The 132,538-nt window shown below is 42.0% G+C and overlaps 1 gene segment (V, D, J or C); it reads right to left on the bottom strand.

The window, feature by feature from the left end:
• Window positions 1-8,015: 8,015 nt before the first annotated feature.
• On the bottom strand, window positions 8,016-65,531 carry LOC134390939 (T-cell receptor gamma chain C region C10.5-like). The segment is given in 5 exon segments: window positions 8,016-8,256; window positions 13,100-13,429; window positions 17,041-17,091; window positions 65,058-65,372; window positions 65,486-65,531. Coding segments are annotated over 5 exon segments (918 nt in total).
• Window positions 65,532-132,538: the final 67,007 nt, after the last annotated feature.

Here is a 132,538-nt window from a genome sequence, read left to right on the forward strand (position 1 = left end):
AGTTTGGGAGATTTGCATCCGTTTCAATCTTTCGGAATAGTTTGTAAAGAATCGGTGTCAATTCCTCTTTGAATGTTTGGTAAAATTCTGCTGTGAATCCATCTGGTCCTGGGCTTTTCTTTGTTGGGAGCCTTCTGATAACAGCTTCAATCTCCTTTATTGTTATTGGTCTGTTCAAACTTTCTACGTCTTCACGGTTCAGTTTTGGGAGCTTGTGTGTGTCCAGAAATTTATCCATTTCCTCCAGATTTTCAAATTTGTTGGCGTATAGTTGTTTATAGTAGTCTCGAATGATTCCTTGTATTTCAGATGAATCAGTTGTAATATTGCCTTTTTCCTTTCTAATTTTTGTTATTTGAGTCTTCTCTCTTCTTTTTTTTTTGTTAGCCATGCTAATGGTTTGTCAATTTTATTTATCTTTTCAAAAAACCAACCTTTTGATTCGTTGATCTTTTGAATTGTTTTTTGGTTTTCAATTTCATTCAGTTCTGCTCTGATCTTAATGATTTCTTTCCATCTGCTAACTTTAGGTTTGGATAGTTCTTGTTTTTCTAGTTCTTTAAGGTGAAGTGTTAGGTTGTTCACTTGCCATCTTTCTATTCTTCTGAAGTGAGCATTTAATGCAATAAAATTTCCCCTCAATACTGCTTTTGCCTTATCCCACAGGTTTTGGTATGATGTATCATTGTTTTCATTAGTTTCAATAAATTTTTTGATTTCCTGCTTGATTTCTTCTTGGACCCAGATGTCATTAAGTAGAATGCTGTTTAATTTCCATGTGTTTGTATAGTTTCCAGAGTTTCATTTGTTATTAATTTCTAGTTTTACTCCATTGTGGTCTGAGAAGATACATGGGATAATTCCAATTTTTTTGAATTAATTGAGACTTGATTTGTGACCTAATATGTGATCTATCCTGGAGAATGATCCATGTGCTGATGAGAAAAATGAATATTCTGAGGTTGTTGGGTGGAATGTCCTGTAGATATCTGCCAATTCCAATTGGTCTAGAGTCTTGTTTAGATCTTGTGTTTCTCTACTGATTCTTTGCCTAGATGATCTGTCTAATATTGACAGTGGGGTGTTCAGGTCCCCTGCTATTATGGTATTAGTGTCTATTTCCTTCTTTAGGTCTAATAGAGTTTGTTTTATAAATCTGGCTGCTCCAACATTGGGTGCATACATATTTATGATTGTTATGTCTTCTTGATGGATCAGACCTTTTATCATTAAGTAGTGTCCCTCATTGTCTCTTTTTATGGTTTTTAGTTTAAAGTCTATTTTGTCAGATATAAGAATAGCTACTCCAGCTCATTTTTCTTTTCTGTTTGCATGGTAAATCTTTTTCCATCCTTTCACTCTTAGTCTGTGTGAATCTTTATGGGTGAGGTGGGTCTCTTGTAGGCCCCAAATAGTTGGGTCCTGCTTTTTGATCCAGTCAGCCAGTCTGTGTCTTTTGATTGGGGAATTTAAGCCTTTTACATTAAGAGTTGTTATTGAAAGGTGTTGATTTATTCCTAGCATTTTATTGGTTGTTTGGTTGTGTTAGGTGTCTTTTGTTCCTTGCTTTCTGATTTACTGTTTGTTTTCTGTGTTTGTTGGTTCCTTAGGTTGTAGATAGTGTTTTTGTTAGCTTGTTTTCTCTTCATGAATGCCATTTTTATTATACTAGCGGGTTTAGATTTTTCTTGGGTTTTTATGGCAGTGGTAGTTATTTTTCAGGATCCAAATCCAGTACTCCCTTGAGGATTTCTTGTAAGGGTGGTCGTGTGGTAGTGAACTCCCGCAGTTTTTGTTTGTCTGAGAAATATACTATTTGCCCCTCATTTCGGAAGGATAGCCTTGCAGGGTACAGTATTCTTGGCTGGCAATCTTTGTCTTTTAGTATTTTGAAAATATCATCCCATTCCTTTCTAGTTTTTAGGGTTTGTGATGAAAAGTCTGATGTTAGCCTGATTGGGGCTCCCTTGTAGGTGATTTGACGCTTCTCTCTTGCAGCTTTTAAGATTCTCTCTTTGTCTCTGAGTTTTGCCAATGTGACTATGACATGTCTTGGAGAAGGTCTTTTTGGGTTGAATACATTTGGAGATCGTTGAGCTTCCTGGATCTGAAGATCTGTGATTTTCCCTATACCTGGGAAGTTTTCTGCCACTATTTTGTTGAATATGTTTTCAATGGAATCTCCATTTTCCTCCCCTTCTGGAATACCCATGACTCGGATATTTGATCGCTTATGGTTGTCTGATATCTCTCTCAGATTTTCTTCAATGTCCTTGATTCCTTTTTCTTTCTTTTTGTCTGCTTGTGTTATTTCAAACAGCCCATCTTCAAGTTCAGAGGTTCTCTCTTCAACTTCGACAAGCCTGCTGGTTAAACTCTCCGTTGTGTTTTTTATTTCGTTGAATAACTTCTTCAGTTCAGCAAGTTCTGCTACATTTTTTTTCAGGACATTGATTTCCTTGTACATTTCCTCTTTCAGATCCTGTATACTTTTCCTCATTTCATCATGATGTCTAGCTGAGTTTTCTTGTATCTCATTCAGTTTCCTTAGAATTATCACTCGAAATTCCTTATCAGTTATTTCAAGGGCTTCTTGTTCTATAGGATCTAGAGTTTGAGATTTATTAACTTTTGGTGGAGTACTTTCTTGATTTTTTGTATTTCTGGTATCTTTTTTTTGGTGTTTATTCATTGTGGCAGGGGGTTTCACAGTCCACCTGTTTGAGACTATTGACTAACTAAGATGTTGCTGTGGTTGCCAATTTGGTATGGCTACCTCCCTGACTGCTCAGTTGGTCTTTAGTGCCTTGTGTGTATGGTTGCCTCGGGTCTTGAGCCTCTCTGGGGAGCCACCTTTCTGGTTAGCTTGGACTCTGCTGGGCTGGTGGATCACGTACTACAGGGTGTGCGATCTCTGTTGAGCTTTCACTTCCTGTGCAGGACTTCTCCCTGTTCTGTGTGCTCTGGCCCAGACTGTTAGATCGTGCAGTGGCGACCCCACTGGATGTGTGGTTTCTGTCGAGTCTCCGCCTCCCTGGCCACACGTCTCCCCACTCTGTGCGCACTGTGCTGCACTGGGGCGTGTCTTCTGCACCTCTCGTCTATCAGCTGGGCCTTCAAGACCCTGCTTGGCACCGCCTCGCCCAGGAAGTCTACCAGGTTTCTGCTAGGCACAGACGACCAGTCTCTCTGGGTGCCTTTGTAGCACTATGTAGATCTTTCTCGGGTCTTGTTCACCTTTGTATCCCCCCAGTATAAACCGAGTCTAGCGCCTACCTGCAGCCTGCTCTCCGGCAGGTTCAAGCGGACCTGGGAACTCTCCTACCACACTATTCCCAAGCAGAAATTCGTTAGGCTTTTTTCCAAACTGGTGGCCACAGAGATGGTATCTGCCTCCCAGTAACAGGGAGTTTACCTGGGGCTGGAGTCCAGGGTGTGGTGGAGTGACAGTCGGCCCGCCCGTACTTCCTTGCCCTCCCGACACTGGCCGGGGACACCCCCCGCCACAAGCCCCACCAGAGAACCACGGAGGGAGAGGGAGAGGAGGCCGGTCTGCAGGCTCCAGAAAGACCCGCGCCAGGCCGAGCAAGTGGGAGGGCTCAGTGATGGCCGAGCTGTGCGGGGCTGCCTGCACCTGGGAAAATGGAGGCAGCACCAGGGCGGTGAGCAGCCTGGTGGTGCAGGCGGGAGCCGGGTGGGCATCCACCCCCCGAACAGAGCTGTGCCAGGCGTCACTCACAGTGCTGTGCCAGGTCAGGCGCTCACTTTGTCTCTGGTTTGTTGCCTTCCCAGTTCTCGGCCACTGCCGCCTTGGGCTGTTGAGTCGCAGCGTGGCTCGGGCACTCCCAGGAATCTTCTTTAATGCTGGCCTGAAACCTCGAATCCTGAGTAGGGCAGCTGGCCGCCTTCAGCGCGGCCCCGGCCTCTGGGATCCTGTCTGCATCCACAGCAGACCTGGTGCTGCGTTCCCTGTTTCGAGACTAGCTTTTGCATCTAAGAAACAGTTCTTTTCCTGCTCCACACTTCTAAGCTGTTGCCTGTAAATGAGGCAGCCTCTCCTGCTGGGGGCAAAGTGGCGGTCACCCCCCACGACCGGCCAGCAGCAGCGGTCCTCCCTTAAGAGATGGCAAGAGGAAGGTCCACAAGTTTCCCGGCTGCCTGAGGCCCAGTGGCCACCTTTTCCACCTCAGTGACTCCGCGCCAGCCGCCGCAGCTGCCGCCATCTTGAGTATCTATGCATATTATTTTTTAACACCATGTCCTGATCATTTTCCATTTCTTTAAAGAATCTACCTTTTTTCAAGATGCATATTGGCCTATTGTATGACATCCTTTATTTTACGAATTTCTTATTGGCCATTTGGGTTCCTTTGGGGCTGCTGTATGTGGTGCTGTAGTGACTGAACATCCTAGCACATCAATCTAGTAGACACCTTGTGTTTCCTTAGGTAACTGATGGATGAAATGGCAAAAACACTTTCCAGGTGCTGCCGGTCCACATGTGTGTTGTGCTCTGGTGGCTCCCCCGGCTTGTGGTCTGAGACAGCAAGGCTGTGGCTCAGAAGCTGTTTCTGTAACTTGTGGGCCTCAACCCACGCTGCACCTTAGAACTACCGAGGAGTTTTGAAGTCCCCATGCCTGGCCTGTGACAAAGTCCGGGTCTCCATGACTGTTAAAGGCCTCCAGGAGGAGTGCCACCAACAGAACAGATAGGGCCGCCGGTCTTAAGTCCGACAGGGCTGGAGTCATGTGCACTCCGGATGGTTGACATTCAGCATGTCTTTTCGCCTCTCTGAGACATGGTTTTCTTGTCACCGAAGTGAGTGAAGTGCCCGTGGCGCATTGGGAGCCTTACAGGGAAAGGACGCAGACTGCCTAGCAGAGTTCGCAGTGCTCAGTCAGGTGCACAGTGATCACCATTCAAACAAACAGAAATTGCCTAACAGAACACGATGGAAACCCAGCATCTACTCAGAGATGTGCTCACGGCTAACAGAAATGCTGAGTTTCCACCTTTGACTGATGGTATCATCTTGGGGCAGTATCTCTGTTCATCTCTTATGGCTCAGAATCTCCAGTTATACAGGACTTTGGTTAATATCATGGGGGAAATCAAGTATTGCTTAGTTATGGCCTGCTTCCTAGACCAAAAGCCTCCAAATTTAATCTGGGAGGAAAAGAACCCAAAACAGTCATGAGAATTTGTAATCGGGAAAATTTTGACAACGGTTTCCTTGAAGTTTCCCTTTTTAATACTTAGAAGCATATGGAGTTCTCTAGCTCTGTAATGACTATGGGACCTGAGAGTTTTCTGTGGGACTGTGTAAATCTTTGCCTAATTTTTCCATTGCACACGTATGGATGTTGTCTGTTCTTGTGATATGTATTTTGTATGCAGGTGCTGTGGACTTTAATCCCAGAGGTCCTAGTGGTGGATGGGAGACCAGTATATAGAAACCTTCCCAGCATGAGCAATGGTGTGACTGGTTGGCCCTGAACCCTCTAATTGTATGAACAGCATAGGAGAAGGAGAAGAAATATGGACAGGTCAAGAGGCAAATCTCTTCCCCAGCCCTGAACCTGATAAGGAAGGAAATTTTTCTGTTTTAATTGAAACTGAAAGTAACCTGTTCCCACTCTAGGAGCAAATAATGTAGAAGTTAAGAGCTCTGAAGCCAGGCTGCTTGGGTTCAAATCCCAGCCCTATTTCTTAGTACCTGTGTAGTTATGGGGAATTGTCTTAGCCCTCTGTGCCTCAGTTTCCCCATCTGTAGGACAGTGATAACTGTACATGTCCCATAGGGTCCTCGTGAAAATTAAATGAGTTAACACGTACTAGTCCGGTGCCTGGTGCACAGTGAGCACTGTACAAGTGATCGCCGTTATTACTTCCTTAGGATGTCAATCACTGAACTTGTGACTTCTGATAGAAATGCAATATTATTTAGTTTGAACACTTTCTTCTAAGGATGGATAAACTCAGGGAATGTGGGGTGGTCAGCAACAAATGACACAGCTCCTTAGAGCCAAACCTCATCGCCAGGGCTCTAACCAGCTGTGAAGTGTGGATTCTGGTCCAGAATTCCTCCCAACATACTTGGGGCTTCCCTCTGTAGTGGAAACACACTGGACCAAAAAGCAGGCATAACCTAGTGCCTACCTCAGACGTACACCTGGATATACCGGATACTTGCACAAGGTGATTCTGGGGACCTCTGGGCCCTCTCAGACTGTGGAAGGAGCTGGGGCATCGGAATGGTGTACACACCCGAAAGCACCATTAACAGGCCTGCTATGTCTGAGACTCGCAGTCCACTTCATCGGCAGCCCCTGAGAAGAGCAGTGCAGATCTGAGACGCACACTCACAAAGTGAGGCCGAGCGTTTATACTGTTTATAGCAAGGGGAGCAGTCACGGGCAAACCAGAGTAGGTCATAGTTTTATCCGAAGGGGAAAGAGAAATGGGAAATTAGTAACGAACCAGTGGCCTGGTGTCTAAATGAGGAGAAAACATAGCAGAAAATCCTCACTGCCCCCTTGGATGAGAAGAGAAGCAATGCGTGTTTTCATTTGTTTTGTTTTTGCCAGTTGAAAGTGGATGGGTGGAAGACACATGATATTGGGTAAAAAGAAAAGGGGGCTGTGGGTTCAGGGAGACCTGGCTTTAAATTATGACCATTACTTAATAAAACATGACCTTCCACAGAAAAAGAAACATACAAACAACAATCACAGTCATTAATACATTGAATTTTTAGAAAACTAGAGGTGGAAAAGGGGAGGGAATGGGGGGCGGGAAGGGGCTAATGAGGAATTGGTCAATGGACACAAAGAATGATTGCGTGCTGTAATGATGAATAAGCTAACTATACTGATCAAACCACCACGCATTCTACACAATTACTGAAAATCAATGTTGTACCCCACATTTATGTATAATAAATTATCTAAGAAGAAATCATGACCTTGAGTGGGTAGCTTAATCTTTCCCATCTATAAACTGTGGACCCTGATTGTATCCACCTTGAGGAACTCTGAGAGGGTTCATGCATTGCATGGTGCATGGTAGAAACTCACTGAATCCCTGTTCCATCCCACCTAACCTCTCTGCAGAGAAGAATAGCAATCATTGTTAGTGCTTTCATATGTGTGTGTGCGGGTCTGTATCTACTATTTCTAAAGTAGAGCTATCAAGAGCACATATCAATGCAGCTGAGGACTCGCATGTATCAAGCATTATTAACTCATCTAATCCATAGAACAACTCCAGGAGAAAGGACACTGCACCTTCAATTTACATGAAGAAATTATGGCACACAGAGTTCAAGTAACTTGTCAGAGGCAACTCAGATACTAAATACCAGACCCGTGAATCGAACTCTGGCACTCGGTCCAGAGTCCTATGTGCCTAGCTCCCCCATCGTGCTGCCTGTCTGGTGCATGCAGCTTTCATGGGAATGTTGTGAGGACCAGGAAACACGTTGTTTATGAAACACTAGCATAGAGCTGAGCACACACAGTGCAAGTCACTGTAGACGTTGTCCTGTTGCCATTGAAATGTCCCAAACGAAATGAATCTGACCTTTAAAAGTAACATGTGTTTGCAGCAAGTGCTCCATAACCACTGTATCGGAAAGGATCAGAAGTTGCACTGCATGTGGTAGCAGACCATGATTACAACCAACACCGAATGTCATGGCCCAGTGGGCATGCTATTTGTTACCTTGAACTTTCCATTCAATTTCATCAAGTTTAGGTACACATGAACAAAAGTAGACTTTGGGGTTTGTTTGTTTGCTTGTTTGTTTATTATTGTGCTTATGAAAAACAAAGCACAGAATTTGAACAGCAATCAGGCCACTCCAGGGTGTGCGAAGGGCAGGTTTGCACGCAGCTGTCTGCGCGAGGGCACTGGAGTACGGCTGGAGGCTGTGCGCTGTCTACACTGCAGCTGCCACGACTCGGGCTGGCTGGAGGAGCTGGGGGAGACTGGAGAGAGGGGTGCTAATGGCTGCTGTGGGCTACTGTGTCAGGGACAATACATGACGCCAAAAAGATGTCCCCTTTCTGCAACCGTCTGTTAGGAACTCTTCCCATCACCACAGACAGCTGTTCTTCTAAACAGACAGAAGGCGGCAAAGGCAAAGTAGACCACGCTGTTGAGGAGCAGGAGCAGGTAGGTGTAGTAGACAGAGGTGCTGGTGAGCTGCTGCCCCAGTGCTTCTGAGAAAAGTCGTTCAGCTAGTTTCACCTGTTCTTTGGACAGGGTAAGACACATTAATCGGGAAGGGATCACAAATATTTATTTCTGATGATCTACATTGAAGTGATATCCCACCACCACCAAAACCCAAAAGTAAACATCTGCCACCAGCACCAGAGCAAGACAAGTCAGTTCAGCTCACAGGTCAAGTTGATTAACCTCTGCTCAGTTCAATTAGAACATTCCAAAGTATAGAAGAATAAGGTTGGGTTTTTAATGAATGAGTCCATTGAAGAAAAAAGTGTTGTGATAATTAGATTCTAGAATTTCTTCACCCCAAAAATGTTCTAAGTAATAATAACATCAATACTTATTAACGCTAACTAAATAGCAAACACTATTCTGAGAGCTTTGCTTGTAAAGTTTTTATCTTATTTAATCTTTATACCAAGCTATGAGAGAGATGGAAAGAGGGAGATTATTTTCATTGCCATTAACAAAGAAACTGAGGACAGAGAGAAGGAATTTGGCTCATGACGTGCATTCAGTGTCAGAGCCCAGCTTTCAGCCCCAGCAACAAGATGCTAAAGAACACATGGAGCTGCTCTGTAATTCTACATCTTCGTGTGCAATAAACATACCAGACGTCAAAAGGTTAAGCCTAAATACAAAGTTGAGTTGCTGATTTAGAAGCATCCACGCCATCGCACACTGTGCGTGCAATGAGACCTCTAGGAAGGGTCAGTGCATGGGAATTTGGTCGTGTTTGCAGCAGGGTGGGTGGGAGGTTTCAGTAAAGAGGGCTTTATAGAAAATGGGAGAATGTGGTGAATCCAAATTCTCTGAGATGTTAGGTGGTTGTGACACACTCACCTGTATTTCCTAAGTGTCTCATGGTGGCTTTGATGTTACTGGGTAATTGCACTTAACACCAGTTGAAGTTTTGCAAGACCCACGTGATGTCAAGGAGTACTTAAATACCCGGGTGGGCCACAGTGGCTACATGGAGAGCCATGGGGCCAAGTCACTTCCTGTGGAAATTTCCATTTTACATGTTCTGTCCTCACAGTGTCAAAACTCCAGAAGCATTAGTCCGTGGTGTAGAAAGATTCCTAACTCCCTGCCTTTGGTGGGACGAGATGTTACCTCCACTCCTCACCTGTGTGGCAGCTGAGGTCCAGAGCTCCCTGCATACTGGAATAGAGGAAGGGTCAGCAGGGCTGGAGCCCATGCTTCTAGTCGTGTTCTCTGTGCACATGTAGAGAGAAAGGGCCAGAACCTAGTGCTTATTCTGTGCCTGCTAAATGAGATTCCCAGTGCTAGACATGTCACATCTGTGCCCTTATCTCTTCAACAAACACGAGTTTGGTATAATTCTTCTCACTGGCGTATGAGAAAAGTACCACTCACAGAATGCAAGTCACTTACCCATGTTCATGCAATTAGTCACTGAGAGAACTAGGGTGAGGGCTGGTCTGTGGAAGTCAGAACCCACTCCCTCCCCCCTCCCCCCCATGTGTCCTTCATGTCCTGGTGCCTCAGCTGCAGAATTTCTTGCTCCGTGACTACATCACAGAGGAAGACTAGAGAGTTTGCTGTGTGAAATATTCGTCAGAAGGCCTCATTTGAAACCCCAGATCTGACTGGGTGGCATGTGTCAGGGACTTAATTTTCCCTCATCGCCCTCGTGTGTGGAATGGGTGAACAACATTGCCCCACTTCCTGGGAACATCGTGAGGTTTCAACAAGAAAACCACACGGAGCACAGCCCACAGCCTCCGCATAAAGAGCACTTGGTAGGCACTAGTTCCTGTTATTAGCTGCCAGCAAGGACTAAAGACTAAAACATAAATAAATGATCTGGAAGCAACTTGGTATCACGCTTTCCCCAGTTACAGAAACAGAAGACATACGGATAAATCCATGAGTTGAATCAACAAGCCCATTGCTGAGATAGTTCAGAGCCCATCACTGCAACCTCTGATTTACAGTCATCTCAGACCAAGAGCAGTAGTTGACTGTGCTAATGTGACTCCTAGGAAATGAAGGATTAATACAATGGCACTCAGTCCATCCTGCTACCCCAAGCCAGTCTATTTTCTACCTGAAGCCAGGGAAGTTCAGATAGTTAAGATGATCAGGAGGGGAAAAAGCACAAATACTTACCATTTTCACCTTCCAAACAAGGCTTTTTAGTATCTAGAAGAAATGAGAGCAAGTATTAGGCAGTTGTTCATGCCTGTTATTTGACTGGGTGCGTGTGTGTATGCGTATGTGTGTGTGCATATGTATGTGTGTGTATATATACACAGACGTAAAATGTTCTGACAGCGAGACAGTCATCAACAATATGAGCCCCCACAATTCCAGAAATAATTGGTCTGATTCTATAACACTGTCAAATAACACTTCAGTGAGCTGTGGGATGCATGGCCCATGATAGAAAAGAGGAAATAAAGTTTAGAGAACAGAGGTAACTTGCTGAGAGTCGCAGCAGTGAATGGCAGACCTGGTATCCAAAGGATAGCTGTAGGGGATTAAGTGAGATAGGGCATGTGGAAAGTACTTTGAAAAATAATCTATACAAATAAAAAAGTAATTCACAGAGAGACAACGTAATTCCAAAATTGTGGACACGTAAAAAGTAAAAAAAACAAAAACAAAAAAAACCCCTCTTTTCCAGATAACTTAATTATTCCTAGCTAATGGCCTTTTTTATTATAGGAGTTCGGCATCTCAGTGCAAGTCGTTCTGGGAACAGGACAGGCCCAGTCACATTTATGTTTCTCTGAATAAAACCTGAGATGAGAGTTGTACTTCACTATGATGTATAAAAAAAAAAAAAGAAGAAGAAAAGAAAAGAAAGGCAAACATACATACAAAGACAAAATATTTTTAAACAGATGGAAGAAAACAGAGTCACAATTTTCTTCTCCTGGATGTGTTCTTGTCCATATGTATATGGTTCTGGTGTGCAATTTTATACACTCAACGAGTTCTTTTCTTTTCTTTTTCTTTTCTTGATCTGCTCTAAAAAATAGGTTTTAGGGTAAGTTTGAAGAATGAAAATATTAGTTTAATCATGTTCAGATGTTCAACTATCTTCAACAACTGACTTCGACGGGTCTTAAAAGTCTCCTTCTTTTTCTTATAGTGACTTTGTTCATTAAAAGGTACATAAAAATATCACCGTGCATTGAACGAGCAACTCCTCATCAGGAAATCTATGTGTGTATCGTAAGTTCTCTCTCTCAGTCAAGGTTGGTTGAAAACTTGGACCAGATTAGTTTTATTTCACTTGAAAATGATATGTTCCCATGTTATATTTTTAACATTGATCAAAAAGGGGGGAGGGGACGCTTCGAGGACATGGCATTGAGAGTTTGCTGCTGAGTAACATTAACAGAAGTGTCCTCCTGAGCTCTGTCGCCATGAGAAGCCACGAAGGACGCTTGTCCTAGGATTTAGTGTCTAGTGTTGGGTGAAGCCCACTGTAAGACTGGACTTCCGTCCTGTGTGCCCTTCACTGCTGTGGAACTTACTGCACTGTTACTGTCCCTGTCACTGGAGACATCGGACCCTAACTGGGCGCATGAGAGTGGCGGGTCTGCAGGGCACGTGCTTTGGTATCTGTGCACCCTGCGCTTCTCAGCAATTAAACAGAACAAAGGGGCACTATCATAGTTGTATTAGTTGAATTAAGAGAGAATATAAATAAGTACAATGACTGCGTGAATAAAGGCGGCCACTCCATGTATTTGAAAGCACGCACTGTCACTGACATCATTTCCACTTCTCTCCATCACAGCCCCGGGAGAAAGTCAAGGCAATGCTCCAAACCTCATTCGGTCATCACAGAAACTAAGGCCCTGAGAGGATACAGACGTCAGGAGAGATGGGGGCTGGTGGGAGGCAAAGGCCTTCCTGCGTTTTGCGATGTGCCTGTTCCCACCGGTTAAAGAGGGCTTGTCGGCTCCAGGGAGGAATACAAAATGATTCCTTCTCATGACCACTCTGGGGCCTTTGGCCTGGACACGTGCAGCATCTGCAGCAAAGGGACTGCTTTGGACATCATGCCTGAACCCCGCTGACCCTCGTTGATTAGGAAAAGAGGGTGCTGTCTTGACTGCTCATCGCAGTCCATTCCTGCGCATTTCCACGCAGGCCTGGCTAGTCCACTAGAAGTTTGTTAAGCTGCGTTTACCAATGACAATGAAGACATCCACTAGGAAGGATGAAGTGTGTGTGTGCACATTAGCCCCACCCCATCTTTAATCATGAAACTTTACTTACAGTGATACATGAAATAAAAATCTGAAAAACCCAAGGCTGCCATAAAACTGCAATAGCCAAGGTTATTTCATTTTTCGTTGAGTCGTGCTCTGGCTCCTCCATATAAATCCCATTTTGATAAAAAGACCTCATTGTTTGTACTTAAACTTTGTGTACAGCAAGATTAAAGGGAGTGTTGATGCTGCCTGCTTGGTGGAACATTTCTGCAAGACATACAGTTGTGCTTACTTCCTGACCAAGTAAAGTCACGAAAAGTGGAAACCTTCCTGAACATTTTCTGTGTGATAAGCTGCTAGATGCTTCCCCGTATTTTGTGTCATTTAATCCATATAAAAGTTCTAAAAAACATCATGTGACCTTAATATTTTGAATGATGAAACTGGAGCTGAGGAAGCTTAAGTAAATTTTTCCTTTTTTTTTCTCCAACACCCATACCATTTTAATTCTATGGGAAATAGCAGAGCATTGATGCTACCATTAAATGTAACAACATTTAAGAAAGATTTATATTTGTTTTTCATTATTACTTGGCAGGAAAAAGGTGGGGCATTCCCATTCAGATAAGTTTCCTGAGAGGTTCTACTTACATTTATATACACATACCTTTCTTTATTGCAGGAAACAGAATCTCTTGATCAACTCCTCCTTTATTATTCTCGTGTTTGACGATGCATTTGTGTTCTTTATCTAGTGACTTTTCAGTCACTGTCAGCCAGCTCAATTTCATGTACGTGTTGTTAGTCTTCATGGTATTTCCCTGCTGAGATTCCAGAATTGTATTGCCATTTTTTTCTTTCCAATACACTTTAATAACGTCAGGGAAAAAATTCTCAAGAAGACAAAGATGTGTTCCAGCCTTATGGAGGTTTGTTTCAGCAATTGACGGAAGAAAAATAGTGGCCTTGGGGAAAATGTCTCCACCAGGGGTTTTACCTGTGGGGAAAAACGGAATATCAGTTAAATGGAATTCTTAGACAAATGTAAATACCCTGGATTGTTGCAAACAACACCATGCACAGCAATAGGAGGAAAAGTTGCCATTGGATTAGCACCTGCCATGGCCTTTCATCCCCAATAGGTTGCAAGGTTGTTTATTATTGTCCTTATTTTATAGATGTGAGAAGAGAATCAAGAGTTTAAGTAACTTCCAGAAGTCACAGCTATTGAGTTTCAGAGCCTGGATCAAAACCAGGACTTACTCTTTCTCCACATGCTGTGATGGTGCATGACTTTTAACTGCCTCATGCCAAGATTTCCAACATTCATGAACACATTCTTTTTAAATGTGTTTTTGTCTTATTTTTTTTTTTTTTTTTACTGGAGCATGGTTTCCAGGTGGGTGGCAGGAGAAGAGGGAAGGAGGCCAGGTAACTTGGATGATCTCTCTGCAGACGACAATCTTTCACCCCTTCCAAAGTGCATCCCTTCCCCGTCCTTTGTAACTTATGTTCTTTGGCCAAATAACTCATGTCCTCATGGTGCACAACTCTGTGCATCCCCACTTTTCATGTACCGGCTTCTGGAATGCACCACACTTGTCGTATTTCCCATATGAATAAATGTCAGGAAGAAGTTTTTCATTTTTATTTTTAACAGTATGCAGTCACTTGTTTCAATGGGAATCTGCTTTCCTGTGTGCTTTTAATCTGTTGGGTTGAACTTTTAGCTTCAAACGTGGATCTCCTTCCCAGTTCTGAATTTCTTGGGGTTATCCAAGTTAATTTTTAACTTGACATAACATCTCACTTTCACATCTGGACCATTCCAGGTTTTGGGTGGGGCAGTATTTAAAGCTGTACCTCCAAATTGTTCACAATGTCTTGGATTTAGAAGCAAAATAGCAACATTTCCAAAACTTCTCTTAAAAAGTGTTATTATTTTCAGAAATGCTCTTGTGTTACTCCTACCAAGTCATACACTTATCAAAATTATGTTTTGCTTTAGAAAACATTCACCGAAGGCACATTTTATTTTGGAATTTCCTTTGAAGTTTAAGCACAACTAAGTATACAGTAGGGGTGTATTTTTCATATTTGCTTTAATGTGGATTTACTCCATCAGTGAGAAGGTCTATACATATCAGTATATCCATAGTTCAACTCTCAGTGTCTCTCTCTCCAAAAATTTGTATCTACCCCGTATGCATTTAACTGTTTTGCAGCTCCGTATTCCCTTTGTCTTAATCTACTGAATAAAGTTTAAATATAATTAGTATAATGTTAAAAGTTACAGCTCCCCCCAAAAAAGTTATAGGTCCAGTGTTTTTTGCACATATAATGTCAAAATATATAATGAAGAATCGTATGCCTTTATAATAATATATAACAAATATTACATAATATATAATATAAAGAAAGCATCATATGCCTTTGTAAAAAGGCATGTCACTTGAATCTGGAATGTGAATTGATTATATGTTTATTTTAATCTAATACTGAAACTATAAATGTTAGAAGACTTTCTAATTAGATTTGCAATTGAAACTCAAATGCATTGCTAATATTTTGGGGGGGCTACTTTGAAGTTAGTTTAATAATTCAACAGGCAATTTCTTAAGATAAAAATTGAATTTCTCATTTGAGAAGAAAAGGAAAAAAATTCTTGATGATTTCTGCCTATGCAGCAAAACTCCTGATTTTGATACAAAATCAGTAAGCATATATTATTAATTTTTGAGCATGCTATAAATATACTTATGTCATAATGTGCTTATTTTAATTTTATGTATGTTGCTTTTAGTGCAGATAGTATTTTATTTATTATAATAGTAAGATACTGTATATTTCTCTAAATGTATACATTGTTTGTAATTTTAAAAGCATGTTACAAAAGATAAGGTTAATATTTCCATAGTATTTTATAATAATATAATTTTAGTCTATAGTCAATACATTAGCAAGTCTAATTTTCATCTTAGAAACTTGTGTTTCTTCATGGGAATACTTCTCACTTATTGTACTCAAGAAATTGAAAATCACATGATGAACTTGGAAATTTTCTGCATGGTACCGCACTGTTTATTGTCTCTTGTTTCTTTTTCTTGACTAGATTTTTTAGTTTCATTCTTATGAGGATAAAATAAATCTTGAACCTTCATAACTTCCCAATGTATTAGTTGACTAAACATTAAATAGTGCATTTGATTATATATGGTTAGTACCTATATTCTGGATCGTTACGTTGCATGTTTTTTTTGGTTTTTTTAAATTATTTTTAAGAGTGACTTTCATGGTTAAAATTTTTTTCATGATGTATTTTTTCACATTTCTTAAAAATAAATGAACCTGTCCAATTCATTTATGTACATTCATTTACATAACCGAATAATATATTCGAGGCAAATTCCCTAAGTTGTTTGTATTTTATTAAGTTGCAGCACTGTGAATTGTATATAAAGTTAACAAATATCAGCTACTGTTCAATTGAAAGTAAATATTTCAAATCTACATATGTATATTTATTTTAGTGTTCTCTATTTCTTGTCTTCTCTTTTATCAAATAAATAGTTATAGCTATTTAATAATTAAATATGTATTTCAGGTTTATAACAAGTTTCCAACTATATTTAATATTGGCGATTCAATAATTGGTGATTCTAAATTTTCTTGCTAAAGAACACGTACACAGAAAGTGGTACCCCAGAAGTCTTATTTCAGAATCAAAGTCCTTCCCTTTTCCTGCACTGCCCTTCCCAAAAATTCACTTCTCGGAGAACTTGTGAGTTATATCTGTGCCACCTTTATTAACTTCATTGCCAAAATACACACTATCAGTTGGTCAAAAGGGGAAAGAAAAGTCACTTTTCCTTTTATGAGTTCATTTCTTCAAATAATATCCAATGCTAAAAAGCCCATAATATACTATCCCTTTCATTTTTTTCAGTGCTATTTTTTAATATTATCACCTTTGTGAAAATTCTCTAAACATCCATTTCAGTAAATCTGACCCTCATCCAGGCAAAACCACATCCTTAAGGCTCATGAGGAATAAAGAAACTTATGGGACTGGACTTTTTTAAAAACAAATGAGGGCAGCTTGTGCCATTCTTGAATATGGTTACACAGAGAAATATTTTGCCATTTGATATTGATTACTTATGGCCAAATTACCAACTATTTAATCCTTCTGTGACCAAATGATGAGTCTAGAAGATGAGTTTTTTTGTTTGTTTGTTTTTTCATTTTTTCCATTGGTTATTTTAAAAGTCAAATAAGTAAGATATATGACCTAAAGTTGCTTACAAGCCTTTCAACAGAAAGATGCTGACAGGACCACTTGTCTCCTTTCTTTAGGATCTAAAGTTGCTCTAGACTCCTTGCATGTCTCCCGTGCAAGGTCAGGAATAGCACTACCTCCCAGGACCTGGGCCCGTCTCCTGAACTCTTTGGAGATACCACCATGGCTAGGGACCAAACCAGGAGCAATTCCAAGACTTCCAAGCCAGTACCTGCACCGGAGATTGCAACACCTGCACCAGAGCCTGCAGCACTTGCCTACCTGCCTCTCCTCCCTATAATACACTGGAGAATTTAAAGAAAATTTACCTGTAACAATGAGCTTTGTGCCAGGACCAAACACTTTGATTCTGCGGCCTTGTATTGCCCACTATCTGAAAAGACTTTATAAAAATCTCCTTCATGCAGGAAAAATACCTCATGTCCTCACTCATAAGTGGGAGCAAAGACAGAAAGCAGGAAGGAAAGAAAGACCACAGTGGTGCATTGGACTTGCAGAGGGAGAGAACAGACCTAGGAATACAAAGTGGAGTAGGGGGAAAGGCGATAGAGTGGGAGATTGGGGATTAATTGGGTGGGGGATATGGGGTATAACACAATGTGTGGTAATGGACATGCTGCCAGTATGGATCTTGGGCACGAGTGGTGACAGTCAGCTTTCTACCCATGAATAACCAATAAAAAAATTTTAAAAAGTAAAATAAAATAAAATTAGCTTAGGGGCAAATGTGAAAGTAAGAGAAAGAGTGTAGGTGTTAGTAATATCATCCTGCCCTGGATTAGGTTTTCATACAACATTGCTGGCAGAAATAAATTTGTTTTCATGAATTCTTGATGAAGTTTCACTTCTCGGGAGTTATAGGCTTAGGAATGTGTGTGTATACGGTGACATTTTATGCAATTAAGCCTCACAATGTTCTACATATTTTACTGTTCTGGGAAGGAGAACACTTGAACACATTGGTTCCTGTATCCACAGGCTAATCCTGAAAGTGCACATTCATAACTGAGCATGTCTATAATTTTGGAATAAATCCCATGACATTGATTCACTAAAAGAAATCTCCCTCTTGCTTATTTTAAAATTGTGCCAATATGTTTTCAATATTTATGTAAGTACAAGAAAATTGGCCGCGCTGACATTAAAGAAAGACAAATCTCAAATAAAATCAGACTAGATCTGCACGTAATCAGTAATATAAGAACTGATTTCACTCTGCCTGATCAGCCTGGGGTATGTCTGTTCCCTTCCTGTGTCACGTACACTGGAGAGTCTGATCTTATCTTTTCTCATGGTTTTTCCTGAACCTTGTAAATCTCCTCCTTATGTATTTTTTATATAAAGTCACTTCTTTGTCTAGAGTTGTAATTTAGAATTAATTAATATTTCCTTACTTTTCAAAGAGAAACTAATAGAAATTTTATGTTTGAACATTGACTAAATTTATACTCAATATTATTTAGAGGTATTTTGTGATTTATGTGTATGGAGGAATGGGTATCTGGATTGGTTCTGAAGTAACTTTTTTCAGAATCCAGTTCCCATTGAGAGTAGACCAGATGAGTTGTTATGAAATATGAATTGTTAACGTTGATTTCTGAAGCCATTTACTGCTGACAGACTGTTCTTTGTGACTTGAATATACCCTAAGAGTTTGGTAAATCTCCTTGACCATCGTCAACATTTCTAGCAAATTTGAAACCAATACAAAAAGAAAATTCAGTGGAATGGTGTCAAAATAACTATCAAGTTCTGTAGAAATATCTCAAGATTATATTTTGAGTATTTAATAAATACATATTAAATATGACTTCCACGATGTTTTTTGGAGGGAGAGATGTAATTTCAATGCCAAGATTAGCAGCAGAAGCATTGTTCCCACACTTTAGTAGTGAGCTATTAGTAAGAAATAGTCAATTAAAGAGTGTATTTAAAAGTTCAGATACAAAAGAGGAAATGTTCCTAATAAAAAGACATGATTTTATATTTCTAAAATCACATATTGGTCCCGATCATGCACTTTGGAATAGACAGGTCTCGACTGGATCCCAACTTTGCCACAGTTACTACTCATATGACTTTAGGAAAGTCACCGAACTTCTGTCAGCCTCAGTTTCCTCATCTGTGAAATGGCCATGAGGATCTCCTGCTTAGGGCTTTTGAGGATGGAGACAAGGGACTGAAACTGTTCAGCATGGTGTCTGGCTCTTGATAATTATTACCTGATATTAATTTTCTCTTTAATGGGATGATAAAGGGCAATTACATCAAATTCTTCCACTAAACACAATATATGGATTTTATAAGCAATAACTACTACACAGATTAAGGAAGGAAATGAGCTAATGGACCCAAGACCTCCTGCTTGTCTGGTAGCCACAGACTGAAGAACACAAACTGAATCAAGCCAAAATCTAGAAGATTTATCCTTTAGACTGAAAGCTTTCGGGTGTGGAAAGTGTGTCTCGCTTACTCTTTTATCTTCAGCGTCCAGCACAAAATTGTCTTTAATAAATATTTGCTGAAAGAAGAATGAATAAATGAGGATGTAAACCATCAAGACTCTCTTCACTGACGTTGAAGCTGAAATGTCTCGTTGGACATGGGAATTCCATGAAACTGGCCCATGAGCAGGCAACGTAACAAAAGTCACAGTAGCAGAAATGTTGACTGATCTCAGCCTGCCCTCTAAGAAGCTAGGTCAATGAGAAGTAGAATGTATTGAGATTCTACAGTAATTGACTATAAGAAATATTTTTGCACTGTTGTTAGGGATGAGATAATAATAAAACAAATAATAGAGGGAGGGTTTGCAGGTTTTAGGGAGAAAGCACTAAGTTATATCCTAAAATATAGTGAAGAGGTAATTAACAAAGTTCATTTTGATGCCTCTCACTCAAAAGTCCTTCTACAAAAAAGTACCTTGGACTGAAAACTTATGCCAGTGGTTCACTGACACGATCCTGAAGTCATTTTAATTTCTAGCCTGAGTCTATTCTTTGTGTATGTGTGTGTGCTCTAAATGTAGCATTTTAATCTGCTTACAGCCAGGGAAGGGAGAAAGCATTTACGAAGTAGTTTTGTTTCCGTGTCCTGTGCCTGTACCTGCAAAATTGCTATTCACATACTGAGGCCAAGAATGTGGTAATGACAGACAAGGTTGATTGCAAATTGTCTTTTTTCTAGAAAGTATCTATCAGGTTTTCAATAGTACAGTAGAAATAGAAAAAGTTACTCACCGGGAGGAGTTACTATGAGCTTAGTGCCATCTCCAAATATCTTGATCCAGCTGTTGTGATCACACTGGTCACGGCTTCTACAAAAATCTCAGCGTGCTCCAATCATCATGCGACTAGCAGGGTAACAACGTCGTACTGGCCATTTGATCCTCTGGGTTCCTCTGGAAGTCCTTAAATACAGGTTTTGTGGCATCTGATAGTTTATAATTTTTCCTTATGAATTGACTTCATAAATTGTTTTCCACTAAGGCAGTCATTATTGAAAAGCACCAAGAGAGAACAGAAATGGGAAGAAAAGGAAAAGAGGAGAGTCGTCTCAACTCTTCAACCAGCTATTTTTCCAAATTATGAAGAAAAGTATTCAGAGAATCAAGACTTGTGTTTCTTTTTTTCTTTTTTTCTTTTTTTTTTTTTTCCTTTCCAGGTGTTCAATTGTGTTGAAACTGTTCAGAAATTGCATCAAAGGAAAGGACCTTCTGTTCTCACGAACACCAGGGCCTCTCTTTTAGCAATTTGGGAATATAGTTCTGAAAGAAGAAAGCTCTTTAGTAACTGAAAATGCAAACGTGCCAACACAGACATACTTGAGAACAGAGAATCAAGGTTTTCATTTTTAATAAAGCCACTTCAATCATTTGGTAACGTGATTCTCAACCACGGCGATGCCAAACGAGAAAAGAAGTTCTGGGATGTCTTATTATTTTCCTGGAATAGCAGAAGAACTTTGCAGAATTCTACCTCCCATGAAATCCTTGTGTAAACTACAAAACAAAATAAACAAATAAAAAAACTCCAGTTCTCTAACATGTTGGAAGAAGAAACCTGTTGAAGTCTGTTCTGCAGTCTTAGGTCACTTATCTGGGAGCAGGGAAAGTAGAAATTGTCAGAATCAGATGAGGTGTTCAGCCGCAAAAACCAAGGAGCACAGGCTCTGCTGACCCTCTGTCCACTCCAGACTCACCCTGTCCTAACCTAAGTCCCATGAGCCGATGTTGTCTCTGTCCCAAGGAAGACAGCATGGATGTGGTCACAGTGGCAACTGTCCATTCACAGCTGCTCCAGTCACCAACCACACTGGAGGAGACAAGAGGACTGGATGAAGATTATGTTTGGAAAGATTTTATTAAAACTGAAAATTCCAAGTTATTACTACTTGGAGCTGTCGAGTGCCCTTTGCACCCACTGGAGATGTGATTGATGCCCACTGGAGCCCTTGCTGATGCTTTGTCCTCTGTTTATCCTTATTCCACGATCAAGAGGAGAATGACTAGAAGCCTTTTTTTTAAACCTTTTTTCATAGTTTTTACTTTTTAAAAAATTAATATATATATATATATATTTTACGTTTTATGAAGTTGTGGAGCAGTTGGGACGAAGAAGGAGGTGTGGGATTGAGGTCTGTGGAACCCCCCTCATTCCCACCAGGGAGACTGGGGGCTTCCAGTGGTGGCTTGGTCATTGCTGGGCTGGGTGCAGATGTCAGAGGGGTGTGGCAAAGGCCCTCACCCCCGCCACCCCAGCTCAGGAGAGCCAGGGGTGCTTTCTGCGGTGGCTCAGTAGTAGTCACTGGGCTGGTTGTGTGTGTCGGGGGGCGTGACTGAAGCCTGAAGCCTCCCACTGCCCTTACATGGGAGAGCCTGGGGTGCTTCCTGCAGTGGCTCGGAGTTCGTCATTGGGGTGGTTGTGCATGTCAGGGGGTGTGGGCAAGGTCTTAGGCCCTGACCCTCAGGACTGGTTGTAGGTGTCAGGGTGCCAGGCTGAGGCCCCTGGCCCTCTGCCCTTTCTGGCTTGGTAGCCCAGGGCACTTCTGGTCCTTCTAGGTGTTATAGGTGATCTTTGGTGAAAGGAGACCTTTACTAGAGAATATCAAACTTTGTCTTTGGTTGCAAGTACTTTGTTTTTTCTTTCAGTTATGTTTTGAATTATTTGCTCTTCTCACCACTTAAACTCTGCCCTGGAACTAATTTGTTGTCCTTTGCTCACTTCTAAACTGGGTGAACTTACTGTGGGGAACAGTGCTTGAGCTCTGTGGTTGAGCTAAATTGCTGCTTTGCTGCTGATTTCCTAGGAAATGCTTTTTGTGCAGCTCAGGTTTTAAGGGTTGACTTTATATGTCCTTCCAGCTCTTGTGAGGTCAGTACACCTGGGTTGTGTGGAAACCCTGATATGGGCCTGAGTCTTTTCATCAATCTGCCCCCCATGCAATTCTGTATTCCTGACCAGTCTCCTCTGAAGGGTCCTGCGCTGATTGGGGGGCAGATCAGCTCTCCTTGCTGTGCCCCAGTGTTCACCCAGTGGCCCATCTTCCCATGGCCCATGCTCCAAACCCCTCCCATGGGACGGGCCATGCTCTGGTCCCTTGCAATGACCCACCAGCCTCTGAGTGGCTCCTTTTTTTCAGTTATTGTGGCCCCTTGCTCCTATGTGAGTCCACAAGAACCTGATTAGTGGTATTGCTGACCTGGGGGCCACCAAGGCTCTCTTCTCCCCTGACACCTCCAAGCAACTTCATCTGGAGGGCACAGCTACAGCTTTGCTGGCTCCTGCTCCATGTGCTCACCAGCTCCAGCCTGGAAGTAGCCGGGATTCAAAATGGTTGAAGCGGTTCTCTGTGCCTCTCATTGTGGCATCTCCCACCTTCATGAGCTCCATAGGTCTCTTCTCCTCTTCCCCTGAGCTCTAATGGTTCTAGCTTGGCTGTAGTTGCTTTTCTATAGTTGTAAATTTGTTGCTTTGTGGGATAGATTGATGTTGGGGACTGTCTACCTGCCATCTTGACAGGAAGTCCCCAGAAACCTTAAGAGTTGCCTATATTTGAAGAACTGTGAGAGATTTAGCTAATCAAATGCAGAAGAGTGACTAATGGATTATAAAATTTTTATTAAATTTACAGAAAAATATAAGAATTGTATAAGTGACAAAGTAAAAGTAAGGTTATACTAAAGGTATAAAATAAAACTTGAATCAATGGAGGGACATATACTCATGAAGGAAAAACTACTGTCATTAAGAGGCAACACCCTCCTAAGTTTATATATAAGTTCACTGCAGTTCCAATCAGAATTTCTACAACATTTTTTTCCTGGGGTATGAGGGTTGGAAATGGGCTAGATAAGTTTATTTTAAATCCTGTGTTAAGGGTGAATAAAAATGAGAGAATTGAAAAAGATTTTTTTGAAAATGGTAGCAAACAGACGCTTGGCATAGTGGATCTTGCTACTTACTACAAATGTATAAACATAATATAATAATATAAAAATAATAAAACAGATAAACGAAACAGAAATCCTCTAGAAAATGTTCCAGGTATAGGTGGATATTTAAAATACAATGCATTTTTCAATTGTAGGGAAATGATAGGTTATTTAAAAACTGGCTTTGGGACTATTGATTATCTGTAGGGAAAACAAAAGCCCTTTACCTTATACCATATAAAACAGGTTCCAAGTATATTAAAATTTAATTTAAATTTCAAATTTAAAAGCAACACATGTGCTAGAAAGGACATGCAGGACAATAATTGCATCCACTGGGTAGAGGAGTGTGGAATGGAAGAGGGTCATGGATGGTTTCACTTACTATGTCAATTTTCAGATAGTAGAAATGTAGGGAACTTTAACTTTTTACAGTATTTTCAACTAAACATTCTTGAAAGAAGAGCCAACAGTGAGGACTTATTAAACGCTTTAGGGAGCAGAGTGACATCTCACAGGCGCTGTGGGAAGATGAACGTGTGAGCAGAGGGAAGGGCGCTGCCCCGAGGAGCGATTCTGGAGCAGCAGACACGTTTCACAGATGACGCCCATCAAGCACTCGACAGGTGACCAAGGACTACGCTGCTGCAGTGACAGTGCACATGTGCAGAGAGGCTGGCACAATAAACATTAGCTAGTTTATTAGGGTTTCAAAAGGATTCTTATTAAATAAATCATCTTACCATCTCAGGAGGTTGGAGATGAATGAAAAGACACTTCAAAATCAGAAAGACCAAGTTCCGATTCAGTTCTTCCACCCCTGGTGCTGCGTCCTTGGGCAAAAACACTTCTCGGACCCTTGGCTTCCTCAATTTTAAGATGGAGATAAGTAGACCTAGATCTTAGGACTTTTGCAAAGTATCTAGAATAGAGCCTGAGACACAGTAGGTGCTCAAAAAATGAGTAATTTTCTCTTATTGTTGATGCAAAAATTCAGACATGGAGAATTCACTTCCTAAGAATGGAAACATCTCAGTCTTGCGTGTAAAGATTAGTAATTTTGCTTCTAACCCTGCTTTATGTCACACACACACACACACACACAGACACACAAACCCCATCTGCTGAGATTACCACTGGGGCAACTTAAATCCTACTTCAAACAGGGTAAGGGATTAATAAACATATATAAAAATAGCAACCAAGTCAAGTGAGGTGAAGTAGAAGTTTCACCTGAATTGCTTGAACTTTTCCACGACATTTTCAAGTTTGATGATGACAGTTTTCATAGCTGACCAACAAAATGTGTTAGATGATCAAAAGTTGTGAAGATTCATCACATTTTTCATTTCAGGGTTTAGTTGTAATCTTGCAACAAAATAATAATTTATATATTTCTTTCACATTGTTTTATCTTCTACAAATTTTGATAGCTTTTAATGAAATTTTGTACATGAACTGTTACAGACTTCCAATAAGAAAAATGAGCAAACCATTGTCTGAAGGAAAATAAACATATCATTTTGCATGTGCTAGACATAAAAACTACTTTCTTCTTCTATGAACCACTAACTTCCAGTCTGGAATAATCTTGATTTCATATACGTCATGACTTAGATACGAGATGTGTTTCTTTATGCTACCATGTGATGTTGGAGGAAGAGTCTGGGGGGCTTCATAGTTGGGGCCTCAACCCAGCCCATCCTCTTCCCAGGTTCTTCTTTTGTTTTTAACTTATTCATTTATTTTCTATTTTAACTTCTTAATGTACATTGTACTTGACTTTCATGACCCTTACCAGGTTCTTGACTCTGCCACAAGAAAGAATTCGAGAGCAGAGTCACAGAAGAAAGTGAGAACAGATTTACTATAATGAATAAGAGACACAGATTTCATAGAGAGAGTGTGGCAGAGCTCCAGAGACCAAGCAGGGCATGTACCAGGTTTAATACAAAAGTAGGAAATACAGACTTAAAGTCCAGTACAGAGTGCAGGTTGGCCCAAGAGAGTGAGCAGCCACCTGCTAAAAGGAAGTTTGATACAAAAAGAAAGCATACACACCTTGGCCTGCAAAGTATGCACTGACCCCAGGAAAGTGAGCAGCAACCCTACCTTCTGCTAGGATTTGGTTTTTATCCTTTTGCTGTCTAATAAATATTCAATTAAGGGGATGGTTCCCAGTCCTGTAACACAGTCTTATACATGCTCAGTTGGTCTCTTTTTGGAGCGTGTTCATTGGTCAAATCTTATCAAATGCGTCAGACATATTTAGGAATATTCTGTGCTCTCTAGTGCTAGCACCCCTAGCAGAAGGTCATTCAGCCACCAGGGTTACACAACCCCTCTCTACTGAGCATAACCAGCCAGTGGTTTTGCATGAGCCAGCCCCTTGTGGTCTCATTTTCCCCACCTTGGTGCTGAACGTAGGTCTAATTGGCAACAGTGACCTTCCTCAGGGGAGGGCCTAGAGGAGGGGCCTGAAGCTCTGGGGAGTGGCTGGAAACCAACAGGTGTGTCCTGTAACCCGAGCCCAGGGAAACTGAGCACCTCCTGTCTCAGATGGATCTTTTCAAAGTTTGGAATTTACTTGTTTATGAAAACACAGAAGTGTGTGGAAGAAGCTGGGTAACTTCACTCTCAAGCAGGTTCTTCTCTTCAGGGATTTTGCCGTTGATCTTCATTCTGAATTGAAGACCTTCTGGTCTCTCAGGCTTCTTTCGCATTTTGGGTGCTTAACATACTACTGTGTACACTGCAGACGCTTCTCAGTTTATACAGCATCCATAGGCAGACACGCCTGCTGAAGCACTTGTTTCTTTCTGGCAAACAAGAAATGCTTGTCTTTTCTGAACAGGTATGCATGGAGGCCCTTCCATGTGCAAGAATCTCTCTTGGGGAATTAGTGGTGTTCCCTCAGTTTCAAACCTCCTTTCCCCTTCCTTTCTCCCTGCTCAAGGAGTGAGAGCCATGCCTGCACTCTCTGGTAGTGAAAGGAAAGACAACTCATGATTATAGAGTCTATGATGAGTCAGGCACCATTCAAACTTGTCTCTCCTTCAGCCTCACCTGTAAATGGTGATTACTATGTGAAGTCAAGTGGGAAACTAAGAGTCAGGGAACTGGGATTTGAGTTCAGGTTTGCAAGATCCTGAGCCCAGTTTGATCAGGCACTTCACTCTGATGGGGTGAAGTTGGGCAGATGTCTCTGTCAGGGACACAGTTTCCAGGTCTTTTCCAGGTCTACACAAGGGAACTTTGAAAGTTCATGGAAAGATTTGTATTATCTTTTAATTCTTTTCTATTAACTTTTGAAGTATAGAGGATCTGTATCTCAAATGGCGAAATATAAAATATTGGGTATTGCTTTGTGAGAATCACAGGAAATATCAACCTAAAAAAAAGTAGATGAAAGGGTTGATTTGCATATTCTGAAAAGAAATGGACAGTCAGTGCACCCACCCAGCAAAAGAATCTGTGAGCACTGGGTCTACTTACTGAATCCCATGATTTACCTTTTTCATTTGTCCTTGAGTTACACTGGGTAGGACATTATTGTGTCCATGGGAGCATTCTGGCTGTGCTCTTCAGAATTATAGTTAGGTGGTTGTTGGTGTCATTGGCTTGTCTGTTACCCTGGACATGACAGTGGGAACATAAAGAATTTCTAACCTTCCAACCTTTTAGAGAGAGGAGTGGGAGTTGTCTGTGTAGGAGCCTCAGGTTTGGTTGGGGCTTGGTCTTGACAGCCAACTCCAGTCTCAGGAGTGTCATGCAGAGATGGGACTGGTTTGTGGTTGACTTTCTGGCAAGTGACACCACAGTTCCAGGCTCTCATGTCTCCTTTCAGATCACAGGACACTCAGGAATAGCTGGGATTCCTCATATCTGCTTCTCTCATTATCAGAGGAGTCAGGGGAAGGTCAAGAAAACATCATTTGCTCAACAAAACATCCTTGCCATTGTGAGATGTTACAAAAGTACCATTGCCACTTACTGAGATAAGAGAATTTGGGGATAAATGTAATACATGTTGTGGAGATCGGGATGAGAATTAGTTGGGATTGAGGTCAATGAATGTTGGCATTGAAATCAATAATTTTGTTTTGACCACTTACTAGACACCAAAAGGAGAGGTATTTAGTTATAATGTAATGGTATAGACACTGTTCTTACTGTTGTTCTTGTTATTTTCAGTGTAGTTTGTAAGATCTTAGATATGAAGACGTCCTGCATCTTTCTAACAAGGCACAAAGTGGGCTTGCGCTGCCGAACTTGAACCAAGTGCACGGCCATGCAGTTACGACTGACCCCAGGTTTCAGAGTGAATGGAAGGAAATGTGGGCCCTAGTTTGGCAGGTGGAGTCCATGCCCTGCTGACTTTATCCCCTTCTCAACACTGTGGTCGTCACACACTTGCCCTATATGTCAGACCTGCTTGGGTTACGGGGGAATCAGTTATGAAGATAAGGCACAGCTGTGACAGCTCCTTTGGTGAGAAATGCGACTTTGCTAGAAGAGGTTCAACACTGACCGCAGCAAGACAAGAAGAGGCACTGGACTGAGAATATGAAATGCAGGAGTGTGGCCCTGTCTCTGTGGTTACCCAGCTCAGGACAAGTCACTTGCTGTCTCTGCGCCCCAGCTTTCTCGTTTGAAGTGGGGACACTGTCCCAAGGCCCGTCCTGTGCCGAATCCTATTCCTAGAATAAGAGCATTAGAGAGTCTGTTGTGGTCACACGAGTCTGAGGCAGTTGGGGGTGTCAGGGAGGTTTTCTTACAGTTCCCTTCTGGCTCTGTGACACTGTGAGATCCCAGCAAGCACAATAGTATGTGGCTTCATCTGACTGAGCAACATTATTAATTATCAGGTAGAAGATACCATCGTCTTTCTTATCTGTCTCCAAGCGGGAATTGGGCTTCTCATGCTTGTAATTCTTGGATGAGCCATAGAAGATTCGTTTCAGAGGCTCCCCTTCTTTTTCTTGGTACCAGTGCACAATGGCATTCTTGAGGGGAACGCCGGAGAGCTTGCAGCTTATGTGCACTGTTCTGTTGGGACTTCGGGTAAAGGAGAGTTGATACTGAGATAGTCTCATTTTGGTGTCTCCACCTGAAAAACAAGAAAGAGAAATTAGAGGCACTAAAAAGTTGACTCTGGACAGAAGCATAATGAAAGGACAAGAAAGGAGGAAAGTCCACCTACAAACCCAAGCCACAGACACAAGAAAAAGCCATGGGGCTGACATTGTCAGTGAGTAGTCAGAACAGACCCTATGAGAGAACGTGAATTAGGACCAAAGATGTAGCAGCAGCCCTTGCTCTGTGAAGGCAAGGATGGGGGGACGGAGAGGTTTGTTTTAGAACCAATGAAAGTCCCTCCCTGTGAGTGCTGTCACAGTGTGGTTTACACCAGCACTATACGCCAGAGCTTTCTGTTGTAAAATATGCATCAGATCCCAGAAGACCTCATTGAAACACCCAGTTCACAATAATTCAGTGTTGACTCCCCCTTGAGAGCAATCCCCTTCCATCTTTCCTTTACTTACTCCTTCCAACAAACCTATATTTAACCTTCTTGTTAGCCCCCAAGGCATACATTTTTCATATTTTGTAACAGCTGTAGTTATCTATGGCTATCATGTGTATTGGGAGAAAACTGTCATTACTTTATATAGTAACAAGTCAGATAATAATTCACAACCTTTTCTAGTAGTATGTACATTTTATAGATCAGTAGTTTGCCCAAAGTTCACACTTTGAGAAATAGTAAAAACAATGTAGTTATTATTGTAGATACTGTGATGCTGTTATACTCTGTAGTTAGTGAAGCAAAATTTTGTAGGAAAAAAATCCTTTTGGTTCATTACACTCCACTCTTTTCCCATTCATAATTATTAGTTTTTCAGAATTAAAGCTATGCTTTACTGTTATTTGGCGGAGAAAATAAGATGCAATTTTTAAAAATGAGTTTCTTCCCGGCCACCGAGAGGCCTGACCTGCCAACATCCAGGCTCTGAGGCAGCCGCACTGGACTGGTAGCCTCCATGGGATCCAGGCCAGGAGAGTCCCTTCCCCAATAGGGTCAACCCAATGACCCACAGGCCCCAAGGCAGTAATAGGCTGCTGAGTGTCAACAGAACTCCCTGATATGGCTGCAGACACCAGGGTGGAACAAGTAGACTGTGATAGCATCTACCACAATGACTAAACACCAACAAAGCTATATTAGAAATATGAAAAACAAAGAAAGTATGACACCACCAAAAGAATATAATAACTCTCAGGTTCTAGATCCTATAGAACAGGAAGTCTTTGAGATGACTGACAAGGAATTTTGAGCAACAATTCTAAAGAAACTAAATGATATACAAGAAAACTCAGTTAGACAACACAACCAAATGAGACAAAGTATACAGGACCTGAAAGAGAAAATATACAAAGAAATCAATGCCCTGAAAAAGAATGTAGCATAGCTTGTGGAGCTGAAGGATTCGTTCAATGAAATAACACAACAGAGAGCTAAGCTAGCAAACACAGGTGGAAGAAAGAAAGAGAGAGGGAGAGAAAGAGGGGGTGGAGGAAGGAAGGAAGAAGAGAGAAAGAAAGAAAAAGAATTTAAAAACTTGAAGAAAATCTAAGAGATACAACAGACAACCTTAAGCACTCAAATATCCACATCATGGGTATTCCAGAGGGGGCAGAAAAAGGAAATAGCATTGAAAACATACTCAATGAAATAATAGCAGAAAACTTCCCAGGTATAGGGAGAAAGACAGATCTTCAGATTCAAAAGCTCAAAGATCCCCAAACATATTCAACCCAGAAAGGTCCTCTCCAGGACATGTTATAGTCAAACTGGCAAAACTCACAGGCAAAGAGAGAACCTTAAAAGCTGCAAGAGAGAAGTGTCCTCACCTATAAGGGAGCCCCTATCAGACTAACATCAGACTTTTCATCAGAAACCCTAAAAGCCAGAAGAGAATGTTATGATATATTCTAAATACTAAACCACAAAAATTGCCAGCCAAGAATACTTTACCCAGCAAGACTATCCTTCAAAAATGAAGGACAAATAGTATATTTCCCAGACAGACAAAAACTGCAGGAGCTCACTACCACATGACCAGTCTCATAAGAAATTCTCAAGGGAGTACTGGGTCTGGTACATGAAAAACAACCATCGCTACCATGAATACACCAGAAAGAAAAAAACCCACCAGTAAAATATAAATGCTAACAATAAGGAGGAAAAAAGTTTATCTACCATCCCAAGAAACCAACAAACACAGAAGACAAACATTAAATCAGAAATAAAGGAACAAAGATATTTAAAACTTCCAAACAAAACTTAATAGAATGCTGGGAGTAAATCAACACCTTTCAATAATAACTCTTTATGTAGAAGGATTAAATTCCCCACTCAAAACTGGATTAACAAGATGGACCCCACAATATGCTGCCTTCCAGATATTCACCTCACCTGTAAAGACACACCCTGACTAAGAGTGAAAGGATGGAAAAAGATATACCATGCAAATAGAAATGAAAAATGAGCTGAAGTAGCTGTTCTCATATCATGTAAAATAGACTTTCAACCAAAAACCATAGAAAGAGATAAAGAAGGCCACTATACAATGATAAAAGGATCTATCCAACAAGAAGATATAACAATCATAAATATATATGCATCCAGATATACATATATATATGGAGAAGCCAGATTTATATATTAAACATTATTGGACCTAAAGAAAGAGATAGATACTAATATCATAATAGTAGGGGACCTGAAAACCATACTATCAAAATTGGACAGATCATCTAGGCAAAAAATCAACAGAGACACCTTTTTGGACCAATTGGAATTGGGAGATATCTACAGAACATCTCATCCAACGAGCACATAATATTCATTCTTTTCATCAGCACATCTAACATTCTCCAGGATAGACTACATGTTAGGTCACAAATCAAGTCTCAACTAATTTTTAAAAATTGGAATTATTCTATGTATTTTTTTCAGACCACAATGGATTAAAACTAGAAATCAATAACAAATGAAACTCTGGAAAATATACAAACACATGGAAATCAAACAATATTCTATTCAATCGCATATGGGTCCAAGAATGAATTAAACGGGAAATCAAAAAATATATTGAAACTAATGAAAATAATGACACATCAAACCAAAACCTGTGGGAGAGTACAAAAGCAGTAGTACTAAGGGAGAAATTTATTGCAATAAATACTTACTTCAGAAGAATGGAAATATGGTAAGTAAACAACGTTAACACTTCACCTTAAAGAACTAGAAAAACAAGAGTAATCCAATCCCAAATTTAGTAGCTAGAAAGAAATAATTAAGATCAAAACAGAACTAAATGAAATAGAAATCCCCAAAAATTATACAACAGATCAATGAAACAAAAAGTTGATTTTTTGAGAAAATAAATAAAATTGACAAAACATAAGCAAGGCTAACTCAAAAAAGAAGACAAGATACGAAAAACAAAAATTAGAAATGAAAAAGGTGATATTACAACCAATACCTCAGAAATACAAGGAATCATTAGAGAGTACTGTAAACAACTATAGACCAACAAATTTGATAGCCTGGAGAAAATGGATAAATTTGGGGACAGACACAAACTACTGAGACTGAGCCAAGAAGACACAGAAAATCTGACCAGACCAATAACAGGCAACACATGTGAAGCTATTATCAGCAGTCTCCCAATAAAGAAAAGCCCAGGACCACATGGCTTCAGTGCAGAATTCTATGAAACCTTTAAAGAAGAATGATTGCTAATTCTGTACAAACTATTCCAAGAAAGTGAAACAGAGGCCATTCTCCCAAACTCATTCTGTTAGGCAAACATCACCTTGTTACCAAAAACAAAGATACAACAAAAAAGAAAACCACAGGCCAATATCTTTGATGAATATAGATGCAAAAATCCTCAATGAAATACTAGCTAATAGAATACAGCAGCACATACACAAAACTATACACCATGATCAAGTGGGAATCATCCCAGGGATGTGAGGTTGGTTCAACATATGCAAAACAACAAATGTGATATACCACATCCACAAAATCAAACAAAAAAAAAATACCATATGATCATCTCTATAGACACTGAAAAATCATATGACAAAACTCAACATTCATTCATGATAAAGACTCTCTATAAATTGGGTATAAAAGGAAAGTACTTCAACACAATTAAAGCCATATATGACAAACCCACTGCCAATATCATCTTGAATGGGGAAAAGTTGAAAGCTTTTCCTTACGAACAGGAACTAGACAAGGATGCCTACTCTCATCACTCCTATTCAATACAGTGTTGGAAGTACTAGCCAGAGCAATCAGAGAAGAGAAGGAAATAAAGGGCATCCGGAATGGAAAAGTTGAAGTCAAACTGAACCTTTTTGCAGGTGATATGATCCTATATATCAAACAGCCTAAAGCCTCTACCAAAAAACTCTTAGAGCTGATAAATGATTTCAGCAAACTTGCAGAAAACAAAATCAACATGCAAAAGTCACTAGAATTTCTATACTCCAACAATGAACTAGCAGAAAACGAAATGAAGGAAGCTAGACCGTTTACAATAGTCACCAAAAACATAAAATACCTAGGAATAAAGTTAACCAAGGATGTGAAAAATCTCTATGACGAGAACTACAAACCACAGTTCAGAGAAATTAAAGAGAACACAAGAAGATGGAAAGATATCCCATGCTCTTGGATTGGAAGAATTAGCATTATGAAAATGTCCACACTATCCAAAGTGATCAACAAATTCAATGCAATCCCCATGGAAATTACAAAGACATTTTTCTCATAAATGGAAAAAACAAACCTAACATTCATATGTAATAACAAAAGACCACAAATAGCCAAAAGAATACTGAGCAAAAACAAAAAAGCCAGAGTCATAACATTATCTGGCTTTTAAACTATACTACAAAGCTATAGTAACCAAAACAGCATGGTACTGGCATAAAAACAGACACACAGACCAAGGGAACAGAATAGAGAATCCAGAAATCAAGCCATACACCTACAGTCATCTTAACTTTGACAAAAGTACCAAGTCTACACACTGGGGAAGAGACTGTCTCTTCAGTAAATGGTGATGGGAAAATTAGACATTCATATGTAGGAGAATGAAAGTAGATCTGTCCCTCTCACAGTATATCAAAATCAGCTCAAAATGGATTGAGGAATTAAATATATGTCCTGAAACAATAGAGCTCCTTCAAGAAAACATATGGGAAACACTCCAGGAAGTAAGACTGGGTACAGACTTTATGAATATGACCCCAAAAGCACAGGCCGACAAAGGAAAAATAAACAAATGGAATTATATCAAACTAAATAGACTGCACAGCAAAAGAAACAATTAAAAGAGTGAAAAGACAACCACCATAGTTGGAGAAAATATTTACAAAATATACATCTGATCGAGGATTAATATCCAGAATATACAAGGAAGTCAAACAACTTAACAGCAGAAAAAAATGTTACCCAATTTAAAAATGGATAAAAGAGCTGAAGAGTCATTTCTCAAAGGAAGATAAACAAATGGCCAACAGACACATGAAAAAATGCTAAACATTACTCAGCATTCATGAAATGCAAATCAAAACCACTTTGAGATACCATCTCACTCCAGTTAGGATGGCTAATATACAAAGTATTGAGAATGATAAATGCTGGCGAGGATGCAGAAAAAACGGAATCCTCCTACACTGTTGGTGGGACTGCCAAAGGGTGCAGCCTTTAGGGAAAATGTTATGGGGATTCCTTAAACATTTACAGATAGATCTACCATATCACCTAGTATTCCACTGCTGGGTATATAACCAGAGGAATGGAAATCATCGTGTCAAAGGAAAACTTGTAGCAGCAGTATTTACAATAGCCAAGAGATGGAACCAGTCTAAATGCCCATCACCAGATGAGCGGATACGGAAAACGTATATCTACACAATGGAATACTACTCTGCTATAAAAAAATAATGAAATACTACCATTCGCAGCAACACGGATGGAGAGAGGAAGTTATATTAAGTGAAATAAGACAGGCCCCCAAAATAGAAATGCTGTGTGTTCTCACTTATTTGTGGGAGCTAATAAAAATAAATAAATAAATAAATATACAAATAACCAAATAGTGGGGTGGGGGGGAAGAAGACACAATTACAACAATTCTTTGAACTTGTGAAGATAAGTGAACAGGTACGAGGCTGATGGGTGGGGGGAGGTGGGGGAGGGGAAAAGAAGGAATTGGGTAAAGGGACACAAAAATCAACTACATTGTATATTGATAAATTAAAATAAATAAATAAATAAATAATAAATTTTAAAAATTTTAGAAATGTGAAAAAAAAATGAAAACGCGTTCCTAAGCATCATTATTTTCGCTGAGCTGGCTAAAGTGACTTAGTTATAATGGGAAAGGAAAACTCATTTGTTGAACTTTCATATATGAAACCTCATTCAGTCCTCAGCAACTCCATGTGATCGTACATCCTATCCCCACCTAAAGTTGGATAAGCAGATTGAAAAAGCAACTTTCCCAGATCACACTGTCAGTAAGTGGCCCAGCAGGAATTTGCAACCCAGGAGCATGTCACACAAAAGGCCTTGTATTTTCTATAATTCATTCATTCAAGTCAACCAATGATTCTGACTTCCACATGACTTTGTTCCCAGGAAGCTTCCCATAGATATGGAAGCAGAAACAATCTGGGACACTGAAGCCAGCCCAGCCCCCAGAGGGATGCACACAGACAGGAAAGTTCCCCACTGAAAGCAGCAGCACAGGTTGGGCCCCGAAGCTCTTGCTCAGACCATGCTCAGGACATTTGTGCAGGAGAACACGCTGTGTGCACAGTAGTCAGGTCCCTCTGGGAAATAGTAAGGAGGTGCATGCTTGCACAGGTCAGACTGGAAAGGAAGGGGTTTTGTTCAGTTCAGTGGCAAATTCTGGTGCAGTGTACACCAGCAGGTGCAGCCGTACATCCTGGTGTCTTCCCCAGCCCCTCAGTGTACCCTGAGACTCCAGGACAAGTTGATCTTTGGTTTCCTTGCTTCGTGTGCTTCCTAATCCCTTGTTCCTAGATAACACTTTCATCGGAGGAACTACGCAGAATTCGTTTTAGAGGCTGGTCTGGCTCTAGTGGTACCAGTGTATGTACACATTCTTCTGTAAGCTGTTTTTCTTTGGCATTCACGAAATGCTGTATTTCCTTTTTCCTTGGTGATGAATGTTACAGGTTGTGTTATGAGAATGTCTCTACCTGTTCTGTGGGGTAAAAAAGCAAAAATTTTGAAATTTTTCAAACTTGTGAAATTTTGAGTTCCATGAAGATATTATGCATTTGTTTTCTATAATGACGAGACTGGGGTCTGAAGATTACTTTTTCTTCCTGAGGAATTCAAGGTCATGGTGGAATTTGTCAGCTTACTTTGAGTGGCCACATGGCTTTCTTCCACCTGGATGTGGTGTGATGTCCTTTGGCTAAAGCCACTTGTGAGGCATGGTGGCCACCACAGTGACCAGCAGCAGGAGCAGCCTCTGCCAGCACCTGTCCAGAGAGGTGCCGAGCACGGCGATCACGGAGAAGGCCTGAGGTGTGAGGAGTGACGAGGTGGCAGACTGAGCACAGAGCTGAGCCCTGCAGACTGCATAGAACAGGACCCGCTTCTGCACATCCTGTGTAAATTGGTTTTCCAACTCAGTTTATCACCACATTTCTCTCATTATGTGTGGTGCTAACCATCTGAAGATGTTAGTGTCATGAAGCCACTTTCATGTTAAAGGTCTAAAGTTTCTTATTGGTCTAAAACAGAGAGAGAGGGACCCTAAAGTCTGCATGTGTCATGCCTCCTGGGAAAGGGTTGTGAGATCGCTACCCATCACTGCACTTCACTGGAAACCACAGGCACAGGCTAGGAAGGGAGCCTACCTAGGTATGACCCTGCTTTATACATTATGTGACTCAGCCAAGGAAAAATTATTTCAGTTTCTCTTACCTTTGATTGTTACCATTAAATGGGAACCTCACAGATACTGTGTCCTCAGGGTGTCTTCATGCACCTTAAATACAAAAGTCGTTGTTATCTCCTATTACAAAATGAGCACATCCTCTACAGGGATATAAAGAAACACAAGCAGGAGAGAAAACAGTCACTCTTTGTCCCACCATCCAGAGACAACGACTATTAACTGCTGGTTGTATTCCTCATGTGGTGGTCTCTGCCCATAATTCTGATTTGTTTCATGTAGATACCATAAGACCATTGCATTCAGTTTCATGCTCCGTCTTCATTGCTTAAGATGACACTGGGGACATTCTGTAGTCACTTCCTTGCCATGTTGTGACTCTTGGCAAGATCCCCCGGTTCACCACCATGTTGGGCAGCAGATCACTTGGGATTCCACAGATTGCTTTCATTTTATATGGCCAGTCCCACAAAAGATGGAAGCAGAAGAACAAGCCTGACTAGACTTTTCTACTTTCCTTAGACTAAGTTATCAGGATAGGAGTTTGGTTTTCTCAGGGCATCAGAGACTTCGGGGGTCTCAGCCATACCCGGTTCTTGTCTCCCCACTTGCCTTTGAGTCTTCCCTTTGTTGGGCTCCCCGGAGAGCGTCTCTCCTGAAGCTCTCTTAGCTGTATCCCACTGCTGTGTTTACTGCAGGCTTGTTAGCATGGTGGTGAGAGGTGGGGAAGGGGGACGTGCTCCGCTGTTTTCATTACACTTCTGTCTTAAACTGGCAGAGTGGAACTGGGCCTGAGGTCATGGCCTTGCACTTTCTTTCCTCGTGCCCTCCCTCAGCTGCCACAGGCATGTACTATGCCCTCAGGCTGTGGTTGGATACCCACCTTCTGCAGATTAAAGCCTGGCCCTTGTGGAGCTCAGAGAGGCGGGTGTGGGCAGAGTTTAGGTGGGGGCCTCCTTTCTCCCCCTACACCTGTGATAAGATTCTACAAGGGCCCTCTCCTTAGTGCAGACTAAGTCTTCTCTTCTGAAGTGGAGAGGGGCTGGGATGGGTCTGGGTGAGTCTCAGCAGGGGCTTCTGTTCCCCTCCTTTGGCCAGTGGCAAGGAGGGAGCTTTCTCTGGATTCTGCATGACATTTCCTGCAAGAGCCTGCTGGGGTTCCTGAAGAAAAAGCCTAAAAGATGGTGGGAAATTCCCTGTATGTGTGGTCCCCAAGGGTTTCCATTCTCCAACTAGTCTGAACTCAGCCCTTCTTATTTCACTAAGACTTTTTAGTTTCATCTTCATACCAGTTTTCTCTATAGCTGTAGGGACCACATATTATGTACCATTTTTCTTCCTGTGCTTCAGAGGCAGGATAGTAGGGTGGTTAAAAGGACAGACATTGAGCCAGAAAAGTAGACCCTTCCCCACCCCATTTTGTAGCTCTGTGACCACGAAGTAATAACATCTCTATACCTCTGCATCCTCATCTATAAAATGAAAATCATGAGAGCACCAATGGCAAAGGATTGTCACCAGGATGAGATGAGTCACATGTATAGCATTCACAACACTGCCCGAAAAGGAGCACGAGGCACTGAATAAATGGCCACTGGGCCATCAGGCAGGCTCACAGGCAGAATCGCAAGGAAGAGCATGCTGGTGGGGGTCTCTCCCCTCCACAGAGGATCTGAGGACTGTGCAAAAGGACTGTGTGCTTTGAGCTGTAACAGGACCCCTGGGTGTGAAATGCTCAGTGTCTTCCTCTCCAGAGCAAAGGGCTTGAGCCCCTACCACACTCACCCCCTACAAGAGTGACACAGAACTGCTTCAGGGGGACAGGGCAAAGTTGAAGATGCAGGGGTATTTGGGATTAAAACGTAATTTCATCTCTCAAATTAATCATATGAAAGTGTGAGAAATGAGCAGGACATTACAAAAGTGTTGTGACAACTGTGTGAGATGCGTGACGTACCAGCACGTGTCCTGCTGCTCAGTGGTGCCTCCTGGAGTCTGAGCCATCTAAACCTCCAGAAAGTCTCTGGACATGAAAACGGCACATGACTGATCTCGGAAGATCCTGATGCGTGAAGGTAATCCAGGCCTTTTGAAGCTGAGGGGGCGGGTGCTGGGAGGTGGAGGACAACCTGGGAACCGGGCTGAGGGCTGCTGCTCATGCTGGGCCGGATGTGGTAGGGACACACCTGAGAGGGGCTTCTGTGTGACTTGTCTTGGCGCCCCTCCAGCTGGTTCCAGCAAGCACATAAATACCCACATTCCCTCTTCAAGGTCACAGTGGACCTGGGAACATCATTTTTGGCCCCAGCACCTACCTGAACTTGAGCAGGTGACATTGTTGAGGAAAATGTGTCAGGTTGTGCTTCAACCGGTATAAGTGGCTCGAGATCACCACATATTCTTATCCAGAAATGAATATTTCAGGTAGCTCCAACCTTAACTGTCCCAAACCAACTGTAAGCAAAGAAGAGGAATCTGTATGAACATCTGATATATAAAGATGCAGCATTAAAGGATTCCTTTGCTCTCTCTTCAAGAGTTGAAATAGTTGGGGAGCAGCTGTGAGCCCAGATGAGTGCTTCCCACAGTGACATCCTGCTGTGTCCCAAGAGAAAGACAGGAAAGTGAGGTCTCAACGCCCAGATGTCTCATTGGGAACAGGAGTAAGTGTTCGCTTTTCGTCTTCATGAAATTTAGTCTTGCGGTTCGGGTGGAAGGGTGGACATCACTGTCAGCCACAGCACCTGATGACAGGTGTCACTGTCAAGGAAACATATATCAGATGAGCCCAAATCTGACTTTGGTGTCAGCATCCCAGTGTATGACTTCATTTTCGAAGACTTGGCTGGATATTTTACAAGGTAATAAAGCATCTTTGTTTTTTTCCCTGGAAATTGATATTTTAAACTTTAACTCCCTGAGAATGACTGTGAATGAAGAAAATGCTCACGAGCACCTGGTATATAAAGGGAAAGCATTAAAGACTTTCTCCGTCTGTGGTACAGACTGAAGGGACAGAGGAGCAACCCTCAATGCCAGAGGGAGAAGTAAATGCTCCTGGTGCTGACAGCTCCTGTCTGCCAGGCTGTGTCCCCAAGAAGAAGCAGGAAAGTGAGGACACCAGTGGTTAAGAGATGTAGGTGGCAGGAGGCAGCATGGCCTGAGCCGGTGCCATGGAAAGAATGGGTGAGTCAGGGGGACTCCACGACACTCTTCCCTGTGGATTGCAGAGCGGGTGTGTCTGAAATGCAGTTTCTACCCATCCCCCACTCCCCAGGAGTGCCCTGCAGATGTGGTGACAGGACACTGGTTGGGAAGAGCTCTTCCTGTGAAGGGTGAGGTGTGGGTGGATGGACAGGGTGGCAATTAACTTACCTCCCTCCCCTTCTGATCTCTCCTCTTTTGTTTTACAGCAGCAGCATTGCCCTAGCGATATGAGGTCCTGTCTTTTGTGATCGATGCAAAAATTACTCTCCCTGTAGATTGGCTATGGATCAAAAACTCTATCTAAGATACTGAAATAAGGCCTGTATTTTTCAGTACATAAAATAACCACTGAAAATGTGTTCTTATTTGATAACAAAATTTATCAATGATAGCAAAAGTACATATGTTTGGACAGTGAGATACACTGTTTTTTAATTAATTCGGAGGTCACCATTCAATTCAGCCTCAGAGAGACCAAATATCAACTCTGTGTTCCCATCTAGAAATGAGAGAGGACACTGTGGAAACAGGGTCAGTTGCACTTGTCCTGGCCTGTGGGGCTGGTCTCTTGAGCAGCCTGGCATGTGGACCCCTGCTCCCCAGACCAGAAAGTAGGCAGGAGTGACCTGGGGATCCTGTGAATGGGACTGTGACTCAGCAGGTCAAGCTGAGGCTTGCTTTCCTGCATTTCTGACAAGCTCCTAGGTGAAGCAGGTGCTGCTGGTTCACAAACCAGACAGCAAGTCCCGAGGACTTAAAGTATTATTCGACATGATTTTATTTTGTAATGTGCAATAATAACCCTTGTAATCAATGAAATGCCTCCATTTATTGAGCATTAGGCATGCTCCAAGCACTCGGAAGAATTTTTCATGTGTTATTTAGATTACTCTTTGCAACAGTTCAGGTAAATATGATGTTCTCTATTTTTGAATGAGGAAAATGGATCAATGATATGTGAAGTAATTGATCCAAAGTCACACAGTGAATATGGAGAGGGTAGATATATAGCAAAGGATCCCTGAGAAAACAGAGAAATTAGGAAACATAAAATTACATGTCTCTCATAAGTACATCACTCTAGGACAGTGATTGACAAATGCTTCCTATAAAGGGCCAAAAAATAAATATTTTGGCTTCAAGTGGCAGCTACTGCACTGCCCCCTGCACTGCAGCAGCAGCCGACACCGGGTGTGAGTGAGTGGGCAGGGCGGTGTGTTCATGGACCCGTGGCCGCTGGCCTGTGCGCAGGGTGTGACCCTTTGCTCCGTGGTAATCACTGCTGCCATTAAGGCTAGTTATGGCTCTGAGTTTTATTTATTCATTGATTTATTCTTTTCTGAAAGCTAGAGAGTAGTAATACGATTACGTGGGAAAATATACATACAAAATAATTTTCTGTGCCTTATGCAAGTATGTGTTGTTAGATAAGAGGTTTCATTATTAAAAGGGTGAATCAATAAAATATTGAATCTATTTTGCATATGTGTCTTTTGAAATGATAGTAGCTTTTCACTAAAATGTGTAAAATCTGTAAAAGTGACAAGAAGTAATTAAAACTATCCATCCTTCCAGAGACAACCACTCTGTCAACTTTGGAGAATTTCCTACTATTTGTTCTTCTGTATACCTTTATGGATTTGAGAGTTTACTGTGTAAACCAGTTCTGTGTCCCTGCTAATGTGTGGTAAATATTTTCAATTTTACTTATAATTTTTCAGAAAACATTGTACTAATGGCTGCATGGCATTTCATCCCTTTACAGCCACACAGGTAAGGTATCCCTGTCCCTCCTGCTCATCACTTCAGTATGTCACCAGCTCTGCATCCCCGTGAATATCCCAGGGGTGTGTGGAAAAGTCGAGGTGGCTTCTCCTCCTGAGATCTGACCCTGTGTGGCCACCGCAGTGGACTCTGCACTGCTCTGCAGATGAAATGAAATAATGTGTGGAAAGGACTTAGCACGGATATCGTGTGAAGCTGAGTCCCCTCTTTCTATTCACACCTGTCAGGAAAGCGTTGATGTTCCCAGAATTTTCTTCCTTTGACGATCCTCTTCTCACCTGTGCTCCTATGTACGCGTTAGGTGAGAGGCAGGACTGCTGAGACTCAGGCACTGGGGACATCCCACTGTGGAGCACCAGGGCCAGGAGTCGGGATGGGACTGGGACACACACCCCAGGGTGACGCTGCTGTGGAGCCCCCGGGGTCCCCTCATGCGGCGTTCAGCAGCATCTCTGCTCCTCGTGCTACACCTGATCCTTGGAAGGGAGACATGGAGAGTGAGCACGTGGCAGTTATTTCAAGAGCTCTGTGTAAACCGCACGTGTAGCAAGTAGGTGGTAAGACCTCCGTGTTACTAAAGGCAGCGGCGTTAGGAACATTTCCAAAGCGAGCATTTTTCCTCATTAATCTCCTCCTTGTTTGGAAGTGGACAGTGGAGGTGGGAAAAGAGTTCTGTGGTTTTACATTTTACATTTTGTTTCACAATTCTCTGAAAGTTCCCTACCACTCACCTATGAATCACAGAATAAACAAAATAATCATCAATAATTATTTCTTATTGTATTCATCTGTGAGGAATATCACACTTGTTTCCTCTACAGATGCAGGGGGCATGAATTATCTTTCTTTCCAACCATGTGATCGCATCTTACTCAGGATTGGGGGGTGTTTTTGGCAGAATCCTGGAGAATAAGGTCATGAAGGCACCTGTGCTGCATTGGCGTCACCAACTGTGCCCAGGGGCTCTGTTCCGATGGAGCCCTGAGTGTGGAGTGACCGCAGCCTCTTCCCCTGGGACAGAAGACTCCTACTTCTGTCTCTCAAGTGCCGCAAGTAGCTCATGGTTTACTTAGAGCTTTATGGTCTCTGGATATCTTCAGGATGGCCTCAGGGTGCTAATAAAAGTCATGAGATTATTACATTTGACAGATCATTCTACCTCTGAAAACCTCCAATGCTGATGAAAAGTAACAACGGGAAACACTTATGTGGCATGCACACCCTCCCCTGGTGTGCACCACTGCCCTGCCTCCATTCAAAAGCACTCAATCTCTGGAAATCACTGTCTGTGCAGTGAACTGATGGACAAATGGGTTTTGCTCTGACCCATCCACCCCATATTGTCAGAGTTTCAAGACAGACTAATTTAGTAGGAAATAGTGTCAAATATAGTCCTTAATTTGGACCATAATTGCTGCCACCACGTGGGGCTCGCTGTGGAAGCAGAAGCGGAGACTCTTCCTGCAAAGTTCCAGAAGTGCTGCAGGGAGGGGAGGCCCGGGCCGGTGCCCTGTGGAGCTGCCTGCTGTGGTTGCCCACAGTGACAAGGATGTGGGTTGGCACAGACATGCAGAGGTTCTTGTGTAGTTTATTTCAGCAATTCTAATGCTGTGCTCAACCCAACAGGCACAGTAATATGTGGCCTCATCTTCTTTCTCTAAGAAACGTATTTTCAAGGTCGCAGTGGAAGTACGAGAATTTTTACTTGCCTCGAGTTTGTTCCTCTTCCCACCTAAGTGACCTTGAGCAGTTGTTGTCGAGAAGATGTATATTAGGTGTTCTAAACCTTGATTTGGTTTCTGCCGATACCAGTATATGGCTTCACTTTTAAAGCTTTGGACGGACACCTTACAAGTTATTTGAACACTCTCGTCTGTTGCTCTGGAAATTGACATTTCAGGTTGTTCCAACTGCCCAAGTCCACCTGCAAGCAAAGAAGAGAAATCCCCATGATCCAATGATATATAATGAGGCCATAATGAAGAGTGACTTCTGTCTCTCCTGTAGACTGAAATGACTGGGGGCTACTCACATGCCCAGAGGCCAGAGAAGAGGACCATTTCCAGCAGCAGCATCCTGCCTCCCAGGCGGGCTCCCCAGCACCCGGTAGCCAGAGGTCACAGGCCAGTGACAGGCAGGCGGGGCTGTTCTGGTGTCTCCGGAGAAGTGGTGGGTGAGGTGGCTCCCTGGGGCTTTTTATGAACTGCTACAATTCTGAGCAGTTCTGAGGTCTCCTGGACCCACGAGTGCTGGGCAGATGGGTAAGTGGGTTAAGCATCTGGAAAGAAATCCCTGGCATGAATGTGCACATCGTGGGGTGGGGCAGGGCTTGTTCTCTTACCCACTCAGTCATTCCCTGACATTCCGTACTGTGGAAATATTGTTCTGGAAATATAAGGACATACCTGCTGTGTTCAGTCCCTACGTCTATATTTCTGTGATTTGCTGTTGATTCAGCACTCACGTAAGAATGCTGAGCTTTATTTTTATATAACACAATAGAAAAAACAATTCAATGCTGGAATGTCTCATTGACATTATTTATTATGCCATATACACAAGCACTGGGGTACTTAGTGTTTTTGAAATCAATTGAGACGTCACCAAGCAGCTTATGACTCAGAAAAATCAAATTTTTATTTGTAATCCAGATGCATCCAAGAATAGACTAGACTACAATTCCTGGCAGATGTGAGACAGAGCAGGCTGTGGAAATCAGCTTCTACTTGCCCAGGACCTTGGAACTGTGTCTTGAATATTTGTCACATGAAGGAGTATTTTCAAAGAAATGTTATGTTTAATGTGTAGCGATAAGGTTTGAGATTAATTTAGAATCTAATGTCCATAGAGGGCTTCCTGCTTGTCAGGCATTATTCTTGATGTGTTCTTATATTATTTTATTTAACCCCTCAACAGCCCTGTGCAACAGGTGTTATGGTAATCTCTGTTTGACAAATGAGGACAGTGACAAAGAGAGGTTAAGTGACTCATTCCAAGACCCAGAGCTGGTACATATAAGAACTCAGATAAATAATAACTCTTCATTAAAGAAAATCTCAGTAAAATGAGTTACAAAAATGACAATAAATGTACCCGTCATTACCTTTTCCTTTGAATTTTTCTCTGCATATTTATAAATAGAAGTAGAATTGCTTGGTATTATTTATACATATATAAGAGTGGAATTTGCATATTTGGCTTAATATTCTCTTCTTTTGATTAACTTGTTATCATGAGCAATACTGCAGGTGTTCAAATAATCTATATGAACATTATTTTTAATGACCAGAGAAAATTAAACACACTTCATACCACTTAACCCTGTAGAATGTTGAGTGTGTTATTTAAGCTTTGTGGGCCTCAGATTCCACACATGTTTCTTGCCTACATATGTATTTCTTGGAGGTCGAGTGGCTTATATTATCACATTACACAAGGGTAATGCAGAAAATGCTCAGATATTTGTACCTAGCACATCATGAGTCTTCAGTGATGCTATCAAGTCTTGGTATTACTAAGAAAATAAGAACAAAGTATTTTGTTAAATATTTTTTACAACAAAACCATAGTATCTCATTAAGGACAAACATGTCACAATAAGAAAAGTACATAGAAGAAATTAAAACCATCAATTTCCTCAGGAATAATAATTCTTAAAATATTGGAGAATTCCCTTCCCTTTTTAAAAAAGAAATTCTAGTATTGATACAGACATATTTTTAAGAGGTTATTATATACTTTATGAATCTTTCTTTATATTATATTGTGAACATTTTCTAATTATATTGATAAATCCATAAAGCATTGTTTTCAAAGTCTATGTAGTATTCTATCATTTGAATGCAACATGAATCAGGTGTCTCTTTCCCTGTGTTTCATCATGTTGTCTGATGCCTGGTAAGTTCTTCTAAGATCTGAGCACAGGGTATCTCACTGTGCTCTGGGCTCTTTGGAGACTAGGTGGGACAACCGTGGGGAGAAGGTGGCAAACGGGATTCCACAGCAGGTCTCTGCATTCCTGTCTGAAAAGGGCTTATGTCCTCAGAATTTTTGTGTTTCTCTCAAGACTTTCTCTTTACTTTATCCTGCATTAAGCATTTAGGTAACCAGTAAGGCTCTATATGGGCTCAAGAATTCGGCCATGGCCCAAGCTGAGGGAATGTGATGGTCAGGATGCATTAAAAATGCATGGATTAAGGGTATCCTTCATCAGTTTCACAATATTTTAGGAAGGCATCACAAAACAATAAAGTTTTACTATTTTATATTTTAAAAGACAAACATAATTTATTGGCATTTCACTTACTCTGTTGAAGACTCCTAATCACTCAAATCCTGCTCCATGGTTTAGCACAAAATGACTTGGACAGCAAATGTTTCATGGAGGTTAGTTTTGTCTTCCCGTGAGGGCGGGAGCAATGTCCACCACTGCTTTCCACCCTCCTCCAGTTAAGACAACAACTTAGGAGCCAAAATGCATGGGTCCAACCCTACTCTGCCACGAACCAGCTGTGTGGCTTGGACAAGTGACTGAGACACACAGTATGTCACTTACCTCATGAGTCAAATGCACTTCAGGATAACAGAAAGGACCTCACAGGTGGCTGAAGTGTGTAGTGAGCTAATCTATGCAAGGATTGGGACCACTACTAGGGAACTCTTCCACACACAGAGTTACCAGCTGTGCTCCTGGCCCACTCTCTCTCCTCTTTCGTGGGCAGAACCAAGGCTGCCCACACTGTGCTGAGCTCATCTGACAGCCCCGTGGCAGGGAGCTCTGTTCTGATGACGTCATGCTGGCACAGCCTACAACAGCAAGTGAAGAACCATTTCCTCCTCCCCCAGAAAGAAGACACTCGATCCACTCCAAATTACCGTATCTGTTCTGTGCGTTACCGAATTGTGAGCTTTGAATGTGCAAGGTGGCTTCATCGTCCAGTTTTTAAACATCGTCATTTTGTTTTTGAAAATCACTAACTCTCTAAGCTTTAATTTCTTTATCTGTAAAATGGAGAAATAATAGATATTTTACAGGGGCATCGTGGTAACTACATGTGAGATCTTTCCCTCAGCCTGAGCCATTCACACTGGGTGGAAGCCTCTGGATGCTGATCTGAGTGGGGCCTTAGCCTGTGTCCACTCATTCCCTGAGAAAACCTTAATTCACTAGGAAGCAGTGCTAGATGAAGATGTGGGGACATCATGGTCAGGAATGCTTCCTCCTGCACTGACATTAACCCAAGAGAGCTTCCTGGAAAGCTCAGGATGTGCTGTGGAGCAGGCAGGGCTGAGGCTGGGAGCCCCGTGAGGAGTTTGTTGGGTTTGCTCCTGTGGGGCGGATGTGGTTGGGCAGAGGCTCAAGAGAGGCTGTTGTGTGGGACACTTTGGCACCTCTGGTGCTGTGGGTCCCATGCAGCACAGTAGTACATGGCACATCTTGATTTCCCCTAAGTTTATGGTAAGGACTGAAAGAGACATCTGAATGTTTCTTCTTGCATCACGTTTGTTGTTTTTCACATCTACGTGAACTCGAGCTGGGTGTTTACTGAAGTGGTGTATATCAGATGTCCTATAATTTGATTTGGTTTCTGCTGGTACCATTACGTAACACAAAGTCTTCCATGGAGACCGTACATGATATGCAGGCACTCTTGTCTATTGCTCTGCAAATTAACATTTTTGGTTGCTTCAAATTTAACATTCCAAGTCCAACTGCAAACAGAAAAGGGAATTCCCATGAACATATGAGATAGAGAGAGGAAATGATAAACAATCTTCTTCATCTCCCCTCTGCATTGAAATAATTGAGGAGCAACTCACAAGCCCAAAGGGAGAGAATATCAGTGTCCCCAGCAACTAACTCCTCCTGTCTGCCAGGCCATGTCTCCAGGAGAAGGCAGGAAGGCGGGGAGCTTGGTTGCTGCAGGGCCCAGGGGTGGCATGACTCAGTGCAAGAGGAGGAAGAAGAGGGTCAGGTGTCCCCAGTGCCTTCATGGCCTGCCACAGGGCTGAGCAGTTCCCACACGTGCAGAAGGTTCATGATCTGGACAGGAATGTGTCTGTGGGCCAGGGTGGAGGTGGTTCTGGTGTTGACTGATTCTGTTTCAAACTTAGCTGCTCCCTCCTTAATTTTCAGACTACAGAAACACTGCTCTGGAGATGTGAGCACATGGCTTTTGCATCCAGCACAAAAATTGATCTCATTGTTAATTTGTTTGGGATTCGAGACTCGGGAAGATGAAACAAGAACAGTACTTTATATTTCTTTAAAAACAGGCAAAATAATGGCTGCTGGTTCAGTGATAATGTGAAAGTCTGCTGCAGGTCAAATAAAAAACCTATCCTACTAGACTCCATGAAGCTTCCATTATTAACTACTGTAAGTGAATTAAAACACTGGGCTACAAAAAAGACAACAACTTTTATGAAACAATAGTGGTGAGGTAAAGTGTCCAAAATGCTGTTCAGTCGGTCCCCACATCTTAAATTCAATCCTGGAGAGCCCGTGAGCACCAGCTCTTGGCATTTTTAACCTCCCAAGTGGGTCATTCGAGGCTTGGCAGATGGATTTTAGCCAGCTACCTTCCACACATGGATTCAAATATGTTTTGGTCTTCATCTTGGGTTGCATTCCCATAGAGATGAGCCCCTGCCTCAGCAGTAGAACAGATAAGTTCTACTTTGGGTACCCCTCTCGAGCTTCATAGTGATCACGGAACCCATTTTACGGGACATGTTTTAAACCAGTGTGTGCCATATGGCCAGTCTTCCAGCATTTCCACTGTGCTGATCACCCCCAGGCCCCTGGACGAGTTGAACTCACCAGTAGTGTTCTAAAGATCAGGTTGCAAACGTTTATGGAACTTTACAACTGCCATGGCCAGTGGCCAAATGCCCTGCTTATGAGTGCTCTTGAACTTAAGAGATGCACCCTGTGAATTATACAAGCTCTCATCGTTTGAGATAATTACTAGACATCCCATGCATCTGGCCCCAAAATGAATCAGAGGTGAAATGCTTCAGTATTGTAAAGGTATAATTAAAGCTACGAATTAAAATTATACTCTGGTAGAACAATCTTTCCACAGTGTGCTTTTAGGAGACAAAGACCTAAAGCAGCATAACCCACAACCAGGAGATTTTTGTCTGTTGGAAAAGATATTTGAAAAGGACTCCCTCCAAACTTGCTGGAAAGTTACACACCAGGTAACTTTCCAGCTGACCAACTCCTGTACACCCAAATTTAAAGGAATTGATTCCTGGATACATGTATTTCATTTAAAGAAAAATCATGTCCCGAATGGACCTGCACTCCTATCAATGAATTAAAACTGAAAATTTCCAGGATTTGAAGCAGACAGCCCCTGAGTAGATTTTTTCCAAAGATGTCTAGACCAAGCCCATATAAGCTTTCCTTACTTTATTTTTTTTTAAAGGAATAGAAATTGTGTACTTTTATTTATTTTTTTTAAACTTTATTTTGTCGATATACAATGTGGTTGATTATTGTGGCCCACTACCGAAACCTTCCTTCCTCCCCTCCCACCCAACAATGTCCTTTCTGTTTGCTTGTCATATCAACCTCAAGGAACTGTAGTTGTTATATCTTCTTCCCCCGCCCCCGGTTTGTGTGTGTGTGTGTGAATTTATTTAATTATTTTTAGCTCCCACCAATAAGTGAGGACATGTGGTATTTCTCTTTCTGTGCCTAACTCGTTTCACTTAATATAATTCTCTCAAGGTCCATCCATGTTGTTACAAATTGCAGTATTTCATTCGTTTTTATAGCTGAGTAGTATTCCATTGTGTAGATGTACCACATTTTCTGTATCCACTCATCTGATGATGGACATTTGTGCTGGTTCCAAATCTTGGCTATTGCAAAGAGTGCTGCAATGAACATTGAGGAACAGGTATAACTTCAACTTGATAATTTCCATTCCTCTGGGTTTATTCCCAACAGTGGGATAGCTGGGTCCTATGGTAGATCTATCTGCAATTGTTTGAGGAACCTCCATACCATTTTCCATAGAGGCTGCAGCATTTTGCAGTCCCACCTACAATGTATGAGGGTTCCTTTTTCTCTGCAACCTCGCCAGCTTTTATCACTCAGTCTTTTGGATTTTAGCCATCCTAACTGAGGTGAGATGGTATCTCAGTATACTTTGGATTTGCATTTCCCGGATGCTGAGTGTTGTTGAGAATTTTTTCATATGTCTGTTGGCCATTTGTATATCTTCCTTAGAGAAATGCCTACTTAGCTCTTTTGCCCATTTTTTAATTGGGTTGCTTGTTTTTGTCTTGTAAAGTTGAGTTCCTTGCATATTCTAGATATTACTCCTTTATCAGATGTATATTTTGCAAATATTTTCTCCCACTCTGTTGGTTGTCTTTTAACTCTGTTAATTGTTTCTTTTGCTGTGCAGAAGCTTTTTAGTTCGATATAATCCCATTTGTTTATTTTTCATTTGGTTGCCCGTGCTTTTGGGGTCGTATTGATGAAGTCTGTGCCCAGTCCTACTTCCTGAAGTGTTTCTCCTATGTTTTCTTTAAGAAGTTTTATTGTTTCAGGGTGTATATTTAAAGGCTTAATCCATTTTGAGTTGACTTTAGTATACGGTGAGAGGTATGGGTCTAGTTTCATTCTCCTGCATATGGATATCCAGTTATCCCCGCACCATTTGCTGAAGAGGAAGTCCCTTCCCCAGTGAATTGGCTTGGTGTCTTTGTCAAAGATCAGATGGTAGTAAGTGTGTGGGTTGATTTCTGGATTCTCTATTCTATTCCATTGATCAGTATGTCTGTTTTTTGCCAGTACCATACTGTTTTGGTTATTATAGCTTTGTAGTATAGTTTAAGGTCAGGTAGTGTTATGCCTCCAGCTTTACTTATTTATTTATTTATTGCTCAGCATTGCTTTGGCTATGCGTGGTTTTTTATTATTCCATATAAATGTATGGGTATTTCTTTGCATTTCTGAGAAAAATGTCATTGGAATTTTAATGGGGATTGCATTGAATTTGTATATCACTTGGGTTGTATGGACATTTTTACTATGTTGATTCTTCCAATCCAAGAGCATGGGATATCTTTCCATCTTCTTGTATCCTGTCTATTTTCTCTCAGCAGTGGTTTGTAGTTTCAATTCTTAGGTTACTTTCACCCTCTTTTTCCCAGAAAGCCAATGTCCTTATCTTCATTTCCCAGTCTGTTACCACAGGGGGAGACCTTGCTGATTGTCAAAGTTGTCACCAGAAACCTTGATCTGTTACCCCTAGTTTAACCTGTAACAAAATTCTCCAACATCCCAGATGCAACCATCTGTACAGATTGTGTCCCTAGAAAATCCTATAGGATTAAACTTTCTCATCCACCTTCAACTCCTGTCCCCTGTCTCACCTACTCAAAATGGTGTTCTCATAGTTGTACCTAAAAATGTGGAATGGGTCATCACCTTTAAAATGTTCCCTGGGGCTCTCAAACATATGTAAAAAAGTTTTGGGGGCCAATTCTGAAAGGAGGGGCCATCAGCAATATTTAGTAATACAACTGACCCTTGGTTTAATTCCATTATTCGAGTATACAGAAAATGCACAGACAGAAGAATTGTTTGTGCTCTTATGGGGTACATTTAATTTTGTGGTTGGGACATCTCATTCTAGGCCTTCAGGTAGTTAGACCCCTGGACAACCAGAGGACAAGGTGGATCGGGATATTTGCTCTCTTATCAATGCAAAATAGACCTGAAACTGATCACTGGAATAATCACTGAACTAGCCCCCTCTCACTAAACCTGAGGTCAAATGTGAGTTACCTGGTGAATTATGGGATTCTGGATTTGCTTCCTGTGGCAGATCTTTTCTACCATGGTGTGTCATTTCCATGAACGAAGAAATGATAAGAAATGTATCTGCTACCCTGGGAATTATTGCAGACTCCACTGCAAAGAGTATTGCTGCTCAACAGTGCTCAACTTCTCTTCTGGGGCTGTCTTAGATCATAATGTCACTCGGTTACCTATCAGCTGAGCAAGGTTGTGTCTGTGCTATTGCTAGTACCACACACTGTACCTGGATGAACTCCTCTGGGGAAGCTGAGACTTAGTTGCATAAAACAAGAGAACAAGCGACATGGCTACAAGTCTCACCATTTCATGTGGACATTGATCTATTTAGTTTCTTCCCCTTACGTCTATGTTCATGGCTTAAAACCATAATACAAACTGGAATTGTTGTATTTCTGTTATCTTTACTCTGTATTTTCTTTTTTTAAATTCTATACTTGTTTCCTGTTAAACCTCTGCAGAAATGCAACTCCTGGCAAAGGAACACTGGCCCAGCACATTGAGATGGAACCGATGCTTGTGGAACAGACATCATCGAACTTAACTGTGAAATCCAGACAACCCAGGCCTCAGAGCTCTTCCTCCTGAGAGCTCCACCTTCTGGCCTCCTTGCTGCTCACATGTGGCTACAAGGATCTTGACACTGACATCCAGCTGTTTATCACCTCCCCCGAGGTGGGACCAGACCAACTCTAACTGGGACAGATTCATCCCAGCATCGAGGGACACTTAAAGCCTACCAACAAGCTAATGGATCGGTGGTGCTTTCATGGAAAGACATTTTCATTTATTTCCTTTTCTTTTTTATGGGGGTGGTGGGGGGCAGTGACTGGTGGGTATGGGGATCTGAACCCATGACCTTGGTGTCATAAGGCTGCACTCTAACCAAGTAAGCTAACCAACCTGACACAGAGAAAGACCTTGATCAAAAGGGGGAAATGTGAAAGTTGACGAAGGGAGTTTCTGTCAGACCCAGACAAAAGGGAGCCAGGAAAGACACAAAGGAGGGGCTCATGCTAGCTTGTCTGAGATGAGAACTGTTTCCTAGAACCTTCTAAAAACCCACCAGTAATCCCTTTCCCATCCTTACGCACGCCCTGCTTTGCGCACACTCATGTTTCTGGGACAAAGTCTGTCATCAGATATTCTTTACAACTGCAGTAATGCAGACAAGATGCTCCAAGAAGAACCTGCCCAGGAACAGCATCTCAAACAACGAACGTGGTGCTCTGAGGGACAGTGACAGCCTGTGTCCTCTCAGTCCACAGACAGGACTTTCACTCCTCAGGAATTAGTGTCAAGTAAAGATTTTGAAGCACCATGCCTGGGGTCAGCTGGGAACTACTGTGTGAGTGTGACCCATTGTGGCTTCCTGGAACACCTAGGCAGGGCTGCAGAGAAGGCAGGCCTGAGGCTGGGAGCCACCTGGCCAGCTGCTTGTGGTGGCCCCTGTTGGGAAGGATGTGGCAGGCACCTACTTAAGGAGGGGGTCTTGTGTGGGTTGTCTCAACAGTTCTAATACTGTGGGTCCCACCCAGCACAGTAGTAGATGGCCACATCTTTTTCTCCTGTGAAATTTATGGTAAGGACAGAGCTGAAAATTTGCCATTTCTTTTTGGCCACCACTTTGTTTTCAATCCCACCTAAGGCTCTTCGAGCTGGGGATTTTGTCGAGGTTACATGAATCAGATGCTCCAAAGCCTGATTCTTTTTCTGCCGGTACCAGTGAATGACTTCAGTTTCAAACTCTGCTGGATACCTTGCAATACATGTCAACACTCTTTTTCTCTTCTGTGGAAATGGATATCTGGGACTGCTCCACTCTTAATCCAAGTCCAACTGGAAGAAAAGAGGGGAATTTCCAATGAGCTTCTGAGAAGATAAGAAGGAAACGCTGAACAATTGCTCTGGCCACGCGTCTAGACTGATGGTCAGAGAGCGACTCACAGGCCCAGAAGGAGAAGGCAGCGAATGCTTCCAGCAGTGACATCCTGTCTGCCAGGCATGTCCCCAGGAGAAGTCAGGGAAGGGGGGCCTGCGGGCTGGACGCCTAGGGTCTAGGGTGGGTGACAGGAGGGCGTGGCCTGAATCAGGAGAGGGAAGGAAGCAGGCGTTGAGTGGTTCCTTGGGCCCTGAGTGCTGGTGACAGAGTCAGCTGTGTGCACTTGCTGCGCACTCGGCCTGTCTCATGGTTGGCTGGTGGTCTTCACAAGAATGGGAGGGGCCGGGGAGGTGCCTCAGTTTCTGTGGAAATGGGAAGCATTTCTACTTGCCTGGGAGTTACTTTCTGAGCCCTTTTTCTAAGCATCATATTCTTAAATAGGGAATGGAATTTGGAGCATGAAGCTGGCATCGTGCTATCTGCTTCCTTTTCCTATCACCTTGAGGACTGAGGGGACATTCAGGGAACTCAGGTGGGGCTGAGGCTGAGGCTGGGAGCAGAGACGAGGCTGCTCGTGTGGGAAGGATTCAAGTCCAGAAGTGAAGAGGGATTCGTGGACTAATCCTGGCTCCTCTAGTACTTTGAACCTAGCTGTACACGGCTTCAGCTCATTTAGTCTGTGGACTTTCTGGACAGACTGCAGTGGAGGTGACAGAATCTCTCAGCGCTTCTCTGTCATTCTTCTCACTTAAATGCCTGCAAGCAGCTGTTGTAACTAAGCAAATACTTATCGGATGCTCCAGAGCCTCATTTGTTTTTGTCAAGTGCATGGTGAAGGCAGCAGAAGCAAGTTGGGTACTGCACATGAATACAAGTTCCTTCTCTTCTTCCGTGGATGTAGATATTTTTGGTCCTGCCAGTTTCATTGTCCAACTAGGAAGAGAGAGACAGAATGAAACAGACTTTTCAATAAATACCCAAAATATCAAAAGCAAGCACGAGATAATTGCCTTAGGTTCTCACATAACTAAACAACGGGAAAAACAAACTCACTGGGCAGAGAAAGGGGCAGATGACTGCTTGTAACTGGGTATCTGGTCTACCAGGCTTTGCCTCCAAAGACAAGCCAGAGGTCTCAGGTCAGTGTCAGGTGTGACTGCTGGTCTCAGGGGAGGAGACAGGTGGGTCAAGCAGGAGCCACTGTTCCAGGCCATTTCTGAGGTTTCTGATTCGTCAGGATGACGTTAGTGAGGTTGTGGCAACAAGAAACCCACCAGTTCATTATCAGATAATTAGCTAGATAGATGCCAGGGAGATAGAGAAACAGAGACAGAGACAGAGAGAGACAGGGATAGACACAGAGACAGGGATACATAGAGACAGAGTCAGAGACTGAGATAGACAGAGACACAGAGATAGACAGAGATAGAGATAGAGACAGAGACGCAGAGGTGGAGGTGGAGGTAGGCATTTCTAGCGCAGATAGCAATATTGGAAATGTCCCCAAAGGAAGATGTTTCTTGGTTAACTGTCCCAGTTATTTTCCACAAGGGCATGGGGATAGACAGGAGATTTAACCCCAAGTACGGTACTGACAATTAGTGCTTGCCGAGTCCCTTCTCTGCTCCCGGCTTCATGCTGAGCACTTCGTGTTTATTACCCCAGCTGTCCTGACAGCAGTCCTGGCAGGGACACTACCATCTCTGCTACGCCAGTGGACAAAGCAGAAGAAAGTTGAGTTGACTCAGGCATTCCGACTCCAGAGTCCCTTGACTTTATGTCACAGGACCTCCTATGCACAAGACTTTTTTTAAACCATATATTTTAGGGCCATCAATTTCTCTCAAGGCTCTGGAATTTAAAATCTGGTTACCAGATTCAAACAATACTATTTTCATTAGTCATTTGATAATTCTTTTTATATAGCCTAATTCTGTCATTCCTTAGGGTTACGAAGGTTCATTGATTCCATTTATTTAAAACCCTGTGTCTTGTCTACATAACTCTAGGAATTTATTACCTTCTAATCCCCCGCCCCGCAGCACACAAGGGCCCTTTTTACTAATTATCCAAAGGCACAACCCTAGGCAGAATAATTAGACACAGGCACCCTTTCTCTGGCTGACACAACCCACCTAATGAGTATATGGGGAGTGGTTGTGGGATGGGATGTTGGTCACCACTGGTGCCCTTTACCTTGGGACTTTTGAGGAGGGCACAGGGGTGGAACTGCCACCAGAGGGGAGGACAAATGTCATTACTGTGTATGACCAATATATCTCATCTCACCCTCATTCTGATATTGGGGGAGGCATTACGCTCACTGCTCTGCAACAGTTCACTTTGGGTTAGCTCGGTCTCTTTTTGGTGCATTCTTGGTCCTTTCTGCATTTATCTCTCTCTTCTTCCTTGTCATCCCCAGGATGGCATCAGCACACAGGGGAAGTGTGTGTGGGTCCTTACACTTGTCTTCCTTCTCCCCTCTGTGTCCTCAGCACCTTCCCCCATGCCCTGCTGGTCTCTGGGACATGACCTCTTCCTCTGAGTTGATGGTGCCACGGCTAGACCTGGACTCACCACTGGTGACTGCACACCATGCCTCAGGATGCAAAGTGCTCACCCTGCAGCTTCTCATGCAAGTCCCAGGCACCATGTCACCCAGCCCCTGGCACCTCTGTAACCTCTTAGAGACCCTGAGAGGCACTTGGATGTCTTGTGTGCAAAGCAGTGCCGGCTTGGGCTCATCTTTGCAAATGCCTTTCACTGTTGAGTCTTCCACAGCCGTACCGGAGAAGCCAGACAGCAGCCAGATGCTGTTTCTCCCTCCATCTAGCTCAGGTTTCTGTCCCCTGGGGGCGAAATCCCTCAAGGTGAGGGAACCAGGAGTCCCTTTGCTTTAACCTCTGCCCCTCTGACTGGCCCCCACCATCTCACACACTTCCCGCCAGAAGTGCCCCTTCTCTCTGGACGGTGCTGACTTCACAGACACTGTACCCCAAGTCTCCTGCATCTAGCACCTCCAGTGAAAGTCCGTGTTCTTGGTTTGCCAGGCTTGCCTTTTGATCTATGAATGGGATATTAAGAGATTGAGAAAAGCCTTTTCTCTTGAAACATAATCTGATTTTCAAGCTCATTATCTCAATTAACTCAAAAAACTAGTTTGTTCTGGGCATGTCTACCATCTCTTCCTGTGGCTAGTAAATCTCACGGTGTAGCCTTAACAGAAGAAAGGCCACAGGTGACATAATTAATGTGTGAGAATAAAAATATGCTGCTCCGTATTTCCAAAACATTATCCTCATTTCATATTTTGACCATTTACTTAAGTCCAGACTACAGGGTTTGGAGCCCACTCCATGTTTCACCGCATGATATTTCCTGCTAAAGCAAGTTCACAAGAACCAAGAAGATATGCAGTTTTCTTAGCCTTCTTCCCTCCAGAGTGGAGAAAGGTCATTGGGCAGAATGTCCCAAAAGGGGACACTTCCAGGTCTGTGCCCAAGGCACCCTCTAAGCATCGCTTCTCGAGTGGCTGCTCATTCTGTCCTGACCAAGCTGTTCTGAGCTAGGTAGCAGGTCAGGGTTACCCCATATTTGCCCACAAATGCCCCAGCATATTCTCATAAAGTTAATAAGCATGAAGGGTATTCAAAGTGGCCTGACAAGGTAATTGAAACAGCATGGAGACTATTTGGGGCAGATCACTGACCCTCTCTAAGCATCGTTCTTTCTTCCATGCATAGGTTTATTTGCAAGGTCTTTTACAATGACCCCCTGAAACTGTAAAGCTATAGAACCTCCAGCATTTTATCTGGCTGCCAGTGGGAGCTGAATGGGTACGAATTCCATCTTGATCCTTCCTGGCACCCTCTCCCTGAACACCTCAACTTTACTGGAAATCTCTGGGAAAGAAAGAATGAAGCTTACCTTCTCTCTAAAATAATCAGGCAATTTCAACATACATAGTCTCTAAATGGGAACCGATGGTATAGGAAATGATGCCAAACCAGACATTTGGGGGCACAGTTACTGCCATCTGTCATGGTGCAATGACAGCCATCAGACTCCCTTTCCGGTTTCCTCTGGTGGGAGGCATCACCCCGAGGAGTGCAGGAAGCTCTGCAGGCTGAGACCAGGCCCGGCCAGGCTGAGGGTCAGGCGAGCGCTCCATGTGGGGAGGATGTGGTCACAGTGAGATAAGGGCGCGTGTGCTCAGGGGCAGTTATATTAGGTCACTGTGTTTTCTTCCTCCATGGATTTTATATTGAGGACCAAAAAGAGCAGACAGATTTCATATATACCTCTTGGTTGCAGCTCTTTGCCTCTAACTGACCTTAAAAAGGGGGGTTTCTTTTGTTTTGTTTTGTTTTTGAGTAAAAATATCAGATCCTCCAAAGCCCAGTTTGGCGTTTATCAGTAAGTGTGTATGTATGAAAAGGTCTCACTAGCCATCCTATGGTGAAAATAATATGCTTCCTGTCTGCTGGGAAAATAAGTATTTTCTCTCGCTTCAGTCGTATTCACTCCATTTCAACTAGAAATGAAAGAAAGCATTTTCAACAAAACCAGGATTATCAAGAAATAAAACATTTATTTTTTAAAAAATCCCTCAAACAATCTGAGAAACAGGGGACCAGGCTCACATTCCCAGAGTGAAGAGCAGGTGAGAATTTGCAGCTGTGACATCCATCGCCCAGGCTCTGTGCCCAAGAAGGCTGATGGCAGGGAACCTGGAACGGAGGTGCCAGGGCAGGCTCAGAGGGGTGCCTCCAAGAGTTTAGCAGGGTAAAGTGTGTCTCAAGGCCCGGCGTCCAAGTGAGCCATTTCTGAGGTTGCTAATCCATCAGGAACACATGGGGGCTTTATTCATATACACATGATGCCAAAATAATCAGTCCATTTGCCAAAATAAAAGTTATTTACACCTTCTTACCTTGCGGTTCTTAGAAACTTTTAGGAACATTCTTAATTATTATTTCATCAACATTAGTTAATGGATTTCAGGGGAGAGTTTGTCACGTTACCAAGTCTGCTATGACCTGAAGTCAGCTTTTGACTTAAAATGAGAGTTCCCACTCTCTCTCTGCCCACCCAACCCTCATGACCCTGGGCAAACACTTCTGTGACTCTTCACACAGGGCTCTGGACCCGTGGTAGCTCCAGGACCTGGGGGCTTCCTTTTGGTGTGGTGATGGGAGATCTCGCCTCCTGACCTCCTCACTGGGAGTGGAGGGGACCTGCCAGGGCACTCCCAACAGTGCTTTTTAGAGAAAGTCTTTGCAGAATTAGTGTCTCCAGGGATTCTCTAGGCTCCTCTTGTATCCAGGCTAAACATAGTTCATGAGCCAAAGGTTGGAGTTATCAATGTCCGCCTCTTAGCAAGTCTTTGGGAAATGTCACTAGCACAGAGTTTCGCAACCTCTGCATTATTGGCATTATTGCATTTTGAGCTGAGTATTTCTCCATTATGGGGGTCGGGGTCTGTTGGTGCATTGTGGGATGACGAACAGCATCACTGGCCTCTACTCACGAGATGCCAGTAGCACACTCACTCTGTTGTGACAACCAAAAATATCTCCCCGGAGAGGAGGTTGCCCCCAGCTGAGAATCACTGGTTCAGCCACTTTCTTTAGGATGCAGATACAACTTTTTCCTATTGTCCTGAGCTTTGGGTCTCAACCAAGATGGAGACAAGATGAAACATCCAGTAGACATCCAGCATGTGACCCTCCTACTCACCCGTGAGCAATATCATTTAACCCTCTTTGCCACCACCTCTTTCCTTGAGAAATTGGAGCAGATAGAACAACCAATGACCCTGTCGCTCACTTAGCACGTAGCTCTGCAGCCTCCCCTGCCCAGTTGTGACCTGTTACTTTCATATGTCCTGTGCCCAATGTCATTTTTGCTACCTCAGGCACGTGGTTTAGTGATTGTTAGATTCCTTTACTGCTCAAGCAGGATGCCTTCCCTGCAGTGAGTGCTCTGCAAATACTGGTTATCGTTAGGAGATAATTCCTACTAAGAGGTCTTACTGGAACTAATGAAAGAGGCTAAAATGAAACTGCAGTTTCATACTTTGAAATGGTATTTACCATTTCCAAAACACTTTTACATACATTGGCTCATTTGAGCCAATCAATGATATTTGGATGCAGGAAGGGAGCCTCAGAGGGCTGAGGGTGGATGTAGGGCTTCTCAGCTAGTACACGGTAGAGCTGGGAATCAAACCTACTTCTTTAGTCCCAAGGCCACCTAGTGTCTTATAGCAGAGGGCATGAAATCACTTAGTCCTGCTTTTAATTCCAATTCTGCCTGTCATTCGCTCTACTTGCTGCCGTCTGACACTCAGTGCCCTCAATTATGAAAACAAAATAAAAACATGTATCTCGCATCGTCGGTTTAAGGAAGGTGCATAACACAGCACCTGGCATAGCGGGGGAGCTCGGTGGACCCACAGCCTTCACCTCCGTCCTCTCGACCCTGCCTCCTGTTGAAGTAGAGAGTACTTCCTGAGTACAGAGCTACTGTGGGGAGACCGAATTTCGGACTTGGGGTATGCTCCTTGTATGATCTTAGTTCTTTCACTTAATGACCTCCATGGCACCTCCAGACAGAAGAACTCCCCAGTCTAGACACAGTAGGGTCCTCAGCGTTGCCCTCCTGGAAAGCACTGTGGGGTGGCCACAGCCATCCTCTTCCCCAGAGAGACCCCCCACACCCCACCCGGCAGCAAACATGGGCAAGGAGGGAACTGGCTGCAAATGTCCTATTACTCCTGTACTCCAGAGGTGGCGAAAATTAACTGAAGAGTCTGATTCAAAAAATAGTAAAGATCTGTAAACAACGGTATATTTGAAAATTTGGGTGCTGTTTTCCCAGGATGTGTCCTTTCGGCACTAGAAAACTTGATAACGAAGCTCTTTAAGTAACCCTTCCCCTGCATCAGCCAGGCCGTCTGCAGCAGAAGTGGACTTTCTCCTTTTCTTACCTTGCAAAACTTCTACTTAAATCTTCTGGCTCCATGAAGCCTTCTCGATGACCCATTAATTTCTGCCTTTGCAGAGAACTTGCATATGTTAGGAAATCAAGGAGTCACTAGTTTAGTTCTTAGTGACCAACATGGTGCTGTTTCTACCATTAGTCAATCAAATACTCAGGCCCTTGGATTGCTTGATTATATTTCATCCAATAAATTGAAATTCTGTCTGTTTCAGCCCTTTTGATTAAAGGACCAAATTTCCTACTTGGGAACATTTGTGGGAACACATTCTGCATCCTCATGAATGTGCAGAGAAGTCGGACCTACTCTTCTCTCCTTTGTCCTTTAATTCAATTTTTGCTGGGTCAGTGTGGGGTGCTAAGAAAAGGGTCATTTTTAATGACAGTCATACTTGGCTTTAAATCCCTTCTCTGCTGCTAGTGATGCCTGCATGATCTTAGATGCTACAGAGTCTCTCTGAATCCCAGGTTTCTCATCTGAGAAAATACCTAAATCAGAAAAGCTACATGAAGTTCAGGGTCTTACACATGCATGGCCCTGAGCCCATGCCAGGTCCCCCCAGCAGCCGTACAGGAAGCAGAGCATGACAAGGCCACTCAGGCAGGACTGTAGCTCTCTTTGCCACCACCATTGCATGATATTGCTGGGCTCCCCAGCAGATGGACGCCGGGGGAGGTGCAGCGCCAAAGGGACAGTCAAGGGGCATAACTTTGTGCTCTCTCTAGATGCCTTTCTGTTGCTCAGTAAACCACAGATTTGGTTACGCCTTTTTTCCTTGTTCAAAAAAATTATTAGAACCCACAAGTCAGAAAAAAGTTGATTGCATAATAGGATTCTTTGCAAAAATTTATCTGTAGATTGTCTCTAAGTAAACACTGCTGGTATCAGTTTAAATAACTTCATGTGGGCCTGGGGAATGGAGCCCAGCGTTGCAGGTAAAAGCACTAATCATGAAGTGAATTCTCTCTCTGTTTCACCCCAACGTGTCTCCATTGAAAAGTTTTTCCATGTTTTGCTCATCACTCTGGGATCACGGAAATAGATTTTGTAATCAGAAAGACCTGAATTCAAATCCCAGCCTTGCTGCTTACTAACAAGTCACTTAATTTATCAAAGTCTCCAATTTGAACGTATAAAATATCTATAAGATTGAGATCTAGTAATAATAACTATCTCCAGTATTGTTATTAGGATTAAATGACATGAAGTATATAGAGAGCTTAACAGAGTGCCCAGCACATAATGAGCACTCAACAGATGATGGCTTGCTGTTACCACACTCATCGGAATGCTTTCTACATTATTTTTATATAGAACTGGTATTCCTGAGAGAATACCCTGTATAACCAACTCTGTACATAAAAACTAATTAATTTCTTTCCTTTTCTTTGGCTATGCAAAGAAAATAAGGAGGGTCAAAGAAATCTGGTGACAATGGACTGCAAAATCTAGTTCTGCCACTCTCAGAATATATCAATGGATTTGAGGTAATTACTTTTTAACTTTCAATTTATAAGTTAAAAAAGATAAAGACAACAGGTTGACGGTAGAATACTCATGATCAGCATGTGATTGAAATAGCTAAATGTTGACTCAAAAGTGTTAAGAAAGTGCATTAAGGTTCTAAAGAAGAGACAGCTTACAACAAGTGTGTTGGGGATAAGTTTTGGTTGACAGAACTGTGCAGGCGTCTCTCTATTCTCAATCCTTTAACAGGAGTTGCAATTGTTTCACTACTTTACACTTATTGTTTTAAAGAACATTAACACGATACTGGATAAATCAAAATGTTGGTTCACAAAGCACTGTAGTCATTTATCCAAGGGTAGATCTCTTTTATGTTATTTATTTTATAATCTACTAATGTATTGGTGATTTATTTGAATCAGCAAATACCTGAGAATCCTTCACTTACCCAAAAACAAAAAAGCATTACAAGCAATCTACAAGCTCCTTTCTATTAAACCATCAACTAGAAAAGTGTAGAACTTAGTGATCATCTCTCAAGACTTGTCCAGTTTCCTGTTTTGTTACTGAAGAAACAGCCACATATCCTGTTCCTTTGGAGATGGGATCTTGGTGGTTTTGTAGGAAGTGAAATGAAACAAATGAGATAAAATCATCTTGTTCCCCAGCTAGTTTTACTTATTTGGGGGCAAACACAACCTACTTACTTGACTGTCTGCTCCATTTCCTCCTTTGCTTGTCCAGATCCACACTCCACCTCTCTGTGCCTTGGGAGTCTGGCCCCCAAGGGTGGCATGAATGGTCCTCCTTTGAGCAGCCAACAGAAGCATCAGCAGGAGGCTGTGAAGAGGAAGGAAAGTGAGTCAGGGTCACCCCCCTGCCAGGTGGCCTTGAGTCTGCTCCATCCTTCCCCAGTGGTCAATACACAGCACCACCTGCCCCATCGCCAGAAGACTCACATCCAGGACCCAAGAGGTGGAAGTGGGCGTGTCCGTCCTCTTCTATACCAATCAACCCACTGCAGGAATTTACTTCTTTTTTTCCCCAGATCCCTGGAGCCACAGGCTTGGAAATCCTAGTACCCAAGAAAGACACACAAGCCTAATAAGCTAAGTTGAGCAACCAAAGCATTAACACTTTTTAAATTTAGCATACTGAATCCATAGGAATCAGGAGAAAAACAGGATTTTGTTTTTCAAAGGAAGCAAAAGTTGTTCGAGAAGAAGAAAGAAAAAGTGCTCAAACAGAGCCAATTATAAGGCCTTTCTAACCAACAGATTTCAATGTTATCCTTAAGTGCTTAGTAATGTGGAAATATTCATGATATTATGAAGCACGTGAATTCTTTTTAAAAGTAAATTTTAAAATAAAATTCAAAAGTATCAAGTGTTTTCTACTAGACAACTTAAAAAGTGCAGAAATGACATAGAAAAATATATTCATGATCCCAGTGCCTGGAGAGGACCGCTCCGCAGAAGCCTGTGCCCTCTCCTCTACCCAAGGCTGCCTCTTCCAATCCCATTCATGGCACTGAAAGCAAAGAGCGCCCAAGACAAAACAGGCGACCTGGATTTTGAGGTGGGTCTAGCAATTTCTACATTCATGATTTTTGTAAGATGACTCCTAAGTCACAGACATCACTTTTCCCACAGTACTAGTACGTGTGGGGAGTTGAGTAATAGATGACAGGTTGCATGAAAATATTGATATTGAAGATTTTACTAGAACTTGTTCAGCCTTAATTAGATCACATAACATTGGTTCTCTTATTCAGAGTCACTGTGTTTCACACACCTCAGATGTGAAAGAAAATAAGATGAGTCGAAATCATCAGGATATTTAGGGCATCCATCTACAAAAAATCCCCTGCCCATAGGTGATAGGAGCACCTCAGTAATAGTCAGAAAGTCAATCTCAGTTCAACAGACATTAAATGAGCCCCTACTGTATTCACTACTGTATATTGTAATAATAGACTTTCAGTGTTTCTGTGAATCAGAAATTGAAACTACTTAATTGGAAAATCAGGACAAGGCTTGTTTGCCTTTGGTGTGGCTGAAATGCCCCCGGCGAAGCCCACCTTAGCCAGGAGCAGAAGAGCAGGAGGAGAAAACACTCCACATAGGGACTTGTCTTCCCCAGTAATAGGTGTCTGCTCCATGCAAAAGGCCCCTGTCCTCCCCAGCTGTGCGGGAGTCGAAGGTCCCGCAGACCCATGATTGGAAACAGATTTAAATTACTGTGGGTGACTTCTTGTGAGAGTTTCTGTATATTTGGCTTATCTCTCTATAAACTGTAACAGTCAGCCACACTGGGACAGATGTGGTGCTAAGCCCCGGATATAGAAAGTGGTGTGTGGTGGGGGGAGGGTGTACTAGTTGTTATTTTGCTTGTTTTGTGCAGTTCTGTTTTTTTGTCAGCTAACACTTTCTGGGCTCTCACAATACGCCAAGCACTGGGCCAAACCCTGGCCGTGCATCCTCTAGGAGCTCTCACAGTGACCCGTGAGGTGACAGCTGGACCTGTGCTTTCCAGGTGAGGAGGTGGGGCTGCAGAAGCTAATGGCTTTGCCACACGGCTCATAAGTGGGACAGCCCAAGTCAGACCTGGGTCTCTCTGATATGAGAGGCCTGGCTCTTAGCCACTTCCTGTGCCATATGCAGAACTAGATAATTACTGAGCAACTGAAGAATCAGAAAGCATCGGAGCTATTTGAGAAGACAAGGCTAAGAATCATTTGTCCCTCAGCTGTTTCACAGTGCAAATCTACCTCTATTTGTTTTATATATGCAAGATCATACTTCAAAGAAGGTTCCAAGGCAAAAGAAATGAAAACAACAATAATAATAAATTGTAAACCTGAGATGAGAGAGATGGAACAGAAATCATGAGAAATTTATGGCCGAGAGGCATATTTAAGTGGAGGATTGTCATTCTAGGGATGAACAGCCACCCAGAAGCAGAAGTGCTCAGCAGAGGCCGCCGTAGCCGTGACAGAGCAGAGGAGCTGGGCCACCTCTGTGTGCACGCCGCTGCCAGCTCAGAGAGGTCTGCCCCAGACTGACCGTCAGTGGAATTTTCAGACAGAAAATAAGCTACTCCTCACACCCCAATCCAAAGTAGACTCGGACTTGGACTCAATTAGCAGAAATGTTTATAAGTTTTATGCAAAATCAAGTATCACCACTCCAAGGTACACACATGATTATCTGTCATTGTGGTCGGCCCTGCCTGAGCCTACATCATGCCATACTTGTTACATCTTAGCCTCTAGGAAAATGCATATAATTTCATCTAATATCCATTTTTTTAAAATCAAGGGAGATAGATGGATCAGAGAAAACTGATGTGATGTAAACTGACCAACACAAAAAAAGTCACAAAAATGTGTATATATCTTGGCAGAAAATAAAATAGAGTGAGTAGGAGAGGTTGGCCTATGTGACTAAATATGAGTGGCTTAGAAAAGCTGCTGGTGAGAAAGCAGATCCCTGAAAAGATGAAGCTGAGCACGTGTGCATGCGTGTCCAAAGCCTCCTCTTCCAACACGAGCTTTTATCTAGAAAACGGTGTAAAAGCAGAGTGTGGTGACTGTGGTTTCCCAGCTCATAACAACGAGTGCAGAACCAAGGCACATTTATTGGACGAGATGCCGCTCACTGTCTGCTACTGTGCACATCCCAGAAGGCACAGTAGTAGGTGGCCGAGTCTTGTTCCTCTACGTTGTGAATGGTGAGGGTCGATGTAGAAGTTTCGGATATCTTGTCTACCTCAAATTTGCCCGGCACAATGCCTGATTCTATTTTGACAGCATTGTCAGATGACACGTACGCCAAGCGCTGCATGGCTTGATCAGGCCTTTCTTGATACCAGTGAATCGATGTTGCCGAAATTGTTACTCCAGACACCATGCATTCCAGGCGGGCTGTTTTTGACCGTGTTTTCGTACTGGAAGCCTGAGGTTGCTCCAGGTGACCTGCACCAGACACACACACTGGGGAAAGAAAAGGGGTGGGGAACAGTAAATAAACCAAAACCTTGAAATTTCTAAGAGAAGTATATAATGAGAGAATATCAATCCAAAGCGATTGGGGGAGAACAACTTACAAGCCCCAAGGGCTGCCAGAGTCGCTGCTCGGAACAGCAGCAGCATGTCAGCGTGAAGTGTGGCGTCCCGCAGAGCAGCTGCAGTCACAGCTGAGAAGAGCTTCAGGCCAGGCTCCCCACGGGTGGGGCTGAACCAGGCCTCCCCACACGGCTGCCTTGCCCCACTGGGAGGGGTGACCTCACCACCTGTTAGCACATGCACTCCACATGAAGACAGCCGTACAAGGTCAGTACCTAAGACCTGACCACAAATACAGATGGCCACCTCAGAACTCTGACACGACTCATTTACCCAAACAATATTCATCGAGCTCCCTCTACGTACGAGGCACTATGCAGGTTCTTCAGGAATAAAGGTGCAATGATGGGGCACGTGACCATAGGGAGTTGTCTAACAGGAACACGGCAGGACTTGAAGCCGTGGTCTTGGTCCCTCTTTTTGCCCACTGCAGAGCACATACTCACGGAGTAAATACTCAATAACCCCCGCGAGATGTCAGGCCACAATTGCTGGTGGTTGAGGCTGTGTTACGCATCACTGAGCCCACAGAGAGCTTGTCGCCAAGCAGCCCATCATCCCTCAGCTGCCCACACACCCTACATCACAGGGCATGCGGGCCACCGTCACGGGGCTGAGACTCCAGCTTGTTGGCTTCTGTTTAGGGTTCACGTCTATGTCTACTCCCTCAGCTACCCAGGCAACATACCTCTACCAAACCCCAGCTTCTCCTCTAGGAAACAGTGTTTCCTCTTTACGGATTACTGAATTTTCTTTTGTCTGTTTTTCTTTCTCTAACCCAAGACATTTAACCTGCCCTAGGTTATTATCACAGCCTGCCCTTCCCCACTCTACCCATTAAAAGTTGCTGATTTCCAGATTTCTCTTCTCACTTTACCTGCACTGAGTGGTCTGTTCTCCATTCTTGGCTTTAATAGTCCTTGGGGGTGGGGGAAGGGATGATGGGGACGTCACATGTCCTCCTGCACCCCCTACCCCCTACACCCATCTCCTGATGCTCATAACCTGCTGACACCTGATGTCTTCAAGCACATCTAACGCAGGACCACAAGCAGAATCGTGCACAGCCAGAGGGAACTCATTTCCTCCTTCAACCCAGCTCTTCTTCCTGTCCCAGTGAATGACACTGCCCAGGCCTGGCACCTGAGCACTGCCTCTGTTCTCCCTCTAACTCATCCCACTCCATTTTCTGCAGATTCCCTGTCCATAGTCCTTGCTCACCCGCCCCCATAGCAGTCGTCCCCAGGCCTCCAGTCCCACCTGGTGACGAGGGCACTGATCTAATGCAGTCGCTGCTCTGCTCTGAGCTCTTCACCTGCTCTGCCCTGCATCTGAGAATAAAGCCCAGAGCTCCTCGGACATGAGGCTCTCTGTGATGTGGTCACTGCCCCCTCCATCTTCAGCCAGACCCTCCTTAGAATCCCATGACCCACTTCTAGACTGACCCGCAGCATTTTCTGTCTGGAACGTGGCGTATCCACTTTTCCCTGCTGACTCCCTTGGGGCTCAGCTCAGGCACCATCTGCTCCAGGCAGCTTCACTCGCCTGGGAGGTCAGGACAGGGGAGGTCCCCACTGCTCGCCGCTAGCACCACCTAATGCCTCCCCTCCCCTCACCCTGCCCCAGCCTCCTGCTACCTCCTGAAACCGTCCAGGGGTGAGACCAGGTCTTGTGGTGTTTGTTAAACAGATGAAAGAGTGAAGGAACGAGAAGATGAATAGTCGCTGAAGTATTTCTCTTTGCTCTGATGTCAAAGAAACATCACCACTTAAAATATAATTTTTAAAAAGAGCTACAAAGTAATGAACATTTACTAAATGCCTTCAATGTGCCAAGCACTTTGCAGCCACTATCATATTTAACTCCATTAATTTAGTATAATCCCTATGGGGCCTTCCTCAAAGCAGGTAAGTAAATGGCTCAAGGCCTGTTGGTGACAGATTTGAGATTAGTTCCATCTGGCTGCAAAGCCTGTGCTCTTTGAAAAGCTCTCTCTGCTTCCAATTTCTCATGTATCCAATGAGAATAAAATCAGGACCTTCCTATTGGGAGTTTCTGAAGGATAAATAGTTAGGCCAGGTAGAGTGTTTGGGGCAGGGACCAACACACAGCAAGCCTTCAGAAGCATCTCCACCAGGCACCTGCCCGTGCACCGGCAGACATGCACCAGCCACGCTCTTGCCATGTGGAACCCTCATTTAGAGACAGGCTAGCTGGGAGTCTCCCCAAAGTGAGTGGCTATGAAAGTGAAAGTACTTGGATTATTTGTTAGAAATAAAAGTTTCAGAGCCAAGTGATGACTACCCTGAAGGTGCGATGACTCTAGAAAGACGTACTCTTGGTCTATAAATATTTCCCTGAGGGATTTTATGCAGGAAAGAGCTTGTCTGTCACCCCAGAGGCTGAAACTGAAATCATGTGGTACAATTCATAGAGAGAGACATTTTGGGCACTGTCGTCCCCTCTGTTCTGGAGATGAGAAAACTGATGGCTTGAGGAGCTAAGAATTCACTGCAGGTCACAGAGCTCAGGAAGAGCACAGTAGGACTCAGTGGGAGGTGAGGAAGGAGGTTTAGGTGGCGTGAAGGTTCACAAGGGCACAGGCCCCTCCTGCGGAAGGTGAAAGGGGCTGATCCTTAGGGAGGTGAGTGAGAAACTTCCTCCTCCTGTGGCCCCGTAATCACTAGTTTACCGAATTCACTCCTCTCTGGGGTCACTTGGTTTATCAGCACAGTGGGGAAGACAAAATGAAGGAACATCCCAAAATCAGAAGGAAAGTCAGTCTGAGTCCCTCCACCCCGCCCCTTCTCACACATGCTGGGAGGTCTTGGCCTTGACTTAGGCCTGCAGTAGAGCTGGGATGTTGGGCTCTTTCAGAAGCAGGGCCTGCCAATCATAAATCTCTAGTCACCAGAACAGAAGTTGAGGGAACACACTGTCAGTTAGGGACCCCGAGGGACTGATTTCCTTTAGAATCATTTGGATTTCCATTCATTAATTATCTTTATTGATGTTAACAAGTCATATATAAACTTTGAGTCTTCACTTGAAAAGGGACTTCAAAAGTTTTGTTTTGTTTTGTTTTTTCCTTTCATGCAGAAAGCAGCAGATGGATTTCTTCTTTGGTGCTGGAAAATCAACAATAGAGGTTTTCTTTTTTTTTTCCTTTCATTTCTTTTTCTATTAAACAATTAATTATTTTATAGGAAGGTAACAGACACAGTGATATCTTATTTGTATGACTTTGCTTTAATACAGAAATCGCAGTTACATAATTTAGCAGCCATTTGGTCAGATGGGGAAATGAAGTTCAGGGAAGGTGGGATCCCCCCAAATCCCACACCGGGGGAGTGTGCAGAAGGAAGTAGAAGGCAAAGGGCCCAATGTCTCCTCCAGGTGTACTCTATCACCTGCATGATGGATGTCTACTAACACCAGCTCCTGTGCCAGCCCTGCCAATGCATGAGGGCACTGAGGAGGCGCACTGTGGTTTTCCTGGCTTCTAAGTGTTAATTCTACTGCAAAATGACAACCGCCCTGGGGCAAGAACTTGGAAGCTGAAAACGGAGTGGCTGCCAGTCTCAGCTTTTCAACCATTTTGTGGTAAATCTCCAGAGAGTCCTTCACACTAGAATTTTTTGTGCAAAATATTTTATCTGTGCATGCTCCAGGGGAGATGGTCAGATCCTTTCATGATCAGTCTCTAACTGCTCTGTTCAATAGAAACAAATGTGAGCCGCAAATTTAAAATTTGCTAGTTGCTGCACAAAAAATGTAAAGTGAAACAGGTAAAAGTAGTTTTTAATACTGTTGTATTATTTAGTCCAAGATATCCAAAATATAATCATTTCAACGTTCAATCAATATAAAAGTTATTGAGTTATTTTACTTTTCTGTACTGTCTCCTAAATATGGTTTGTATTTCAGACACCCAGCCCATGGCAGGTTAGACCACTGACTACCAACCTTTCAATGCTCAGCAGCCACATGTGGCTCGTGGCACCTGGACTGAGCAGCACAGACCATCTCCAAGTGCTTCCGAGATGCTGACGTGGAGAATCTTTCAACACGTCCCTTCCCAGGAGGTGGCTCGCTGGGTGGGCTCGGGCTGGGAGGCGGCCCCTCTTCAGCCTCGTCCCTCATCTCGGTGGGGGCGGGGACGGTGATCTGGGAGCGCTGGGACGCAGAGGGACATGGCACAGGGCTTTTCTGCTTTCACCCCAGGGAAACCCGAGGGACCGGGAGTCAGAGCAGATGTCCCAGGCCGGGACGGACCGGAGAGCGAGGTCCTGGTGCAGGCGCCGGGGCAGCTGTGCGGGTCTCAGGGGCGCAGCAGTGACCCCTGCGTCGCACGCCCCCAGCACCGGCACCAGCAGGGCACAGCTGCTGCCATCCGTGACCTTCGTGGCTGTGATTTTATCCGCTTTCAGCACCGAGTCCCGCCGCACATCTGACTTGAACATGAGCAGCAGGAGGAGACTCGGGGGCCTGGGCCTCCTGCTGCCGGTCCCGTGGGTGGAGCTGACCCAGGGGTGCACCGTGCACCGCAGGACCCGCAGGACCACCAGCTTCCCCGGCGCCCCACGACTGTGGGCCGGCTGCTCCAGCCTCACGAGCGACTGGTCCCCTGCGAGTGAGACTGTGGTGACTCAGCGGGGACCCCAAGCCCTTGGGACCCGGGGAGGCGGTGGGAGACTTACCTGGAAACAGGGGGGCGCAGAGGAGGGCAAAGCGGCCCGGCCTGGCTCTGCATCCTGAGCAGGGGACAGGATCCGGGCTGAGCCACACCTTCGTGCGTGGGAGAAGCCGGGGCAGGGCCCAAGCAGGTGCCTCCCTGCTGGTGCAAGGAGGTAACTGGGGAGAGGAGTGGGGGAGGGAGGAAGGGCCCCAGCGGGAGGAGAGACAGAAATCTGACCACCAGGTGAAGGGGGTGACAGGTGGCTAAGTCCTGGGACGGGCTTAAAGAAGGTGAGGAGTGACCGCCATCACAGCCATCACTGGACAGACACCTGCTGCACTCTAGCCCTGCACGAATTGGTTCATGGCCATTGCTTTATTAAATCCTGAAAATCACCCCGTGGAATCAATATTATTATCCTCAGGACAGAAAGGAGAGACTGAGCCTGTTATTTAAGTAACTTTTCAAAGGCTGCTCACCCAAGGAGAGTTAGGGCTGGGACCTGAAGCCAGGTCTGGCTAGGGACACATCTCGCGCTTCCTGTCGCCACTGTGGACTAACAGAGCAACAAGCTGCTCGCTGTGGAGGAAGGGACAAGCGCAGCACAGCAGTCCCCGCTGAAAGCACGTGCCTGCCACTGAGCTGGCACTGGAGGTCCTAGTGGAAGGAGGTTTCCAACGCCCTAAAATAGCACCACAGCTGTGGAGTCTTGGGCAAGTTACTTACCCCCTTTTCCTCATCTGTGACAAGGACCTCCTCGGGTCACATGGAGAGTAAACGGGATGATGTGAGCAGAGCATGTAGCACAGTCCCAGATTCGTGGAAAATGCTCAAGAAATGTGGGGCTTTGTCCCATGTGGCAGCCGGACAGGTTGCAGCAGATGCTCTGGAGAAATTACAGAGAGTGACACAGTGCGGAGACTCAGGGATGTGTGTGGGTGTGTGTGTGTGTTGCATGTACACATATGTGTTTGTGTCTGAGTCTGTGTGTGGCCAAAGGAAAAAGCCTAAGTTGGACCAGAGGACAAGGAGGACCTGGAGACAGGATCAGGTGATGTTGTGCCGGCACCGCGACCTCAGAGACAGTGAAGGCAGCGCCCTGTGAAGGGTAAACTGAAAACGCGTGGGAGATGAAGCTTGGAAACAGACTTCCAACTTCTGCCTGGGATGAAGCTTTGCTTTCAGTTATGCTGAGGAAACCCGGGACCTCCCGAGCAGTCAGACACACGGCCGGAGGGGAAGGCGGTGGGCACAGCGAGGAGGGGGCTTGGCTGGGGAGGGAAGCTGTGGGTCATTCAGCTTCCGCAATCAGAGCCGGTTCCTGAGCCCTCTTCTGTGGCAAACACTGAAAGTCAGGCACGCTGGGCCGTCACCAAGATGGAGATCCCCAGTGTCCCCAAGGCAGGCCTTTGGGTTGTGCTGAGTTGGTGAGATGGTGTCTATGTAGATCTAATAGAATACTGTGACAGAGGGGTGTCCTGGGGCTGTCATTCATTCCTTCTGTAGACATCCAGCCCAGCTGTGGTGAATGTAAGTGGTAAAGAAAGTGACAGCCATGGCCAGGTCTGCATAGCAAAAGGACAGGTGGCAAGACCTGCAGTGCACACAGTGAGCAGTGGGGTGCTGGGAAAAAGGGCAAATTGCTTTCTATTTTTCTCTATTTTCCAGATTTTTAGCAATAAGAAAATGTTACTTTGGGTTGAGGGATCCATAACCACATATTATATTATAAAAATAAATTTTATTTTGTATTGTCAGCATTCAAAACTGTGCTCCGCTCAACTGTTATTGTGACCATATTACTCATTAAAGACTTGATAACTACTGGCAATAACCAGCCATAGACTTTAACAGAGTCTTCCCCAAACCTGCATCTGTGCTCTTCTCCAAATAACATTTAAAGTTTATGTTTGTCTAAATTAGACCCACGTTTAAAACAATAATGGGGAAAACTCATGGTCAGGACACAGTCAAGGAGTAGCTGACACTTGTCCTATCTGCTCTCAGGTGGAGTTTGGAGGGTTTAGGTGCAGACCCCTGGTCTCAGGAAAGGAGAAGGCAGGTGCCAGGTGCGGGAATGTCACTTCTCATGTCTCCTGTCATATGCTGCCACTGTTGCTGCTCCTGCTGGTGCTGCTGGAAACCTTGTGAGGATCCACCCTCAGCCAGCCAGTGCAGCAGCACAGAGGCAGAGCAGACTGGGACTAAGCCAGCTATTGAGCCTGGACCTTTCCTGTAACCCCTGAGTCTCTGGTGTGCTTTGTCTGACCTGGTACAGTGCTCTTGTAGCCATCCTGAATCTGGGAACTAACCTAAGGTGACTTCATCATTTTAGCCATGGGTATACCTGTAAAACGAAAAACAGGAAAGCCACTGATGCATTTCGATGACAGGACTGTGGATGCAATTTTCTTTCTTTGAGTTCCAGTTTACATCCTTGCAACACTAGTTGTTGAATAAATGTTTTCTAAAAAAAATCATTTGCCTTTTATTATAATTAGTAACCCTTTTTAGTTTTATTGAGGTCTAATAGATAAATAAAAATCATATATTCAAGGTTTGCAACATGATCTTTTGATACAGGTATACATTATAAAATGATTTCCATAGCAAGCAAGTTAGCAAATCCATCACCTGACATGGTTCCCTTTGCATATGTGGTGAGAAGGCTTAACTAAGAGCCACCACCTCAGCAAGTTTCAAGTGTACAATACCTTATTAGTATTAACTAGAGTCACCATGTGCACATTAAGTCTCCAGAAATTTTTCAACACATAACTTCAAGTCTGTACCCTTTGACCAACATCTACACATTCCTGCCACCCCCAACCCTCGTTAATTTTTTTGGTATGTTTTTAATGTACACAATGCATTTCCACCATAGTTGATGGTTCATAGTTATAAATAAATATATATAGAGAGAGGGTTTACTCTTTAGTAAAATAAAGCCAAGGAAGATTGGGGAAAAATCTAAGCAAGGAAATTTGTTCATCAAACGCTAAGAATTATAATGAAGCTATAACAATTAAAATATTATGCTTCTGGCACAGGAATACTCAAAGTAGAGACTCAGCTCCACTTGTAAAGTTCACCCTGTGCATGCACAGTGACTCCATCAGTGGCCGTGTCCTTAGACAAACTGGCAGAAGTACAAGCCAACATGACCAGGGGAAAAGAAGAGAGAGCAGAAAGGCTGCGAGAGCCCATGGAAACCTAACTGTCATGAGGGTGGTGTGGACCGGAGGGTAATGACGGATTACTCAATAGGGGGAGAAATCCACATCACGATTCCTACTTCACTCCACACACAAAAGGCAGATCGAATATCAAATAAGAAAATTTATTAATGTGCAGAACAAAACCTTCACACTATTGGCAGAATATAAATGAGAACAGGTTTACACTTCAAGGTAAGGGACAGGCTTTCTTAAGTCTACAGAATTCTTAATAGATGAGGTCCCTGGTACAGTAGGGCAAGCTGAGGTCTGTTTATTTAGTCCACAACTCCTTCTTGCCTGAGGTCACAGGAAGCCAGAGGAATGGAGGGCTTGACTTGTAATTTTGGGATTCTCATGGAGAAATGTGAAGACCTGTCAGTGCACCAGCCCCCAGGGGTGACATGAGAGACATGAAGGCTTTGGTGTGCTGTGAGGGAGCCTGTGAGCCTCTTTGAGAACACCTTCCAGTGTCAGGCAGGGGACAGTCCCTCCATCTCCGCCATTAGGACATTTCTACCATTAGTTCTAAACACCAGTGTGCATAAGAGTCAGCTGTGGAGGCTATTTAAAAATGCAGTTTCGGCCCTCATCCAGGATTCAGACTCCTTGTGGTGAGTGCTTCCCAGCACCTGTACTTTTTAGTTAAGAGCCTTCTAGGTATCTGTGACACAGGTTGTCCGGGGACCACACTTTGAGATACACTGTTCTTGGGGCCAGGACTCTAAGGAAGATTCACGGATAAGGGTCCTGGACCCAACAGACAAGAGACCATACAGCATGAATCCAGCGCATCTGCACGTCAGGGTTCTGGACTTCTCTGTAGACTCAAGTTTCTCGATCATTCAGAAACATCTTCCTGATGAGCTTCTCTGTTTAACCGCATTTGTGCCCACCAGGGCCTTGGGCACATTGGCTGTGACAAAAAAATTAATTCTGCCCTGTGAGTGCTGCCGATCTCCTTTCCGCCCCTGCTGTTTCCTCTCCTGTAATTATTTTCTTACTCCTGGCACTGGCCACGGGCCTGCAGTCAGAAGGAGGGACTGCAGCCTGAGACAGAAAGAGTTGTCTTCTAAGATCTGCCTCGAAATGAAGGCCTTCTCAGGAGAAAAGGATTTCAGATGGGTTATAGTAGTCAGAGTGTGAGCCACAGTCACTAAAATAGGTTAAGCCTTACAGATCTCAAATTAAATAGATGCGTCAAGATCACTTGGACTATCCAGGGAGGTCCACCCACCTCACTTCATATGTGTCCTGACATTCTCAGGCACAGGGTCATGACCATGGCAGGTCCATTCACCTATTAGACTGCACTTTGAGATGGACCTGGGCCTTAACACTAACATTAGAGGGAGGTTCTATATGTCCTCACTCTCATGAGGGGCCGCAATGACAGTCTGGGTTTCTTGGTATCAAAGTTAGCTCAGATCCTGTCTCGCACAGCCTTGAAATATCTGGATAGTCCCCTTTTCGCAGTGTACAGTTTCTCAGGTCACATGATCTCCGTGTCTGCCAGGACACATGAACCATGTCCTGAAACTCCCCAAATAGATAATCCCTTTTATCTCTCAGCAGGACGGTCTTCACGGTGCCCATGCTGTGACCTCCACTGCTAATCATCTGGTGCCCAGGAGGCAGGTGGAACGGGTTCTGCAGGAGGGCAAGTGTCAGATGTGCTAGGACGTCATGCGAGAACGGTTCGAATGGCTGAGAAACCTGTGATACGACTCACTGTGTTATTAGCTGAAACACACGAAAATAAAATCATCTGGTTATATGCTGAAAAGACATTAAATTCATCAACCGTTCTTGATTTTAAATAAATTAAGTATACATAAAAGACACCTTTTGAGTGATGGGGAGCAATAATCAGCCACAATGTATATTGACAAAATAAAATTTAAAAAATAAATAAATAAATAAATAAATAAAAATACACACACAAAAATAAATAAATAAATAAATAAATATAAATAAAAATAAAAAAGACACCTTTTGAACCTCATACACATGCCCATGCACTTCCACTGTACTCAGCTGTCGGTGGAAAGAGATCTTTTACGTACATTACCTGCTTTCTCTCCTAAGTCCCCATCTCCTGAGTAGTGGCAATTTTAAAGAAACAAACTAAAGTTTAGATTAGTAAAATCTGGAATACTTGGACCAATGAAAGCATTTAAACAGTTCCCGCAGGTAAATAAAATTCTCAGTCTCTCAGATGTCTCATCTTCCACGCTCTCTCTGACATGACATCTGGGTGGAAGGTTCTGTGCTGGATTTTTCAGAACTGATGTTGTGAGGAGGTCGGGGAGACAGAGATGTGGTTCTTGAATCTTCATGGTATCTCTGCCTCTCAGTGGTGTCCTCTAGAATCTCACCAGTCTCTGCTTTCTATCTTTAAGTGTCAGGGTACGATGCTCTTATTCTTTGCAATTTCACTGAAAAATTTCATGGGAAGTGCAGCCTGAGTCTGTCCATCACTGACTGTGTCTACCGTCTGGATGTGTTCAAACATGCCCTCCCCGAAGAGGAAGAGAGGGGGGACATCTGGCCTGCCTCTCTTGTGTCTCCTCGTACTTTGGGACTTTTCTTAAATAAATTGCCCTTCTTGAGTCCTCTGCCTGGAGCATTGCTTTGGAAAAGTCTTCTCCTTCTCCACAAATATTGGTAGTTTTTAAGAGGCTGATGGTTATTTGCTTCAGACAATACTTACCTTTTTAAAAATTCATAGGAAACAAGTTTTAAAGTAAAAATTTTAAACATATTGGTTTAATATGTGCTAAATGTCATCTATAAAATTTACATTATATTGTGTTCCATTATATAGAATATTTTGAGAATCGGCCACCATCAGCTTAAAGATGTAGTAATCCCTTTAAACTGAGAAATAAGCTTAAATACCATGAGCACTGTTACCATTTAATAATATGCAGGAGGTCTGAAGTGACAACATTGTCATATCACCTGAAAATGATAATTAGAATATCTGTGAGCCCATCAAAAATACTAGACATATAAAAAAGCATAGAAGCATCGTAATTTACATGACAGCCAGAAAATTTCTTCCATATCAAAAATGGACACTTAGAAAATACAAAGAAAAATAAAAATCAACAGCAAGACAAGATGCCAGCATCTTCACTTTATTAAATATTCTGCTGGAAGTCTAACCTAAAGAAGGATTGTAAAGGGAAAAACAAAACTGCCTTCATTTGCAGATGACAAGATTATATACACAGAAACTCTAAAGAATCAATGAGTAACATTAGAATTAATAAGAGAATTGCCAGATTTACTCCAGGTCATGACTTGGCTGTGTCAATTCTGCAGGGCAGGGGTGCAGAGGAGATTTAGCTTTACTTGTTTAAAGCAGAACAGTCTGGCTGAGGGCTGACCTGAAGCAGGTACAGTGGTGGGCTTAGCTACAACACTCATTTTTTTCTCCATTTTTACTCACAACAGCAGTACCGTGGTTGGTAATGGTGAGGTCAATATCAGTTTGTGCAGAAGATAACAAATGTGACACAATCTGCTGCCTTACTGAAGTAAGGAGTTTTCCTTCCATCAACTCTCATACTCCCGAGTGGTGAAAAAGCATCACTCTCAGCCCTGGTCTCTGGACACTGGATGAATGATTCAGGACAACCAGCCTTCCCATGATGCTCTCTTAAGTGTGTCCCTTTACAGATCATCCCTAGGTGGACCTCATGGAAGCAGGTGCGAACGGGCCTCCCCCAGCCCCTGGGAGACCTGAAGAACTCAGCTGTCGGCCAGGCTGTGGGGCTACGACTGGAGATGGTCACTCCGTGTTTAGGAAACTGGGGGTGGGGGTGGGGGCAGGGTGCTGCTGCTGACGGAGGATTGGGATGTAAGGGGGGATAGGCTTTGAACTCAGGGTTTCTCTCTGTTGAGGGTATGGTGAATTCAGGGGCAGGAAGCCAGACAGAAGCTGGTCTACCTTGTGTGCCAGGAGCAGCCACAAGCAAAATTTTCGGTACAGCCTAGGGCAGGTCTGAATCACCGTGCCTGTCCCACGTGGCACAGTAATACATGCCAGCATCACTTTCTTCCAGATTTCGGACTACAAGGTTACAGGTCCTCCCTGCATCTTCATAGACATGGTATTTCCCTGGACTGGTTTCTGAGTCCAACACAACCGTGGTGGTGAGGAAGACATAGTGGAGAAGTCGCTGTGGGGCCTTCCTCTCCCGGACTAGGTACCAGTGCATGTACTTGGTACCTGGTTCAGGAAGATCACAAGTGATTACAACAAATGACCCAGCTGGCCTGGTGACTGACATCGTTCTCCCTTCCAGGCTGGAAGACATCTGACTGACTGCAGTGGGAACGACACCAAAAACAATGAGAAAGAGGTCACGGCAATTCCTTAGTATGGCTTCCCTCTGCAAAAGACAAAAGAAAATTTCCATGAGCACCTATGCAACATACATACCAGGCAGCAGGAGAGCCAGGAGGAGAGCCAGAGCCCACTGCATGCTTTTCTCTCCCGGGCCTTACAATGAAGGGACCCCATAAGTGGAGCGAAATATACTCTCAAAACTCTAATCCTGCTCAGAAAGGAAGGGAACCCTACAATGGAAGGCAGTGAGCTGGAGCTGGTCTTCCTTACTGAGAAGTAACTGAGGCTGTCTTAGAAACCTACCAAGCTGTTTACCCAGAAACGGTGTGTGCTGGGGGAGGACTGGGGAGGAGCCCCTGCCTCTCTGCTTCTACCCATCCTTTGAGTGCCCTCCTGCAGCAGCTGAGAGCAGTCCCTGTCCAGAAGAGGAGGCCAGGAACACTGAGAACTCAGAAGTGAAGCCGATTGAGTATAAATGTGGTAGGAAGCAGACTTTAAGTAAAGCTGCCTGCTCCACCTTGTGGAATGAGCAGTCCTGCATCAGGCTCATTCTCCTGCAACTCAGAGTTTCAATATGTCAGTGCTACTGGTCTTGTCCTGCCATGAAACTTCTTTTGTATTGTCCTGAGCAGCCTTCCTTTTTCCATCTGTGGGTAGACTTTGAGGCAGCTGCCAAGAGCAAATCTGAGAAGGCTTGAACCTACTTTATTAAAAGGAATTAACATCAGGTGGGTTGGTCTGCATTTGACTCTGTGTACATACAGATCAATTTGTTAGAGGGTTTCATTCATCCTTACATAAAGAGGTCCCCTCAAGTAAGATTGCAAGATTTAGTTAAAAAAAAAAATGTGCTAGGTGCCATGCCATGCAATATTTGGGATATACTTAAACTAAAACAAACAAACAAACAAAAACTTGTTATTTGTCTAAAATTCTAATTTTCCTGGGCATTCTATATTTTATTTGGCAACCCTGTACTGATGTTTGCAGTGTACTTGAGTTGGTAGGTGGACAGACAGGTGATCGAACATGTACAACAAAATGACGGTAAGACCTGGAGCGATGCACGTGTGGATTCTTACCCTTCACTTTAGTGAATCGCATGTGTGTTTAAAATATTCAATGAAATGTGCAACAAGATCCTGCTGGTCACTGTGTTGGCCTTTGTCAGGTCATTTCTTTTCTGCTGTCATAACATATGGGAAATGAGAAAGGTGGGGGACTCAGGTTGGCCTCGCTTTTGCCTGAGGGACCACATGTGCAGGGACATGAGGACACAAACACTGCCGAATTGGCACCTTTCAACTTAGAAACAGAGATTTAGGCGTAGTGAAACTGAAAACAGAAAAGCATTATAAGTGAATATGGATGAGTTGCAAATTAATTGCAGGTGAGATTGGCCTCTCCAAGCCTGGCATCAAAAGCAGACACCATAAGGAAAATTTGGTAAATTTTATCAAAAGTACCATTCAAAGTTTTATTCACCAAATGGGGCTGAAAATAAATAATAGAAAAGTAGGGGAAATCTTTTCAACACATTTGATAAAGGATTAACATTTCTAAAATGGTATATAAGACTTCTTACAAACCAACAAGCAAAACTAATTTTTCAAAGAAGATCGGGCAAGGAGTACGTGGAGGCGGTTCCCACAAGGACGCAGTGTCAGTGGCCAGCGAGCCTGGGGGTCAGCGCTGCCCCGGCCTAGGCAGAAGACCAAACTCAGTTTGCAAAGTCCGCTTACCTCCTGAGCACAGTGCTGGGGTGGAAATCTCGACCACTTCAAGCTCTGTGACCTGGGGAAAGTCAGTTCACCCCTCCTGCCTCGGTTTCACATGTGCTTTGAAACCTCGACAGGGTCTCTTTGCAGATTAAATAATAAGATAACATATGTAAAGAAACTACCAGAAAATGAGTGCCTATATTTGCTATTCATTATTATTATCATAGTTAACAAGAATTACTGTATAAACGTTTCAGATAGATATGTGAGGCAAACATTAAGTAATAAATGAACAAAAGTGTTGGAATAATATTGTGGTTTTCTTAATGAATAATCCTGGAGTGTGGCTCTCTTTTTAAGTAAGACACATAACCCAGAAGCCAGAAAATAAAAGATTGATTGAAAAGTATAAAAACTAAATACATCAGAAAATATAAATACCCAAGTCAAATACAAATTACATATATGCACATAAGGTAAATGAAAATATATTTCTTTAAAAGTGAAAGACTTCTTAAAATATTAAAAACTAAAAAATCCAATAGAACTCATAAAAATATTTTTACCAAGAGGGTGAGGAAGAGAAGAGGGGAGAGAAATCTTGGATGAAAGCTTAAATTTCTAAATTTATCTTTTTGTATAATTTTGAATTCAGATTCACATAAATGTGTTACCTATACAAAACAAATATAAATTAATTTTTTTAAAAAAAGAGACAAAATTAATTCCAAAATTTAAAATACAATTGAAACAAATAAATGAGCTACATATCAAGGTTGGCATAAACATATGGAGAATTATTTCAAATGAGTTTTTAAAATAGTACTTTTGAGTGTATACCCTAAATTGAAAGAAAAAGGAAAGAATGACGTTAGGAAGGAAGGAGAGAAAGAAATCATAAATCATATCTTCTAGACCTAGTGTTGTTAACGGTAGTAAGAATATTTCTTTGATTTATATTTTTATATATTCGTGTTGATACTATTAGGAACAAAGAGTTCAGTATAAAAGAAAAATGCAAATGTAAAGTTTTAAAAGTTTAGTAAAAACACTATGATGTATTGTTTGAATCTTTTTTCTAAGAAATACTTCTTAGCTGTAGCAAGCACTAACGATCCTTATGTAATGAGCACTCGTAGCATCTATATTGTGGTATCTAAATGCCATTTCTCACTAAAAGTGCCGGAGATCAACTGAGGAATGACTGAATGCAGGACTAGGACACGATATGTGCAGGATAAACCGATGCCATCTTGTCCACCTGAAGCAAAGAAGCTGTTAGAACCTACTGAGGTCGTGTCAAAGATCAGAAGCAACTGCACGGGCTCTTACTGGCCACAGATCGAACACTGAGCTCCAATAGTATAACACCTGCACAAAACGTTAAGACACAAAGACATAAGGATACGTGAGTTCATCGATAAAACTCAAGCAAAAGAAAAAGTCACATCTGGAGGTTGCTGAGGCACCAGAAAACAGAAATAAAAAGAAAACTAAATGTTTATTTTGCCATTTCTGTACAAACCGTGTTCCAGGATACCACAGAGCTTATGAAGTTCTCATGAATGAGAGTATAACAGCTAATCAATGCAACAGAGAAGGTGAAATTAGGAAATCACCATTGTACAGCTGCTAAAGACGTCATCAGGAATTGCTTTCCAGCTCCATCACATGCACTGGCTCTCTCTCTCTCTATCTTTCTACTCTCTACCCCCCCCCTCTGTTTTCTCTGTCACTCTGTACAAGCCTCTATTTTTCAAACTGTGTCCATATTTCTTCCTTTTTTTCCTACTTCCTATCACTGTCCATCTCTCTACGTGTTTCTCTCAAATCTCCCTTCCCAGCTGTGTCTCTTTCTACTCTATTTCTCTTCATCTTTTCTCTATTTTACCATCTCCCTCCGTATCTATCTCTATATTTCTGTATCTCTATATCTCACTAAATGCCTATTTCTACTACCTATCCTTCATTTTCTATTTCTTTATTTGTATCTCTCTTATTTATTATACTTTCTATTTCTATCTTTTTACCTCTCTATCCATTTCTATGCATGGTCATAAGAGCTGCTTTAAAGTCTTTGTTATTCCAGCAATCGTATCACCTTAGAACTGGCATCTGTTGACTGGTTTTTCCCTTGGGAGATGTTGAGATCTCTCCAGGTCTTCATATGCTGAGTAATTTTGGATTGTACACTGCACATTTTGAATTATGTGTTACAGGGCTCTAGGCATTGTTCGTATACCATGGAGAATGTTGACTTTTTTTATTAGCAGGGAACTAGCATACTCTGAAGTTGCAAGTTCCTACCGGCTTCAGTGGGCACTGAAGGGCTGTGGTTCCAGCATCAGTTCAGTGCTCAGAGCCTTTGCAGTGCTATTGAGATCTGTCCTATGTGTCCACCACCCAGCGGCTAGTCTAGGACAGGGATTTGGTACGCTGCTCTACCATGCACTTTGTACATTGTGTCTGCCTCCCCTCCAGGGCCAAGCAGTGAGAGGATAAAGGGATAACATAGGCCATCAGGACTCTCTCAGGACTGCAGGTTCCCTTCCCTCAGAGCTTTCAGCTCCTGTTTAGTATCACTGCCACTAGGATTGCTGAGAGAAAATGGGAAGAGACACAAGAAGCACAAACTAAAAACAGACAACCAGGGCTCTCTGACCCCCAGAGGCCCTTTCCCTCTATTTTAGTCCATTCCTGCTGCTGTAGCAAAACACCTTGAACTGGTAATTTACAAACAACACAAATTTACATTTATGGGGCCTGGGGAGTCCAAGATCAAGGCACCAGCAGCTTCACCATCTGGTGAGGGCCCAGTCTCTGCTTCCAAAGTGGCACCTTGCTGCTGCATCCTCCAGAGGGGAAAAACATTGTGTCCTCACATGGCAGAAGAGGCGAAAGGGGAAAAGGGACAGATGGTCTCCCTCAGGGCACAGATGTTCAAGCCACAGCACTCTCTCCATCTGGTGTACAGTTCTGCATTTCCAGTTGTCTTTTGTCCAGGCCAGGGGATGCCCAAAGAGAAGTAAATGAGAAACTGGCTCCAGATGCATAGCTCTTCCCTTCCTGACTTCCTTCTCCAGCCAGTTTGCTACCATTTGTTTTTCTGAGTCCTCAGATTCAGGGTTTATAGCTGCATTCAGTGAGAGACAGGGCAGACAGGACTTGTTCAAAATTTTCCAGAACTAGAACTCACTCCTGGTGATGTGAATTCACAGCTCTTGCTTTCAAAAGGTGCTGTCTGTTTTCCTAATTTTGAATAGGGGAGAAAAGCAGGGGATCACAGTTCCAAATCTAGGCCTCATGAGGCCTAATGTGCTTCTGCTAGCTCTCAGATCCCCACACGGTCACGAAAACAAGCCTGGCCAGCCTGCTGGAGGAGGAAACAGCAGGTGGAACAGAGCTGACTCATTCCAATCCAGGTCACCTTGGCCAGCCAGTCCCATTGCAGCCAACCCCCCAGCTGGCTGACTTGTGGGCAAATCCCACCAAGATCAGCTGAGACCTGCCCAGACCAGCAGGACAGCCTAGCAAGCCCATGGCTTGTCAGGGTTAGAGATCGCTACTGTTCTAACACACTGTTTGGGGGTGTTTGTTACACAGCATTATCATGGCAATAGAACAGATAGATAGATGCACTTTGTATCCCGTATTTCCCCGTTTCTGTCTTCCCAACCCTGTGACACTCCACGTGCCCACACGCATCTGTGTCCCTCTGTAGCTCTATGGTTCCCTCTCTGTCCCAGCTCTCCCTCTTACTCCAGTTCTCTCTCGCTGTACCTTTCCCTGTTTCTCTCTCCCTCTCTATCTCTCTCTCTCTCTCTCTCTCTCTCTCTCTCTCTCCTCTCATCTCCTCTCCCTGTCACTGTATTTCTATCACAGTCTCTCTCCATTCCCTCCTTCTCGGCATCTATTTCTCTCTATCACCTGTGTCTATCACTCTCCTTGTCTGTTTTTCTATTTATGTCTCTCTTTTCTTCTCTCTCCTCTCATTACACACGTCTGTTCCTCTCTGTATAACTCGATCTCCCACTAACTCTTCTCATCTCTGTTGGTCGCTGTCTCGGTGGTTCTGTTTTCCTCCCACTCCCACTCTGCTCTCTCTCTCTCTCTCTCTCTCTCTCTCTCTCTCTCTCTCTCTCTGCTACTAATTTCTGCTGCTCTCAGTGTCTCTATGTTGCTCTCTCTCCCTCCTCATACCGGCCCCTCTTCTCTGTCTCTCCCTCTCTTCCCATCTAGTCCTCCTCTCTAGTGTCCTGGGGCCCATGGGTCGGGTCAGCTCGCATGATGGGTGAGTGGGTCCAAACTCACAGAATGTTCATTTGCATCTTCTGCTTCTCCTGCTACTTGCACTGGTCACATACCAGGAGATCAGTACCTTATGATGATGATAGAAGAATTGGGAAAAAACAGCACTGCCTTGGGGTGAAGTTTATAGCATACAGACAATTGTTTATATTTCTATTTTAGCCTGCTGTGAGATGTTAACTAGAAACAATATGGGAAAAAGCCTATTTGTCAGGAATTACTGCAATTTCCTGTGACTTCATGACCTCTAAATGGGCATCTGTCCTCTCTCCATCATTTTGTGACCACAGTGAGGCAGGTCATTGGTGATCACAACAAGCTCCTTGGGGACAAACCCTCAGTGTCCGGGACACTTAGTGCATGGCCTGGAACATAGCAGGCATTTAACATGTATTCAGGGGATAAATCATCATGCATGTAGTTTGGAAGATTACTGTAATGACATCAGTAAAACTGAGTTATTTAATGTGTGTTCTTTCCACAGAAGATGAAAGGAGCTGTTGATGAACAGAATTTTCATTCCGTCAGTCTGGGCTGGGGCACAGATGGGAAGTCGTGACTTACGCACATCATTACTGATCGTCCTGGACTAAAATAATAGTAGATGCTGGAGGAGTAAGGAAGCCAGAGCAGGTGGACAAGGGGCCCCAGTTCATGTTCCTGTGCCTTCTGCTGCTCACAGGGCCCTGCACAGAGCATTGCATCTCCTGCCAGTGGTGTGACTGGACTGGGCCCGGCACAATATCCAGGGAAGTTGAGTGTGTCCCAGAAACATCAGATGAGTCTTCACTTCCTGCCTGCTTTTCCCACAGGCTCTGTGGCTGGCAGGTGCAGGAGGACTTCAGGAAGCTGCCACTTCTCATCCACCTCTGCCCACTGCATGTGGCTGCCGTGCTCTAGAGCTCCCTCCCTGTGAATGGTCTGGTCATGGCTCACCCAGGGATGGGCAGCCAGAGATGCCATCCTATAAACAGCAATGTCATCCCATAACAGCGATGTCATCCCATACACAGTGCACTGAGGAGAGAGGGCACTTCTCAGGCTGAGGCTCCCAGAAAGGGACACTTTGGAGAGTTTGACTTGTGAACTTGTAATCCTGTGAGAATGTATTGCTTTGGAAAAGGCCGAATGTCACCCTAAGTCCAAGAACTGCCACTTAGAGGTGCTGTGTCCTTCTGAAAGCCACTGTAAATGGGAATAATAATGCTTACCCTGGATGCACCATTTACCAAATGCCAGGGATTGTGCCAACCTGTTCGTTTTTAAAATAAACACTATCTAAGTTAGTGTTTAATACAACTTAATTCTTATAACAATTTAACTCTCATAATAATATTTCAAAGGAGATATAATCGACCACATTTGACAGATGAGAGAACTGCAGTCTTAAAAATTTTAACGTTCTCAGCATTATTTAAGAAGTAGGTAAAGGTGCCTGGATTAAACTCAGGTCTAACAAATTTCAAAATTTGTACCACCATCCATTTAACATACATAGACAGAATTTATTTTTAAACTATAAAGTATAAGGAACCAAAGAAAATTTCAGGAAGATTGTAGAAATTCAAGAATAACTCTCAGATGCCAGAAAAGAGCATAAGATATTCTCGAATAGTATTCATTCAGTTAATTATGGTGGACCTCAAAAAGTAGTATAAATTTCTTCTAGTACTTAGTTAACAGATGGCATTTTATAAAAGGCTAAGTTTCTTAAGGTCGTAACTGAAATCCTTGACCCATTAAATGATAACAAATACCCCTTAGTGGGTGTCAAATATCACACATATTTATTCCTTCCTTGCAAGCATAAAGTCAACTACTTGTCCCTAGTGTGCAGGTGAAATTGAAGCTTAAAGAGGTTAAATAACTCACTGAGGTCCCCTAGCTAATAAAGAGCTCAGCAGGAATTTGAATCAAGCCGGCCAGTCTTCAGAGCCTGTGCCCCGAGAACTTGCTTGGCTATTTATGATTCAGGATTAATTTCTGTCTCCATGTGGCTGTTGCATTTTAAGACACAGTGGGATGTTCTTATACTTCCTGTTTTCAGCTCCATGCTTCCTGCTTAAAAAGCACAGTGTTTGGATTGCATTTAGTGACTTGAGCTGACTTCTAGCATCCCCTGCTGGCCCTTGGAGGTATATCATACATGCTGTTTTCCGTGGTGGAGCCGCAGTAAGTGACTCAGCATAATGACTGGAAAGGACCCTGAAAGGCAAAGCATTTCACACCTAATATGCTTGATAGTTTGGGGGAAGAGACTCATTCTTCCAGAGTTTCCATTGCCCCAGCCTCAAAATGAAAGGCGTGGATGATGTTTTCGGTTTCTTCCACTTCTTATAATTTGTGATTCTGAATTGAATTTTTACTCCATGTTGGACTGGATCACAGATCCCTCTGCCCTGTCCTGTGCAGATCATGAGTAAGGTAGTTGAAAAAAGATTCTGGTGGCCGGTAACAGGATAGACATGCTTTATTCTGACACGAGCTCTGCCAGCCAGTGGTTCAGAATGGCTGTCTTCTGTACTGAAAGCACACAATAGCGGCAATGAGCCAAGGAGTACATGGGCCCCCATGTGCAGTTACACCACTCTTATGTAACTTGTTTCCAATGGATGGGCTGAATCATACCCAGCCAGATATGAAGCAAGAGGGCCTGATTAAACCAACTCCATTTTCCTCACACCCCACCCCTTTAGGGTCTCTGACAGTACAATCTACTCATTTGTAATGTTCCACAATGTTCCCTTAGCAAGGATGGCTGAACCCTGCATCCATATAACCTCCATACCCATTGTACATTCAATACACCTTGACGCTTATCCCTGTAGCTCTATGCTTTCAACTATTATCCATGAAAACCCCATCCATACACGTTTGGTTAGCAGTCATCATTGGGTGATTTTCCAGAGGAATCCTGCAGCCACACTGGTAGGAAACTCGGTGCATATTCAGCAAGCTGACACATTGACTACACGAGTGTACTTATGTGTCCAGTTGACTGTGGTGCCTACAGCCACAATACTATAGCCAAAAAGACAAAAATGTTCAAGACTCTAGACCAATTGGAATTGGCAGATTCCTACAGAACATTCCACCCAACAACCTCAGAATATTCATTCTTCTCATCAGCACATGGATCATTCTCCAGGATAGATCACATATTAGGTCACAAATCAAGTCTCAATAAATTCAAAAAAATTGGAATTATCCCATGTATCTTTTCAGACCACAATGGATTAAAGTTAGAAATCAATAACAAACAAAATTCTAGAAACTCTACAAACACATGGAAATTAAACAGCATTCTACTTAATGACATATGGGTCCAAGAAGAAATCAAGCAGGAAATCAAAAAATTTATTGAAACTAATGAAAACAATGATACATCATACCAAAACCTGTGGGATACTGCAAAAGCAGTATTGAGGGGAAAATTTATTGCATTAAACGCTCACTTCAGAAGAATGGAAAGATGGCAAGTGAACAACCTAACACTTCACCTTAAAGAACTAGAAAAACAAGAACAATCCAAACCTAAAGTTAGCAGACGGAAAGAAATCATTAAGATCAGAGCAGAACTGAATGAAATTGAAAACCAAAAATCAATACAAAAAGATCAACGAATCAAAAAGTTGGTTTTTTGAAAAGATAAATAAAATTGACAAAGCATTAGCATGGCTAACAAAAAAAAAGAAGAGAGAAGACTCAAATAACAAAAATTAGAAATGAAAAAGGCGATATTACAACTGATTCATCTGAAATACAAGGAATCATTCGGAACTACTATAAACAACTATACACCAACAAATTTGAAAATCTGGAGGAAATGGATAAATTTCTGGACACACACAAGCTCCCAAAACTGAACCATGAAGACGTAGAAAATTTGAACAGACCAATAACAATAAAGGATATTGAAGCTGTTATCAGAAGGCTCCCAACAAAGAAAAGCCCAGGACCAGATGGATTCACAGCAGAATTTTACCAAATATTCAAAGAGGAATTGACACCGATTCTTTACAAACTATTCCAAAAGATTGAAACAGACGCAAATCTCCCAAACTCATTCTATGAAGCAAACATCATCCTGATACCAAAACCAGGTAAAGATATAACCAAAAAAGAAAACTACAGGCCAATATCCTTGGTGAATATAGATGCAAATATCCTCACTAAAACACTAGCAAACAGAATACAGCAACACATACGTAAAATTATTTACCACGATCAAGTGGGATTCATCCCAGGGATGCAAGGTTGGTTCAACATACGCAAATCAATAAATGTTATACACCATATTAATAAACTCAAACACAAGGACCATATGATCATCTCTATAGAAGCTGAAAAAGCATTTGATAAAGTTCAGCACTCATTCATGACAAAGACCCTCTATAAGTTAGGTATAGAGGGAAAGTATCTCAACATAATTAAAGCCATATATGCCAAACCCACTGCCAATATCATCCTGAATGGGGAAAAGCTGAAAGCTTTTCCTTTAAGAACAGGAACTAGACAAGGATGCCCACTCTCACCACTCCTATTCAACCTAGTGTTGGAAGTACTAGCCAGAGCAATCAGAGAAGAGAAGGAAATAAAGGGCATCCAGATTGGAAAAGATGAAGTCAAACTGTCCCTGTCTGCAGATGACATGATCCTATATATCGAACAGCCTAAAGCCTCTAGAAAAAACTCTTGGAGGTGATAAATGATTTCAGCACAGTAGCAGGATACAAAATCAACACACAAAAATCAGTAGCATTTCTATTCTCCAATAGTGAACATGCAGAACGAGAAATCAAGAAAGCCTGCCCATTTACAATAGCCACCAAAAAAATAAAATACTTAGGAATTGAGTTAACCAAGGATGTGAAAAATCTCTGTAATGAGAACTACAAACCACTGCTGAGAGCAATTAGAGAGGATACAAGAAGATGGAAAGATATCCCATGCTCTTGGATTGGAAGAATCAACATAGTGAAAGTGTCCATACTACCCAAAGTGATATACAAATTCAATGCAATCCCCATCAAAATTCCAAAGACATTTTTCTCAGAAATGGAAAAAACTATCCAGTCATTTATATGGAACAATAAAAGACCACGCATAGCCAAAGCAATGCTGAGCAAAAAAAATAAAGCTGGAGGCATAACACTACCTGACTTTAAGCTATACTACAAAGCTATAATAACCAAAACAGTATGGTACTGGCATAAAATCAGACACACTGACCAATGGAATAGAATAGAGAATCCAGAAATCAACCCACACACTTACTTCCATCTGATATTTGACAAAGGCACCAAGCTTATTCACTGGGGAAGGGACTGCCTCTTCAGCAAATGGTGCTGGGATAGCTGGATATCCATATGCAGGAGAGTGAAACTAGATCCATACCTCTCACCGTATACTAAAATCAACTCAAAATGGATTATGGATTTAAATATACACCCTGAAACAATAAAACTTCTTAAAGAAAACATAGGAGAAACACTTCAGGAAATAGGACTGGGCACAGACTTCATGAATACGACCCCAAAAGCACGGGTAACCAAAGGAAAAAGAAACAAATGGGATTATATCAAACTACAAATCTTCTGCACAGCAAAAGAAACAATTAACAGAGTTAAAAGACAACCAACAGAGTGGGAGAAAATATTTGCAAAATACACATCTGACAAAGGATTAATATCCAGAATATATAAGGAACTCAAACAACTTCACAAGAAGAAAACAAGCAACCCAATTAAAAAATGGGCAAAAGAGCTAAGTAGGCATTTCTCTAAGGAAGATATACAAATGGCCAACAGACATATGAAAAAATGCTCAACATCACTCAGCATCTGGGAAATGCAAATCAAAACCACATTGAGGTACCATCTAACCCCAGTTAGGATGGCTAAAATCCAAAAGACTCTGAACGATAAATGCTGGTGAGGTTGTGGAGAAAAAGGAACTCTCATACATTGTTGGTGGGACTGCAAAATGGTGCAGCCTCTATGGAAAATGGTATGGAGGTTCCTCAAACAATTGCAGATAGATCTGCCATAGGACCCAGCTATCCCACTGTTGGGAATATACCCAGAGGAATGGAAATCATCAAGTCGAAGGTATACCTGTTCCCCAATGCTCATGGCAGCACTCTTTACAATAGCCAAGAGTTGGAACCAGCCCAAATGTCCATCCTCAGATGAGTGGATACGGAAAATATGGTACATCTACACAATGGAATACTACTCAGCTATAAAGACGAATGAGATACTGCCATTTGCAACAACATGGATGGACCTTGAGAGAATTATATTAAGTGAAACAAGTCAGGCACAGAAAGAGAAATACCACATGTTCTCACTTATTGGAGGGAGCTAAAAATTAATATATAAATTCACACACACACACACACACACACACACACAAAAACGGGAGGGAGGAAGAAGATATAACATCCACAATTACTTGAAGTTGATACGACAAGCAAACAGAAAGGACATTGTTGGGGGGAGGGGGGAGGGAGAAGGGAGGGAGGTTTTGGTGATGGGGAGCAATAATCAGCCACAATGTATATTGACAAAATAAAATTTTTAAAAAAAAGACAAAAATGTTATTGGCACCAATAGAGGGGATTCTCAAGCCTCTGGCAGAATACCTGCCAGCTTACCATCCTGGAAAGAATGGTTCCAGGAACAGATGATGCAGTTCTATGCAAAAGAGCCTCCACTGGAGAGGGTCCACCCTTGTGGGATCTCTCATTTAAGATCCTGACTGTTGGCCATAACTGCCATGTCCACCCTTTCAGGGATGGGGATTGGGCAGATAGCCTTATTCCCTTTTTCAGAAGACCATTATACTGTTCAATCATTCCCACTGCCTGGGGGTAATACAGCACATGTAACTTCCACTGAATGGACAACCGAGAAGCCCACTTCTGTACTTCATGTCCAGTAAAGTGGGTTCCATCACTTTCTATGATCAGGGCCTGACCACACATGGCCAAAAGGCTATTCAGCACCTTAATAGTGCTTACCTGGTCTGGGGCCTTGCAGGGTCATACAAATAGAAGACAAGTAGCCGTATCAACAGCTGTGAAGATATACCTGTAGTTCTCTGACTTTGGCAGTGATCCCACAAGATCCACCTGCCACCCCATTAGGAGCATCCTCCTCTCAGGTTTTCTGCCTGTCTGCATGCAGCACCCAGTGAACCATCAACCACACTCTTGCAGCCAGCATGCTGCATTCTCCAATGTAGCCACCCAGCTATGTCAGCTGCTGAAGCTCTCTCCAGCCACCTTACCTCAGCCAGTGCATCAGCTTCATCATTGTCTGGACTTGCTAAGGGGGAATGTCCTGTGACATGGAAAAGACTTATTCCTTTCCATGTCCTAATTGCCATAACTCTTGCCACATGGCTTGTCCCCACAAGGGTCAGTGACCTACCAGCCACTGATGATATTTCCAAGTACATATCCAAAGGGTAAGACCCTTATATATGGCCCACCTACATTGTTCCAAATGACCTAGCAGCTTTGGAGCTGCCTTGGTTAAATCTGCAAGAGAATCAGAGGTTAGTAAGACATCATCTGAAAAATGAAACATTGTAACTGTGCTGGGCCTAGTCCACTTGGCTAGGTCTCCAGCCACTAAAGCACAACAGATGGTTGGGCTGAGCAGGTAGCCTTGGGGCAACACTTGAAAAGTCCATCACTTTCCTTCCCAGGTGAAGACAAATTGATCTTGGCTATCAGTCGAGATTGGGATAGAGAAAAAAGCATTTGCAAGGTCCAGTACATAATGATAAGTTCCTAGCCGAGTCATCAGCTGATCCATCACATCATGAACCAAAGGCACAGCGGCATGCAAAGGAGGCATTACTTTGTTCAGTTCTTGATAGTCCACAGTCATCCTCCAGGTACCATCTGGCTTTTTCACTGGCCATACATATGTGGGACAGATGATGCCAACTTTTTCTAATTCCAATATAGTTGTACCTACCTCTGCATGTCCTCCTGGCAAGAGATACTGTTTCACATTGACCACAAGTCTTGGCTTGGGTAATACCTGTGGGTCATGTTTAGTATGTCCCAGAACACAGGCTTCACTGTCTGTATCTGCAACAAGAATTCTCCAACTGTCATTTGCAGGTGTAGCCTATAAAACACATGTGTATCCAAGATGTATTCGGATACAGGAGATACATGTACGGTATATACATGAGGGGGCAACCATCCAATGCTCAGCAGCAAAGACATAGCTTTGACTGTAATAGTCTGTCCTCCATAGCCATCGACATTCACTATGTCCCCCAGAAACTTATCTAGGCTGCCATATATCAGGCTGTATTCTGTGCTGGTGTCCACCAATGCCAATACACACTGCAGATTTGTCCCTGACCAATGTATTACCAGTTCAACACGAGGCCTCCAGTCCTCATCTGCCCCCCAAAATAAGCACCTTGGTCTTCTCCCTAGCCAAAAGAGAACAGTCCATCTGCCTCCATGGAAGTAACCAAAACAACTTTTAAATTCACTGGGCATACCTTGCCACCTGTTTCTGGGCATTTAGTGAAACACTGTTTGGGGTGCAATTGCTGCCACAAGGCAAACAAGACCTCATTTCGTTGTCAGTTGATTTTTTACCTATCAACCCCTGCCATAAGCAAGTCAAACCACATCTGCATATGGCTGGCCTTGCTCAGTCCCTTCAGGGTAAAATCCCAAGCATTTCTTGAGGGTTTAGTCTTAGCCACCTTTCAGACACCCTTTGCTTGTCTCCTCCCCTCTGCCTCACCCAGACTGGCCATCATCGTCGTTAATTCACGTATAGGATGACCAATGTATGGGGCCAGAATGGGCATCAGTGACCCAAAGGATATTAATGGGGCATTTTGCAGCACTACATCTCTCATGCTGCCAGTAAAACATTCACCATTTGGGCCACGGGTGTTCACATTAAACATGGACTGTCACATCCCCAGCTCCCAAATTATTTGAACCAGCTCAGTATACATTTGCCACCTTCTCACAGTTTCAGGCAGTTCTCCAGCATTTGTCCACATGGTTTGGACAGCTACATTCACCCATTCCATCAAGGAGTGGTTATCCTGTCCCAGTGCATATCTGCAGCTGTTCTGTAACCACTGCCGCAGGGGTGGATGTGTGGTGAAGGAAGGCAACTTTTCCATCTCCTCACCAGAGCACATTGCGCCATCCACCCCTAAGTCCCACAGCCGCAAAAGCCAAACAGCTAGGGGTTCACCCTGTTTCTGCCAGAATTGTTTCCCTAAGTCCAACAACTCAGCTTGAGTACAGGGGACATACATAATGAATTGGGTCACTTGTGGGCTGCCTACTGGTTGTCCACCCGGTCCCATAGTCTGCTTATGCTTCAGTTTCTGATGCACAGCAAGTCATGCCAGGGGACGCACAGTCACCCCCAACTCACCATCGGGTTCATCATTGTCCCTGGTGTTGGAAGCAAGAGTGACCTGTTGCTGCATTTCAGCCTCCAGAACAAGTACCTGCACTTTCAACAAGTCTGCTTTCTGCTGCTAATTTCAAAGCCACGCCACTTCATGGAGTGCCTGGTCCACGTTGACTCATAGTACAGTGAGTGACTGTCAAACCCCACTCAACAGGAAAACGGCTGCTGGGTACCACATACTTGAGAATAGCCACATTTCCTCCCCCTCCTGAGGGGCTAGTGGCTCCCTTCCCTGCTCAGAATCCTGATTACAACTATGCCAATTGTCAGGCTAGATCACAGACCCCTCTGCCCTGTCCTGTGCAGGTCCTGAGCCACGTAGTTGAAAGAAAAACTGTACAGCCACTGGCAAAGTGGACATGCTTTATTCCAGATGTGAGCTCTGCCAGCCAGTGGTTCAGATCTGCTGCCCTTTTACCAAAAGTACACACAGTGGCAAAGAGCCAAGGGGTACATGGGCACACATGCACAGTTATGCCACTCTTATGTAACTTGTTTACAACAGATATGCTGAATCACACCCAACCGGATATAAGGAGAGAGGGCCTGACTAAACTAATTTCATTTTCCTCACAGGCAGGTTTCTGAATTGATCACATTAAGGAACTGAGAGAAGGCGGAGAACTGGAAACTGTGTCCAGGGTGACTAAGTCCTTCTTCCAGATGAGGGAGCCCAACTTTTATTCAAAATAAACGCTGAGATAACATAAAATTGTAAGAATTCTCTACAGTTTACCCCTTGTTGCCTTGAGGTCATCTTCCAAAATAAGACAGTTGTAGTTTGAGGGACGAAGACATTGACTGTTAGTGAAGGTGCACTAAAGGTGGTTGTGGAGGTGCACTGGTTGTGGAGGTGCACTAAAGGTGGGTGGTAGGAAAAGAGGTGGGGGGTGGGTCATTCTCTCCCTCTGGGATCAATGAGTTTACTGATATGAGGCAAGTGGCTCATGAGGAGAAAAATCTTTGTTAATTTAGTAACCTCTATCAAATTTTTTTTTTATGCTGTGAAGTATAAATGTGTACATTTTAGCAGAAAGCAAGAAGTATATCAAAATCATGGGCTAAGTAGACAATGAATTCACGAAGAAATGCAAAAAATGTCTTGTATCCATTTTTTTGTCTTAGGAGATGCAGTTCATGGGTGAAGGTTTCAATATACGGGGTGAAGTTGTCTCTGGCACTGGGGCAAAGTAACATCCAATGGTGAGTTCTTGGGTTGGAGTGATGGTGTCTGAGACAACGTCATCTCCAGCAGGGAGATATTTTGGGCCAGGGCAGTGTTGCCTGGATGTCGGACTGAGGTATCCTTTTTAGTGAGTACCCACTCAAGTTGATGAGGTCTTCCAGATTGTAAGACAGTGAAAGTACGCAAACCAGTAGTAAAAAGACCAACAGTTAATAGAATGGTGTGTACCTGCACCTGCAACAATTTTTGTTTTTGCTTTTTGGTGGAAGTTTAGGTTCAAACATGTCTCATACCAGATGAGTAGCTGGCTGGCTTGTAGCAAAATCTATGGTTAATGAGTCCTAGGACAGTATAAGCCCTCAATCTGGCCTCCAGCCCTTATGGGATGGGGGCAAGATCAAAAATTTATAAAAAAAAAAAAAAAATAGGTTAAGGCCTGGCACAATATATAAATTTGAAATTTGGGAAGGAAATATTGGAATTTGGAAAGGAAGTGTTTGAGATGACTGTTATGTCTTTCAGTTAAACCAGTCATCTGGGGCCTATTAAGGTACATGCAAGTTCTATTGCATGCTGTTTTCAAGAATCCAGGATGTATATTTCAAGAAGTAAAATGTGTGTTTTGTTTAGGGTGCTGTCTGTAACTCCAAAGGGAATAAAGAGTGCCCTGGCAAGCACAGAGAGACAAATACCACATGACCTCACTCATACATGGAATCTAGAAAAAAAGTTGTTATTATAGAGGTAGAGAGTAGAACAGTGGTTACCAGAGACTGGAGGGAAGGAGCAGGGAACACGGAGAAGTTGGCCAGCAGGTACAAAATTACAATTAGATAAGAGGAATAAGTTCTGATGTTCTATTGCACAGTAGGATGACTGTAGTTTTATATTACATAATAACAAGAGGAGAGGTTTTTAAATGCTTTTGACACAAAGAAATGATAAATTCATGAGTTGATATTTTAACTATCTTAACCCAATTATTATACAACATATATATGTATCAAAACATCAGACTCTACCCCACAAGTATGTAAAATTTCAATGTGTCAATTCAAATTTTAAAAATTAAAAAATAAAAAAAAAAGAATCCCAGCAAGGCCTTGTATTGTGGCCTTAGTATATGTCAAGCCAGGTGTAATTTTGATTTATATTATGGATGTCTGTGAGGCAAGAGATTCCCAGAAATTTTGTTTTGTTTTGTTTTGCCTTGAAGGGGACAATTTTTAAGTATTATTATACTTTATAATCAATGTGAAGATGGAATAATTTGTTGACCAAGGCATCCAGTGATAAAATGATTGTCTGAAGTTTAGCCACATATATATTTTTGGGGGGCCCATCTTTTATGAGGGACAGTCTGACTAAAGAATGGAAAGCAGCAATATTCCACTGAGCTCCATCACGGGTGATGGTCAGCCGTGCCATTCTCATAGTCTACAAACTCCCATTACTGTTCACTAAATTAATCCCAGGGGGGTTTCCAGATAATAAAGTGGCCTAGTGTAGGAAGGGTGACCTCCTCCAGTACCCTGGCATCTGGCAAGGGACTGAGGACAGGGAAATCCAGCCCCTCCACAGGTAGAACATGCCACAGGGCCCAGGTTTGATTTCATTGTGTCTTATGAGGCCTCAGTACTCATGCCCAACTGAAGCTAGCAATTGGTGTGTCCTGGGGAGTTCTTGGGCTTTCTAGAACCTGCCCACTTTAGGGAGGGGAGTTTGGGCAGTCCAAAACAAAAACAGCAGGCAGCAGCACACAGCAGCACGGACACACAGCAGAAAGCCACAGAGCCTTCCCAAATGGTTAGTCAAGCGGGAGAGCCACTTAGTGAGCAAAGAACAGTCTAAAGGCACTTTGTGTGCCCCTCATGGTCATGACCACACACTCTGCTCTCTATGCCAATTGCTGTGCTTTTCTCTAATTTGGTCTTCAGGTCTCTCTCTGGAGAGTGGCCATAAACCCTAGCCCTGACAGGGTGCCAATGGAAGTGACCATGAGGCTTACAATGCTCCTTTCAGGGGATTTTTTTTTTATCCTGGCAGATGTCTGATGCATGACCAGGTGTCCCTCTCACAGGAAACTTGTTTATACTGGAAGATGACCTTGTGGCTCTTTCCTGACCCATGTCCAGTTTATTCTTACCAAAATAGCTACTCTCTAGGAGAGCCCTGATGAGGAAATAAGCTAGGTTCAGGTGAGACAAAGAGTAGGCAACTCAGCAAAACACAAGCAGTTTTTTACCTATAGATCCCAGAGAGAGGAGAACAGCTTGTCTTTTAGGTCAGTGGGAAAGTGGGAGCCACTGAGACAGGGAGCCTCAACCGGTGGGTGAGAAACAATAAAAACCTGTGTGTCAAAGCTTTTATTGGGGTATAGGGCATTACCCAAATGGGCATTACCCATGAAGTTTTAACTAGTGGGTCTAGAGCAAGTAGACATAAGTTCCAGGGAGTCACACTGTGACTGACAAGTGGTAACTGTGGCATATCCACCCAGTCCTTATTGGGTGTAATGATCAATATGGTGAATCAAGTGGATTATTTCTGGCTGTCCCATTGGGAGATAGTGGCCAAGAGGCATTTGTGTAATGTAGATACCTGTATTGACTACAAGAAAAACAGAGGGGTCAGAGAAATGGAAACTGTGTCCAGGGTGAATAACCCCTGTTTCTGGTATGAGAAAGTCCAACTTATATTCAAAATAGATGCTGAGGCAATATAAATTATAAGAATTCACTGTAGTGATGCATGTAAAATGTTGCTTAAACACATATGTATAAAGACGTTTTGAAGAGTGCTACTTGAACACCACACTGAGAACAGTGTTATTTCAGTAAGTGGAGTTACTCGCTACTCTGTAATGCATGCAAAAGAGTGTTTAAAAATACATGCATAAAATATATTTCCAAAAATACTATATGCACAGTATATTTAAAACAAATTTGCTCCAGTGATTGAAGTTATTACTCTGTTGCATGCAAAACAGTATTTGAAATCACATATATAAAAGATGATTCTTAGCATACCACTTGAGCATCACATTGAGAACAATGTGATTTGAGTGAATGGATATATTAACTACATAATAATGCTTACAAAACAGTGTTTAAAGACCCATGTATGTAGAGGATTCATAAAGCAAATGTACTTCACAAGGCCTGGTTTTCCAAAGCCTTGCAGTTTCAGATATTAACTTTGCAAAGGACAAGAACTTTTCCCCAGGCTATAAAGTCTCTGGTGTAAGATAAAGATCTGTAACACAGCAAGGTTGCTGGCTCAAAGACAAACTAGTTACTGATTAATATGTAAAGTTACTGGGAAGCTGCTGGAGGGAGAAGGAATGTTTGCTAGATTAAGCTTTTGTTGGTGGATCACTTAATTGTCTAAGGGAATGTCATCTGACTTGTTTTCACTGAAAGTTACCAGCCTATACTGTTAAACTATAACCCCACCTATGTCTCTTCCTGTAACTTCCTGGGCTGGAGAATAAATGCAGGAAGAGAACCCCAATTCATGGTTAATTTCCCAAGGAAGGAATGCCTCTCGCTTAAGGGTTCTGGGGAAGTTAACCACTTTGGGTCTTCTCACTGCTCAGAAGAGACGGGCTTTGAGTAATCCTTTGCATCTCCATCACCATGGGAAGTGAGGTGACAAATCCGTGGGGGGCAAAGCAACACATGTATACAAGATTTTTCCCTGAAATCTACTTATCCACCAGGTTGTTAACAGTGACATTTCAGCAAATGTATATATTTACCAATCTGTAATGCATGTAAAACAGTGTTAAAATACACATGTACAAAGGGAATTTTTAAGATGCTACTTTAATAAAAGGTTTAGAACAGTATTATTCCAGTGAATGGCTAATCAACACTCTATTATGCATGAAAAACACTGTTGAAAACATCACATAAAATATGGTTATAACAACATTACTGGAGCAGCAATTTGAGAACAGTGTTATTTCACTGAGTGAATGTATTCACCACTCTGTAATGCATGTGAAAGACACACATAGAAAAGATGTTCCTAAGAATGCTACTTTCAAGATTGGGAACATCAGCAAGATGGTGCAATAGGAGGTTTACCACTCATTTCACCCCACAGCAACAATAATTTTGTAAGCATTCAGGGCAAAAGTGCCTTTGTGGAAGATTTGGGATTCAGGTAGGAGACTGTAAAACCTCAGTGGAGCCAAAGACTTAGGAAGGTCATTTTGGGAGGACAGAACTGCATGTAGGTGGCACAGTCACTGATTGTGGCCCCAGATCAAGACTCAGAAACAGCTGCATCCCCCTGCAAGTCATTAAAGCCCCATTTGACCTCGGTCCTGCTACCAGAGCCATATTTCCAGGGATTCAGTGGAGTCATGCCCACTCATGCCTCAGGTGACAGACCTACTGACCACAGTCCTGGCTGTAGACGAGAAACAGCTCTGAAACTTGGCTCCAGCCCCTCTCAGTAGTGAACAGAAATCAGTCCTGCTGGCTGCATAGAGACCCGGAGGGAAGAAACACCCACATGAGTCCCCAGGACAAGCTTGCTAACTTGGTTTCAGCTGTGAACCAGGAATAACTGAGACTAAGCTCCATCCCCACTCAGCAGTGATCAGAGATCAGTCCTCCCAGCAGCACAGAATAACGAGGTTAGTTACCTCCTTGAGTCCCAAGGGCAGGCTTGTCAACCTTGGTCCCACCTGTGGACTAAAAACAGCTCTGAGACTTAGCTCTAGTTCCTACCAGTAGCCCTCAGAGATCAGTCCTGCTGGCAGCACAGGGACCCAGAAGGAGTCACATACACCTGAATCCCCAGGGAAGTTGCTGACCTTAGTTTCTGCTGTGGACCCTGAAAAATTCCTAAGACTTTGCTCCAACCCCTCCAGCAGTAGTCAGAGCTTAGTCCTGCCAGCAGTAAAGGGACCCACTGAGAACTGCTTGTCTGAGTCCTGGGGCAGGCTTTCCAACTTCAGTACCACAGTAGACCCTGAAATGGCTTAGAGACTCAGCTTCAATCCCTCTCAGCAACAGTGTGAGATCAGTCCTTTCAGTGGCACAGAGACAGAGAGTGAGACACACTCACCTGAATCTCCAGTGCAGGACTAAATTCATTCCTGGCTCTGGACCCTAAAGCAACTCTGCAACTCAGTTCCAGGCCCTCTCAGCTATGGACTATGGCAGTATTTCCTGCCCAGGAACACACCCATGACTCAGAAGGAGCCTTTTCAGGGTGCCAGAGGAAGCCACACTCATCTGTGCATCTAGCAGCAGAGCCTCATCCAAGCTCCATGCCTCATCAAGCTCCATGGAGCAAGATCCTGGAGACAATCCAGTTTACACAGGAACCAGACAAAATCGAGACCTGCTAGAGACCCTAGTAACAGGTCTGCCAATGATGGTTCCCTCTGTGGATCCAGCAGCAGACATAAGACCCAGTTCCAATCCCATCTGACAACAATCCCTGAGGCAATTCCATCGGCCTGGAAACCTAACAGGAGAAGGCTTTAACCTGCTAAAACAAATCTGTACAGACTGAAAGTAGTGCCTTCTTCAAATGCACAGATACTAACACAAGTCTACACAGATGGCAAAGAATCTGGCAAACATGACACCACCAAGTAAAACTAATAAAGTTCTAATAATTAACATCCCCCAAATGAAGATATAAAAATCACTTCAAAAAGAATTCAAAATAATCATCTCAAAGAAATGCAATGAGATGCAAGAAAACACATAAACAACTAAATTAAATTAGGAAAATAATTAATAAACAAAATGAGAAATGTAAGAAAGAAAAAAAAAAACCATTAAAAAAGAACCAAATGAAAATTCTGGAGCTGAAGAATACAATAATAGATCTAAATTATTCAATAGAGAACTTCAACAACAGAAGAAAGAATTAGTGTACTTATAGACAGGTCATTTGAAATTATCCAACTAGAAAAAGAAAATGAAAAAATAGTAAAGAAACTATAAAGAACCTATGAGACACCATCAAGCATATGAATAAATGAATTATAGAAGTACAAGAAGAAAGGGGCAAAAAGCTTACGTAAAGGAATACTGCCTACAAACTTCCCAAATCTTGGGAGGAATATGTACATGCAGATTGAGGAAGTTGAAAGGACACTAAAAAGGTTTTGGTTTTTTATTTCTTAATTTCAGTATTTTCAGTAAATCATCCCACTCTCTTATGGTCTGCAAGATTTCTGTGGAAAAATCCACTGACAGTCTTATAGAGGTTTCCTTGTACATAACAGTCACTTTTCCCTTGTAACTTTAAAAATTCTCTGTCATTAACATTTTTTATTGGTTATGAATATTCATGAGAAACAAAGCTGATTATCACCCCTCATGCCCAAGATGTGAAGGCCCAATCCATACTGGCAGCATGCCCATTACCACAAATTGCGATTGTACCCCATGTCCTCCACCCAATTACCCCTAACCTCCCTCCCCTTCCTCTCCCACTTTACCCCATTGCACTTTGCATCCCTAGGTATGTTTGCTCCCTCTGCAAGTCCAACACACCACTGTGGTTTTCTTTCCTTCCTTCTTTCTCTCTTAGCTCCCACTTAAGAGTGAGCACATGTGGTATTTATCCTTCTGTGTTTTGCTTATTTCACTCAACATAAGTTTCTCCAAGCTCATCCATGTTGTTGCAATTAGGAGAACTACATCCTTTTTTATGGCAGAGTAGTATTCCATGGTGTATACATACCACATTTTCCTTATCCAATCATCCATCAATGGACATTTAGGTTGGTTCCATAGCTTGGCTATTGTAAACAGAGCTGCCATGAACATGGGAGTGCAGGTATCCCTTCGACATGATGATTTCCATTCCTCTGGGTATATACCCAGAAGTGGGATTGCTGGATCATATTGAAGATCTATCTGTAGTTGTTTGAGAAACATCCATTCTGTTTTCCACAGTAGTTGTACTAATTTACAGTCCCACCAACAGTGCAGGAGCATTCCCTTCCCTCCACAACCTCACCAGCATTTGTTATTTACCATATTTTTTATTATAGCCAGACCCGAAACTGTAAAGTTACTAAGGGAAAACATAGGTGAAACACTTCATGGACTAGGTTTGGGCACAGACTTTATGAACATGAGCCCAAAAGCACAAGCAACAGAAGAAAAAATAAACAAATGGGACTATATCAAACTAAAAAGCTTCTGCACAGCAAAGGAAATAATCAACAGAGTGAAATGACAACCTACAGAGTAGGAGAAATTTTTTCTAACTATGCACCCAACAAGGGATTAATATCAATTATATACAAGGAACTCAAGCAATCACACAGTATAAAAAGCAAATGACCCAATTAAAACATGTACAAAGGAGCTGAACAGACATTTTTCAAAGGAAGACATACAAATGGCCAACAGGTACATGAAAAAATGCTCAACATCACTAGTCATCAGGGAAATACAAATTAAAACCACATTAAGATGTCATTAACTTTTGAAAATTACATTGTAAATGTGTCTTAGTGTTGGTCTCTTTAGATTCATCATATTTAATGTTCATTGGGCTTCCTGGATCTAAAGTTCTATTTCCTTCTCCAGATTTAGGACATTTTCCACCCTTCTTTTCTGTGTGTGTGTGTGTGTGTGTGTGTGTGTGTGTGTGTGTGTGTGTGTGTGTGCGCTTTCTGTCACTTTCTCTTCTTCTTGAACTCTGATGATGCATAATTGTTCTTCTTGATGGCATCCCATGAGTCCCTTAGGTTATCTTCACTCTTTTAAAATTCCTTTTTCTTTTTGATACTTATATCCTCAGGAAGAAGCTGAGAAATGTAGTTTTTCTCCTATTTGCTCTGCACTCAGCCAAGTATTGGATCTGTCATGGATGTGTGCAATCTTGTTCAAACTGCACACTCTGAACCTGAGAGATAGCCACTGGAAGTGTACAAGTTTTAAAAACATCATTTTGGCCTCTATAATCTAGGGAGATTCGTGAATGCAGAGCCCCATTAACTCCAAAAGCTAGTGATTTCATTACCAGTCCTTGAGGTGGGAATGGTAAAAGTTGGGGTGCTCAATTCATACACAAACTCCTTCCAGATAGAATCTGTAGACCTGAATTTTTGTTGTAGCCAGACAGGAAAGAAGGCTAAAAACATGCCCTCTCTTCTGTTAAGGCTTGAGGAATTCTACCCTTTATCTGCCCCCAAGGCTTCCAAATGCAGGCTAGTTAGCAGCCAGGAACTCAAGCAGCTGCCAAAAATTGTTCAGACAAATCTCTTACAGGGTGAGGAAGAAACCTGGGATGTCTGGGTGCTACAGCTGTTAGGAGTGATTGCACACTCATTCAAAGTCACCTTTTTGTTCTCTGTACTCCAGAAAAATTCACAAATGCTGAGTACCAACCACTCTCTAAACTACATGATTTAGAAGTCAGACCTCAAGTGGGAGTTTCAAATGTTGAGGCACTCAATGCATGCAAAAACTCCTTCTGGGGAAAATCTGAAGACTGAATTTATCACTGGAGCAAGCAAAGAAAGAGTGCCCACCTTCCTGTTCAAGCATTTGGAGGTTACACAAATTCTTTCCAGAAAGAATCTGTACTCATGGATTCATTGCTGTAGCAAGGAAGGGGAGAAGACTTAGGAAGTTTCATCCCTCACATTCAGGCTCAAAGAGGGATGTTCTCTATCTTCTCCATAGGCTCTCAGGTGCAGGCTAGCTAGAAGCTGGAAAATCAGTTAGCTGCAGGAAAAGTGTAGAGACAAACCCCTTGCAAAGAGAAGATGAAAGCTGGACTAATCTCAGAAGTTATAACCACTGGGAGTGCTCATGTGCCCATTTAAAACCACCTCTTTGGGTCCCATTCTTGGCTCTCTGGCTGCTTCAGACAGCTATGCCTTTTATACTCTTGCCAATATGGCAGCAAGGGTGCCTGAACCTCCAGGCACCAATGCATTACCAGCCCATATCACAGGGTGATGGTTCCTCTGCAGGTATCTATAATTCAGGCCTCAGATCTGTGGTGGTTCCATGGGTGTCACTCACCAGACACCAGTGAAACTGTCACCATAAGCAAGCTGGCAAGATAGACCCAGTGCCAAGAAGAATCCCCTCAACCATGTCCTCTCCCATGGGAGAAAAAGAGATTGGGAGGATATTAGCCACTGTCACCACCAATAGCCCAACAATCCTCACTGCTAGTGCAGACATCCACAGCATCAGCCACTGAAGATCCCAGTAATCTTCTTGACACTGATATTAGCTGACAGAGTTGTACAGAGACTATCCAGCTGTGCCAGATAGTCGACACAGTTACTGGCACTGCCACACCCCACTCATCAAGCACCCTCCAACTCTCTTTGCTAATTGGGAAAGGTCATTCAAAACAGAAAATTGCCTAAAAAGCCTGGAAGAGGTGACTGCTCCAGTGCACATTCATCAATGTAAGACAAAATAAGCAAACCAAGGAGACATAACACCACCAAAAGAACACAATAATTTCTCAGTAGCTGACCCAAAAGAAATGGAGATATACTAACTGCCCGAAAAAGAATTCAAAATAATTGTTTTAAGGAAGCTCAGCAAACTTCAATAAAATACAGAGGAACAATTCAACAAAATCAGAAAAACAATGTTAGACCAAAATGAGAAACTTAACAGAGAGATTGAAATTATTAAAAATAACCAAATAAATTCTGGAGCTGTAAAATACAACAAATAAAACTGTAATAGAGAGCATCAAGAGTAGATTTGATCAAGCAGAAGAAAGATTATGCTAAGTCAAGGGCAGGTTATTTGAAAATATATAACAAGAATAGAAAAAAATTAAAAGGAATGAAGAAAGCTTGTAGAATTTATGAGACATTATCAAAAGAGCAAATATTCAAATTAAAGAAGATGAAGAAGAAGAGAGGGGCAAAGGGACAGAAGTCCTATTTAAGTGAATAATACCAAAAACTTTCCAAACCTCAGTAAAATATAAATATCCAGGTATGGGAAAGACTAATTTCTCCAATCAGATTCAATTCAAATGAGACGACAACAAGATATATTATAATATCAAACTGTCAAAAATCAAAAACAAAGAGGATTTTTAAAACAGCAAGAGAAGATAAGAAAATCACATATAAGGGAATTTGAATGAGGCTAGCAACAGATTTCTCAGCGGAAACCTTACAGACCAGGAGAGAGTGGAATGATATATACAAAATGCTGGAAGGAAACACTGCCAACTAAGAATACTTCACCCCAAAGTAAATCCTTCAGAAGTAAAGGAGAGATAGAGACTTTCTCAGACAAATAAAAGCTAAGGAAGCTCCTCACCACCACACCTGCTTCACAAAAAATGCTAAAGGAAGTTCTCCAAACTGAAAGAAAAAGATGCTAATTTGCAACATGAAAATGAATCAAAGTACAAAACATGCTGATAAAAGTAAGCACAGAGTCAATTTGAGAATACTGTAATACTGTAATGATAGTATGTAATGGTGGTCACATATATCTATGATGGTTCTTCAAAAAGTTCATGGAAGGGCCGAGCCCGTGGCGCACTCGGTAGAGTGCTGCGCTGGGAGCGCGGCAACGCTCCCGCCGCGGGTTCGGATCCTATATAGGAATGACCAGTGCACTCACTGGTTGAGTGCCGGTCACGAAAAAAAAAAAAAAAAAAAAAAGTTCATGGAAATTTTTGTATTATCTTTTCATTCCATTTTCCCACAAATTTTGGAAGTACCCTCATATAATACGTTAAAAGACAAAAGTAGTAAAAGTACTCATAGCTACAATAATTTGTTAAGGAATAAATAGCATAAAAGATGAAAACTACGGCATCAAAAACATAAAATGTGAGTTGGGACTAAAAGTGTAGAATATTTGTATGAGATCAAAGTTATGTTGTTATCAGTTTAAAATAGACTGTTATAACTATAAAAACTTGATGTAGATACACAAAAGTTTTTTTTTAAGTGAGGAATCAATACATACTGATACAGAAAATTACAAAGGAAGACAGCAAGAGATAAAGAAAGGAACAAAGAACCTTCAAAACAACCAGAAAATAATTAATAAAGTGGCAGTAATAGGTCTTTACCAATCAATAATTACCTTAAAAGTAAATCAGTTAGATTCTCCAGTCAAAACACAGAGTGGCTGACTAGATTTAAAAAATTTTTAAAAGACCTAACTACATGCTGCCTATAAGAGACTCACTGCAGCTTTGATTGTGAAGAGATAGAAAAAGTGATTCCATGCAAATGGAAACCAAAACAGAGCATGGGGAGCTATACTAATGTCAGAAAAAAAATTAGACATTAATTCAAAAGCTATAAAAAAAGACAAGAAAGGCAATTACATAGTGACAAAGGGGTCAATTCACCAAATGTATATAACAGTTGTAAATACATATGCAACCAACATCAGAGCACCTAAATAGATATAAATTTGAAGTGAGAGATAGACTGCAATATGATAACAATGGAAAATGTCAATTCTCTTCTTTCAACAAATGGATAGATCATCCAGGCAGAAAATCAATAAGGAAACAGCAGACTTGAATAAAACTATAGACAAAATGGACCTAACAGTTGTGTATAAAACATTCTATCCAAGGACATATTAGAACTGTGGTTACCAGAGGTGGGAAAGGGGAAGGGGGGATATAGTGAGAGGTTGGTTAATGGACACAAAACAGCTAGATAGGAAATATGAGTTCTATTGTTGTAGAATCAAACTAGGCATCTATAATTAACAATTTACTGCATGTTATCAAATAGCTAGTGTGATGAGAAGATCCAATGTCCTCATCACAAATGAATGATTAAGTTTCGCAATGATGAATATGCTAATTACCTTGATTTGATAATCACATATTATATACATGTATTGAAATATAACTCTGGCGCCGACCCCGTGGTGCACTCGGGAGAGTGCAGCGCTGGGAGTGCAGCAACGCTCCTGCCGTGGGTTCGGATCCTATATAGGAATGGCCGGTGCACTCACTGGCTGAGTGCAGTGCGGGGCGATCCCCTTACCGGTCACGAAAAAGTCAAAAAAAAAAAAAAAGAAATATAACTCTGTACCCCACAAATATGTATAATCAATATGCTTCAGTTAAAAACATTCTATCCAAAAGCATCAGAATACAGATTCTTCTCAAGTACACACTGAATATTCTCCAGGATAGGTTATAGGCTAGGCTAGAAAACAAGTCTTGACAAATTAAAAATATATATATAGAAGTTACACAAAGGAAAAACATAAAATAATCCTAATGTAAAAATACAAAGTAACAACAAAGCACAAGAGAAGATAGCAAGAGAGAAAAAGAGGAACAAAAGAACAAAAAGACAAACAGAAAACAGTTAACAAAATGGCAACAATAAATCCTTCCTCATCCATAATTACTTTAAATGTTAATGAACTTAAACTCTCCAATAAAAAGATACAGAATGCCTAAATAGATGATACATGATCCAGCTATATTTTTTTTATAAGAAACTCACTTTATATACAGAGGCACACACAGGCTAAAAGTGTAGGGATAGAAGAAGATATTTTATTTGAATGGTAACGAAAAGAAAGCAGGAGCAGCTATGCTTATATCAGACAACATAGACTTCAAGTCAAAAATGGTCACAAAAGATAAATAAGGTCAATATGTCAGAAGCAAAGGGTCGATTCAACAGGATGATATAATAATCATTAATATATAGAGACCAAACATTAGATCACCTAAATATGTATAGCTAATATTAAAAGATCTGAGAGGAGAAACTGACAGCAATACAATTATAGTACAACACATCAATATCCCTGCAATTGTTTGAATGCATGTGTCCAAAATTTATATGTCGGAATGGAAACCACAAGACAATAGTATCAAGATGGAACTTTTTAAGAAATGATTAATTCATGAAGGCTCCACCCTTATGAACAGATTACTACTCTTATAAAAGATTTGAAAACACACTCTAGTGCCCTTTTGCCCTTCTTACTTGTGAAGTCAGAGAATTTGCCCTGTCTACCCTGTGAAGATGAAGCAGCAAGTCACTATCTTGGAAGCAGGGATCCCTTACCAGTCATCTAATCCACTGGATCCATAATTTTAAACTTCTCAGCCTCCAGAACTGTGAGAAATAAATTTTTGCTATTTATAAATTACCCAGTATCAAATATTTTGTTACAGTAGCCTACATGAACAAAGACAACCCAACTTTTAACACCCAGACAGAAAATCATTAACAGCAGACTTGAACAATGTTATATACCAAATGAACCTAACAGACATGTGCAGAACTTTTCACCCAACAGAGAAAGAATACAATTTCTTTTCAAACTCACATGAAACATTCTCCAGGATAGATCACATGTTAGCTCACAAATAAAGTCTCATCAAATTTAAGATTGAAATTATATTGAGTATTTTTTTAACTACAATGAAATGAAACTAGAAGTAAAAAACAGGAAAATAAAAAACTCATGAATATGTGAAAATTAAATGTCAAACTCTTGAACAACCACTGGATCAAAGAGGAAATCAGAAAGGAATTTTTTTTAACCTCAACAGATATGAAAACACAATATAACAAAACTGATGGCATATAGCAATAGCAGTACTAAGAAGGAAGTTTATACCAATAAACACCTACATTAAAAATGAACAAAGATCTTAAATAAACAACCTAACTTTATACCTAAAGGAACTAGAAAAAGAACAAGCTAAACCAAAAGCTGTCAGAAGGAAAGAAATAATAAAGATTAGAGAAGAAATAAAAAAGAGCAAAAAAAAAAAAAGTATAGAAAATGTCAAAACTAAAAGTGTTTTTGAAAAAATAAAATCAACAAATTCTTAGAGACTAAGGAAAAAATGAAGACAACTGAAAGAAATAAAAGCAGAAATAAAAGATGAGACATTAAGAATCATAAGGAGTCTTCTTGTCAAGATGGCAGAATAGATGGTTCCCAGCACCACTCTCTACCACAAATCAACCAATTTACAACTATAAAAAGCAATGACAGCCAAGCTGGGGCTGCTAGAGCTCAGGGGAAGAGTAGGAGAGATCTACGGAGTTCATGAAGGCAGAAGAAGCCACAGTGAGAGAAAGAGTGGATCACTCCCACCATTTTGAGCTCCAGCCAGTTTAAGGCTGGAGCTGCTGAGCACACAGAGCAAGAGCTGGCAAAAGCCACTGCTGTGCCCTTTGGATGAAGTTGCTTGGAGGCTGTATGGGAGAAGAGGGCCTTGGTAGCCCCCAGACCAGCAAGAACACTAATAGGGTTCCCGTGGATCCACATAGGAGCAAGAGGTCACAGACAACTGAAAAAATGGAGCCACTCAGAAGACAGTGAATCACCTCAAGGGACCAGTGCACAGCCTGCCCCATGAGAAGTGATTGGAGTACAGGCAGTAGAGGAGACGAGCCCACTGGGGGAACACTGGGGCACAGCATGGACAGCTGACCAGCACCCCAATTATCATAGGACCACTCAGTGGAGACTGGTCAGGAATACAGATCCAGGGGGTGCAGTTTGCTGAAAAGTCTCAGGCCCAGACTGGTTCCACACAACCCAGGGGTACTGGAAGTCACAAGACCTGGAAGTACATACAAGGTCAACAATTAAAATCTGAACTGCACAAAAAGCCTTCCCGAGAGAATCAGCAGCAAAGCAGCAATTTAGCTCAACCACAGAGCTCAAGTAGTGGTCCCCACAGGAAGTTCCTCCATTTTAGAAGTAAGCAAAGGACAACAAATTAGTTCCAGCACAAAGTTTAAGTGGTGGGAACAGAAAATAATCCAACACAGAACTGAAAGGAAAAACAGAGTACCCACAACCATATACATAGTTTGATATTAACTAGTAAAGGTCTCACATCACCAAAGAACACCTATAACACCTAGAAGGACAAGGAGCCCCCTGGGCTCACAAGCCAAGAACATGGAGGACTAGGGACCTCAGCCATGCCCCCCAACACATGCAACCAGCCCAGTAATGACCACTGAGCTGCCACAGGAAGCACCCCAGGCTCCTGAGCCAGGGCGGTGGGTGGCCAAGGGCCTTGGCCATGCCCACCTGACACCAGTAACCCATCAAGCAATGACCACAGAGCTGCCACAGGAAGTGCCCTGTGGTCCTGAGCCAGGGTGGTGGGAGTCAAGGGTCTTGGCCATGCCCCCTGACACCTGCAACCAGCCCAGCGATGACCAGTGAGCCACTGCAGGGTGCGCCCTGGGCTCCCAAGCTGGGCTGGTGGAGTTCCAAGGGCTTCAGCAATGCCCTCTGACATCTGCATCCAGCCCAGCAACAACAGAGCTACCACTGGAAGCCCCCTTGTCTCCCCTGCAGGAATGAGGGGGATGCTATGGGCCTCGACCATGCCCCCCTTTCCTCCTTTTCCAAATCTATTTTCTTCCCCTTTCCTCACTTCCCCTCCCTGCAACTGCTCTGCAACAACATCTTAGAATGTAAAAAAATAATGTTAATAAACTGAAAAAAAAATTAAAAGAATCATGAAGAACTATTATGAACAATTATATATAAACAAATTCGATAACCTAGAGGAAATGGATAAACCCCTAAAAACATACAACATATCAAGACTGTATCATGAAGAAATAGGAAATGTGACAAGACCAATTACAAGTAAAAAGACTGAAGTAGAAATCAAAAACCTTCCAGCAAAGAAAAGAAAAGCACAGGACCAGATGGCTTGGCTTCATGTCTGAATTCTACAAAACATTCAAAAATTTAATACCTCCTTAATTCTTCTTAAATTTTTCAACCTAAAAAAAATGCATTAGAGAAAAATATCTCCAAATATGTTGAATTTATTTGGGAATGAGAAAAAAGGATTATAATCCAGAATCTGTGGCCATGGCAAGCCACGGTGCATCTGGTGAGGAAAGGGCAAGAGAAAAATTTTATTGGTGAAATGGAGAGGTATACATAAGCTGTTTGGAAACAGGGTTCATTTGCTCTCAGATTTGCAAACCCCTGCTTATACCTTTCCCAACCCTATTTTGTCTGAGTCTGAAAAAAGCGATTTTGTTAAATTTCACATTTCTACCTTTTGATTAAGATCCATCTCTGAAAGCATTCAGGTTTTAAGTGTCCCTCCATGCTGAGATGGACCTGTCCCAGCTTGCTGGTCTGGTCCCACACTGGGAAGAGGTGATGAACAGTTGGACATCAGTCAAGACTCTTTTAGCCACATGTGAGCAGCAAGGAAGCCAAAAAGAGAAGCGTTAAGGCCTTATTCATCCGGATTTCATCATTAAGTTTGATTTGATCTGTTCACAGTGGAGTCTGTAAGAATTCCTAGGGTAGCAGATGAATTTCTTTTCATTTCTTATTAGTGGCTACACCATACCATGGTACAAAAAACTCTGCCAAAGGAAGCAAATCCATAGTCTCACAACTCACCAGGTAACTCACATTGGATATTTTGATGTAGTAAGAGAAGGCTAGTCTAATGATGTTTCAGTGACCAGTGACATTGGATATTTTGATGTAGTAAGAGAAGGCTAGCCTAATGATGTTTCAGTGACCAGTGACATTGGATATTTTGATGTAGTAAGAGAAGGCTAGTCTAATGATGTTTCAGTGACCAGTGACATTGGATATTTTGATGTAGTAAGAGAAGGCTAGTCTAATGATGTTTCAGTGACCAGTGACATTGGATATTTTGATGTAGTAAGAGAAGGCTAGTCTAATGATGTTACAGTGACCAGTGACATTGGATATTTTGATGTAGTAAGAGAAGGCTAGTCTAATGTTTCAGTGACCAGTGACATTGGATATTTTGATGTAGTAAGAGAAGGCTAGTCTAATGATGTTTCAGTGACCAGTTTCAGGTCTATTATGTATTGACAACAGAGAAATCAAATATCCCAACCCACATTGGCCTCTTCTTATCCAGGCTGACAACAGACCAGTCAAATATCCCACCTCTTTGATCTCCTGTTATCTGGGTGTCTAAATATCTGAAGACCCATATTGAGTTATCCCACCTACAAAAGTATTATACATGATAGAACACAGATAATTTTTTCTGTTTGTGAATTTTCTGTATGTGGTAGAATTAAACCAGGGTCAGTTATAGTGATACATACTACTAACAGCCCTTCCTCTCAAAATCTGTCCCAGTAATCTTTCTCACACATGTTAGGGTGACCCAAGGAACATTTGAAGAGAGATGACCCATTGTAAATTCCTAGGAGGTCATTGTTTTGAGTAAGGCAGGGGACAGGAGTTGAAAATGGATATGAAAGCTTACCCCTATAGGAGGGTCAAGGAATACAATTTGTAGGGTGGTTGGACCTGGAAAGTCAGTGAAATTTGTTACAAATTGAATTAGGGCTCACTAAGGTCATAAACAGGGGGACAGGGAGTTGATAATAGATCCAACAATCAGTGAAACTTCCTCTTGTGCCAATAGACAGAGAAATACAGATAAAGGCATTGTCCTTCCAGGGAAAAAGAGGAAGAAAATAAAGTAAGAGTTAGAAATGAGGTAAGGGTATAAAGGCCTGGTCCTGACACCTTGGGAAAAGCTGTCTACTCAGATGTAGTCTGCTTCAAATCCTAAAAATGTTAGTTTTGATTAATCAACAGGAGTGAAGGTCCACTCAGAAGCTAGTGCTTTTCTTTAAATGAGAGACATGTGTCTAAGAATCAATTCCTTTAAGTTTGGCAGTGCAGGGGTTGGTCAACAGAACCTGGTATTGGCCTTTCTGGTGAGGTTGGAGGGAGTCCTTTTACAAACGTCTTTTACAATAGATAAAATCTTCTGGTTGCAGGGCATGGTGTTTTAGTTCTTCATCTCCTAGGAGCACACTATGGAAAGTGTATTTCTACTGGGGTATAATTTTTATCCATAGGATTGATTATACCTTTATACTATTGAAGAATTTCATATGGTTATTAATTTGGGATCAAAAAAAGTTGGAGCACGGGATATCTAGCAATGACCTCAAAGGGTGAGAGCTTATGCAATCCATAGAGTGTGACCCTTAAGTTCAGATGCACTATAGGCATGGCTTTTGGCCACAGCATGTGAAAGGTCTTCGTAACTTTGCCAATTGGGTCTCAAGAGTGCTATTTGTGCATTCAACTAGTCCAGAGGACTGGGGATAATAAGCACAATGAAACTGATATAAGATTGGCCATATAGCACACTTATTTTATAACTTGTCTAATAAAATGGATTCCTTGGTCACTGTGAAGTTTGAGAGTGATAGCCCAGATAGGGATTATCTTCTCTAATAGGACTTTTGCCACTGCTGAGGTGGTGGCTCATCTGCAGGGGAATGTTTTAACCCAATGGGAGAATATACAGATCAAGATTAAAACATATTTTTATTCATGCAAGAAGGCCCATTAGAGGGGTAAATTGGCCAGGCACTGTGTGCACTGGCTTTCCAGGATTGAACTTAGGACTGGTGGGGCAGGCTAAATAATCATTTTTGGCTGCTTTATTGAGGTTACCCCAGCAATAGTGTTTCATAAAAGTACTCATCTTTTCTGTAGCCCAATGACTTCAATCATGTACAACAGTTAATAATGGAAATTTCATGCAGTCTGGGAGAAGAGGTTTTTTATTTGGCCCAAACCAGAGTTCCTCTTTGTCACTGAAACAGCAGCCACTATTCTTCCTTCCAAATTTGTTTTTCTGCCACTGGTGATTGATTCTATGCATCTTTAGTAATTGTTTTAAGATCCTCCTTTTGGAACCTTTCTAACTGGATTATGACAGAGATTTGAGATCAGTAAGCCCCTTAAAGAGAGCTTTTTTTCCCCCCTGCATTATCAGCAAGGTGATTTTCTCTAGCTTCCATAGTCTAGTTTTGAACGGCCTGGAATTTTGATAATGGCTAGAGCAGCAGGTAACTGTGTTGCATCTAATAATTCTTTTATATAGGGTCTATTTTTATTTTGCCTCCATTGGAAGTAAGGAAACCTTTTTGCTTTCACGACATTTCAAAATCATGAGCAACTCCAAAAGAATACCTACCGTCTGTGCAGACATTAAGTCTTTCCCTTAGCAAAGAGACCAGCTTGAACAAGGGCAAATAGCTCTGTCTGCTGGGCTGAAGTGGCTAAAGGCAAAGAAGCTGCCTCCACAGCCTCAAAGGAAGTGGTGACTGTGTAACACACAGAATATTTACCAGTGTCATTCTCTAAATATGAGCCATCTGTAAACCCGAACACCCTGGCATTGTCCAGGGGAGTCTCTTGTAGATCCTTCTGAGGAGATAAAAGGTGGCCATTTAGAGTTCGTCAGTCATGTGGTGTCTAGTCTGCAGGAGAGTTACAGAGTTAAGGTCATTGCAGTATAAAAGAGTGACATAAGGAGCACAAGTAGGAGAAACTCATAGGCTACAAGTCAGCTGGCAGAAAGATGGTAAGTGAAATGTGAGTTAAGAGAGTTTCCACAGCATGAGAAACAAATACAGTTGGGGGATCCCATGACTCTCTCTTCATTAGCCCGGACTAATAGGGCTGCAGCAGGAACTGCTCTTTGGCACAGAGAAAATCCATGGGCATTGGGATACAAGTGTTGACTACAATATCCGAGAGGTTGGCCTCCATGTTTCGGGGTTAAGACTCCTAAAGCATTTCTTTTCTTTTCATATACAAAGAAGGAATGGAGGAGTTTATAAGTACAAAAATCTAGAGCTGGAGGCTTTATCAATTTCTCCTTCTGTTTGTTAAAAATTTGTTCTTCAGATTCTTTCCAAATAATGGGGTCAGCTTTGGTAACTTTAACTAAAGCAAACAGGAGTTGGGCCAAAAGAGAAAAGTTAGAAATCCACTTAAGATAGTAACCAGCACATCCAAGAAACCCATGTATTTGGCATTTGGTTTTTGGCTCTGGAAATTGCAAAATTGCCTTCAGTCTGATCTGGGTCTAAATGTAATCCATTTTCTGAAATTAAATAGCCCAAATATTTTACCCGAGTTTCTACTGGCTGCAGTTTTTCTTTGCAGACTTCCTGACCTTTAGAAGCCAGTTGCCTTAACAGATGTATACTGTCTATTTCACAGGCTACCTGTGAAGGAGAGCAAAAAAAGAAGGTCGTCTCTATATTATAGTAAAGTGGAGCCTTGGGGAAAAAACACATCCTCCAAGTCTGCCTTTAATATTTGAAAAAATAGGAAGGGCTTTCAGTAAAACCCTGGCTGGATCCACTGGAATACTAAAAACTGCACTACACAGATCAATGACTGTGAAAAATCTTCCACCAAAACACATTGAGTTTAATAGAGTAAAGGAATTTGGAACCACTGCATGCCATGAAACAATATTTATTGCTCAGAGGTTCTTAACAAACATCCACCCACAGTTGTTTGGTTTTTTAACAGGTAGAATCGAGGTATTACAAGGACCAATATATGAAATATTGAGCCCCTGTTTTTTATATTCTTCTATAATATGTTTAATGCCCTGTAGTGCCATCAGGTTAACGGATATTGTTTAATATTAGGCAGGGGTTTTGATGGACAATCTTGGTTTTAATAGGAGGTACACTACAAATTTTGCCAGTACCAGTGGATGACTTTGTACATAAGGAGGCAAAAATTTGATTTAGCAGTGAAGGGATAGCTAATTTTTGTTCTCTGAGTAGGAAATGACATAACAAATGAGAAAATTCAGGGAGTCAGGGGACTCCACATTTGAGTCACCACACTTTGGTTTGTCAAATTCTAAAATTATTTTCCTATTTCAGGAAAAAGAAATTCTGGCATGGTGTTTTTTCCCAGAAAATAATATCCAAGGAGATAGACGGGGACAGAATTAACAAGAAAAAAGGCATGAGTGCCTTGGAGAGGGCCAATACAAAAAGGAATCGGTGGTGAAACAAAAGCAGTTAAAGGCTTATTTGAAACTCCCACAATTCGTATCTTCTTATTACTCTGAGGCAGGGGTTAAGTACCAATGGTGTTGCTGTGGTATATGTGAGCACAGTTAAGACCACATTCCCAATGCGAAGGTTTGTTCCACCCAGATGATTAAGTGGGAGACCTGGGAAAAGCCCCGTAGGTCTCTGGAGCCCTTTCATTAACAGTCATCCCCAGGTGGAGGAGCAGAAAAAGAGAGTCTCCCTTTCTTTTGTGGAAACCTATTTTCCAGTGACCTGGTTTCTTACAGTAATGTTATGTCTGGGAGCCCCCATCCGTTGTAATTAGATATTAAGATTTTCGTAGTTTTCTTTTTAGCAGGGTCTTCAAGGGCATGGGAAAGCTGATTTGCCAAATTATCTAGATCAGAAGTGGGCTGTTTCCCATCTCATGGGAGCTCTTTTGATAATCTGGGAAAGTCTTTGAGAAAAGCCATTCACAAACATAGAATTAAGGGCTACTGAAGTAGATTCAATACCCACAGGCATATTTGTTGTTTTCTGTTGCTTATAACAAGATACCTGGTACTGGGTGATTTATAAGAAAATAAAATTTATTGCTTAACAGTTTCAGAGGCCAGGAATTACAAAGTTCAGGCAATAGATCTGGTGAGGGTCTTCTTTGGTGATGGCCTTACAGCAAGGTAGGGGTCTTACAGGGCAGAAAATGGCAGAGCAGAAGAGTCTCACTGCTGTCCTTTAAAAGCCCTCCAAACCACACCCATGACCACCAATATTAACCCATTCACTATGACACGAGCCTACAATCTAATCACCTCTTCAAGGCCTCACCTTTCCATTACCATAATAGGATTTCCCATCTTCAACAGTTACAGAGGGAATTAAGCTTTAATATATGGACTTTGGGGGAAACAATTCAATCAATCCACAACAATAGGTAATCCAGAATTTTCTTTAAATATAATCTGGAGCCAACTGCAAGAGTTATAAACTGACTCATTAGGTTTTCAGGTATAGACCTGGATTTTATTTCAGACTAATGTTTTAGAAAAAGCTTCAAGAAAATCCTTGTGGAGTGTTTGTTTGTTTTTTGCCACGCCTCAGGTTGTATCATAGTCTTTGGAGGTGTGTTTGCCTAAATCCTCCTCAGGATTAGACCAAAGAGCTTTAGCCATCCGGTGTTGGGCCTGGCCTTCACCAACAAGTTATGTGAACCAACTAGGATAGTTGAAAAAAACCTGGATGATAAATGTGAATTAATATGTTGAATTCATCAGCAAATCAGTGAGGGTCTTCAGTGACCTTTGGGAATTCCTTATCAATGGTTCAAATCTCAGCCTTGCTCCAAGGAACACAGAAATTGTCAGCTTAGAGGAAATGTCAGTGAGTTTAACTGTAAAGGGACAAGCTTTCACAAGGCCAAGTTCAGGGAGAGCAGAAGCTGCAGGATCCAGAGGAAAGAGTTATTCAGCCAAAGAAGGACAGAGAGGAGGCGCGGAGGAAAGAGCGGGAGATGCCTCCTCTGGAGGGGAAAGAGTCTGCGCTTCTAAGGCTTCTTGTTTTCCCTTAACTATTTGGTTATCTCAGTTAATTTTGAGATAGTACCTTGTAGAGAGGCAATTTTAGAATCCTGAATGTGCTTAGAAGCTTCAAAATACCAATTGAAGTACACCTTCCATTCAGATCACAGTCTTCTAATTTACCCCTAAGACAGACAAGCTTGGGGAACTCAAATGACCCCCCAGGATGGCCATTGAAAACTGGATGTAGTTTTGGGGTATTCTGTCCATTAACATAAAACATGCAAAACATTGAGAGAAGACCATAATTTTTTAACATATACCTGGCTGGGGTTCCAGAAAGGGGACCATGATTGCATGCTTTGAAATTTGGAATCCCGTTCTGCTTCTTATTTATCTCTCAAGAGCAAAAGAAAAGTTCTATAAGCCCTGTCAGGGAATGTTAGGGGTTTGGACTGCTGTTTTGTTTTACCATGTGCTAGTTACATGGAGTTTTTCCTGAGACTGGCAGGCCCTCAAAGTATGGCTGTCCATGTACCAGTTTATCCTCAATATGGGAGCCTTTCTCTTCAGAGACACATCCCTCACAGAAAGGTGGCAACCATCCTAATGGCTTTTAAAGGGTCAACCTGTATCCACCATTTTTTATAAAGTAATATGCTCTCATAAGATGTTCAGAAACAGAGAATAAAAGGCAAGCAACAGAGGAAAATGCAAACATATGCAAAAAACTCAGGAAAAAAAATCTGAAACCAAAAACAAACTGTCTTTGTATCAAAAGGGACTGGCCAGAAAAGACAAAATGTCTTTTATAGTCCCAGAAGGGAGGTGAGATTCTTTAGGAAGAAACCTTAGCCCAACCAGATCCCAAATAAGGTCAACATGGAGCTGCTACCAAAGAAAGAAAGTTCAACCTGAGAGAAGATTTACCTGGGCAGATAAAAGGCAATGTGTGGAAGTGGAGAGTGCAAAGGGCTCGATTTTGGGTACCTCACCAGGTTCCAAGAGTAGCCAATCCATTCTGAAGGTAATTTTGCTTCAGGAACACTCCTGGCACCAAATTATGTCAATCTAAAGAAGAGCCATTAGAGAAAAATGTCTCCAAATACGTTGAATTTATTCAGGACTGAGAAAAGAGGACTATAGTCCAGAATGCACAGCCACAGCAAGCCACAGGTGCATCCAGTGAGAAAAGGGTAAGAGAAAACTTTTAATGGCAAAAGGGAGAGGTTCACATAAGCTGCTCAGAAACAGAGTTAATTCATTACAGAGGCTCAAAGCCAAAGCTGTCATCAGTTTAATGCTGGAGATGCTGTTACTGGGCAAGTGTTCTTTCAGGAACATCTTATCTGAACTGCTGCAGTAATAAAGAATGTCTAATAATAAATCTTATCATAAAAAATGTACACATATGCAAGCCATGCAAAGCACAAGATGCATGAAGGAGTTGAAGGGATTCCTTATGGGGTTTTCAGAAAATCCTTGTGAAGTGGACCAGTGGGGTAATGGATAACGCATCTGACTATGAATCAGAAAGTCCTTGAAAACAGTTTTTATTTCAGACATACAAGCATGAGCCTCCCTCCCTTGTGCCTTCTCTGGCCCTATTTTGCCTGGGTCTTACAAAAGGGATTTTATCAACTTTCACCATGTCTTCTAAAAAATAGAAGTAGAGAGCATGCTTCTAAACTCATTTTATAAGGACAAGAACACACTGATACAAAGCCAGACAAAGACACAACAACAAAAGAAAACTACAGGCCAATATCCTTGATAAAATAGAAGTAAAAATCCTCAATAAAATACTAGGAACTGAATTCAACAACATGTCCAAAAGATTATATAGCATGACCAAGTAGTATTTATCCATGGGACAGAAGGTTGGTTTAACATACATAAAACAACTAACGTAATACATCCATTAGCAGAATAGAAGATTAAAACCACATAATCATCTCAATGTACAGAGAAAACATTTCACAAAGTTCAACATCCATTCATGATAAAAAAAAAAAACTCAACAAAATAGGCATAGAAGAAAATTATCTAGACATGTTAAAGGGCACTAAAGAAAAGCTCCCAACTAATATCATAATCAATAAGGAAAACTCAGAGTTTTTTTCTCAAAGATCTGGTACAAGGCAAAGATGGCTACTCTTACCACATTTTTTTTTTCAATTTTTAATTGACACATAATAATTGTACATATTTCTGAGATACAGTATAATATTTCAATACCTGTATACACTACGTAATGGTCAGTCAGGGTAATTAGCATATCTGTCACCTCAAACAATTGTCATTTCTTTGTGTTGAGAATATTCAAAATAATAAATTATTGCTAACTGTAGTGACCCTAGAGTGAATAGTGCTGTAAATAAAATTACTTTCTTGATCTCTTTTTTTAGCTAATTTTTCTCTTGGTGTATAGAAATGCTACTGATTTTTTTATGTTGATTTTGTATCCTGTGAACTCACTGAATTCATTTATCAGTTCAAAGAGTTTTGCATGGAGTCTTCAGGTTTTTCTCTATATGAGCATCACATATTGCCCATAGGTACTGATATTCAATGCTGTACCCGACAAATATGTACAATCTATTATGTTTCAATAATAAAAATATAAATAAAACTTTTCTGGTTAAATCACAAAAGCAATCATGTTGTCTGCAAACAAGGACAATTTGACTTCATTTTCAATTTAGATGGGCTTTGTTTCTTTCTCTTGTCTGACTGCTCTGGCTAGGATTTCCAGTACTATATTGAATAAGAGTGGTAAAAGATGGCATCTTTTTCTTATTCCAGTTCTTAGATGAAAGCTTTCAACTTTTCCTTGTTCAGTATGAAGTCAGCTGAGGGCTTGTCATAAATGTGTTGAGAAAAATTCCTCCTATACCTAATTTGCTGAAAGTTCTTATCTTAAAGGGATGTTGAATTTTATGAATTAATTTTTCTACATAAGTTAAGATAATCATATGGTTTTTGTACTTTATTCTGTTGATGTGATGTATTACATTTATTGATTTGCATAAGTTAAACCATCCTTGTATCCTTGAGATAAGTCCCACTTGATCATAATGCATAATCTTTGTGATGTGCTATTGGATTTGACTTGCCAGGATTTTGTTGAGTATTTTTTGCATCTATATTCATCAGGGATATAGGCCTGTAGTTTTCTTTTTTTGTTGTGTCCCTGTCTGGTTTTAATATCAGGGTAACACTGGCCTCAAAGAATAAATTTTGAAAAATTTCCTCCCTTTCAATTTTTTGAAATAGTTTGAAAAGAATTAATATGTTCTTTAAATGTTTGGTAAAAATCTGCAGTAAAGTGATCCAGTCCTGGGCTTTTCCTTGTTGAAAGACTTCTTATTACAGATATAATATTATTATTAGTTACTGGTCTGTTAATGTTTTCTATTTCTTCTTGGCTGAATCTTGGTAGGTGTTTGAGTTGCTATAACATAAACATCGGAGATGGGAATTTATAAGGAAAAGAGGTTTATTTGGCTTACGATTCTGGGACAGCTGCATCTGGCATGGGCCTCAGGCTGCTTCTACTCATGGCAGAAAGTGGCAGGCAGCTGGTGGGTACAAGCAGATCACATGGTGAGAGGAAGCAAGAGAGAGAGAGATAGAAGTGCCAGGGTCTTTTTAAACAATCAGCTTTCACGGGAACTAATAGAGAGAGATCTCACTCAGGCCCCCACCCCCAGGGAGAGCATTAATCCATTCGTGAGGGATCCACCCCCATGACTCAAACAGCTCCCATCACTGCCAAATTGGGGATCAGATTTCCACATGAGTTTTGGAGGGGACAACACATCCAAACTCCATCAGTAGGTTATGTGTGTCCAGAAATTTATTCATTTTCTCTACGTTTTACAATTTGTTGGCATATAGTTGTTAATAATAGTCTCTAATAATCCTTTGTATTTCTGTTATATCAGTTGTTATGTCTCCATTTTCATTTCTGAATTTATTATGGTCCTCTCTCTCTCTCTCTCTCTCCTTCATCTAGCTAATGTTTTGTCAATTTTCTCTATCTTTTAAAAAAATAACTTTTTTATCTTTTAAAAAACAACCGTAAATTGGTGCAGCTATTATGAAAAATGGTATGGGGTTTCCTCAAACAACTACAGATAAATCTGCTGTATGATCCAGCAATCCCACTTCTGGGTATGTACCCAAAGGAATGGAAATTATCATATTGAAGGGATTCCTGCACTCCCACGTACATAGAAGCTCTATTTGCAATAGCCAAGGTATGGAACTAACCTAAATGTCCATCAACAGACAACTGGATAAGGAAAATATATATGCACAATGGAATACTACTCAGCCATTAAAAAAAAAATTCTACCATTTACAGCAACATAGATGAGCTTGGTGAAAATTAGGTTAAGCAAAGCAAGTCAGGCACAGAAAGAGAAATACCACATGTCCTCACTCATAAGTGGGAACAAACAAACAAAGAAAGACCATAATAGGACACTGAATTTTCAGAAGGAGAGAACAGACCTACAGTTACTAGAGGTGGAAAAGTGGGAGGGAGAGGGGAGATAGAAAGTAACTGGGTAAGGGACACAGAGAAGAATTATGATTTGTAATGAACATGCTAATAATATTGATTTGATCACATACTGTACACAAATACTGATAGTCAACTCTGTATCCTATAAATATGTACAAATAAAAATAAATGAATGGATAAAGAAATAAAATAACAAAAGAAACCCTTTTTGTTTGATTGATCTTTTGTCTTCTTTATTATAAAGTCTCTCTTATTTTTGCTCTGGACTTGGGGGTTTTTTTTTTTTTGTTTTTGTTTTTCTAATTTTGGGTTTGGTTTGTTCTCATTTTTCCATTTCCTTGAGCTGCACTGTTGTTTATTTGAAATATTCATATTTTTTTGATGTTGGCATTTCTTGTTATAAACTTCCTTCTTATTGAAAGGCCTTTGCTGTATCTGACAGGTTTTTGTATGTTGTTTTTATTTTCATTTGTTTCAAGATGTTTTTAACTTTTAACTTCCTTCATAGTTTCTTCATTAATCCATTCATCATTCCAGAGCATGTTGTTTACTTTCCATGTATTTGTATAATTTCAAATCCTGTTGCTATTGATTTCTTGAGGCTTGATTTGTGACCTAACATGTGGTCTACCCTGGAGAATGTTCCATGTGCTGATGAGAAGAATGTGTATTCTATAGCTGTTGGATGGAATGTTCTGTAGATGTCTGCTAAGTCATCTTGTTCCTTTAGGGATGTTAGGTTTTCTTGTTTTTGTATGTTTCCTGTATCACTACATTGCTGTCTGCACATCTGGTGGAAGTGTTGTTTCTTCTAATTTTACAGAGAAGTTCTTATAGGGAGAGACTTTTACCTGTAGATGAATTCAATAGTGTCAGTTGGGTAGGTTGTTTTGACTTTGGTTCTGGGTGAGCACAGTATAATCCTCATATGATTTCTTTGACTGTATTTAATATCAGAGGTGTCTGTGAGTGCCTCAATGGCTAGGCTGTGGGTATCTGTGGAGGCTGTGACACAGCTTTGCTGGGGCTGTCAAACAGGCCTGTACTTGGGTCCCAGAGTAGTGCATACAAGCACGCAGCAGCTCATCTGGCCAGGGGGATAGGGTCACTGGCTGGGGGAGGCCTTGAGTGGCTGGGCCCCAGACCTCCAGAAGTGGTACTCAGGTGCTTGGTGGCTGCTTTGTTGGAATGGACAGGGTCACTGAGGATTTCCTTTCTTAAGAATAAATAATATTCCATTATATATTATAAACATATATAATGGAATAAATAAAAAAATATATAATGGAATAAATAATATTCCTTTATATATATTTTTCACCATATATATATATGTGTGTGTGTGTGTGTGTGTATATTTCCCTTAGGGTGAAAAATTCATCCATTGATTGACCCTTAGGTGTTTCCATATCTTGACTATTGTGAATAATATGATAGTGTACATTGGAGCACACATATCTCTATGAAGTGCTGATTTCATTTCCTTGGGTTACATACCCAGCAATTTCTGTCTCATACAGTAAGCCTATTTTGAATTTCCTTAGGAACCTTCATACTGTTTTCCATATGGCTGCACCAGTCTATATTCCTACCAACAGTGAACATGGGTTTCCTCTTCTTCACGTCCTCATTAATGCATTTTATCCTCCATCTTTCAAATAATAGCCATCCCAACATTGTGGTTTTGGTTTACAGTTCCCTGATGATTAGTGATGTTGAGCAACTTTCACATATTTGTTGGCTATTTTTAGACATTTTTAAAAAAATAAATGCCTATTCAGGTCCTTTGCCTATTTTTTAATCAAATTATTTATTTATTTTAATCTATTGAGTAGTTTGAATTCCTTACATATCCTAGATATTAACCCTTTATCTGATATATGGCTCACAAATATTTCCTCCCAATGAATAGACTGCCTTTTCATTTTTTTATTTCCTTTGCCATGCAGAAGCTTTTTAGTTGGATGTAATCCCATGTGTGTATTTTTGCATTTGTTGCCTGTGCTTTTGGTCAGATACCAAAAAATCCTTGTCAAGGCCTAAATTAAGGAGTTTTCTCCCTATGTTCTCTTCTAGAAGTTTTACAGTTTCAGGTCATATGTTTAAGTCTTTAATCCAATTTGAGATAACTTTTGTGTATGATGTAAGATAAGGGTCCAGTTTCATTCTTTTGCATGTGGATATCCAGTTTTTCCAAAGCCACCTATTGAAAGGACTGTCATTTTCCCATTGTATTTTCATGGTGTCCTTGTCATGTATAAGGACTTATTTCTGGGCTCTCTATTTTGTTTCATTTGTGTATATGTCTGTTTTTATGCCAGTACCATACTGTTGTGATTACTGCAGCTTTGTATTATAATTTAAAATTAGGAAGTGTGAAGTCTCCAATTTTTTTTTTCTCAAAAATGTTTTGTCTACTTAGGATCTTTTGTGGCTTCAAAGAAATGTTATTATTTTTTCTATTTCTGTGAAAAACACCATTGGAATTTTGATAGGGACTGCATTGAATCTGTATATTGTTTTCAGTAGTACGGGCATTTTAACAATGTTAATTTTTCCAGTCCACAAACATGAAATGTTCTACTATTTATTTCTGTCTTCTTTAATTTCTTTCAACAATGTTTTAAAGTTTTCAGTGTAGAAATCTTCCACCTACTTGGTTACACTTATTCCTAAGTATTTTATTCTTATTAAGTTTTGTAAGTGGATTTTTAAAAATTTCTTTTTCCAGTAGATCATTATTGGTGTAAAGGAATGCAACTAATTTTTGTACATTGATTTTATATCCTATAACTTTACTGAATTCATTTATTAGTTCTAACAGTTTTTCTGGTGGAGTATTAAGGGTTTTTTACATATAAGATCATGTCATCTGCAAAAAGGGATAATTTTACTTCTGTCTTTCCAAATTTGGTTGCTTTTATTTCTTTTTCTAATCTAGACAATTTGGATGGCATTTATTTCTTGTTCTTATTTTCTTTGGAAGTACTAGCAAGATTGCTCTTCTTCTAATACTCTATTAAATAGAAGTGACATGAAGTCAGGTACAAAGTTACAAAGTTGCAGTTAGATAGGAAGATTCAGTTCTAGTGCCCTAGTGTGACAATAGCTAATAATACTGTGTTGTATATTTCAAGATTCCAGAAAAGAGGATCCTGAATGTTACAACCACAAAGAAATGATAAGTGTTTAGGTGATAAATATACTAACTGTTCTGATTAGATCATTATACAATATATGCATTTATTACAACAACAAACTCTACTGCATAAACAAGTATAATAAAAAATTAAAATTTAAAAGGATTACAATTCCTTTTTGTTTTGAAATGACAAAATCATAGAAATGGAGAACAGATTAGCAGTTTCCAGGGGTTAAGGAGGGAGTGAGTGTAACTATAAAAGGGCAACATGAGGTATCCTTGTGGTTCAAAATATGGAAATGTTCTGTATCTTGACTGTAACAATGACAATACCTGTTTATGATATCACACTGCTGTACTGCAAGATAGTACTATTAAGGGAAAATGGGTAAAGGGTACATGGGAACTCTGTATTATTTCTCACAATTGCCTCTGAGTCTAAAATTATCTCAAAATAAAAGCTTTAACTAAAAAAAAAAAAAAAAAAAAAACCTGGGGGAAAAAAAAAAAAGAACTAGAAAGAAGCCAAAGAGAAAATTCTAAAAACAGCAAGAGAAAAGCATCAAGTCATATACATGGGAATCCCCAATAGATTAATTGCAGCTTTCTCAGCAGAAACCTTACAGACCAGGATAGAATGGGATGATATATTTCAAACACTGAAAGAAAAAAATCTGTCATCCAAAAATATTATACCTGCTATCCTTCAGAAATAAAGAAGAAATAAAGCATTCTTCGTTATCCCAGAACCAATTTAGGTTCTGGAAACATACTAGCAGCAGGAAGTGACAGGGAAAAAAGAGCTGATGTCCACACAGCTCAATTAATTAGCACAAAATTGCCCTGTTCTGAGGCCGAGAAAAACTCCAGTGAGCCCAGCGGAACACGACTTCCTACCCATCTGTATGTTTCTGTTTCTTATAACAAAATACTTGAAACTGGGTGATTTACAAAGAAACAAAAATTTATTGCTTACATCTTCTGAGGCTGAGAAGCCCAAAGTCCATCTGGTGGTGGTGACAGTGACCCAGGGGCCTCACATTGCAAGATAGTGGAAGCAGAGAGTGCAGAGAGAGAGAGACAGAGACAGACAGACAGACACACTCTCTTCTTTTAAAGCCCTCATAACCATGACCCTGACTAGTGTCATGAATCCATTCAATACTGTACAGCCCTATAATCCAAACACCTCTTCAAGGCTCCACCTTTCAATTACTATAGTAAGATTTCCCACCCTCTCAACAGTCACAGTGGGGCCTAAGTTTCTAATACATAAAACTTGGGGGACACAATTCAAGCTTCGATCAGTTTGGGGGAGACATAATTCAATCCACTACACCATCCCCTGGAACAGAAAAGCAGTGAGAGGGGATATCACCATCTTTGTGTAAATGCAGATTTCATCGTTTGAATCCTGTGGCTTTCTCTTTTTCAGTTATTGAACTCTACCAGCCTCCCTTGCCTCTCACTTCCTCAGGGATTAGTCCTTCACCAAGCAGCCTGGTCATCCTCCACTCCTGCCACCTTGCCAAACTTGTCCCATTTATTGCTTGTGATTAATTCTGACTTGTCCCACATTGGTTTCTAACCCACATGCAAGGCAACTAGTCCAAAATGACTGGTCTTAAATTGCTTATCCACCACAGCCTCTTCCTCCAATCTCCTAGCCTCTACCTGAAGGCATCTGCTATGGATCAGGGCAGTGAATACACGCAGCCATTGGCATGCTGCCCTTCCCTGTCCCCTTGCTAAACCCTGGACTTTAAGAATTCTGTGCACTCAACTTGTTTCTCTCTGGTCCCTCCTTTCCGGACAAAGCCTTCTTCTCAGAACTTTCTTCCTATTTTCTCTACTCAAAGCTCAGATTACTTTCTTCCTAATCCAGAAAAGTGTTTCAACAGGGCATTTAATTGTCTCTTGGAAATCTGAGAAAAAGTGCCAGATCCCCTTCCACGAATAGGAATCTAGAGTCCCTGAAGAGCACAGAAGCCTGTAACATCATCCCTTAATCTATGAGCTGCTGAAAGCTAGTTCTCCACCCATGGCAGCATAGTCAGACACAACAGTGCTGCAAATAGAAGATGGGTCTGGCTTTGGTTTGGGTCTCTGATAAATATTTGGTGCCCCCGTCCAGGAAGAATTAGGTATAGAAACACTGGTATACACTTGCATAGAAAGTGTGAGGGGATTCTTGGCTCTGGTTTTTTGTCTCTGGTTGAAGTTCCATACAGATACAACTGGGCACTGCTATGAGTGCATATTCAACCATGTGAAGAAAGGGGGTTAGGGAGGGCAGGTGGCTGCCAGCTGCCTGGTCTCCCGTAATTTTGGCACAAAGCTGTGACAGTGAACATCCTCTTTCAGACATGCTTCCTTTTCTGTGGTTCCATCTTCAATTGGGGTGACTGAATTCTTGCCTAATCTCCTTTCCTACCTCACTTCTAATCTGAGATTTCTACATCCCAAAAGGAAAAAGAGCCCTTTCCTTCCTAAGTCAAAGATCCAGCCTCTTGACATCTCATCAACACTGTTTCTCCTTAAAGCTGTGTAAACTCTCATTCTTTCAACGGCCACTAAATTCTCCCCAAAGATATTCCCTGAGTAATATTTCTATAATGGTCCCTTATTCATCAAGAATCTTCATGTAGGTCCCTTCCACAGATGGAGAAAACTCCCAGTTTTATGGTCTGGTGTACTGGTGGGATGTGTCTCTACAGTAACCCAGCTGTCATTATGTAATCGCTCTTTCTTCCCTCTGTCAACCACCTACCTGGAGAAAAAGATGTGGGTCACTGACCTTCTCTCCGGAGACCCTTCTTCCTGAGAAGTAGCTCTACTCATCGATACTCTTGCTCAAAATCCTCCTGAAAGGACCCTGAAGATTATCTGGTCTTACCCCATCTTGTAAGATGAGAAACAACCCCAGAGGCATCAAGTGATTACACGGAAGTTGGAATCCCCTTTAGCAGGCACAACGGGCTGCAGTCAGCCACCCAAGGTGCTGTCCTCTACATCTCCGAAGTTCTCCGGATTTAGCCTCTCGCTGACTCTCAACCCCATCTCCTACCGCACTCCTCTATGCTGTCTCTCAACCTCACCTCCTACCACACTCCTCTATGCTGTCAAATCGCATAATTCCTCTTTTCTGGAAGATGTTCCTTATTTTTTCTACTTCTCTCTTGTTTGGCTAAACTCAGATGCCACTTCCTTCCAGACACCCAATGCAAAAGTCCTCCCTCTTCCTGGGGGGCTCTTGGCTCCAGGTTATGCCTCTCCTTGGGCACCACACCCCCCAGCTGGTATGAGCCATTATTCTATAAGCTGTCAGCACCCTGAGGCAGGGACAAGTCTTAGTCACCTCAGTCTCCACAGAGTCCAGCACAACCATCGCATATATATTGTAGGTCATCATTAAATGTTATTTGAATACCAACTAACGACTAAACGACTTATACCAAAACCAGAAACAGTTAATGAAGAAACTTGGAAAGCATATCCTGTGTGCCCTATAGCAGTTTCCAGACCATTGTATTTTGGTGTTTATAACATAACAGAGTCTACACTTTTTGCCTCAGCATGAGCTGGAGCATAGCAACTCAGTGGACAACTGCAGCCAGAGGAGCTGGACCTCAACTCTGTCCTCCCCTACCTAGAACAGGGGCTAGCAAACGTTTTCTGTAAAGGGCCAGATGGGAAGGATTTTAGACTTTGTGGGTTGTAAGGCCTATATCACAACTACTCAACTCTGCTGTAGCATGAAAGCAATCAGACACAATGCATAAAGGAAAGAGCGTGGCCGCTGTTCAATAAAACTTTACACAAACAGGCAGTAGGCCATCAGACTTGGCCTAAGGGCTGACTTAGAAGGTGAAGGAACCTGGCCATGTTGCTTAAATTTTGAGTCTCAGTTTCACCATTTGTTTAAAAAGATGAATGAAATTGCTTACCACATATGGCCTTATATGGAAATTATAAAGAGTAAATGAAATAGGGTATGTAAAACTCCTAGCACCAGTCCTCAAACATGTTGCTTGCCTAATAGATTGTAATTAATACAATTTTCAAAATTCAGCTAAAGAGACTTCCCAGTGTTTCTTAGTAGCTCATTGTCCTTCCACAACTTAAAACAAAATAAAACAAACAACAACAACAAAACAGCTGGGTTTAGAAAAGCCAACTAGAATTGACGAAGGGGAATTGAAGGTACTTGTTATATCCAGGAGTAGTGCTGGCCTCAGACAGGCCTGAACAAAGGGGTTTCACACATGCGGCTCCTTCTGGCTGGAACGCTCTCCCCAACCCTGCCTGCACCTGCGGAAAATCCTTCTCAACCGTCAGGTTCCAGCACGTTCTTTACGGAAGGCTTCCCTAACCTCTTGCCTAGAAAAAAACTCTCCCTAGCACCAGCTTTCAAAAATCTCTTTATGTAAGCATTCTTCACAGCAGAGTTTAACATTTATTATTTGAATATTTTTCTTCCTTACTAGTCTACAAGTTCCAAGAGACTTTGATATGCACATGAATCACCATGTGATCTTGTTAAAATACAGACTCTGATTCAACAGGTCTGAGGTGGGCCAAACAATTTGTATTTTTTTTTTAAGTTTTATTTTATTTTGTCAATATACAATGTGGTTGATTATTGTGGCCCATTACCGAAACTTCCCTCCCCCTCCCTCCCAACAACCTCATATCTGTTCGCTTGTCCTATCGACTTCAAGGAATTGTAATTGTTGTGTCTTCTTCCCTCCCTCCCCCCCAGGTTGTTTGTGTATTTATTCATTTTTAGCTCCCACAAATAAGTGAGAACTTGTGTTATTTCTTTCTCTGCCTGACTTGTTTCACTTAATATAATTCTCTCTAGGTCCATCCATGTTGTTGCAAATGGCAGTATTTCTTTTTCATAGCTGAGTAGTATTCCATTGTGTAGATATACCAGTTTCCGTATCCACTCATCTGATGATGGACATGGGCTGGTTCCAACTCGTAGCTATTGTAAATAGTGCTGCAATGAACAATGGAGAACAGGTATCCCTTCGACTTGATGATTTCCATTCCTCTGGGTATATTCCCAGCAGTGGGATAGCTGGGTCATATGGTAGATCTATCTGCACTTGTTTGAAGAATCTCCATACCATTTTCCATAGACGTTGCACCATTTTGCAGTCCCACCAACAGTGTATGAGAGTTCCTTTTTCTCTGCATCCTCACCAGCATTTATCATTCTCAGTCTTTTGGATATTAGCCATCCTAACTGGGGTGAGATGGTATCACAAAATGGTTTTGATTTGCACTTCCCGAACACTGAGTGATGTTGAGCATTTTTTAATGTGTCTGTTGGCCATTTGTATATCTTCCTTTGAGAAATGCCTATTTAGCTCTTTTGCCCATTTTTTAATGGGTTACTTGTTTTTTGTTGTAAAGTTGTTTCAGTTCCTTGTATAATCTGGATATTAAACCTTTGTCAGATGTATATTTTGCAAATATTTTCTCCCACTCTGTTGGTTGTCTTTTAACTCTGTTAAAATTTTCTTTTGCTGTGCAGAAGCTTTTTAGTTTGATATAATCCCATTTATTTATTTTTCCTTTGGTTGCCAGTGCTTTGGGGGTCATATTCATGAAGTCTGTGCCCAGATAACTGGATATCAATATGCAGGAAAATGAAACTAGACCCATACTTCTCACCACATACCAAAATCAACTCAAAATGGATTAAAGAATTAAATATACAACCTGAAACAATAAAACTTCTCAAAGAAAACATAGGAGAAACACTTCAGGAAGTAGGACTCTGAACAATTTGTATTTTTAACAAGCACCCAGGCCATGTCAATGCCAAGGCCATTGGTCAGCAGACCACACTTTCAGTGTCACAGGTTTATCTCTCTTGGGCTTCATTCCTTATACCCCTCCATCTTCAATATCACAACTAATGGGCTGGTTTATCAAAGGTTCTTCCAAAAATAAGCTTTCTCTTGAGGAACTCGTGTCATTGACTAAAATACATTATTCTCCCTTTTTCTTCACTTGATTCCTTGAGGCAGAGGATCAAAAAGGGATATATTGTTGGGATTTTAAGGGTCCCATAAGGAATATTCCTTTTTCCCCCTCCCAATTTTGGGGACCGACTAAGATATAGATGAGAGAGACACAAAAAGAATGATTGGGAAATGGGATTTGCAGCCAAGTAAGTTGGATAATCTGCCCTATTAGGGTAACAATTCTTCATTATAGCCGCAGGCCACCCCACTGCAGAGGAAGAGCCTGCCCCAGTCACCTTCCACACAGACAAGCAGAGAAGATGGTTGCATCCTAAAGATGTCAGTTCAGAGAGAGAGGATTCATGTGCTTAGTCCCTTTCTCAGCTTTACCAGTTAGGCAGGTCCCTGCTGCCACAGGGAGAGGGAGGTGAGGGGTAGAGCTGAGTCAAGGGCACAACTATAGTCTCTCTTGTCTGGAGACATGGGGCCCTCCTGGAGGACCCCCAAATATTTATGGGTATCAGTACAGAGGATAAAGGGCTTTTCTCTTCAAAATTGGACAGAGGGACAAATAGCTGAGTTATATTTATGGTTTCTTTACTTTTTTGACACTGTGAAAGAGAAATTGTGACTGGGGGTGGGGTGCTGCCTTCGGAGGAAGGAGCACTGGGAAATGCTGCAGTGGCACATAGCTAGAGCTGGCTGCAGCAGCACCAAAGGAAGATGAAAGCAGTTGTAAATAGAAGAGTAAGAAAGATTGTTGCCCTGTCACCAATGTGGGTTGTTTCCTCCCATCTCTCTTCCTTCTGCCTCTGCAATTCCTACCAATGAAGAACATTATTGGAGGTTTCATTTTGAATCTCTTGACCAAACACAAAACAAGCATGAGATGAATAGTTATCAGTATCAATTGGTAACCACACAGCCCATGAGAAAGACTCTCCTTGACCAAACTTCAGTCAGGCTCCCCTCTTCTCAACTAGGCCTCAACCTTTGGATTTATATTTCCATCTTTGCACCACCCAATTTTAGCAAAACTCCTGCTAAGTCAGTTTAATAGGAATCCTCACCCTTGATGTCTAATCAAATTCCTCATTCCCCATCCTTGATATCTCATCACCTGACCTGCCTGCAAACTGTTTAGCTAGAATCTCCCTGTACTGTGACGGTTCCTCTTACTAATCTACAATCTACTGACCCCATCCTGCTCCTTGGCTATAAACCCCACTTTGTCCATGCTGTATTCAAAATTGAGCCCAGTTCTATACTGAGGTCTCCTTTCCCCTATTCCAACAGTTCCTGAATAAAACGTTTTTACCATTTTAACCATTGTTCAGCTTTGGTTTTCTTCAACACCCACCCCTACTCTCAATATCAAATAAGACCAATATTTTTGAAACAGCAATTACCAAATCCCAAATGGGAGAGATTACTGACTGCATTTTAAGCATCAAATATTTGTTTAATATTTGCACTCCATGCTACAGGCAGCACAGCATACAAAGACAATATTTCCCTGGCCTCAAGGGACATTTGATATGGGTAATAAAACAAGAGAGCCAATTGATCAATATTTATTACAAAGTGTTTTACATGGCAAATAAAATAACAACCTTAAGGATTTTTTTTTTTTCTATTTTAAATTAATATATTTGCCTGCTTTACCTTGAGGTACTATAGTGATGGAATAATAGACACTGAAGTAGAGTTCAACACCATCAGTGACCTCACAGCTTCTGAACTGTTTAAACAGCACAATAACAACCAGGGAGCAGGCAAACACTGTGAAGGGACAGTCACAGAAGCAACAAGTCCTACATGGGCTTCTGAGGAAATGCAACAGGACCACCAGTGAAATGAAAGAGCAGTGTCCCGAGACTCAGCCCTGCCTCAAGGGCAGCAGAGTCCAGCTCCACACAAGCATCTCGAGCAGCTCACCCTGACCCCCCAAGGCCTGCAAGTGCACATTCACTGGCTCTCAACCAGAGGCCTCCTCCTTGGTCTCATTTCTCGTGTCCTCCACGCCGCCTTCTGAGGGCTTTCCCTAAATTGGAAACTTGACCATGCCGCTCCTCAG

Source organism: Cynocephalus volans, chromosome 11 (assembly GCF_027409185.1).
Source record: "Cynocephalus volans isolate mCynVol1 chromosome 11, mCynVol1.pri, whole genome shotgun sequence".
NCBI classification, from domain to species: Eukaryota; Metazoa; Chordata; class Mammalia; order Dermoptera; family Cynocephalidae; genus Cynocephalus; species Cynocephalus volans.